Genomic DNA, 144,179 nt, shown 5'->3' on the forward strand with positions numbered 1-144,179 from the left:
GTTTTTGGTTCATCAACTCAAGGCTAATATTAGTAGTACTTCTCAAAATTAAGAAAAGCTACAACCATGCAAAAAGAAAATAGATGCGAGGAATTTATAGACACATCTGTCTTATAACTTTGCCCCAAAACTTACAATGCTAGTTCCTATAATCTTACAATTAGAAGCATAAATTAAGAAGGACACCGTCGGATATGGTGAGCTCAGTAATATGTTGAAAGTGTTCAGTGGTGTTGCAAAGATGGAAATTGAATGCCAAAAGACCAAAGCCAAAGGTCTAACTCCACACTAAGCACCTAAATACAAAAGATAAATAAATAAATAAATAAAAATAATGGGAAAACATTGAGAAAACAGAGAGAAAGATTATATATACTATTGGGAAAAAAAAGGAAAAGAAAAATAATAAAAGGACATACATTGATCTAAACAAAAAGAGTGAAAATCATTGAAATACCAAAAGGAAATATACAAGTACTAAATTGCTAGAAATGTCAAAGGAATTCAGCAACACCTGCTTCCCTGATTTTTTACTGATCAACTCCTTCATCCTCTCCACAGCATATATGGAGCAAGTCCATAGCTTAACTTCCTCCTCATTAGCCACAATCTATTTCATTATTAGCCACAATCAATTTGGCAAGCTTTGAACTGTATTTCAGCACGCCAAGTTGCTGAAGAACCGCTGGAACAATATAATCGACCATAATAGTAATGCATATCCATGGCCCTGGAATGCACCCCACAAATCTGTAGCAGATATTTGTTCTCTTTTGTACAAGAATATTTGGTGTCCTTTGCACACTAAGTGATCCTCGAAGCCTAGAATATTTAAAGGAAGTCAATATACAGAACTAGTTTCATTTACATATAGCCCATAGAAACTTTTTATTGCAGCCATCTAAATGTATTTTTCTATGTAACAACTTGGTACATGTGACATAAAACCTTAAAACAATGAGTTTTCAAACAAAACCTTACATGAATGCATTACAAAGCAAGTATTGTGTGCTAAGTGACAATAGATATATCTTTCTACCCTCATATAACCTTTTATAAAGGGGGTAACCCAATCAAGCCCAAGCATGTGAAATTTTAGACAACATTCCTATAGTATCAGACTTACAAACCTATATTAATCATAATGAGAAACAAGATCATATGCAATTGAATAAGAAATTAACTTATTTCTTATATAAAATAAATGTTGTTTACCTTAACTTTGTAGTCAGGATAGTCATTGAGAGCCTTAAGCAAGGATGGAGTGTTGACCTTAGCAATCCAACGAGCAGCAACAACTATCCCAGAATATGCATAAGCCAGAACCAAATTGCTTATCCCACCATCATGCAAAATAAAAGAGAGGAAAGGTACCACTACACCACTAGCTGCTGTTAGTGTATCTTTGATGCTATGGGTTCCACGAATCAATAAAAGGAAGTATTTTGAATCTTTATCAAAGGAAGCATTTTGAATCTTTATCACATATATTGTGAAAATAGGCTTCAAGAGCTGCAAGCATTATATTACTCAGTAACTGATATTAACCCACATCCAAATCTAGATCAGAAAGCCTGATTCAAGGGTAATTTAGGCATTCTGATTAAGAATGATTTGAAGCTATACATACCCCAGCTCTGGGCTTTTGAAGGAGCACATCTTCTTGAGAGTAGCCGGTGGATTCTAAAAACACCAGGAACGGCTTCTTTGAGAAAAGAATATACACTTGCAACTTGCAGATACAATGCCTTAAGAAATAATTCAATTCAGCAATTATTTCAGGCCTTTGAGCTCTATACTGTCGGTATCAACATATAAATTTGCAAGTTGCAAATTACCCTACAATGCACCAATTACATATCAAGGCCACCGATATAGCAATATTAGCTAAGAATTCACACAGAAAAAATAAAAAAGAAGTAAATTTGATTTTTCACGGAGGGATGCTTTTGCACGGAGGAAAGGAAAAAAAAGGTGGAGCAGGATCTTTAATGGGATTATTTGTGGGTTTTCTCAGGCAAGAAGAAAGAAAGGAAAGTAGAGGTGCAGGGACTCGGAATTATTGGCTTTGAGAATGAGAAAAGGAAAGTAAAGTAATTTTTTGTTTTTATTAGGGGCAAAATAGGAAGCAAGGGGTAGATAAAAAAAAAAAACTTGACAAAGAAGGGGTAAATATCATTAACCCTTTATTTTTGTGGGTATTGGGCTAAATTCCCCAAGATATAATTAGGGGAATTTGGCCTAATACCCTCATAGGGATGAGGTTAATGATTTTTGCCCCCTCACTTAATACCTTTTTTGTTCTACCCCTTCAATCTTTTATAATCCCAAAATACCCTTATGTTTTTTTTTTATATGTTTTTTTTCTTTCCTTTCTTCATCCGACTTTTCTCCTCCTTATAATCAATATCCAGACCATTAGGAGCCCTCTGTTTCCTTTCGCATCGGCCGGATTGTAAGCTTGGAGACTGTGCGTTTTGAAGGAGATGGTGAAGAGGTGACTCAGAGAGAATACTACAGGGTTTTAGAGAGCCCTAGGAGCAGAAGCAGAAGCAACAGGTAGGCAACAGCGAAGTAGGAAAGCATGAGGCTCATTCGATCAATCACTGGTAATCTTCTCCTCTCCATTTTCAAATTCTTAAGCTTTTCCCCAGACATTTTCTTACTCGTTTCAGTAATAATGAAATAGTTTTTTTTTTAAAATAAATAATATATTTTAGATTGTTATAATTCAGGGCAGCGTAATTCACTGCTGCGAGAGGTGGGACGGAGGAACTACGCAAGCAATGTCTCTGAGTATAACACTGTTATCGGTTCTCTCCCCGCGCAGAGAAGGTAGATTCTAATTTTGATTTTGTTTTTGTGGTTTTGGGAATTTTTTTTTTTTGGGAGAAATTGTGAAAGTTGTGTTCTTTTTTTTTTTTTTTTTTTTTTAATAACGGTGGTGGTAGGCATTTCTTGCTGAGAGATGTGTATGATGATATGATGCTGGATGGAGTACAGCCAACTAGGGATACATTCCATTCTGTCATCGTTGGAACCATGAATCCATGGGTTTGGTCCCTGATGTATGTATTTGTATATATATGCTTCTTCTTTTTCCATTTTTGTTTTTTTTCACATGGATATGCATTAATTCTTATCTGCTGGCTATTAGATTCTTTCAAGATTGGAAATTTTGTATAAAGTTACTTTGTGTTTTTTTTTTCTTTTTTTTTTCCCTAGCTATTACAATGTATTGCTTTGTGTTGCTTTGTGTTATAGGTTACTTTATACAACAGTTTAGTTTCTTGATGTAGTGCAGATGAACTCTGTCACTGTTGACTCGAGGCCAAAGTGCTTGGTTGGCATTATTTTTTATGGTTACCCTTCTTATTCTAGAATGTATGCAGAAGAAACAAGTTACTACTTTTTCTCTAGGTGATTGATGAAATAGATGGAGCTCTTGGTGATGGCAAAGGTGCTGTGGAGGTTATTCTAAAGATGGTAATTGTGTGTTTTATATTATTATTATTTTTTTGGGCCTTGTGTATTTTCCATTATTAAATGCTGCTTATTTATTAAATTTAATTGTCTGCACGCTTATTTGTGTTTTAATATAATTGTAGTTATAGTTATTTTATTACTATAATTGCTGTTGGTGATTAAATATAACTGCTTTCGTTGTTATCAGTTATCGTTGTCATGTATAATTCTTGTTTTCCTTAATGTTTAATGCAAACTGTCAGTTATTGCATTTACTTCATTATCAACATGAGAATCATAAGGGAAATTTACTGTTTAAACTCCATGGTTGCACATTCTATACGTTAACAGAAACCTCCATTTCTACCGAGGGTAATATATTCGGCTATGGTGGTTTTTATTTCCCAGTGCTCATTATATTTTTCACTTTTATTTTATGTTGTTCATATAGGTTTTTGCAGATAAGAAGTTTGATACAGGGAAGGAGAATTTTCCAAATGAAGAAAATCATGAAAGTACATAGAAAGTTTATCATTCATATGGAGTTTCCTTTTCATGATTCCCTGGAAAATGGTACTTAGAAAATTTATCATTCATATGGAGTTTCCTTTTCATGATTCTTTTCATGTAAACTAGCTAGTATTTTTTGCTTATTGACAACTACTTGCTTTCTGCAGGGTTCATATATTTGTTCAACCAACAGTTAATCGTGTTGTCAGCAGGTGATCCTTGACTACCATGGCTGATGTTTAATTGCTGTGACAATTTCAAGCCTTTCCATTTCTGATTTCATCTATTTTGTAGACATTTGTGATACTTTGTTGCTTTCATGATTTCTGAAATTTCCTTAGAATTTTTGATATGAAGTCAGTCAGTGAATGGAAATAGGATATTTAGATGGAAGACTTAATTATTTTGATTATCCAATTCAATCTTCGGGACAACATATCCACTTGCATACTTACTACTTACAAAATAGTTTGATAATGACTCGCTTTGTGATATTTTCCTTCCTTTGTTGATGTCTAGACCAATAATTCTACTCTTCACAGTTTGCATATAGCATTTATCGCATATGAGGACAGCTAAGGTCTTCAGTTCTCATTATATTTATTTAAAATTTTTTTGAGGGAATTCCTTATTTTATTAAGTCAGAGATGCTTTTTTGTCAAGTATTAAAAAAAGTTAGTCATTTTTTTAGGTTGAGATTTAAAACAAAATGCTTTAGTAATTTTCCTTAATTATTTACAATAATTATTTTCTTTGAAACTTGTATGCTAAATATTGTAACTAACGGTAGATATTTCGTTTGATTTCATCCAGGTATCAAATCTGTCTACGTTTTAGTGGAGGTGCCCCATATCCTTTTAATGCTGTTACTAAAGTTTGGCATTATACCAATTGTGGTGCCAGTTGGTGTTCGAGATTTTGACATTGATGGGGAACATTGGGTCAATTCGGGATTGATACCAACAGAGGCTTTTGTAGGAGCTGTAATATTCTCTAGGAGCTGTAATATTCTCTTGTTTTTATTCATAAAACACTTGTACAATTTCCTTTTGCTAATTCAGATTTTGTTTTTAGCTTTTGTACATGATTCTCGCGTCAATATGATGTGTAAGGATCCAATTTCATTATTAAATTCTCCATATTATTTGATATGTTGAAAAGCAATAAATAAGAAGGATGATAAATTAAATGGATGGTAATTGAGTTCTCAAATATTTGCTCTCTAGTTTCTGACCATTAGAACTTGTTTGAATGGTATGCATTCAATTGTAGTTAGTTTTAGATTATAAAATGTGATTCCCAGCTTGCAAGCTTCTTCCAATCACTTTTACATGAACGGCTCCATGGTAGTATGTCCAAATGAGACTTGTTAGGAGGGAATTAATTGTGCACTTGTGGAAACTATTTAAATACATGGATATGAAAGTGTAAAATAAATGTAACAGTTCTCAATTTCTCCTCTACCCTCATTTCTCATTGACTGTCTCGAATACAGGTGAAAATATTAAAACAATTTTTTTGACCATCTCTCATTTCTCATCTACCCTCATTAACTTCTATCCCTCTCTCTTACTCTCCCTGCTACCACATTAAATGAATACTGTGTCTTCCTCTCTCTTTCTCTTTTGTTTGTTATACCTTTCAGCCTTTCTTTGCATTGACGAACATTGCAGAAAATCTCAAAATCTCTTCAGTTCAGTTCACTCTCCCTGCATCATCTGAAAATCTTCATTGTGGAGCCCATACACTTCAAAAGGATGTAATTAAATTGTATGTTTCTGCAGATCGGAGTTAAAGATTACTTGGTATGTGGATATATATACATATATATACATAATTTGGCTTTATGCTACTTCTTTACATAATTATTTTTATCATTTATAATAATTTTTTTCCATCTTAATGTTTTGAAATCATGAACTCCCAATAGTAAACATAAATGGCTTAATAACTAAGCCAAAAAATAAATACAATATACTTCATATTAATTTTGTTAATTGATTTTATGAAAAAAAATTTCTAAAATATACTTTATGTCTAGCTGATAGATAAAGTCAAAATCAAATAATGACTTAGCCTTAGCACAATACTAGCAGTGAGGAAAAAGTATGAATTGGTACGAACAAAGGACATGTTTTAAACTATAAACAAAAAATTAAATATAATATTATAAAAATGAATAAAAAATGTTTTGTTTGAATTCACAAAAAGATGATATCGAGGTCAAATTTAGAGCAGTAGACCTTTCAATGGATCGATTTAATTAATAAATATATGTATATATATATATATTAGCCTAAGAATAAGAATTTAATTAGTCAATATTGTATTAAAAAAGTAACCTTTACATGGTGAGAAAGGGAAAATATTGACCAAATATGAAAACTCGTTTGTCTTCTCTATCCAGTAGCTAGTACTTTCTATCAGCTTTCACAGGGTGTGTTATAAATATAAATATGTGTACATATATATATACATTTTCCCCTTATATTGGATTCATTGTTTGTCACGTTTTGACATGATATATAAGTGCAAGTTCTATGTTGGTGCTATTTTATGTAAAACAATCCATAAATGGTTCGGAAATTTCCATTTGAAAATTACAACCTTTGTTTGTTACATACGGTCCATCAGTAATTAGGAAACACTTGCTTGTTGAAAAATTTAATGGCGATTCCATCGGAATAGTTAATTTTTCCATTTTCTAAAAGCAAACCGAGTGGACAATCGAATTTGTCCACTTCTCTAATGTTATTGTAAACGAATGACATGCTAAATGTAACTATATTTATGATGTTTAACAAAATAATCCACAGAACACCACATTGTCAACATTGCATACATTCAAGCTAACGTTATGTTATGATTTAGCACATGTGCCACAGATTTGACATCTTAATCTACTTGATCCACTATGTCTGTTAAGAGTAGCTATTCTACTACGTGTTAATATGCAACATTTAAACAGCATTTGTACTCATTTACATAAAATGCATTTGTATTTTATCTTTACTCATTTACTGAAAATGCATTTGTATTTGTATTTAAAATGCTATTCCACTAGGCGTTAATAACATAATTGTTTGGCTTATTTTCTGTACTCATTTACTGAAAATGTATTTGTATTTTTTCATTACTTTTGCTTCAGGATTATAGTTAAACCTTCCAGCAAAGATTCTACAATTGCAGAAGTAGATACTTAATATGTTTTGAATTGGTAAACTCTTTGTGCTCAATGTCACAAATTTCAGTTTTACTGTTCTACGATGGAACATGGAGTGTTTGTTCTGAAGGTACCTGGAGATACCAACGTCAAAGAATGAAGATTATACGTATCAAAAGGAATTGTACGTTGGCCAAACTTGAAGATGTCGTCTACAACGCTCTCAACTTAGATTCTACACAACATCAATTAATCTTCAAGTTCATATACCATGTGTGTTTGTCATGTGAGCCGTACGTTGTGGAAAATGATGAAAACCTACAAAGTTTTATAGAAGAGTATAGTTCACACAGACCTCAAGACAGATCTCCACTTATTGTTAATGTGTTATCCAAGGTCCCAAAGAGTATTAATACTGTTGGATGTGTTGTGAATAGGATACCTACAAGTTCAGGATTTACGACTACTGCCCCACTATCTGTAGTTCCCAAGACAACTACTTGTACCTCTGATGCCAACATGCAATCCCCAGCGACCGAACGTCATGTGCCGGAAACTCAACCTGGATTCTCTGAAAATCAAATTTGTGAAAACAATGTGCAATCTGTGGAACATGATCATGATAATGAGCGCTTCCACATTAATGATATGAATGAATATCGTGGACATGATTATGATCAAGATGAACAATTTGAGGTTGAGGTCAACACTGATCGTAGTGAAGATGGGTTACGAGAAATTTGTTGGACCCAACATTCGGGACTTTCAGCTGGTGATAGTCGACATGGTGAGTCTCCTTATGGTAGTAGTCCAATTGATAATGTGAATGATGATGTGCTTGCCTCTCCTTGTACCGAAAACCATTTGGACATTCGACAGGATTCTACCGCAACCATGGCTGAACTTAGGGTTAACCATCGCTTCTCATCCGTCAATGCCCATGAAATCATTCAAATCAACCAAATCTTTGCGAGTAAGAATGCACTACAGAAGAAGATTAGTCTTTATGCAGTACGGAAAAATTTTGAATTCAAGGTTAAGAAGTCAGATAGAGTCCGATATGAGGTTGTATGTGCAAACGACAATTGCATGTGGCGAATGCGTGCTACCAAACTACATGGTGATAATACAGAGGCCTTCATCATTAGGGCCTTCAAGGATGAGCATATTTGCTCTTTAAATATCATGAAAAGGGATCATCATCAAGCAACAAGTTCAGTTATCGGAGACATCATCCAGCCAATGTTTGATGGGATTTCAAACAATACAAACCTCGAGATATCGTGCATGACATTCGCTCTAATTACGGAGTAAACATAAGCTACAACAAAACATGGGCCGCTAAGGAAGTTGCACTATCAGGTTTGTGGGGCACACCAGAAGATTCATATGCAAAACTTCCTTTATGGAGTCACGTTTTGAAGAGAAAAAATCCGAGCACGTTTACTCGAATTGAAACTGATGATCAAAACAGATTTTTATATTTTTTCATGGCACTTGGAGCTAGCATTAGAGGGTTCCAGCATATGCGGAGAGTCGTAGCTGTCGATGGAACTACACTGAAGAATAAATATAGAGGTTTGTTATATATTGCATCATGTTTGGATGGGACACAATCAAATTTATCCACTTGCTTATGGAATAGGCCCTGGGGAGACGGATGCGGCTTACACGTGGTTTTTGGAGAGCTTTAAAGAAGTGTTTGGGGATGATCCAAATATAGCTTTTATATCGGATAGACACAAGAGCATTGCAAAAGCAATATGTACAGTTTTCCCTTATAATCAACATGGCCACTGCACATATCATCTTGGTACAAATTTACGTGCTAAGAAGTTTAAAGGTAATGTCAACGCGATTATATCAACTTTTAATGATGCAGCTAGAGCATATATTGTTGAGGATTTTGATAAGGCCATGCAGCTTTTAGAAGGGGTTAGTATTGAAGCTGTACAGTATCTTAAGGATGCAAGTCCTTCAAAATGGGCTAGATCACATTTTCCGGGCAATAGATACAATATAATGACAACTAACATTGCAGAGAGCATGAACTCTGTGCTTATTGATGATAGGGATAAACCTGTTTTGCCATTACTAGATCACATTCGTGATGTCTTGCAAAGGTGGTGGTATGAACATCGAACTAACGCAGCTGTAATGTAAACTCCTGCTACTATTTGGTTGGAAAAAATCATGCAGGAGCGCTCAAATAATGGCAGAGGCTTACGTGTTATGCCAATGAACTTACATGAGTTTCAAGTTGTTGGCCATGGCATGTTCGTTGGAGTTGTTAACTTAGAAAATAAGATGTGCTCATGCAAGAAATTTGACATTGAGGGATTTCCTTGTGTCCATGTAATTGCAGCATGTAAGCATCGACATATTTCTCCATATTTCCTTTGCTTGGCACATTACTCAGTTGACTCACTCCGTGATGCATATTCGGAACCATATATCCATTTGGAGATAAATGTCAGTGGCATGCTCCAGATGATGTCATAAACCTGGTTGTACTTCCACCTCAAATTGGCAAACAGTCAGGAAGACTGAGAAAGAAAAGGATTCAATCTCAAGGAGAGGAGCATCATCAATATAGATGCGAGAGGTGCAAACAGGTTGGTCACAGTAGCCGATCATGCTCCGCCGCCGTACCTCTTGATAGCATTACCAACCAACAGCACCACTGAAACGAAGGCCCATCAATCGCATGATGCTATATTCAGACAATGGGGCCATGTTATGCGGTATGCGTGTGTATGCAATGTAGTTAGGAATGCAATTAGTTGCTCAACTGCATAACATGTGTTTTGGCATAATAGACGTTGGCTTTATGTGTTCTTTTGTTGTCAAATTCATCTGTCGTACTGTTTTGATAACATATCATTCCGTGTTCAGTTTTTGGTTAAGTTGTTTGTATGTTTCTTACTATTGCATGGATGATATTACTGCCCAATGGTAATGACCAATGCATCATCGGTAATTGACATTTGTACACCATCGTAAAAGAATCACCACAACTCCATCTAGCAACTTCAATCACGTGTGTTCCAACCAATAACATGCTAAATGTAGCATTATTAATGATAAATTCTGACAAAGTAAGTGATCAAACGGCATTAAAAAATGACAACGTTCAATATGTTTTTGATTCAAAAATTACTGACAGTTTCGTCGGTAATTACCGAAACCCTAAGGCAATCACATTTTACCAATTTTTTGGGCCCCACAAGTCCCATAATGTGTGTTGAATGCAAAAACATGCAAAATATGGATTCTAAAATTATCCTAAGGAGAGAAAATCCAAAAATTGCTTAAAAAGTTCTCAAATTGGCCAAAAAAATATGATGACTGTATACTTTCGGTAATTCCCGAGGAAATCGTCGGTAACCAACACACACCCTCTGGAAAAATTTTCGACGGTTTCGTCGGTAATTACCAAAACCCCTATGGCAATAACATTTTACCAATTTTTTGGGCCCCACAAGTCCCATAATGTGTGTTGAATGCAAAAACATGCAAAATATGGATTCCAAAATTATCCTAAGTAGAGAAAATCCCAAAATTGCTTAAAAAGTTCTCAAATTGGCCAAAAAAATACGATGACTGTACACTTTCGGTAATTCCCAACGAAACCATCGGTAACCAACATTTACCCTCTGGAAAAATTACCGAAGGTTTCGTCGGTAATTACCGAAACCCTATGGCAATCACATTTTACCAATTTTTTGGGCCCCACAAGTCCTATAATGTGTATTGAATGCAAAAACATGCAAAATATGGATTCTAAAATTATCCTAAGTAGAGAAAATCCCAAAATTGCTTAAAAAGTTCTCAAATTGGCCAAAAAAATACAATGACTGTACACTTTCAGTAATTCCCGACGAAACTGTCTGTAACCAACATTTACCCTCTGGAAAAATTATCGACGGTTTCGTCGGGAATTACCAAAAGTGTACAGTCATCCTATTTTTTTTGGAAAATTTGAGAAATTTTTAAGCAATTTTGGGATTTTCTCTCCTTATGAAAATTTTAGAATCCATATTTTGCATGTTTTTGCATTCAACACACATTATGGGACTTGTGGGGCCCAAAAAATTGGTAAAATGTAATTGCTTTAGGGTTTCGGTAATTACCGACGAAACCTTCGGTAATTTTTCCAGAGGGTAAATGTTGGTTACCGACGGTTTCGTTGGGAAAAATGTACAGTCATCGTATTTTTTTTGGCCAATTTGAGAACTTTTTAAGCAATTTTGGGATTTCCACTCCTTAGGATAATTTTAGAATCCATATTTTGTATATTTTTGCATTCAAAACACATCATGGGACTTGTGGAGCCCAAAATATTGGTAAAATGTGATTGCCATAGGGTTTCGGTAATTACCGATGAAACCGTCGGTAATTTTTCCAGAGGGTATGTGTTGGTTACCGACGATTTAATCGGGAATTACCGAAAGTATACAGTCATCGTATTGTTTTGGCCAATTTGAGAACTTTTTAAGCAATTTTGGGATTTTCTCTCCTTAGGATAATTTTAGAATCCATATTTTGGATGTTTTTGCATTCAACACACATTATGGGACTTGTGGGGCCCAAAAAATTGTTAAAATGTGATTGCCATAGGGTTTCGATAATTACCGACGAAACCATCGGTAATTTTTCCAAAGGGGATGTGTTGGTTACCGACGATTTAATCGGGAATTACCGAAAGTATACAGTCATTGTATTTTTTTGGCCAATTTGAGAACTTTTAAAGCAATTTTGGGATTTTCTCTCCTTAGGATACTTTTAGAATCCATATTTTGCATGTTTTTGCATTCAACACACAATATGGGACTTGTGGGGCCCAAAAAATTGGTAAAATGTGATTGCCTTAGGGTTGCGGTAATTACCGACGAAACCTTCGATAATTTTTCCAGAGGGTAAATGTTGGTTACCTACAGTTTCTTGGGGAATTACCGAAAGTGTACAGTCATCGTATTGTTTTGGCCAATTTGAGAACTTTTTAAGCAATTTTGGGATTTTCTCTCCTTAGGATAATTTTAGAATCCATATTTTGGATGTTTTTGCATTCAACACACATTATGGTACTTGTGGGGCCCAAAAAATTGGTAAAATGTGATTGCCATAGGGTTTCGATAATTACCGACGAAACCATCGGTAATTTTTCCAGAGGGGATGTGTTGGTTACCGACGATTTAATTGGGAATTACCGAAAGTATACAGTCATTGTATTTTTTTGGCCAATTTGAGAACTTTTTAAGCAATTTTGGGATTTTCTCTCCTTAGGATAATTTTAGAATCCATATTTTGCATGTTTTTGCATTCAACACACAATATGGGACTTGTGGGGCCCAAAAAATTGGTAAAATGTAATCGCCTTAGGGTTGCGGTAATTACCGACGAAACCTTCGATAATTTTTCCAGAGGGTAAATGTTGGTTACCGACAGTTTCTTGGGGAATTACCGAAAGTGTACAGTCATCGTATTTTTTTGGCCAATTTGAGAACTTTTTAAGCAATTTTAGGATTTTCTCTCCTTAGGATAATTTTAGAATCCATATTTTGCATGTTTTTTCATTCAACACACATTATGTGACTTGTGGGGACCAAAACATTGGTAAAATGTGATTGCTATAGGGTTTCGGTAATTACCGACGAAACTATCGGTAATTTTCCAGAGGGTATGTGTTGGTTACCGACGATTTAATCGGGAATTACCGAAAGTGTACAGTCATCGTATTGTTTTGGCCAATTTGAGAACTTTTTAAGCAATTTTGGGATTTTCTCTCCTTAGGATAATTTTAGAATCCATATTTTGCATGTTTTTGCATTCAACACACATTATGGGATTTGTGGGGCCCAAAAAATTGGTAAAATGTGATTGCCTTAGGGTTTCGATAATTACCGACGAAACCTTCGGTAATTAAATATTTTTGCCAATTGGAGAACATTTTTGGAACATTTGGGGGCATTGATGAATGTATAATTTGCATGTTATTGCCGGAAACGCTCCATTAGTTGAGTATTTGGAGAAAAAAAAATGTTAATTCATATTACCAAAAGCGTTTCTGTAATTACCGATGGTGAATCAGGAATTATCCATGCACCATCGGTAATCATCTTTGCTTTAATTTTTATGACAACCAAGGAACTTCTTTTCTCTTTTTTTTTTTTTTCAACGGTTATCATTAGTAAAGATAGGTTCAGCATCTTAAGATAACATTAGTATCGAGTGTCATAACATTAAACATATGATCTACATTGAAAGTTTATTAAAGTACAAATCAACAGCATATTTTTTTCTAAAAAACATAATGTCTTGCGGACCAAATGAAGGATTGTCCTCACTACTCTTGTATTCAATAAATTTTAAAGCGTAGACGCCACAATCACCCCTGCAGAATAGCATTAATGATTAGCATTAATGAAAACCAACCACGTGTATTTTCACACGTAACCACAATAAAACAGCAGCAATAGAAGTTGTTTGAAATGACAACACATTCATACCCATTATCTTGGCAGGGTGCATCTTTGATCATGGTCATCGTGAATGGATCTAAAATGGGAGGCACATCTGGATTCTTCTCGTAATATCCCCCATCCCTCAATAGGTAAGGCAGCATATACGTAAGGCATTCCGCATTCTTCAACTCTTTATTCTGGACATATTTGTTTCCCATATTTGGATCGTATAAATCAATATGTCGGGCCTTCAAGTCCACACATGCTGCCAACCAATGCGCGCCTCCATTGTTGACAGGGATGTACACCTGCAAATTAGAACATAACCTCATTATCCACAAAATGGGAAACTTAGTGAGAATGTTTTTAAATATATGTAGGGACTTACATAATCACATATCCGCCACGACACGCTAGGTTTGGGTGACTTCCCACGCACATAGCTACAAAGGGTCGCATCACATGAATATGTGCTACAAGATGCCTTCCATATGGGATAACGCCCTTTGATGGATGACTGCCAAATAATGAAATATATACAATATAAAATATCATCAATATAACATTAAGCAACGCAGTAACATCCCATCATCTTACCCAAAATAACACGTCTAATGTGGCACAGGTGTTGGTGAACATCTTCTCATTATCAAACCGCCTTTTTCGTATGAAATACAAAATAGTGTCAATATGCTGCAAAACCACATTAAAGGAAATAAGTAACAAGTGCGAGGTTATAAATAAAACATCATTCCAAACGTAGGAACACAATGATTTTACATGAACATAAAGCATATAACTTACATCGGAATTCAACCATCCTTCAAAGGTAAGTAGCTCAGCAAAAAATTTCTTTCCCACTGTCATATAAGATGTACACATGGTTGCTTCCTTCGGTGCCACCCTATACCACTCATCGAACACCCTCTCCTTTGATGCATCAATATGTCGATTAAGATTAAATTTGACCTTCTTTTTGCATGGGTCGGTGTAAGGAGAGATGATGTGATGTGACTGTGGTAAACTCTACCGAATCGGCTTGTATCACCAACGTTATGCATTCGATCTTCCACCTCAATCTCAGCTGATTGGTCATGATGTGGACTGTCAGCTGAAGCACCGATATCCCACCCGAAATGCAAAGGCTGATATGGCACCAAAGCCCAGGAATCCTCCGCATAGGGTCCTCCAGGTACGATAGGCTCAAACGATGTAGTACAATCATCATCCTCCTTCCTACCATTGGAACCGTTTATGGGTGCATCAAATTCTTCGGCTTGCTCTCCAAAAGACGGTGCCATAAGGGATGATGGTCAAACCGAAGATGGCAGTGAATGGCTGTGCATATGATGCTCGGCCTACAAAACACAATGGTTATTTTGCAGTTCCCAAACTCTAACAACAAATAATTGCTGAATTACAATATATAATTTAATAATGCTGAAGCACTAAAGTAAAGTATACTAAGTTATCTAAATGATACCTGATGCTTTTGTTGGTCAATAACAGAACTAAGCATCTTCCTTAACACTGCCATCTCTTTATTTAATTCATCAAATTTTGCCTCTAAGCAAGCAAACTAATCAATATCAATATCCAAAACATAAGTCAACATATATTAGTACAACATATGAAATACAAATTTGCGTGCAAGTAACAATTGCATACCCTGAAATTAGCATCTGGAGGACCACTAGAATGCTCCTCAGCTTTGGACGCATCTTTAGCGCCAACTATTGGTGCTACAAGTGGAGGTGATGTGTAGCGAACTTCATGTATGTCAACTGCTATTGTTCGCCAATAATCCATAGTCTTCTCCTCATCGGTAGCATCTAACCTCCAGTGCACAACATACTACATGAAATGAAGAAAGGAAAAAAAAGTCAATTTGGAAATTGACTATGGTAATGTAACTTGAATGTAGTTATACCATGTAGTCTAAAAAAAATTTGCCTTACATTGCTATTTGAGGTGAACCAACTATGGACAGCAAAATGGTTCGGTTGCCTTGGAGTATGCCATCCAAGGATCCTCAGACAACGGGTTTCCAACCGGTCGGCAAATTGGTTACCAAAATCAGGGATTGCTTCAAACCCCCACAACTACAAAATATAAATTATAGGTTATTAAATATAATTTTTAAGTAAACACTACATGTATTAAATATATTACCATACCTTAAACACCAATGTAAAACCTTTTAGGTCATAATACTGTGATTTATTCTTTACTGCACGTCCTCGTCCTCTATGCTGGAATGCATTGTGGAATCAGTTGATCGTCTCCTTGTAGCTCAGAATGCCCCAAGGGTAGGCATTAAATACCTCGAGATCAGCAACCAAATCAATGAATTTTTTATTTATTTGAACCTTCGGATCCATTCCGAGCACACCATGAACTAAGAAATATAGTAATGCAATTCTTACAGCATCCCAATCATCCACAAAAAGTGTATCCTTGAATAGTTGTTCCAGTTCGGGCGGTTTCAAGTCAGTCCTGTCATCTAGCAACCTCGTGTGCAGCTTATTTCCTTTGGAAATTTGCATATCATACATCGAAGGGTACCACACTGCAGATCCATCGAAGTTAAACTCCAGTAATTCTGGATTGTTGGACACAACTTGTCTGCAAAGCAGGTGATGCACTACCTGACCAGAAAACCGGAGGTTCTTCATGTCAAGTAAGTGTCCAAAACATGTTTGTCTATACTTTTCCAGCTGCTCACTTGTGAGGACACTTGTAATTACTTTGTTCGCTTCTATTGGATTCCCGAATGAATGTGCCCTAACTTTAATTATATTGGCATCCTGCAATATCCGCTCCTTTGGAGCATTGATGGGCTGCAAAATGAATTACATAAATGGAACTGACATCAACGATTTAATCATACCCTATTTTTCCACCCTAACTTCATAATAATAATTTCCAACTAAATCTTAAGACACATGGGTTCACATTTTTGCACAAGTGGTAATTACCGATGTAACCATCGGTAATCAACCTACAATGAACTAAAAAAAAGCCCGATGGCCTATCAGCAATTACTGATGGCCATCAGGTGAAGTTTTTCTTGAGTTTTCACATTCATGAATAAATACTGACAGATGTCTTATCATTTACCGCACAAAACAACATAAATGAATATAAAACTTACCATATCAGATGGGGGAGAGGAAAGTGGAACGTGCCCTCGAAGTTTGGTGCTTTCCGTCTCAGCTTTGGATTTGTGCCTAGTAGTTCATCGACACTTAGAGTTGGGTGCTACTGTGCTACCACTGCGTCTCTTACTTTCCACCTTCTTAACTCCTTTCTTTGGTTGACGTCGCAAGTTCCTCTTTGGTGCCATTATAAAGTACAACCTACAAATGTACATTGACAACATTAATAAACTTTTATCTACCTTTAACAACATTGTCAAATATTTATACATACATATATAAATATTCGCAATCCTCAATTTCATACGCTCTCTTCCTAACGATATTGTGTATGCCATCTACAAAACATTTACTGAACATTTACTGTATAGCAGTGTGTTTACTTCTAAATCTTTCTATCTTCTTCTTCTTTAATTTTTTCTTTTTTCTTTTTTGGATATAAAATGTTTGCGTGTTTGCTTCTAGCTAACCATGTACCAAAAATTTTATGCACCGATCTTCTCTCTCTCTCTCTCTATATATATATATATATCTATACCTTTAGAACCGTACTAACTCTGGAATTCTCAACTTCAATTCTAATTAATCATAAAGTATTTTTCTCTTATCTCCATGTACTGATTTTTAATAATAAATTACCCTAGCAAAAAGGAAGAAGAAAAAACTTAAAAGAAAAAAGAAGGTCTGAAAAGCAACTAAGATTTCTAATGCAGCTATAGTCCAAAGTGGGGTTTTAATAAAGCAACCCACAATTGTGGCCAATTATGATGCTACATGCAGAAGCAGATAAAGTGAAATATTGAAATGACTGAAGAGGAAGTAGTCAATTCACCCAAAATAGAAAAATAAGAAAGTGAAGTATAGAGGTGGAAGACTAGATAGAAGCGACACAACAGACAGATTGTTATAAGCCAATCAAAAGCAGCCCTTAGACTGTATATATACATATCATATTCATGTTATATTTAATTATTTCTTACCATACAATATATGTCAAAAAAATGTGCACAGAAAGTTGCAGACTATAATCTGAACATATAGGTTAAGCTGGACTGCAACATGTCCACCACTTTTATATGAGTATGTCAACTAATGTAGCTACATCTCTTCCCCATACTGCTTGTGTTTAACCTGATTTGGTTATAAAAGCTCAGACCTACCGACACCTATATATGCTATACAAATCATTCACTTCATATTTATTTTATCTGTATACAAATCTAAAAATAAATATAATTAGTTTCCTAAGGGCCAAGTACATTTTTTAAAAAATTCTTCTTTTCAAACCACAAAAGCAGTTTTCTAGACAGAGTTTGAGTATCATGCACTAGTGAGACAACACCTTTAGCTTAACGATTTAAACTTTGATCAGGGTAAAAATCCTTATATCCCTAAGTTGTAACAAATACATATATGTACATATATTATATTTTTTTATTACAGACTAACATTATTACAAACTAACATTATTCTTCATCAAATTCATTGATTTCCCTGCCTTCATCCTTTATTATTTTCCATGCTCAGGGATGTCGATGGAACCAAAAAAAACTTTTTTTATAAACATTTTCAGAAAAATTTAAAAATATTAAAAACGACATGTCATCTGGGTGTCCTTCATCCCAGACGACATGTCGTTCAATCCATCTTCAACCCTTGTCCGGGTCGACCTGAACCCGCCTAAACTAGTCCCGATCCGATTATTAACCCGGTTATTTCTTCCACCTCCGGCCACCGTTCAAGGCCAAACCGGTCCCATTTTTTTCCTCTCTTCATTTCCTACTAATACCCAATATCAATCTATCCTAAAACCTAGGTTATAATCACTTCCATACGAAAACCTAAATCTTCAAAAATTCCACATTTTTAACCGATTCTAAACACTAAACACAAATCACAAGTTTCAATGTCTCATTGTACTAAATTTGTAAGTATTTAACGGTAAGGCAATAAATAAACACAAAAAATAAAAATAAAAATAAAAACGCACACTCCACGGCAAGGGAACAAATAAACACAAAAACAAATCCACACAAAAACAAACCCACACATGTCCCACGGCAACAAATAAACCAAAATATTCAACCAATTACCTCGGACAGTGCTGAGATGAGATGCACTTTTGTTCGGCTTTTCCACAGCAACTTTGGTTTTTTGTATTTGTGTGTATTCGTGTAAAGACAACTCTGTTTAGAAAAAGTTGATTTTTGTTTTGTTTAAAATATAATAGGATACATAAGTATTTTTTGTTTTGTTTGAAGGTTACAATAGATATTGAGGGGTAGAACAAAAAAGATATCAAGTGAGGGGGCAAAAATCATTAACCTCGTCCCTATGAGGGTATTGGGCCAAATTCCCCATATAATTATGCTAAAATATTTGGGTTTGCAGCGGTTGAAGCAAGGGTGCAACCCAGACCATTTGTGGTGAAGTTGGTGCTCTGAAATTGATGGGACCAAGCCATCAAAACTGGTAGGGTCTCAGCTACCTTGAAATTGATTGGTTTGTTTATCATGTCAGGATCTAAGTCACTCAAAGTGAATCTTAAATTGTAACAACTTGTGTGGATGTTTATTATACTTTTTTTTCTTATTTAAACAGAAGGTTTTTTTTTTTTTAATTAATGAGCTGTTATGTTATGACTTTTATTTATTTCCATTAGCTAGCAAACTTGTTTTTACTTTTTCCTTTTTTCCCAAATAAATATCCAATTTAAATATTGCATACTAAATTATGGACATACATAAACACGAATACATAGGCTTAAGTGCAATTTAGTATCTCGCAGATTTTAGTGTTTGCATACCTAATATCCTCAAAACAATATAACATATAAGTAAAGCAATTAAAAAGTAATCTAACAAGAGCGTATGTACATAGGAGTTGGAAACGAAAAAGAAAACCAACAACATCGAAAGCAAAGATAGTTCCATAGCCTATTAAGATCTTCAATTTCTTGGATAGCTCCTTTGCCTTCTCCTTTTGCATTGCATCTTAATCAACCATCGATGCTTCCTTACATTCACAATGTCACCAACAACTATTCCAACAACAAGCCCACTTATGTATCATATCAACACAAATTTCCACTCCAATTTGAATAGAGACTTGAATAATCATTTCTTTGCAAAAACTGAAGGTGGCAGTGACAGAGACTCTAAATCATCACATTTCTTAAACACGAGATCACCACACAGTTGAGGGTTTCCCTCAATTGAACTACTGTGAAGCGTATTGAGTTGGTTCCCTTGGAGTATAGGCCCTGTAAGCTTGCCACGAAATACATTGAAGCATTCAAGGAAACCAAGTTGCTTGAGTTGTTGACGTATCTACCCCAAGAGACTGTTTTGATAAAGGTCTAATGATTCAAGCACTGATAAATTCCCAAAAGATGATGGGATGAAGCCAGTGAACATATATTATTTGAAAGGTTTAACAAGTAAAGAACCTTTAAGTTCCCAAATTAATCAGAAATCTCTCCTCCAAATCAATTGCTTGACATATCAATAAAACGCAAAGTTATTTTGGATGGCTCCGTAGTGTCCCCACCCCTTTCGATGTTATTGTGATTGCATAATGATTTTCAATTTGGCACCAACTATTCTTAAAAGATAAAATTTCAACATCACACTCGAATTTGTCAAATGATTGGGGTCAATAGCCTTCATAGCATGCCAACAAAATATGTAATAATATGGCAACTCCCCTGTGAAATTAAACAAGTAGGAAATTTCCAGTGGAAATTGACCAAGAGAGGTTGAGATAAGTTAGCCGAAAAGTTTCCCTACTGCAATAGAAATTTTGAGAGTAATTGAAATCATATCAGCAAGGTTCAAGTTCTGAATATGAACAAGATTGGAAAGGGTGCTGTTCTGAATATTATTTTTAAAATATACCATTGAACTGGATAATCTATGTTTATGTTTTCTTGAAAAATTATTAAATAATTTCAAATAATAAAACAATGGTGCCAAGTTTGACTAGAAAGTATCCATGATAAGCTACAATATTCAACCAATGAGGAATCCTCATTTGTAGTATTTGCTTGTTTATATTTACTGGACCCTTAGATGAAGTTTTCCTACATATCTTTAGCAATGAGTGCCTGAGCTTCCATCCATGAGGAAGATTTAGGGAAAATAATTTGTCACAAGGGATTATCACAATAAAGCATGATATATTGTAAACATGAAATTTTTAATTATTACATGTTCTTCTCTGTTTCTGTGAAAGCATGAATTTATTATATCAGCGAGTATTTGAAATACTTGTTAATTAATGTTTATGTTTTATATTTTTCTTTTCTGCTTGAAAAATCAAGCATATAATTTATACAATGACAAAAGTAGAAAAGTTTTTCAAAATGATCCTCATTTTATAAAGAGTTTGAAAAGGTTTCCAGTTTAGTGTACTTAACTATCATTTGAAGCATAAGCCAATTCTGAATAACTTAAGTAAAACTTTTCAGAAAAAAAATGAAAACCAAAAACAGAAAACCGAAAACATAAACGTTATCAAATTAGTGGTTAATTATCATGGTTTTATCACTGTTTTCATTGGGTTTCAGGAATATTCTTGGTTCACTGTGGAAGCAATATCACGCTTCCAAACAAGAGCTTGTATTCTTGTTTATATGGTAAAAGCTGGAAACTCTGATGCAATTCTAAGGAACTGCAAGATCTCATCATTAAATCCTTTGCCAATCAATGAAGCACTTCTATTCTATCCTATCCAGAATGGAAGACCGAAACATGTTTGGACGGTGAAGTCTTTGGAGGTAAGTCTCTGTCAGTCTTTGTATCTATTTCTTTTTTAATTGTTTTTGTGTTTTGGGAAGAGATATTAAATTGGTTAAAGTCTCTTTGTTCTGGTATTATTTAGTAGTAACCGATGGTTTACTAGTAAGAATAAGTAGTAGCCTCCAGTGATGACTTGACTAGTACTGACTATTTGGAATGAGTTGAACTTAAAAATAAAAGTGTTCATTTCGTGAGAAATCATTCACTGGGCCAGGTTTACAAGTTCATATATGGATTCATAACAACACAATGCATGCTACGTATTAAGGACAAAAAAGTAAAAGAATAATAATAATAATAAAAATATAATTATAATAAAAAAAATAAATTAAAAAAAAAAAGGAAAACGAAAAAGAACAAGTCAGAGTAAAGTGGTTAGGAATAGCTGCATATTTCTGATTTAGCCTCAAACTCTCCATTTAGAAAAATTGAGTCACAAGATTAAAGTCTTAAACAGAAAAGAAAAAATATTTTCATAGAAGGTGTATATATGTTGATTATTCTTTTCTTCAACTTTTTCGTTTCATTTATGAGATCATCCATCTGCATATATTGATTATTACTTATATAATATAAGTAAAAACATCCAAGGTGGATGCAAATTATTCTTCTTATTTTGAAAATTGAAGAGTTGTTATATGTTATCTATTTCAACAGACTACTAGCTAGGCTTGAAAATTTGATTAAGAGCTAAGCTTGAAAGAATTTATCATAACCAAAATGGTAGGTTCTGGTAGTGCTTAAGAAACTAACAATTTCACGGCTAATTCACGGCTAATTCATGGCTAATTCATTTATGTGGTACTGATGTTGAGTAGACTGAATCATGGAAACTTAATCCACTTTTGGCATTTGCAGAGAAAAAGAAAATGGAAACTGTCTGGTTTATAAACTCCTACTAATATAAGATGTCCCCTTTGCACATTGCAAAGTGATCAAAGAACTAAGAGTGACAATCCTACGAAAATTCAGGTTCATTGGAAGAGATGCATGAAAACTTCTACAGGTCATTGCTCATTACGGTCTGTAAACTATAAACGTATATGTTAAGCAAATCTATGAATAAGAATTCCTTATTTGTAGAATTGAGCAGAATATTGTTTCTTATCATGGATGCCTTCTAATCAGTGTTCGTACATTATGCTTATTAAAAATAGAACATGATCGAATACAATATGCCCCTAGCCAATTGATCGACCTCTCTGTTTCTTGCCTCTTGTCAACTCTGTTTTCTTTAGAGAAGAAGTCTAGCTTAGATTCCATTGCATTGATATATTTCCCTTTATTTTTAGTAATTTTGTGGTTTTTATGCGAGTCCTACGAGAATTTTTTCAAAATATTGAAATAATAAAGTAAAGCAATGGTCAAATTCTACTAGGTTTAGTCAATTCCAAGCCGTTTTCATTTTTCACCTAGGAAAATTCACGGCTAGTACATGCAATTCAAAGAGGGTGAAGAAATCAAATTCCAAGCAGTAGGTAACATGATATTTAACATAGAAAAAATGAAGACAAGCATAGCAGCTCACTTATGTTTATGTACAACAGCAGAGATAGTTGAAATAAAAAAACTAGGAACCAAAAAAAAAAAAGGTCTAGACTAAGTTTACAACAACAGCAAATGTACATAGTGTTAGATTTTATGGATCTAAATATGCATAATAAATTCCATAAATCATAAATTACTAACCTCCAAACGCAGCCATTGATAAATTAGATCTTTAATCCTGCAAAATAGAAAACAATGTAAAGTAGTGCCTATGGACACACTACTCTCAAACCACTCTCAGATCTCTGAAAACCCTAATATCAAAATACCGTATGGCATATATTTGTTTGCTTGCCCTAGACCTTTAAATAGTCTCTGCAAGTCAGACTTATCCATTAATTTTGACACACATAAAATAATAATAATTTGATAATATAATTATACTAGGAAAAATATGGATAAGTCATTGGGTTTATAAAGAGAGTTGGTCCTCCAGTCCAATGGGCCAACTAGAGTCTTATAGAGAGTGTGTGACCAAGGGCCCTACTACAAAATAATAAAATAAGTCAGTCCCATTAATGGCATAAATAGGCCCTGTAAGTGAGTAATTAATTATGCCAAGTCCACAAATATTAATTTAATTCAACATTCTCCCACTTGGACTGCATAATCATCATCATATAAAATCCAAACTCACTTACTATAGAATCTCCCAAACCATAATGCCATTTCATCCAAATATATAGTATACCGATAGGGCACAACAATATACTAGACTAGGCAGTAGAGATTCTCTCAGTAAATCTCCCAAAACATGTTACCATTTCAACTGAGCACTTTGCATGCCATAAACTCAGTCTAGGTACTAGAGATTTACCTAACCATGTGCAATCCCCCAACACACAAAATCATTTCATTCAAGCATATTGCGTATCGACAGGATACAACAATATACCCAAACTAGGTAGTAGGGATTCACCATGGCACCTGTGGATCAACATACACATATACATAGACTAATAGTCTTAACAGGCCTGTAAATATAAGGAGCAATAATATGTGTAATAAATCATCTCATAAATAAATAATGATCCACATACATCAATGTATTAAAATATTCAAAGAAATAAATAATTCTCAACATGGATATTACTACAGAAAACATAACAACCTCCCACTGACCCACAGTAGTCTCAACTGCCTAACAATCCCATACGGGACACATGCTCCTCAAATATGCCTACCGGTAAAGCCTTGGTCAGTGGATCTGCCACCATGCTATAAGTCGGCGTGTGAACAACAGTAATGAGGCCCTCTTCAACTTTCTCCTTTGCCACAAAATATTTCACATCAATGTACTTCGCACCAGGAGTACCTTTTAAATTATTGGAGAAAGACACCGCTGCAGTATTATCACAATACATCATAATAGGCCTCTCAATGGAGTCAACCACTCCTAAATCACGGATAAAATTCCGTAGCCAAACTGCATGACGGGTAGCCTCATAACACGCCACATATTCTGCCTCCATAGTCGAGGATGCTGTCACTGACTGCTTGGCACTCCACCAAGACACAGCACCTCCTGCCATGATAAATATATAACCACTAGTAGATTTCTTATCATCCACACAACCCTTATAGTCTGCATCACTATAACCCACTACTTCAAGAGAGTTAATGCGACGATATGTCAACATATGATCTTTAGTACCTTGAAGATACCTAAAGACCTTCTTAACTGCTTGGTAATGAATAGGACCAGGATTGCTCATAAATCTACCAAGCACACCCACAGCAAAGGCTATATCAGGCCGTGTACATACTTGAGCATACATCAAACTACCTACTGCTGAAGAATAGCAAACATTCTTCATTGTCATCCTTTCTATATCATTCTTGGGACACTGATCTTTAGAAAACTTTTCACCTTTCGTAACCGGTACACTTCCAGGAGAACAATTATGCATATCAAATCTCTTAAGAATTCTATCAATATAAGCTCTCTGAGACAATTGCACTACATAATTAGTCCTATCTCGAACAATCTTGATGCCCAAAACAAAAGAAGCCTCACCAAGATCTTTCATATCAAAATGGTTGCACAACATCTACTTTGTCTCAGCTAATAGGTCAGTGTCATTAGTAGCCAAAAGTATGTCATCTACATACAACACTAAAAATATAAAACTGCTCCCATTGACCTTCATATATATGCATCTATCAACAACATTCTCCTTAAAGCCATTTTGGATGACAACCTCATCAAACTTAAGATACCATTGTCTTGAAGCTTGCTTAAGACCATAAATAGATTTCTTAAGCTTACAAACCAAATTACCATTCCCCGTTTGTTGGAAACCAACTGGTTGAACCATATATACATCCTCATATAAATCACCATTCAGAAAAGCAGTTCTGACATCCATCTGATGCAACTCCAGGTCATAATGCGCCACAATCGCCATAATGATTCTAAAAGAATCCTTTGTGGATACGGGAGAAAAAGTCTCTGTATAATCAATTCCTTCCTTCTGGCTAAACCCTTTAGCTACAAGTCTAGCCTTATACCTCTCCACTTGACCATTGGAGTCCTTTTTAGTCTTAAAGACCCATTTGCACCCAATAGGCTTGCTACCCTCTGGTAACTCAACCAAATCCCATACTCCATTTGACTCCATGGATTTCATTTCATCTTCCATTGCATCCAACCAAAAATTTGAATTTGAACTGCTTATGGCTTCCTCATAAGTGACTGGATCTGAATCATCACTTATGTCAAACTCATGCTCCTGCAAGTAAACCTCATAGTCACTAAGAATAGCTGATCTCCTAGTCCTTTGTGACCTCCTCAAAGGTACATCAGCATCTGCAATAGCTGGAATATCCTGCTCTTCAACAACAAGTTCATTCTGACCAACTACTGGTTCATCAACTACTGGATCAACAATATCTCTATCAGGAACAACTATACTGGGAATGAAAACACTTTCTTCTCTGAATTGAGGAGATTTCCTTGGACCATTACTATCACCAAACCCAAAATCATCTTCAAAATAAATGGCCCTGTCTGATTCCACAATCCTGGTGGTGTGAGAAGGACAAAAGAATTTTGAACCCCTAGATCCTATACAATAGCCAACAAAATATCCACTAATGGTTTTAGGATCCAACTTCTTAATTTTGGGGATTATAAATCCTTACTTCAGCTTTGCAACCCCATATTCGAAAATGATGCAAATTAGGTTTTCTTCCTGACCACAACTCAAAAGGTGTCTTAGGAACGGACTTACTTGGAACTTGATTCAAAATATAAGCCACCATCCTTAAAGCCTCTCCCCACAAATAATCTGGCAACCTAGAATTTGCCAACATAGACCGCACCATATCCAACAAAGTTCTATTCCTTCTCTCAGCTATGCCATTTTGTTGAGGTGTACCAGGCATCGTATATTGTGCATCTATGCCACACTCACGCAAATAAATAGCAAAAGGCCCTGGGTTCCTTCTAGTCTCATCATATCTACCATAAAACTTACCACCTCTATCAGACCTTACAGCTTTTATTTTCTTATTCTTTTGAAGCTCCATCTTTACCTTAAACTCTTTAAAGGCAACTAAAGAATCTGACTTCTCACGAATAAGCTCAACATGTCCATAACGAGAGTAATCGTCAATGAAGGTAATAAAATATCTATAACCACCCAAAGCAATTGGTGTAAAAGGTCCACATATGTCAGTGTGGATTAACTCCAAAACATCTCCACACCTAGCTAACTTATCCTTTCTTACCTTGGCAGTTAACTTCCCTTTCACACATTCAACACAAGTCAACAGATCAGAGAAATCAAGATTAGGAAGTATCCCATCCTTCACTAACCTTTCCATCCTGTGCCTAGAAATATGTCCCAAACGTTTATGCCATAACATTGAGGAATTATCATTAACTATTGGGCGTTTAGAAGCAACAATAGAATTAACAGAGAAATTGAGACCATTATTAAATAAATCAAGCTTATATAAATTGCCACATAAAGTTCCAAAACCAACAACTTTACCATCCTTAAATAATTCAACTTTGTTATTTCCAAACAAAAAACTATAACCTTGACTATCCAAAACAGAAATATATAATAAGTTTCTTCTTATTGAAGGTACATAAGAAACTTCTTGCAACTCCAAAACATATCCAGTGGCAAGCTTCAACTTGATTGTTCCCACAATGTCCACCTTCACTCTTGAGCTATCTCCCATATAAACATGCTGCTCAAGATTGGTTGGGCCCTTTCGGCGTATCATCCCTTTTCTTCTCTTGCTTTCCCTTTAAGGTCCAACAGTCTATCTTCTTGTGTCCAACTTTATTGCAGTATCCACACCTTCCATTGAAGTACTCTTTCCTTTCTCTAATTTGAAAACCACCATCCCTCGGCCCTTTAGGCTTCATACCAGAAAACTTCTTCCTATTGGGGTTAAAACCCTGCCCAGGCTTGAAAACTTGTCCTGGCTTGAATCCTTGTCCCTTCTTTTGGAAAAACTTCTTGTACTTATCTACCTGATGTGAAACCATAGCAACAGACCTAGACTTACTTAATTTAATATCATCCTCTTCCTTGACAAGGATAGTAGTCAATTCCTCCAAACTACAACCTTCTTTCTTAGTATTCAAACTCGACCTTATATTATCAAACTGTGATGGAAGACTCCTCATTATAGAATAGGTCAAGAACTCCTCTCCAATGTCCATCTTAAGATCCTTCAGCTTATTATAATAGGAAGAAAGTAGCATAATATGGTCCCTTACTCCTTTAATACCATCATACTTGGTATTGTTCAATAGGTCCAAATAATGATGCTTCTCATTCATATCAAACTTGATAAACTTCTTTCCTATCTCCTCAAGAAGTCCCTTTGCAGTATCCACTTTAGGAATACTAGCATATATGGCCTCATCCATGTAATTCTCCATCATCATCATACAACACTTATTAGAGTGTTTCCAATCCTCATAAAGTTTCTTAGCTGCTACAGTACTCTCATCAGTCGGAATCTCTGGTGGATCTATCTCCAAAGCCAAATCCAATTTCATGAAGGTCAAATTCATAACTAAGGTTTTCTTCCATTTCTGATAATTTGTCCCATCCAATTTCATCATGGCAGTCATAGGCATAAGATTTGGGGTGCTACTAGCTGTAAAAATAGTAAACAACAAGACATTCAAAAAATTTAAGAAAATTCAATTACTATTTTCCAGCCCCTCAACACAAAAACACAAACATAAATATCGCTTAGGGTCTTTGTAGCACTAAAGATACCCTTACGCGGGCCAAGGACAGTCAATCAAATAACCACAATCAAATGCATTGAACTGAATTACCGACAGGGCAACTCAGAACCTGCAATATAGGCATTTAATTAACTTCCACTGCCATTCCAGGCGTCATACAAAGCAACTAGAACTACCGACAGGGTAGCTTAATTACCCGTATAGACCCTGGTTAATAAGTGGGAGAAAAATAACATATTGGCAATTTCATGAAATAGGCAAATATAAAACATCCCATCCACTATGCCAATATACATTACATTGGTACACATAATGCAGATAAAATAAGTCTCACGACAGGTGAGTACCTAAAATCCCACACTACTATACCAACTAGGCACAAAGCCTCTTTGGGTAAGCTCACACAATCCAATTTTCCAATCACAAATATTTAATTTAATTTAATAAAATTGGAATGTGATAATTAAACAAATAAACAAACAATAAATAAATAAATTGAACAATTGAATCACTAAATTAATTAATAAATAAACAAAAATAAATCAATAAAAATAGAGTTTTTTTTTTTTTGGCCTGCTGACGTCAGCAAACGACGTGTCGTGCTGACGTCAGCAGATGACGTCAGCAACCACCCAAAACGACACGCCGTTTCTCTCTTCTTCTTCAGCCAACCGGGTCACGGGTGACCCGGTTCCAGTCCAAACGGGTCACGCGACCCGCTATTCTTACCCGGCCAAATCTCACCGTTCCGGCCACCGTTTCCGACGATTCCGGCGGTATTAGTTTCGTCTTCCCTTGGGCAACGTTTCCCACAAAAAAAATTGATTCAAAATCAACTCAAAATAAACATCCAAGCTAGTTTTATATTCGGCCAAAACACAAACAAAAAACCCATGGAAACACAAGAAATTCGAGCAAAGTTTAGGCAAAATTGGTGCTGTTTGTTTCGTGTATTCTTGAGAAACCTTTTCCCCAAATTAATTTGGTCCAAAACCCAGAAAATTAGCATGTGAAATTCATGGACGAAAATCCAGTTTTTTTTTTTTTTTTTTTTTTTTGGAACAAGCCCGATATTTACAAATAAATTTTTTTTTTTTTTTTAAGAACAAACAAAAACGACCATGAGTATATATATATCTACGTAAATAACATAATCTTGAATCTCAAAATTTACATATGTACACAATTCAAGAAAAGAAAAGAAAAGAAAAATTAATGTAAAGCAACGCATATATATATATCTAGAACACTGATAATAATGGCAAAAAATATTCACATGCTAACTGTAATAAACTACAAAGAAATTTACTATGCATATTAACCATGTGCTCTGATACCAATTGTTAGATTTTATGGATCTAAATATGCATAATAAATTCCATAAATCATAAATTACTAACCTCCAAACGCAGCCATTGATAAATTAGATCTTTAATCCTGCAAAATAGAAAACAATGTAAAGTAGTGCCTATGGACACACTACTCTCAAACCACTCTCAGATCTCTGAAAACCCTAATATCAAAATACCGTATGGCATATATTTGTTTGCTTGCCCTAGACCTTTAAATAGTCTCTGCAAGTCAGACTTATCCATTAATTTTGACACACATAAAATAATAATAATTTGATAATATAATTATACTAGGAAAAATATGGATAAGTCATTGGGTTTATAAAGAGAGTTGGTCCTCCAGTCCAATGGGCCAACTAGAGTCTTATAGAGAGTGTGTGACCAAGGGCTCTACTACAAAATAATAAAATAAGCCAGTCCCATTAATGGCATAAATAAGCCCTGTAAGTGAGTAATTGATTATGCCAAGTCCATAAATATTAATTTAATTCAACACATAGGAGTTTTGACCGAAAATAAATAACGTATGTACATAGGAGTTGAAAAAGATAAAGAAAACCAACACCATAAAATGCAGAGATAGTTCCATAGCCTTGGAAGCACTTCAATTTCTTTGATATCTCCTTCGCCTTCTCCTTTTGCATTGCATCTTAACCAACCATCCATGCCTCCTTATGATCACCATGTCGCCAAGAGCTACTCCAACAACCAGCCCACTCACGAATCCTATCAACACAAATTTCCAATCTAATTTGAACATAGACTCTAAATCATCATTTTTTTCAAAAGCTGAAGGAGGCAGTGACAAGGGCTCTAAATCACCACATTTCTTAAACAATATATCTCCACACAATCCTGGGTTTCCCTCAAATGAACTGCTCTCGAATGCACTGAATTGGTTCCCTTGAGGTATAGGCCCTGTAAGCTTGTTGTATGATACATTGAAGCTTGCAAGGAACATAAGTTGCTTTAACTGTTGAGGAATCTCTCCGGAAAGATTGTTTTGAGAAAGGTCCAATGATTCAAGTTCCGTTAAATTCCCCAACGACGATGGGATGCAACCAGTGAGCATGTTGTTTGAGAGATTTAAGGAGCGAAAGGACTTTAGATTCCCAAAAAGTGTAGAAATCTCTCCTTCAAATTTATTGCTTGACATATCAATAAAAGCAAAGATATCTTGGATGGCTCCATAGTATCTATTCACCCCTTTGGTTGTAATTGTGATTGTAAAACGAATTTTATCTTGGTACAGTGCAGTTTTCGGAACAGTAAAATTAAATATCACACCCAAATATGTAAAAGGATGGGGATCGATGGCCTTCATAGCATTCCAACTGGAAACGTAATGAGATGGCAACTCACCTGTGAAATTATTGAAAGAGATATCAAGCACTCTCAACTCAGGGAACCCGATATAACCTTTAGGTTTCTCAATTACACCGTAGAACCCGTTGTGTTGTAGTATGAGAAGCTTCAAGACTGGAAGGGACCCCAACCAAGATGGAAAAACGTCACTCAGCTGATTGTTGGAGACAACAATACCTTCAAGCATCTTACAGTTGGATAATGTTCTTGGCAGCTGCCCCTGCAGCTTATTATAACTAAGATAAATTATTCTCAAGTTACTTGCCTTGTTGTTGCATATTTTTGGAATGATGCCTTTAAAGAAGTTGTTTCTTAAATTTAGCACATACAAGGTACTGCTTAAGTTTCCCAAACACTCTGGAATATTCCCATCCAATGTGTTATTAGACAAATCAAGGTTGTAAGGAGAACTCAGATTGCAAAACATAATTGGAACTTCTCCACTAAGTAGGTTATTTGACACGTTATAGAACACAATGGATGGTGGAGGAATCGGTAGTGTTCCTTGCAACCTGTTAAATGAAACACCAAATGTAAGTAAGTTAACCCACGGAAGAGCTACAGGCAGAAAGCCTGTTAGCAAGTTGTCCTCAATGCTGAAGCTGACCAAAGTGTCTATGCTTGTCTTCCACATCCATTTAGGTATTTCACAGCAGATCTGGTTTTTAGCAAGTGACAACCGCTCCAGCTCGTTTTGATGCCTAATAAAATATGGGAATTCACTTAAGTTGCATGACTCGAGTGCTAAAAGCTTGAATTTTGAGCTCGTTACATTTTTGTTTCCTTTGCTAAAAAGTAGCGATAAATTATTTCTACCTAGATCGAGGTATGCAAGACTTTTCATTCTGAAAAACATGTCAAATTCCAAAGCGCCATTTAATTTGTTAGAATGGAGATAAAGAGTCTCAAGATTCATGAGGTTAGATAACGATTGTGGAACACGACCATGCAACTGGTTATCTGAAAAATCTAGGAGGTTTAAATTAGTAAGGTTAGATAATGATGGGATTGGACCAAATAGTGGGTTATAACGAAGAACTAATTTAGTGAGGCGGGTAAGATTTTGAAAAGAACGCGGAATGTGACCACTAAAACTGTTTTCTGAAAGGACTAGAAAAGTAAGTTGGGTAAGCTTGCCTAGTGAAGATGGAATAGGTCCTGAAAAATTGCAGTCCTGAAAATCTAATAGATCCAATGAGTCAAGCATTTTGATTGAAGAAGGTAAGCCACCAGAAAACCCACTTCCACCAAGTTTCAATTCTTTAAGAGGACTTTTATGGTGGAAGTCAGGAATATAGCCCTTGAGATTGCCATTGGAACTTACATCTAGAATTCTAAGGTTTGGCAATTGAAAAGCTCCAGAAGGAAATTCACCCTGCAACTCACAATCAGAAAGCATTATATATGTCAAAGAAGTAAAATTAGCAAGATAATCAGGTACCCTGGATGATAAATCTACTCCACTGAGATCAAGTACTTCTAAATTAGTTAGGTTTTGTAGTAAGCTACCTAAATTGGGACTTCTAAATTTTGAAATTATTGAGTGAACATTTTCATTGTGATTGAAAGACAAGTCAAGATGTGATAACTTATACAAGTGTGAAATTTCTAGAGGAATTTGACCCCAAAAAAAACAATGAGAGAGGTTGAGGTAAGTAAGGCCCAAAAGTTTACCAACAGCAACAGGAATTTCAGAGGAATTGAAATCATTATCAGCAAGGTTCAGGCTCTGAAGGTGAACAAGATTGAAAAGGGTGCTGTTAGAGTTGGTAGAGCCAAATAAACAGCTACTACTAAGATCGAGTCCAATCACATGACCAGTCTTGCCATCACATTGGACTCCATTCCATAAGCAGCAATTGCTTGAATTTACTCCATGAGATTTCCACTGCAGAACCTTAGGATCACACAGAGAAGCAGATTTGTGAATGGCAAAGCTATCCTTGAACTGCATCAAGGCAGAGCTTTCATCATCATGACAAGCTGGTTGTACAGAAGTAAAAGAGTTAGCAACTACAATCTCCAATACCATAAGTTTCAAAAATAGACACAAAAACAAAACTAGACACCACCCCATAATGCTTTGATTTTTTTCTGTCAAGTCTCTTTTTCTCTTAGATAAGCATGAAGGTTCAACTAAATAAAGCATTTCTTATATAGAAGAGCGTGGAAAAGATTCTTGTATATATAGTCAAAATTTACTTATTTTTTATATACGTCCATTGAGTCATATTATCTACAAAATAGTTGCTTGTTTGTGTCCTATACGTCCAGTAAGTCAACTAATCATGAAAGAGCTTGATGCTTTCGAAGTCGTCTCTGCAGGGCCTGACAATGCCAAGACTTAAGCCAATGTATTATCTCCAAGAAAGCTAAAACAAGAAATTAATAAATAGATGGCTCACCACAAACTCAATAATTCATTTCTCACATCTTGCTATGTTCAACATATGTGAGAGACTTATCTGCCAAAAATGCACTTTCAACGTCCAACCACACACGTTTTGGTCCCACATTTTTCTTATCACTTGACTTTCTTGAACTGTAAGTTGAAAAAACAAAAAAAGAGAAAACAAAAAATTTCAAACAACAAAAAAATATGCAACTTATCCAAAGAAAATATACAAGAGTCACAAGATTAAAGTCTCAAACAGAAAAGAAAAAATAATTTCATAGAAGAAATATATATGTTGAATATTCTTTTCTTCAATTTTTTCATTTCTTTTATGAGATCATCCATCTGTATGTATTGATTATTACTGTATATAATATAAGTAAAAATACCCAAGGTGAATGCAAATTATTCTTTTTATGTTGAAAATTGAAGAGTTATTATATATGATCTCTTACAACAGACTACTGGCTAGGCTTGAAAATTTGATTAAGAGCATAAGCTTGACAGAATTTATCAAAAACAAATATGGTACGTTCTTGTAGTGCTTAAGAAACTAACAATTCCACAGCCAATTCATTTACGTGGTACTGACTTTTAGTAGAATGAATCATGGAAACTTAATCCATTTTTGCCGTCTGCAGAGAAAAAAAAAATGGAAACTTTCTGGTTTATTCCTGCTAATATATGATGTTCCCTTTGCACATTGCAAAGTGATCAGAGAACTAATAATGACAATCCCATGAAAATTCAGGTTCATTGGAAGAGATGCATGAAAACTTCTACAGGTCAATGCTTATCAGTGTCTGTAAACTGTAAGCGTATATGTTCAGCAAATGTGAATTAGAATGCCTTATTTGTAGCATTAAGCATAATATCTTTTCCTATCATGGATGCCCTCTAATAGCGTCAGTACATTATGCTAATTAACATACAACATGATCAAATACATCATGCCGCTTGTCAATTAATCAACCTCTCTGTTCATTGCCTCTTGTCAACTCTGTTTTCTCTAGAGAAAGAAGTCTAGCTTGTTCCATTGCATTTATATATTTCCCTTCATTTTTGGTAACTTTGTGGTTTTATGCAAGTCCTATGAGAGTTTTTCTTCATCAAAGCAAATTCATGTTTGGTAACTTTATTTTCCATTTCATCTTCTCTTTTTTCTTTTTTTCTTTTTTTGTTTTTTGTTTTCAAAAGCTGCTATTTTTCTTTTCTCTTTTTTTTTTCTTTGTTTTCATTTTCATTTTCACTTTCATTTTTTTTTTTGTTTTCTTTTATAACTTTTAGTATATTATGAGTGGTGTAATATTTAAAATAATTAACCATAACAATAAAAAAATTAATTATTTTGAACATTGTAATTATTTTTCAAAATTAGGTAGATAATCATAAAATATAAATTTTTATACTTTTTATAATGTTATTATTTAAGAAATTATTTGAACAATAATGAAAATCAATTTTATTTTATCAAAATCAATTCGCTTGTTTAAGAATTTTTCCTCCTTTAGTAAAAGGATACATTTGCTCCTCTTCATTTGATAAAAGTCAGGATTTATGAATGACCGGTTCTGAAGTTTGACAAAAATAAGAACCTGGAAGAAAAAGGAAAAAAAAAAAAAGTATGTCGTTCAACTTCCAAATCTCTACAACCAAACTTGATAATGTTATAATAGGGACCAGCACTTTGATGAAACTCAAAATGTATTGATATCATAAATAACCTTTAGCATGTCAGAAGTCAAACGAACAATATGGTTCATGTGTCTCCAACGCAAGTATGCATGTTGGGAAAGTAGTATATGATCAAAAAATTATAGGTTGAAATTTTATAACTGGTTTTAGTTGAAAATCATCTTTTCCAATGGAGAACAAGTTAAAGAAATTGAGTTTTAGTGTGTAATTCTTATTTTTCTTATCTTATTGTTTTTTTTTTTTTTCTGTTTCTTGTTTAAACTGTCAATCTCTTATATATTTATGTTTTTATCAGATTTCTTAAGGGCCAAACGTCTAATGAATTATGAGGTTGCCATTCTTCTTGAGCATAGATGTGATCAACTCAAGCATATGTCTAATAAATCATTTCAACCCATATCTTGCAGCTTTGATTTTTCAAGATTTCTCATATTATTAAAATCTAATTTGTTGTTCAGATTGTTTTAAAAAGCGCAGCAATACATTAGACACTTCAGCCGCTTCAATAGTCGGGACGCTGTAAAGCAAGTTCAAGAGTGCCCTTCAATCTTACACAATGTTCTTATACCTTCATGGCAAATTTTCTATGCATTTTTCTTTCAACAATGTTACATGGTTCCAGCACTAATTTAAATACCTAGTACTGAATTTCAATGTGATTATGATGTCCTAGTAACTACTTCTTTGGAAACAAATGCCTTTGGATTATTGAAACTGAATTTTATTTATTTACTTAATTGTATGTCTTGTGTTCGTGATTTCTAGAGCTAGAACTCTGGTAGCAAAAAGTTGTTCAAATAAATTCTTTTATGTGTGTTTATGTGTTGCCTTTGTAGACTTGGAATATTATATGTACTTGCAAAAAATTTGTGCGATTAGATTTTTGTAACTTAACCAAATTACAGAGTCCTTAGTAGATACCAGTTGGCTGAATATAAAGTACATTTTCATCGGTCATCACCATGAAAATATAGAATTATAAGCTATGGTTTTTATTTTGAAACTATAAGCTTAATTAATACCATACATTTATCATACTTTATCAAACTTTATAGCTTGCCGTGCTTTGGAAATCTTTGCCCTGAAACTGTAGAGGAAGCTAATGCTGTTGTGCCTTCTCCAAAGGTAAACCAAATGCCTTGATGATTATTACAGAGCTTCTTATGCAGTCAAAATTTTATTCATTTATTGTATATACCAGTTATAGGATAAGAGAGAAGTATTATCAACAAAATAGTTGATTTTTGTATTATATATATATATATATATTTTTTTTCTCTGTTTTCCAAGATAGACTTTGAGTCAACTAATTATTAGAGATTTCAGCTTACAGACCGAGTCAAGTCGTCTCATGGAAGCTTGAAAATGCCAATACTTTAACCAATGTTTGATCTCCAAGAAAGCACCTTAATTTCTATGCGATCGACCTGACTTTTTCAAATTTCTTGAATTGTAAGTTGGAAAAAATCAAAGCAGGAAAAAAAAAAGTTTTAAACAACAAGGAAAATGTACAATGTAACCAAAGTCTCAAACAACAAAGGAAATATATACGTTGAATATTAATCTTTGAAAGGAAGGTGATTGTTATAGCCATGCACTTTACACAGGTAAATTAGTTGTAACACTTCTCTTTGCATGCATATCCTGTAATATAGTTGTAACCTTGCTTTTTCCATTCTTACTTGAATCACTACAGATATTGTTCCCATTACTCATGGAATTTTTGTGTGTTATACGCAAGTCCTACGAGAATTTTTCAAAATATTGAAAACATAAATCAAAGCTATAGTTTTATTCTCCCAGGTGTACTCAATTCTAATCCACTTTCATTTTCACCTCTGCAGATGCAGAGTTAGTACATGCAATTTGAAGATGGTGAAGAAACAAAATTCCAAGAGATAGATAACATAATATTTAAGATAGAAGAAAAGAAAACAAGCATAGCAGCCCACTTATATGTGCAACAACAGAGATGATTGAAAATGAATAGAAGTTAAAATAGAAAAGCTAGGCTAAGTCTACAACAACAGCATATATGTACACAGGAGTTAGAAAAAGAAAAACAAAACTTGCAACATGCATAGCAGAGATAGTTTCATAGCTTTGTAAGATCTTCAATTTCTTTGATATCTCTTCCACTTTCTCCTTTTGCATTGCATCTTAACCAACCATCCATGCCTCCTTATAATCACAACATCACCAAGAACTAGTCCAACAACCAGCCCACTTAAGTATCCTGCCAAAATAAATTTCCAGTCCAGTTTGAATATTGACTCTGCATCATCATTTTCTTCAAAAACTGGTGGTGGCAGTGTTGAGGACTCCAAATCACCACATTTTTTAAGCAATGGATCACCACACAATCCTGGATTTCCTTGAAATGAACTGCTCTCAAATGAATTAAATTGATTCCCTTAAGGTATAGGCCCTGTAAGATTGTTATGAGATACATTGAAGCTTGCAAGAAACCCAAGTTGCTTTAGTTGTTCAGGGATCTCTCCTGAGAGATTGTTTTGAGAAAGGTCCAACGATTCCAATGCTGTTAAATTCCCTAAAGACGATGGTATGCAACCAGTGAGCATGTTGTTTGAAAGGTTTAAAGAGTATAGGCCCTTTAGGTTCCCAAACAATTCAGAAATCTCTCCTTCAAATCTATTGCTCGACATATCAATAAAAGTAAACATATCTTGGATGGCTTCATAGTATCTCTTCACCCCTTTGGACGTTATTCTGATTGTATAGCGATTTTCAAATTGGAACCAATCAGTCTTTCTGGCACCAGAAAAGTTCAACATCACACTCAAATATGAAAAAGGAATGGGGTTGATAGCCTTCATAGCATTCCAACTCAAAATGTAATGAGATGGCAATTCACCTGTGAAATTATTGAAAGAGATATCAATCACTTGCAAATTTAGGAACTCTGAATGGTTTTTAGGTTTCCCAAGTAAACCATAAAAACCATTGTGATGCAGTATAAGAAGCTTCAAATTTGGTAGGGACCCCAACCAAGATGGGAAAACATCATTCAACTGATTGTTCGAGACAATTAAACCTTCAAGCATTTTACAGTTGGAAATTGATCGTGGCAGCTGACCCTGGAGCTTATTATGACTGAGCTCAATTATTCTCAAGTTACTTCTATTGTTACTACATAGTTCAGGAATGTTGCCGTGAAAGGAGTTGTTTTTTAAACTCAAAACATACAAAGTTCTGCTTAAGTTTCCCAAACACGTTGGAATCATCCCATCCAATATGTTATCAAACAAATGAAAGAAGTAAAGAGAACTCAGATTACAAAATGCATGCGAAATTTCTCCACTTAGCAAGTTATTTGAGACATTATAATTCACAATGGATAGTGGAGGAATTGGAAGAACTCCTTGCAACATGTTAAATGAAATACGAAATTGACGTAAGTGAATCCAGGGAAGATGGATAGGATGAAAGCCTTTTAAAAAGTTGTCAGCAATGCCAAAGCCAACCAAACTGTCTAGGCTTGTATTCCAAATCCATTTTGGTATTTCACCGATGATCTTGTTTTCAGAAAGTGACAACCACTTTAGTTCATTTTGATGCCTAATAAAATCTGGGACTTCAATTAAGTTACACGAATGCAATCCCAAATGCTTGAATTTTGAACTTGTCGAATTTTTGTTTCCTTTTTCAAAATGTAATGAAAAATTATTTGCATTTATTTCTAGGTATGCGAGACATTTCATGCTAAAAAACATGTCAAATTGTAATGTTCCACCCAAATTGTTACCATCTAGATAAAGACCCTCAAGATTCATGAGGTTAGATAATGATTGTGGAACTAGACCATGAAATTGGTTAGATGAAAGTGTGAGCAAATTTAGTTTTGTAAGGTTTCCCAGCCAAGCTGGGAGTGGACCGCTTATTTGATTAGAATAAATGTTCAATAAAGTGAGTTTGGTGAGATGTTGAAGAGAAGATGGAATGTGACCATTAAAGCTGTTCTCCCCAAAGTCTAAATAAGTAAGATTGAAAAGCCTGCCTAGTGAAGAAGGGATAGGCCTTGAAAAGTTGCAATCATGAATGGCGAATATATCCAATGAGTCAAGCATTTAGATTGAAGAAGGTACGCTTCCAGAAAAACCACTTCCACCAAGTCTCAATTCTCTAAGAGGACTTTTATTGTGGAATTTAGGAAAACAACCCTTGAGATTGCCATTGGCACCTACATCTAGAATTCTTAGATTTGGCAACTGAAAAATGGCTGCAGGAAATTCACCCTTCAGCCCATAATCATAAAGAATTATAGATGTGAAAGAAGTAAAATTTGCAAGAAAATCAGGTACCATGGATGATATCTCTACTTCACTGAGATCGAGTACTTCCAAGCTAGTCAAATTCTGTAGCAGGGTACTCATATTGGGACTTTGAAGTTTCAAAAGCTTCGTTCTGGCAATTTCATCATAGTTGAAAGACAGGTCAAGGTGTGATAGCTTAAACAGGTTTGAAATTTCTAAAGGAATTTGTCCCGAAAAAGCAGAGCCAGAAAGGTTGAGATAAGTGAGGCTCATAAGTTGACCAACAGAAACACGAATTTCAAAGTAATTGAAGTTATTACCAGCGAGGTTCAAGCTTTGAAGATGAACAAGATTGAAAAGGGTGCTATTGGAGTTTATAGAGCCAGATAAACAGCTACTACTAAGATCGAGTCCAATCACATGACCAGTCTTGCCATCACATTGGACTCCATCCCATGAGCAGCAATTGTTTGAATTTACTCCATGAGATTTCCATTGTAGAACCTTGGGATCACATAGAGAAGCAGATTTGTGAATGGCAAAGCTATCCTTGAACTGCATCAAGGCAAAGCTTTCATCCTCGTGACAAGCTGGTTGTACAGAAGTAAAAGAGTTAGCAACCATAATCTCCAATACCATAAGTTTCAAAAATACACACAAAAACAAAAATAGACACCACCCCATAATGCTTTGATTTTTTTCTGTCCACTTTCTCTTTCTCTTAGATAAGCATGGAGGCTCAAATGAATAAAGCACTTCTTATATAGAGGAGCATGGTATATATTGTCAAAAAATTTACTTAATCTTTTGTATACGCCCTTTAAGTCATATTATCTACAAAGTAGTTGCTTGTTTGTGTCCTATATGTCCTTTGAGTCAAATAATTATGTACGAGCTTATGCTTTTAGATTTAGTCAAGTCGTCTCTAGGAGGCTTGAAAATGCCAAGACTTAAGCCAATGTATTATCTCTAAGAAAGCAAAAACAAGCAATTAATAAATAGATGGGTCACCACAAACTCATTAATTCATTTCTCACATCTAGCTATGTTCAACATATATGACAGACTTATCTACCAAAAATGTACTTTCAACGTCCAACCACACATGTTTTGGTCCCACATTTTTCTTATCACTTGACTTTCTTGAATTTATTGAACTGTATGTTGAAAAAACAAAAAAAGACGAAACAAAAAATGTCAAACAACAAAGAAAATATGCAACCTATCCAAAGAAAATGTACAAGAGTCACAAGATCAAAGTCTCGAACAGAAAAGAAAAATATTTTCATAGAAGGTATATATATGTTGAATATTCTTTTCTTCAATTTTTTCATTTCTTTTATGAGACCATCCATCTGTTTATATTGACTATTACTGTATATAATATAAGTAAAACTATCCAAGGTGAATGCAAATTATTCTTTTTAGTTTGAAAATTGAAGAGTTATTTTATATGATCTCTTGCAAGAAACTACTAGCTAGGCTTGAAAATTTGATTAGGAGCATAATGTCACGTCCCGTCCAGAAGAGGTGAAAACCTTGAGGTTTGGCTGGAAGGTTCTACACTCTCCATGAAGATCCATGAGAAGCCCGGAATATTCTAAAGGATTTAAGAGAAACCTAGACTAATGTAGATGAGAATCTCTCTAGAATACTCCATGTAAATATCTTGTACATAACCCTAGAATAATCTAGAACCCTAACTAGATGGGTGACATGTGTACATATCTAGAACCTTGTATCTTTATGATACGTGCCAAGCCCTCTATATAAAGGGTTGGACTCTCATTTGTAAAATATCCAAGAATTCTAGCAATACAAGTATTCTCCACATTCTCTCAAACTCTCCTACTTCCTACTCTCTTACTTTTAGCTTCCGCATTTTGATAGCTTGTGAGCAAGGCTTACTTAGCAAGGGAGGTGCTAAGTGCTGCATGGGAGTGTTGGAAAAGTTAGGCCCGTGACAGTTGGTATCAGAGCCAATTGCTACTCAAGCATACTATTAGTGTAACGTGGAAGTAGGCAAGATGGCTAGCTCGGAGGTTACCATCAATGTGGAGGGAGCTACCGATGTGCGAGGTCGTGAAGAGAAACGCAACCCCAATGCGGGGAAGCAGAGGTATAAGTCCAAGTCCAAGGATGTGATGACTGGCGTAGAGTTACGCTTGGAGGAACATGCTGCTCAAGTACAGGAACGGTTTGAGGAGCTGGAGGGTCGCCTAGATGGGCTAGCATCGGAGGACATTGCCATCAATCAAGCCGTGAGAGGGTTACTCAATGGGCTGGATGATGCCTTAAGGAGGGAGCTCCGCTTGACACGTGACCAATGCATGGGGAAGGTAGCAGACCTTCATGCCATGGTGGAGAGAGAATTGGATGCTATCCGCACCCAAATGGAGGATATGCGGGGTGATTGGGCTCTTTGCAAGAGGGCGGTGGCGTCGGGGACAAAACACCATCCGCGAGGGGCCACGTATCGATGTGCCAAAGCCCAAGTCCTACTCCGGGACAAGGAATGCAAGGGAGCTCGAGAATTTCCTTTGGGGCTTGGAGCAATACTTTGAAGCAATGGGCATTGTGGACGACGCTTCAAAGATTAGGACTGCCACTCTTTACCTTAGCGACACGGCAATGCTATGGTGGAGAAGGAGGCATAGCGACATTGAACGAGGCACGTGCACTTTCCATACTTTTGATGACTTTAAAAAGGATCTCAAAAGGCAATTCTATCCGGAGAATGCCGAAGATGAAGCAAGGAGTCGCCTTCGACGACTCAAGCAAGTAGGCCATATCCGGGAATACATCAAGGAGTTTACCAACTTGCTGCTGGAGATCCCGGACTTATCAGACAAAGACTCCCTTTTCTACTTCATGGATGGTGTACAACCTTGGGCCAAGACGGAGTTGAAAAGGCGTGGAGTACAAGATTTAGCTAGTGCCATCGCACATGCAGAAAGCTTTATCGACTACACCATCCAAAGGGACTCCTCGAAGCCAATGGAGCAGAAGACCAACCATGGAAAAGGTGGGGGAGAATCAAGCAAGCCCAAAGAACACAAAAGAGAGGAAGGTGCACACAAACCTCAAAGCTCGAAATGGAAGCCACCTAGAGAAGGTAAGGATGTTTCCAAACCTAAAAACTCTTGTTTCTTATGTGATGGACCACATTGGGTTAGGGATTGTCCGAAAAGGAAGGCTTTGAATGCCATGACTACCTAATACAAGGAGAGACAAGAGGAAGAGGCCAACATGGGCTCCATACAATTGTTGAATGCCATCAAAGCCACTCCTAAGGACTCAAAGAAAGGTGGCCTAATGTTTGTAGAAGCAAAGATTAATGGAGTGCTCACCAAAGCATTGGTGGACACGGGGGCTACGCATAACTTCCTGTCGGTAGAAGAGGCCCGACGACTTGGTGTTAAGGCCTTGAAAGAGGGTGGATCAATTACGGCGATTAACTCGGCTGCAAAGCCCATCCATGGGGTTACTAGAGCTGTACAAGCCACCATTGGAGAATGGGTAGGCCAATTAAACTTATCGGTAGTTCCCATGGATGACTTCAAGGTCGTTCTAGGCATAGAGTTCCTAGACCAAGTGAAGGCCTTCCCCCTTCCATTTGCAAACTCTATGTGCATCATGGATGGAGAGATGACTTACATGGTGCCTACGGAAAGGGCTACCAAGATGGAGGCCAAAGCTTTGTCGGCCATGCAATTTAAGAAGGGCATTAAAAAGAAGGAGCAAAGCTATCTAGCTATTGTTCAAGAGCTTGATGGCCATGAGGATGTCCTAATACCTTCCAAAGTGCAAACGGTGCTACAAGAATTCAAGGACGTGATGCCCAAAGAACTGCCCAGGAAACTACCACCTAGGAGGGAGGTAGACCATAAGATCGAGTTGGAACCGGGGTCTAAGCCACCCGCCATGAGCCCCTATCGCATGGCACAGCCAGAATTGGAAGAGCTTAGGAGGCAACTTAAGGACCTTGTCGATGCGGGTTACATCAGACCTTCGAAAGCTCCATATGGTGCACCGGTGCTATTCCAAAAGAAGAAGGATGGGTCACTGCGGATGTGTATCGACTATCGAGCTTTGAACAAGATCACCATCAAGAACAAGTACCCCATCCCTCTTATTGCAGACCTCTTCGATCAACTTGGCAAGGTAAAGTACTTCACCAAACTTGACCTTCACTCCGGGTACTATCAAGTGCGCATAGCCAAAGGTGATGAGGCCAAGACCACATGCATCACAAGGTATGGTTCCTATGAATTTCTAGTGATGCCTTTTGGTTTGACAAATGCTCCTGCAACATTTTTCACCTTGATGAATAAGCTATTCCACCCATATCTTGATCGTTTTGTAGTAGTATATTTGGACGATATTGTCATATATAACAACACTATGGAAGAACACTTACAACACCTTAGACAAGTCTTCCAAGTGCTACGAGATAATGAGCTATATATCAAGCTGGAGAAGTGCTCCTTCGCACAAAAAGAAGTTATGTTCTTGGGGCACAAGATCAGGGATGGGAAACTTATGATGGATGAAGCAAAGGTGCAAGCTATACAGGAGTGGGAACCACCAACCAAGGTGCATGAATTAAGATCTTTCTTGGGCCTTGTCAACTACTACCGGCGGTTTATCAAGGGATACTCGGTGAAGGCTACCCCATTGACCAACATGTTGAAGAAAAACCAAGCTTGGGATTGGACGGAGAAGTGCCAGCAAGCCTTCGAAGACCTAAAGAAAGCAATCATGGAGGAACCGGTGTTGTGCCTGCCCTACCACTCTAGGCCATTCGAAGTGCATACGGATGCATCGGACTTTGCCATAGGTGGGTTGCTAATGCAAGATGGACATCCAATTGCTTTCGAAAGCAGAAAGCTCAATGACATGGAGCGGCGTTATACGGTGTAAGAAAAGGAGATGACGGCGGTCATCCATTGCCTGTGCACGTGGAGGCATTACCTTTTAGGGAGCTCCTTCACCATTATGACAGATAACATTGCCACCAGTTATTTCCAAACCCAAAAGAAACTCACCCCCAAGCAAGCTCGATGGCAAGACTTCTTGGCGGAGTTCCATTATAAGATGGAGTACAAGCCGGGAAAGGGGAATGTGGTGGCAGACGCACTTAGCAGGAAAGCCGAACTTGCATCCATAAGTCGGCCCGAGTGCACCTTGCTGGAACGCATCAAGGAAGGACTCCCACAAGACCCCATAGCCAAGAACATCATGGCCCTAGTCAACGAGGGGAAGACTAGGCGGTTCTGGGTAAAAGATGACTTGCTTTACACTACGGGGGACCGTATATATGTGCCCAAGAAGGAGAATCTAAGAAAGGAATTGATTAAGGAGTGCCATGACACCAAGTGGGCTGGCCACCCGGGCACTCGACGCACCCTAGCCCTAATAGGAGCCACATATTATTGGCCCCATATGAGGGACGATGTGGAAGTCTATGTGAGGACATGTCTTGTGTGCCAACAAGACAAAGTAGAGCAAAAGCAACAAGGAGGGTTGCTAGACCCGTTGCCCATTCCAAACGGACCTTGGGAGAGTGTTTCAATGGACTTCATCACTTGTTTACCTAAGTCGGAGGGCTATGGTAGCATTATCGTCGTAGTGGATCGGTTTAGCAAGTATGCTACCTTTATCCCCGCACCCACGGATTGCACGGCAAAGGAGATAGCCCGACTATTTCTAAGGCACGTGGTGAAGCTATGGGGAGTACCTAGCAATATAGTAAGTGATCGGGACCCTCGATTCACTGGAAGGTTTTGGACTGAGCTCTTCAAACTTCTTGATTCGGATTTAAACTTCTCCACTAGCTTCCACCCACAAAGTGAAGGGCAAACGGAGCGCATTAATGCCTTATTGGAGCTCTACTTGAGGCACTATGTGAGTGCCAACCAACGAGATTGGGCTAAGTTGCTGGATGTGGCCCAATTCTCCTACAACCTACAACGGAGTGAATCAACTAATAGGAGTCCATTCAAGATTGTGACGGGGAGACAACCGATGACTCCTAATGCCCTAGCCCTAAGCTATGAAGGCAAAAGCCCTGCTGCCTACAGGTTTGCCAAGTCCTGGAAGGAACAAGCCGATTTGGCTAGAGCATATTTGGACAAGGCATCTAAAAAGATGAAGAAGTGGGCAGATACCAAGAGAAGGCATGTAGCATTCGAAGAAGGAGAGTTGGTCATGGTGAAGCTACTGCCCCAAAAATTCAAGGCCCTACGGAAGGTACATAAGGGGTTGGTTCGACGCTATGAAGGACCATTTCCTATTGTGAGGAAGGTGGGTAAGGTTTCCTATCAACTACAACTTCCTCCTAAGTTGAAGATTCACCCTGTTTTCCATGTGAATGTCTTGAAGCCTTACCATCAAGACATGGAAGACCCTAGTCGGGGGAAATCAAAGAGGGCACCTACGGCGGTTGTTACTTCGTTTGATAAGGACGTAGAGGCTATACTTGCAGATCAGGTCATACGACGTAGAGGAGTGCCTAACTATACAGAGTATCTAGTGAAGTGAAAGAACCTACCGGATAGTGAGGCTAGTTGAGAACATGAAGACGCTTTATGGCAATTTAGAGACCACATTCGGAGGTTCAAGGAAGAAGATGCGACGATGGCGTCTCGAGATTAGGTGGGGGAGGGTGTCACGTCCCGTCCAGAAGAGGTGAAAACCTTGAGGTTTGGCTGGAAGGTTCTACACTCTCCATGAAGATCCATGAGAAGCCCGGAATATTCTAGAGGATTCAAGAGAAACCTAGACTAATGTAGATGAGAATCTCTCTAGAATACTCCATGTAAATATCTTGTACATAACCCTAGAATAATCTAGAACCCTAACTAGATGGGTGACATGTATACATATCTAGAACCTTGTATCTTTGTGATACGTGCCAAGCCCTCTATATAAAGGGTTGGACTCTCGTTTGTAAGATATCCAAGAATTCTAGCAATACAAGTATTCTCCACATTCTCTCAAACTCTCCTACTTCCTACTCTCTTACTCTTAGCTTCCGTATTTTGATAGCTTGTGAGCAAGGCTTACTTAGCAAGGGAGGTGCTAAGTGCCGTACAGGAGTGTTGCAAAAGTTAGGCCCATGACAATAAGCTTGATAGATTTTATCAAAAACATAAAACATGATCAAATACATTATGCCTCTTGTCAATTAAACAACCTCTATGTTCCTTGCCTCTTGTCCACTCTGTTTTCACTTTGATAATTTCACTTTATTTTTGGTAATTTTATGGGTTTTATGCAAGTCCTACCAGAATTGTTTTCAAAATACTAAAATAATAACTTAAAGCTATGGTTATATTCTACCAGGTTTAGTTAATTCCAAGCTGTTTTAATTTTCATGTGGGGAAATTCACAGCTAGTACATGCAATTCAAAGAAGGTGAAGAAATCACATTTCAAGCAGTAGAGAACATGATATTTAAGACAGAACAAAAGAAGACAAGCATAGCAGCTCACTTATATGCTTATTAACAATAGAAGAGATGGTTGAAAATAAAAGGCAGGAACCAAAAAAATAAAAAAATAAAAAATAAAAAATTTATAGACTATATTTACAACAACAGCAAATGTAAATAGGAGTTTTGAGCAAAAATAAATGTGTACAAAGGAGAGGAAAAAGATAAAGAAAACCAACAATGCAGAGATAGTTCTATAGCCTTGGAAGCACTTCAATTTCTTTGATATCTCCTTTGTCTTCTCCTTTGCCTTGCATCTTAACCAACCATCCATGCCTGCTTATGATCACACTGTCACCAAGAGCTACTCCAACAACTAGCCCACTCATGAATCCTATCAACACAAATTTCCAATCTAATTCGAATAAAGACTCTGAATCATTATTTTTTTCAAAAGCCAAAGAAGGCAGTGACAAGGCTTTAAATCACTACATTTCTTAAACACTGGATCTCCACACAATCCTGGGCTTCCCTCAAACGAACTGCTCTCAAATGCACTGAATTGGTTCCCTTAAGGTATAGGCCCTATAAGCTTGTTGTGTGATACATTAAAGAAATCCATGTTTGGCTGACCACCACGTTTCCCAAGGCACCTTAAATTAACCCTGGCCCATCACAATTATGCACGAAGTCTTGCACTATCTGACCCTAGGGGGTGGGTGGGGTCACGCTGGGACAAATTCTGATGGCACCTATTTTTCATCCATTTTATTTATTTATATTTTTTTTTTCAAAAATTGATTTTTATTATTATTATTATTATTAGTGTTATTTTTTTTTTGAGTGGTGAGACGAGCGTTGGATTTTGTTTTCCATTTCATCTTCTCTTTTTCCTTTTTTCCTTTTTTGTTTTCAAAAGCTGCTCTTTTTCTTTTCTTCTTTTTTTTCTTTGTTTTCATTTTCATTTTCACTTTCATTTTTTTTGTTTTCTTTTATAACTTTCAGTATATTATGAGTGATATAACATTTAAAATAATTAACCATAATAATAAAAAAAAAAATTAATTATTTAATTATTTTTAAAAATTAGGTAAATAATGATTAAATATCAATTTTGTACTTTTATTTAATGTAATTTGAAAATCAATTTTATTTTGTCAAAATTAATTCACTTGCTTAAGAATTGTTCCTCCTTTAGTAAAAGGATAGATTTGTTCCTCTTCATTTAATAAAAATCAGGATTCAGGAATGATCGGTTCTGAAGTTTGACAATAATAAAAACCTGGAAGAAAAAGAAAAAAAAAAATTGTATGTCATTCCACTCCCAAATCTCTACAACCAAAATTGACAACATTATAATAGGGACCAGCACTTTCATGAAACTCAAATTCGTGTAACAAAATGTATTGATTGATATCATAAATGAACCTTAGCATGTCAGAAGTCAGACGAACAATATGGTCCATTTGTCTCCCATGTAAATATGCATCTTGGGAGAGTATTATATGATCAATAAATTATAGGTTGAAATTTTATAACCGACTTTAGGTGAAAAGCATCTTTTTGAATGGTGAAACTTTATAAAGAAATTGAATTTTAGTGTGTAATTCTTATTATTATTATTATTATTATTTATCTTATTGTTTCCTTTATTTTCTATTTCTTGTTTAGACTGTCAATCTCTTATTTATTTATGTTTTTATCAAATATCTTAAGGGCCAAACGTCTAATTCATTGAAACAACGTCCTTGGTATGATTTTTAAAATGCATTGCAGGCTGCTTATATGAATTCTTCATATTTCATTTCAACCCATATCTTGCAGCTTTGATTTTTCAAGATTTCTCATATTATTAAAGTCTAATTTGTTGTTCAGATTGTTTAAAGAAGTGTTGCAATAGGTTAGACACTTCAGCCTATCAGGATGCTGTAAAGCAAGTTCAAGATTGTCCTTCAATCTTAACACAATGTTCTTTTATCTTCATGGTAAATTTTCTATGCATTTTTCTTTCAACAATGTTACCTGGTCCCAGCATTAGTTTAACTAACTGGTACTGAGTTTCAGTGTGATTATGATGTCCTAGTAACTACATCTTCTTCGGAAACAAACGCCTTTGGATTTTTGAAATCTGACATTTATCTATTTACTTAATTGTAGGTCTTGTATTTGTGATCTCTATAGCTAGAACTCTGGTAGGAAAAAGTTGTTCAAATGAGTTTTTTTATGTGTTTCCTTTGTAGACTTGGATTATATGTACTTGTAAAAAATTTGTGTGATTAGATTTTTGTAACCTAATTAAATTACAGAGTCCTTAATAGATACCAGTCGCTGAATATAAGGTACATTTTCATCAGTCATCACCGCTGAAATATGGAATTATAAGCTATGGTTTTTATATTGAAACTACAAGCTTATTTTATACCATATATTTATCAAACTTTATAGCTTGCTGTGCTTTGGAAATCGTTGCCTGAAACTGTAGAGGAAGCTAATGCTGTTGTGCCTTCTCTAAAGGTAAACCAAATGCCTTGATGATTATTACACAGCTTCTTATGCAGTCAAAAATTTATTTATTTATTGTATATACCAGATATAGGATAACAGAGAAATATTATCTACAAAATAGTTGATTTGTATTATATATATATATATATATATATTTTTTTTTCTCTGTTTTCCAAAATAGACTTTGAGTCAACTAATTATTAGAGATTTCAGCTTACAGACCGAGTCAAGTCGTCTCATGGAGGCTTGAAAATCCCAATACTTTAAGCAATGTATGATCTCCAAGAAAGCACCTTAATTTCTATGCAACGACCTGACTTTTTCAAATTTCTTGAATTGTAGGTTGGAAAAAATCAAAGCAGAAAAAAAAAGTTTTACGCAAAAAAGAAAATGTACAACGTAACCAAAGTCTTAAACAAAAAAGGAAATATATATGTTGAATATTGATCTTTGAAATGAAGGTGATTGCTATAGCCATGCACTTGTACACAAGTAAAATAGTTGTAACACTTCTTTTTGCATGCATATCTTGTAATATAGTTGTAACCTTGCTCTGAATTCATATCTTGGTTTTACTTAATGAAAGTTAAGGTTTTTCCAATCTTGCTTGAATCACTATAGATATTGTTCCCATTACTTATGGAATTTTTGTGTGTTATCCGCAAGTCCTATGAGAATTTTTCAAAATATTGAAAACATAAATAAAAGCTATAGTTTTATTCTCCCTGATTTACTCAATTCTAATCCATTTTCATTTTCTTTTCAGCAGATGCGTAGTTAGTACATGCAATTCCAAGATGGTGAAGAAACCAAATTCCAAGAGGTAGATAACATAATATTTAAGATAGAAGAAAAGAAAACAAGCATAGCAGCCCACTTATATATGTGCAACAACAGAGATAATTGAAAATGAAAAGAAGTTAAATAGAAAAGCTACACTAAGTTTACAACAACAGGATTATATGTACACAGGAGTTAGAAAAAAAAAAAAAAAAAACTAACAGCATGCATAGCAGAGATAGTTTCATAGCTTTGTAAGATCTTCAATTTTTTTGATATCCCCTTTTGCATTGCATCTTAACCAACCATCGATGCCTCCTTATGATCACACATCACCAAGAACTACTCGAACAACCAGCCCACTTCAGGATCCTGCCAACACAAATTTCCAGTCCAGTTTGAATAATGACTCTGCATCATCATTTTCTTCAAAAACTGGTGTGACGGTGTTGAGAACTGGAAATCAGAACATTTTTTAAGCAATGGATCACCACACAATCCTGGAATTCCCTGAAAGTAGCTACTCTCAAATGAATTAAATTGATTCCTCGATGTATAAGACCTCTAAGATTGTTATCAGATACATTGAAGCTTAACGTAAGCTATTTCAGTTGTTGAGGGATCTCTCCTGGGAGATTGTTTTGAGAAAGGTCCAATGGTTCCAGTGCTGTTAAATTCCCCTAAAGATGATGGTATACCACCAGTGATCATGTTGGTTGAAAGGTTTAAAGAGTATAGGCCCTTTAGGATCCCAAGCAGTTAATCAAATTGGGACTGATTAAGTTAGCCTTATCTTAAAAGAAAAGAGAATCTAACTTGTATTCATGATTGATGACTGAGATAATGGTCTGAGTTCCGAATCTTCCAACCCCTAATGATCACCACAAACTTAACAATCACTTCTTAAAAACCTTATATATATATATCCTAATTAAACTGTCGAAGACTGACCATGTTTTGGTATTCCATTTTAGAAAGCTCTTTAGCTTCTTACATAAAGCTTCTTTTATGGTCAAGTCACAGGCTATTAAAAGTTTTAATGGACATATAACTGCACTGGGACATTGCAGCCTCCAAAGATAACTCGACTAGCTAGAAATAATTTAACCATTTCTTAAAAGAAAAGAAAAGCATCCTACGCTGGAGAAAAACTTGTGCGCATCAATCGTACTGGGCCAGCAGCAATCTCTCCAACTATGTCATTTAAAATTGGCCAGCTCACTTAACTTGTCATTTAATTTTCTCTTAGACATTTTCTAATTCCCCTTTGATGTATAGACTTCTGTAATTAGCTAAAGCTTGAAGGGTAAACACCATGGGTTTTCGGGCAAGCTAAAGCTTGAAGCTTGAGGTTTGAATGTTATATATCCATTCGGTAGCTAAATACAGGTGTTAAATCTTGTTTGGCATAAATTCTATTTCTAATTCTCCATAAGCACGTTTTGAAGAAGTTATTTTTCAATTATATTGGTTAGAAGTATTTCTAAAAATCAGAAGCTCTTCAAAAACACTTCCTAAAAATTATTCAAACACTTTCACAAATAGTTTTTAAGCTTCAAAAACTATTTTTGGCTTATTAGAAGCTATGCGAAATAAGACCTTAAAAAACTATGGTTTATGGTCTTCAAAATTAAAAAATGAAAAATAAAATCTATATCTCCAGGGTTTATCTACAAATAAGGTAGTTATGGCTTCTCTTCATGATCATATATCCTTTACCATTGAGAAATTGGCATAAAGAGGGTTTCTCGGACAGTCCTTTTGCCTCCTTAAAAATCAATTTAAAGAAAAGGTGTCATCCTTTGATACGAATACAGTGGACCCCTATTTCACAGACTTTTAACTGGCAGAGCAAGTTTTTAATACATGACATTAAGTTAGTTAAAGTGGTACCTGCTGATCTAGTGCCACTTATATACAATGGCAATCCAGTAGTTAAAAACATTGTTTCAGATAACGGCTTGAGTTTCAAATCTCTCGGCCCCTAAAGATCACCGCAAACTCAATAATCACCACCTTAGATAGCTTATATATATATATATATATATTCTTATTAAACTAAGAAACACTTCCAACCATGTTTTCGTTTTCAAATTTAGATGGCTCTTTAATTTCTATGTGAATGGATAAAAACTTTGGTCCAGTAATGGCAACATCACTAATACTATCTGCAAAAGATGTCAGGGTCCGTCCAGAATTCCTCCCTCGAACCCTAGACAAGCCCTGATCTCAGGGAAATACCACCGAATCTTCCAACGGAAAATCCGGCAGCACCTCCCCTAATGGTAGGACTAACCAAAAATTACCTGCACTGAAAACACACTTCTATAAACATCCCCTTATTCCTCCCACAATACTACAAATTGATTCCACAATTTTCAGCACTTCAAAATATAATAGCAACTCAGTGCATAAAGAACAACTACACGCCCAGTACAGTATACAGAGCATTATACAGATACATGTGGAATTTATACAATGATAGATAAGAAGTAATACAGGATGGAGAGGAAAAAGGGAAGAAATACTTCTTGAACCTTCGGCAACGAACTGAGACGTTGGGCTCGCCCCGGACAATCAACGTCTCCAACCTGGAGCTAGGGGAACGGAATTTAAGAGTGTGAGATGCTAATCATCTCAGTGAGTGACCCTGACTACTGAACACCTTTAATATTTATAATATATCAAATAAAAGGGATTTAATTAATCGATACCGAACAATTAAATAAATAAATAAATAAACAATTGAAGTAATAATTTCTCTCAAAATTCTCACTATTCACTCCGTTGGAAATGTTCCCCTTTTAAAACATTTTCACAAAACCCGATATTCGTACTTCCCAAAAACCAAGGGACTAAATAATTTAAATAACAACAAATAAATAAATAAATACCCCAAATATAAATAAAGTGTAATAAATTATAATAAATAATTTTTGTACTCTTTGGGGTTTGAAATTTCTATCCGAAAAATTACACTTGACGCACCACACCATATACCAGTGATGCTCTCCGATACCCAGTGTCCCGAGCACCGACTGGCGGGGAGATTAAAGAGAGAAACTTGCAAACGGCACTTCGGCGTCCCGACAGTACCGCTGCTGAAACCGTCATCCCGGCCAAGGGAGGGGCGGTTGTGGCCAATAACAAACTTGCTTGCCCACGGTCCAATGGCAACCACGGGAGACATAATACTTGCGCGCTAAACCACGTGTACATACACCAGAACAACAATACTGTATGAGTGCATCTAAAATAATTATTAAACCAACCGTACCGTTTTCCAAAATTACCGTGGGAAATATATTAAATTTTCACACTTACCATCCCACATATTTTTATTTAACAAACCGGTACGAAAACATCGATAACAAATAAACCATAATTTTTCTCGTAATACGATGTTCAACAAATAAAATACCGTGGGCATAATTATAAGATTAAACCATCAATTTAAACAAATATTTTCATAAAATATTTAAACCAATTATGCCCAAAAAATAATACTTAAACCACGTACGATTATTACCGAAATATACTTTGCTCATGCACAATAAATAAATTAAACCACAATAAAATAATTCTCGGGAAATTCTTAGTAACCCAAAATTCCGTTTAGTGTCAATGGGTAAAAATATATATATAAAATAATATTTTTTCCCGACTATATTTAAATTCCACCACATGAGCATAATTTCATATACCAATTTAACAGCAATTAAATATAATTAATTATCCCAAAATATTTATTAAAGGTGGGTCACTCACCTAGAACACACAATTAAACCATGATCCACCATGGGATCAATTCCACGACTCACCGGTGCTCCTAGAACACAATTCACACACAGTCAAATAAATTAATATTTTATTCGGATAAATAATACCCGGTACCCGGGGGGTCAAACACAAACGTTATCCAAAATAGTCGAATAATATACCGAATCGAAGCTTGAGCGACGAGGATTACAAATCTGGTCTCCATCGACCCTAATTTCGCTGGAGGTGGCCGGAATTTGGCCGGAAAGCTTCGGCCGGATTTAAACTTGAGGGATCTCTCAAACGGTGGGGATTTTGGGCAATCTAACCCCGGAAATGGACTCAAAGGGGTCGAAAATGATGGAATAGAGGTATGGGTCGGGCTGGGTTGGTTGGAAACGGCGAGAATCGCCAGAAAAGCTTAACCGGCCGCCGCCGACTTCACCGGCCCGATCTGGTGCGTCCGGCGGCGACTGGCAGGGAGCTGGGCTTCATCGGTGGCCGGCACGTGTGGCCGTCCGGGGACTGAAATCTGGCCAAAAGGCCGGTCAAGGAGAGTGGGGGAGAGAGTCAAAGGAGAGAGAGAGAGAGAGAGAGAGTCCTTGCTATGTGTTTTATTTGTCTTTGTCGGGCTCGAGGAAGAAGAAGGGAAGAAAAGGAAAAGAAAAGAGAAGGTGTTTTCCCACGTGGGGAAAAGAAAAGAAAAGAAAAAGAAAAAGAAAGAAAATAAAATAAAATAAAATAAAAATAATTAAATAATATTAAGAATAATATTACTATTTAAAATAATAATAAAATAGTGTGATATTACACATGGTTGACATGTGGCTTCTCAACATGGTGACACATGGTCACCTTCATTAAGTCACACGTGGCACATCGTTACACGTTTAAAAAAATAATATTAAAATAATACAGTATTTAAAAAAAAACTCTATATGTCCATAACTTTCAAACCACATGTCCAAATCGGACGTGCCGCTAGTCTACGAACTCGTATCGACGAGCACTTCACAACCATGCATGAGTCAAAGCTCAAATTTACATGAATAAAAAGTCAACTCCGGCACCCCTTGGACAGTTTGGACCTCAACTTTTTTTGCTCATAACTTTCAAACCGTAGCTCCGTTTTCAACGTGCTACTAGTCTACGAACTCGTGCCAATGTGTACTTCGTAGTGGTACCTCAGTTAACCTAGAATTCCAACCGGGTCAAAAAGTCAACTTTTGACCCTTTCGGTCAACGGTCAACGGTCAACGGTCAATAGTCAACCTCGATCAACGTGCGAAAATTCCGACATGGTTCAGGACGGGGTGTTACAAAATACTTCACCCTCCAACCATGTTTTGGTCTTCCATTGTAGATGGCTCTTTAATTTCTATGTGAATAGAGAATAAGAAAAACCTTGGCCCAATATTGGCAACATCACTAAGACATCTGCCAAAGACTTCACCCTCCAACCATGATTTGGTTTGCATCTTAGATCGCTTACTAATTTCTATGTGAATGGAGAAAAGTTTGGGCCTAATATTGAGAGCGTCAATTGATGACAAAAAATGTAGACTTTACAAAATATTTATTGAATGTCTATTTATGAATAGTATATTGTACTATATCACCAACAGAATGATTGTATTTAAGTTTTTGCTATGTGAATTGTTGAACAATAAATTTAAAAAAGAAAAAAAAAGGGAATAGATAATCAGAGACATTTGTGGAAATCAGTTAATCCCAAATCAAAGTCTTTATCTATTTTCAAAATCAAAATTGATTTTCAAAAATAAATTAAATTTTAAAATTTAAAATTGAATTTCAGATACAAATTGAAATTAAAATTGTTTTATCTGGATTCCTCTCTTCTATAAATAGCTAGGGAATTAATAAGTTTAAAGAGGCCAGAAAAATAGTGAGAAAAGACTGAAAAAAAGAAAAAAAAAGAAAAAGAAAAAAGAGGAAAGTGCAGAAACTTATAAAAAAAATAAGAGAGAGAGAGAGAGAGAGACAGAGACAGAGAGGTTTTTAGATGGAAAAATATATATACATATAAGAAAAAAAGGTGATTATCTTCTTTCTTCTACATTTCTTTCTTTCTTTCTTTCTTTCTTTTTTTCCAAATTAACTCTTTAGATTTGTTTACTAATACTCCAGCTTAAATGAATTACTGTGGGTATTCCCAAAAGGTATCATGGATATTGATAAATAAATTTAATTTGCTAATTTCCAGTCTTAGGAATTACTGTAATTCCTAAACATGCATCATAAAGGCTGGTTTGGTAAATAAATAAAAATGCCAGCATTGAGGCCTTAGAAAATTACCATGCTATTCCTGACAGACATTATAGATGTTGGATACTGATAAAGAGATTACTATGGTACTAACAGATAAAGGGGTAAAAAAATAAATTACATATATAGTAGCTGAAAAGGATAAAAAAAAATACAATAAAAAAAAATTAAAAAAATAAAAAAAGGAAACAAACCGACAAGCATATATAAATAGTCCATTAGTCTTCCATCCTCAATTGCTTTCATATGACCCCCGCCTTCTCCTTTTACACAGCATCCTAACCAACCACCCATGCCTCCTTATGATCACAATGTCACCAAGGGCTACTCCAGCAACTAGCCCAATTATGAATCCTATCAGCACAACTTTCTAATCTAATTACAATAAGGACTCAGAATCATCATTTTCTTCATAAACTCAAGGTGGCACTGATTGGGCCTCTAAAGCACCACATTTCTTAAGCAACAGATCACCACACAATCCTGGATTTCCTTCAAACGAACTGCTCTCAAATGCATTAAATTGGTTCCCTTCAAATGAACCTTCTTTGAGGACACTATATCAAACATTTAGTGAGGACCACTTAATATCTAACAAATAAGCACATTTCCACCGCATAAAGTTTAGTAAAAAGAGAGCACAGAAATAAACTGCATCAAATCAACAAGATACAAAATATTACCAAACAGAGAAATGAACAAGAAGAAATCCCACCTTTATCTTCAATTCCACAGAGAAAATCAATAGAGAAGACAAAGCTTATGTGCTAAGTCAGGTCCAAGAAAATGACCAAGTTGCCTTCATCAAAGGAATATGAAGAGTGAACTAAAGATAAAAGGATTAATTAGTACTATCTCTTGTGACAAATTATATCCTCTAAAATTTCCTCATGGATGGAATTCAGGCTCTCAAGAATAAAAACATCTTTTAAGTAAAATATTAAGTAGAATATGTATAAAATAATATAAATGATAATTCGTCATTGATTGTATTAAGTAGAATTTTGTAGTCAAAGTTAGTACTACTCGTTTTAATTACTTAATAATTATGAAGAAAAGACAACCATGGACTATCAACTATCAAGTTCATTTGAATATACTTTTTTAAAATAATAATAACAAAAAACACGCATATAAAGATTACAAAATTAAGGTTAATGAGTCATCTAGCTAGCTAGCTAGGAATTAATTGGAGAGCAGCTAGAACAAAAAAGGGTGCTGCCTTTTTTCCACTTTTCAATTACTCATTTATTTTATTTACAGTTACTGATTATCTTTTCAACGCATTCACCATAAAATTCCCCTCTAATTCTTAGCAGTTAAAATCATGATATTTTATAATACATTGTCAATTCCATTACATTGGTAGTTGAAAAACAACAGATTATGCTTAAATCAGCAGCATATGTATACAATAGTTGAAAAAATGCAATATTTCTTCTAGTATAGTAAAAAAGCTTCTTGTATAGTAAAAAATGTATATATTTCTTGTATTCCGGAGATAGAATCAGAGAAACATATGATTATATACAGAATAGTATAGTGTTTGTGACATATATTTTTCGTTTTCCAAGTTACACTTTTTTCTTTTTCTTTTTGATAAATCTAACATACACTTTTAGTTGAACGAAATAATTATTAAATCAAGTCGTCTCTAGGAAAAAATGCCTACACTTGAACAAAAATATTATCTCCAAAAAACCGAACAACAAACAAGAACGAATTTGATAGGTCAATTTTTTCATTTGCTACGTTGAACATATGTGAGAGACTTATTTACCAAAGTTTAATTCACCATGCGACGTCACACATCATGGTTTCCCATTTTGGAAGCCTTTTGCACCTTTCTATGTGAAGGACCTAGGTTTCTCAAATTTCTTGAATTATATATTGGAAAAGCTAAAAAAAGACAAAAACAAAAACACAGATTTTCCAAAACCAAAAAAGGTTACAGTAGTCACAAAATAAAGTCTGAAATAACAGAGCAAACATCGTACTATCTTTTTCAACAATGTATATATGTTGAATAATCTTTTAAAGTTTTCTGTCAATTCACTGACATAATAATTTCATGATCTAAGAAATAGATAAGAACATGTAATACTTAAAATTCATGTGCACTATATATATATATATATACACACACATATAGAGTCCTTCTATGGTCAGGATCAACCTGACGAAAATGATGCGATCCAAAAATGTGAAAAAATGACCAGTTATTAGATTCCAACTTATCCAATGAACGACTCAGATATTTCTCTATCGCACGTGAGAATATTGCAACTTCAAAAAAATTTCCTTCAACCTTCCTGCTTCAAAATATCATTTTCTTTCCTGCTAGCACCATTGTTTCACACAGACTTTACCATTTTAAAATTACCAAATAAAATCCTCCATCTCTCACCATTTCAAAATTCTCAAATAAAATCCACAATTTCAGCTCTAGACATTTTTCTATTGCTTCCACCGCCCAGGCCTTCTCCTCGACAATCCAAAATCCATTTAGAGCTTGCGTTAAAGATTAGTATTTGTGAGTCATTGTTTTTTTTTTTTTTTTTTTAAACATGAACAAAAAACCAAAAAAAAAAAAAATGACATCGATGACCTGCAAAACGTCACCAGCTTAGGTACCAAACAAGTAGGCATTTTCCTCCAGATTAAAGGCTGCCCTTTGTTGGTGATCCAGAGTAGTCTTGATGTGGCCAAGAGCGAAGTCCTAGTGGTGACTATATTGCTACCCAAAGCAGAAAGGGCGCCTACGGCCTTGATAATTAAGACTCGTTTGGTTGGGTTCTTTTGAGTCTTGAGGCCCCGATCTTGATCAGATATGAGGTTGAGGAGTTTCTACTTGGAGAGTTTCAATTGAGCTATGAGGGATGAGCAGGCGAGCATAGAGGAGTTAGACTGGTGGGGTTTTAGAGAATAAGAATTGAAATGGTGGTGTTGTGGGTTAAATTGAATATTGGAAAGAAGGAGGTTTGAGGACGTAGAGTTTTGAAAATTTTCTTTTTTTATTTCCATTGTAATTTTTTTATATTTTTTCAAGTATCATTCAAAATAATAAATTCAAACTTAACAAAAAAAATTGAGGACTAATTGAAAATTACTAAATTGAAAATATAATAAAAAAAATATTGAGGGACCAAAACTAACGCTATTACATTCCAGTAGCGTTAGCATTGGTCCCTCAATTTTTAAATTTTTTTTTATTTTTCTTAATTCCTTTATATTTTTATAAATATCATTCAAAATAATAAAATTCAAACTTAACAAAAAAAATTGAAAATTAATTGAGAATTACAAAATTAAAAAGATAATTAAAAAAAAATGGAGGACCAAAGTCAATGCTATTACATCCCAGCAGTGATGGCTTTGGTCCCCCAATTTTTTATTATTTTCCTTTTTATTTTTATTTTTTTAATTTCTTTGTAATTTTTTTTATATGTTTGCAAATATCATTCAAAATAATAAAATTCAAACTTAACAAAAAAAATTAAAGACCAATTGAAAATTACAAAATTGAAAAGATAAATATATATATATATATATTGGGAGACCAAAGTCAATGCTATTACATCCCAGCAATGTTGCTTTTGATCCCACAATTTTTGAAAATTTTTATTATTTTCTTTTTTATTTTTTTTAATTCCTTGGTAATTTTTTAATATTTTTATAAGTATCATTCAAAATAATAAAATTCAAACTTAACAAAAAAATTGAGCACCAATTGAAAATACAAAATTGAAATAATAAAAAAATTTAAAAAAAAATTAGGGAACCAAAGTCAAGGCTTTTAGCCAATACTTTTACATCCTAAAAGCCTTGACTTTGGTCCCCTAATTTTTAAATTTTTTTTTATTATTTTTGTTTTTTAATTCCTTTATATTTTTGTAAGTATCATTCAAAATAATAAAATTCAAACTTAACAAAAAATTGAAAACCAATTTAAAATTATAAAATTGAAAAGATAATAAAAAAAAAAAAAATTGGAGGACCAAAGCCAATGCTATTACATCTCAGTAGTGATGGCTTTGGTCTCCCAATTTTTTTTTATTTTCATTTTTATTTTTATTTTTTTAATTCTTTTTTAATTTTTTTTTATATTTTTGTAAATATCATTTAAAATAATAAAATTCAAACTTATATTTATTTCAATTTTTTTTTATATTTATTTCAATTTTGTAATTTTCAATTGGTCTTTAAATTTTTTTGTAAAGTTTAAATTTTATTATTTTAAATGATACTTGCAAAAATATAAAAAAAAATTATAAAAGAATTAAAAAAAATAAAATAATAAAATAATAAAAAATATTTAAAAATTGGGAGACCAATTTATTTTTTATTATCTTTTCAATTTTGTAATTATCAATTGGTTCTCAATTTTTTTTGTTATGTCTAAATTTTGTTATTTTAAATAATACTTGCAAAATATAAAAAAATTACAAAGGCATTAAAAAAAAGAAAATAATAAAAAATTTAAAAAAATTAGGGGACCAAAGCCAATGCTGCTGGAATATAATAGCATTGGCTTTGGTCTCTTAATTTTTTTTTATTATCTTTTTAATTTTGTAATTATCAATTGATCCTCAATTTTTTTGCTAAGTTTGAATTTTATTATTTTGAGTGACACTTGTAAAAATATAAAAAATAACAAAGGAATTAAAAAAATATAATGAAAAATTTTTAAAAATTTGGAAACCAAAGCCAATACTTTTAATTTTTCCCCTAATATTTTTTTTTTGTTATCTTTTCAATTTTGTAATTTTCAATTGATCCTCAGTCTTTTTTGTAACGTTTGGATTTTATTATTTTAAATGATACTTGCAAAAATATAAAAAAAAATTACAATGCAATTAAGAAAAAGAAAATAATAAAAAATTTAAAAAATTGGGGGACCAAAGCCAACACTGCTGGGATGTAATAGCGTTGGCTTTGGTCCTCCTTTTTTTTAATTATCTTTTCAATTTTGTAATTATCAATTGGTCCTCAATTTTTTTGTTATGTTTGAATTTTATTATTTTGAGTTATTTGTTATGTTTGAATTTTATTATTTTGAATTATACTGGCAAAAATATAAAAAAATTGCCAAGGAATTAAAAAAAGAAAATAATACAAAATTTGAAAAAAAATCGGGGGACCAAAGCCAACGCTATGATGTAATAGCTTTGGCTTTGGTCTCCCAATTTTTTTTTTAATTATCTTTTCAATTTTATAATTTTGAATTGGTCGTCAATTTTTTTTTGTTAAATTTGAATTTTATTATTTTGAATGATACTTGCAAAAATATAAAAAAGTTACAAAGGAATTAAAAAAAAAAAATTTCCAGAACTCTACGTCCTCAAACCTCCTTCTTTCCAATATTCAATCCAACCCACAACACTACCATTTCAATTTTTTTTTTCTTAAACCCCACCATTCTAACTCCTCTATAATCGCCTACTCGTCTCTCACAGCTTAATCGAAACTTTCTAAGTAGGAACTCATCAACCTCATATTCAATCAAGATTGGGGCCTTAAGACTCAAAAGAATCCAGCCAAATGAGACTCGATTATCAAGGCCATAGACACCCTTTCTACTCTAGACAGCGATGTAGTCACCACCGGGATTTCGCTCTCAGCCACGTCGAGGCTACTCTGAACCACCGAGTAAGAGCAGTGTTTAATCTGAAGGAAAATGCCCACTTGTTTGGTACATAAGCCGGTGGCATTTTCTAGGTTATCGATGTCATTTTTTTTTCTTTTTTTGGTTTTTTGTTCACAGTTAAAAAAAAAAAAAAACCAAAGGCCCTAAAAAAAAAAAAAAAATTGCCAATGGCTCAAAAATACTAACCTTTAACCCAAGCTCTAAATGGATTTTGGATTGTCGAGGAGAAGACCTGGGCAGTGGAAGTAATAGAAGGATATCTGGGGTTGGAATGGTGGAGATAGTGTATTTTATTTGGGAATTTTGAAATGGTAAAGTTTGTGTGAAATAGTGGTGCAAGGGGGAAAAAAATAATATTTTGAAGCATGAAGGTTGAAGGAAATTTTTTTCAAGTTGCAATTTTCTCACGTGTGACAAGAAAGTATCTAAGCCGTTCATTGAATAAGTTAAAATCTAATGGCTGGTCATTTTTTTCACGTTTTTGGACCGCACCATTTTGATCAAGTCGGACCTGACCATAGAATCTCTCTCTCTCTCTCTCTCTCTCTCTCTATATATATATATATATACATTTATTTATTTATATGATGTGCTACAAAAGCTAAGAGAGACAATATATCAAACATCTACCATCTGCACGATTTCATCAAGGATCCATCAAACAAACACATAAAAGTTTACACCCCATATAGTTTAACAAATAGAGAACTCATAAAAAAGACTACAGCAAATCAATATGACATAAAGTATAGCAAAATGCTATTTATTATTATTACTGGGAAACATATAGACACAACAATTTAAATTGACTACTATTATTGATTCACATTTTCGCATTGGATTTTTAGTCTTTTTTTAAAAAAAATTGTTTTTGTTTTTTTTTTAATAAATTGGGGAGGGGTGATTTAATCACAATCCTTTGGAACAAATTATATCCTCTAAATGTTCTTCATGTATGAAAACACATATATATTTGTAAAAGGATATGCATTAAAATTTCTTGTAAGGATCATTACTCATCAAGCTCAGTGAACATATATAGTAGAGAATATTGTAACTTACCATGGATGTTTTATATTCAACAATATCAACGATTATTTTTTCAAGGCATTCACTTTAAAATTCCCGTGTTATTCTTAGTAGTTCAAATCATGATCTTTTATAATACATTGTCAATTCCATTGCATTGGTAGTTGAAAAAAATCATCCTATGCTTAAACAATAGCATATGACAAGACAAGTTCCTTATTTCATTACAGCTAAAGTTAGGCCTGAGGGCTATACAAACAATGCACAACTATGTTGCTGGGGGCATTTGGAATCCTGCCATCCCCATGAAAGAGAATTGGATGATTCTTACAAATTTGGGTTTGTAACTGGCTTTATGATTTAAGTAGTAGCTATATTTATATTTAGTACGTCTACCACGCCTATGTTTATGTCTCTATTTAGTTCCTGGTCGCAAGCTATAGAGCTGGTTATGCAAGTACTGCAAGAGCTTTTGGAAATATTCTGAAATAGTAAATTAAAGCTATAGCATTTCTTCTACCATGTTTATTCAAGTCGAAGATTACAAGCATAGAAAAGAAAGGCAAAAAAGAGAAGGAAAAAAAAAGACCAAGTTCGAAACTAAAGCATATGTACATATATAATAAACAAGAAAAAAGAAAACTATCAAGCATAGCAGAGAGAGTTCCACAACTTTCTATCTTCAATTTCTTCGATATGTCCTCCGCCATCTCCTTGTGCAATGCATCTTAACCAGCCATCCATGCCTCGTTATGATCACCATATCAACATTACACTCAAATCTGATGGCAATTCACCTGTGAAATTATTAAAAGAGATATCAATTACTTGCAACTTGGGGAACTCCAAGTAGTTTTGGGGTTGCCCAATCACACCGTAGAACCCATTATGCTGCAGTATGAGAATCTTCAACACCGGAAGAGATCCCAACCAAGATGGAAAAACATCCCTAAGTTGATTGTTCGAGACAACAATACCTTCAAGCATCATACAATTGGACAATGTTCGTGGTAGCTGCCCCTGCAACTTATTGTAACCGAGATCAATTATTCTCAAGTTGCTTGCACTGTTGCTGCATATTTTAGGAATGGTGCCCTGAAAGAAATTGTTTCTTAATCTCAACACATCCAAAGAATAGCTTAAGTTTCCAAAACATTTTGGAATTGTACCAGTCAAGGTGTTATCAGACATGTCAAAAAAGTATAGATAGCTTGGATTGCAGAACATAGGTGAGATTTCTCCACTTAGCATGTTATTTGATGCATTATAACTCAAGATGGATGGGGGAGGAATTGGTAGTACTCCTTGCAACATGTTAAATGAAACAATGTATACTTGCAAGTTAACCCAAGGAAGAATTGCAGGTTGAGAGCCTGTTAAGAAGTTGTTGGCAATGTTCAAGAGACGAAAAGTGTCTATACTTGTATTCCACATCCATTCAGGTATTTCACCCCTTATCTTGTTATTATGAAGTACCAACACCTCGAGTTCATTCTGATGCCTAAGAAAATTAGGGAATGTATTCAAGTTGCATGAACCCAATTCCAACCTCTTGAATTTTGAACTTGTTGCATTTTTGTTTCCCTTCATAATGAATACGGACAAACTATTTTCACCCAGGGTTAGATTCGTGAGAAATTTCATGCCAAAAAACATGTCAAATTTCAAAATGCCACTTAAATTGTTAGCACGTAGATAAAGAGTCTCAAGGTTGATGATGTCAGATAATGATTGTGGAACAAGACCATAGAATTGGTTATGTCCAAGTAGGAGTGTATTTAGTTTGGTGAGGTTTCCTAGCCAAGGTGGGATTGGACCAGTCATATGATTACTAAAGAGATATAATGAAGTCAGTTGGGTAAGATTTTGAAGAGAAGAGGGAATGCGACCAACAAAATTGTTATGCCCAAGGTGTATAGTGGTAAGTTGGGCAAGTTTTCCATCTTCACAAACCCTGAAAAATTGCAGCCATCAACATCTAATAGATCCAATGAATCAAGCATTTGGATTGAGGAAGGTAGGATTCCAGAAAATCCACTTTTACTAAGTATCAATTCTTTAAGAGGACTTTTATGTTTGAATTCAGGCAAATAACCCTTGAGATTCCTATTGGATCCTACATCAAGATATCTTAGATTTGGCAATTGAAAAGTGGTTGCAGGAAATTCTCCATGCAACCCGCAATTCAAAAGAAATAGTGATGTCAAAGAAGTGAAGTTTGAAAGGAAATTGGGTACTATGGATGAGATGTTTACATAACTGAGATCAAGAACTTCTAGACCTGTCAAATTTTGCAGTAGGCTACTCAAATTTGGATTTTTAAGTTCCAAAACCTTTTGCTCAACATTTTCATTGTAATTGAAAGACATGTCTAGTTGTGATAACTTAAACAAGTGTGAAATTTCTTTTGGAATTTGACCTCGAAAAGAAGACCTTGATAGGTTGAGATAAGTTAGGCCTGAAAGTTTCCCAATAGAAAAAGGAATTTCAGAGTAATTGAAATTATTACCAGCAAGGTTCAACCTTTGAAGATGAACAAGATTGAAAAGAGTGCTGTTGGAGTTGATAGAGCCAAATAAACAACCTCTACTAAGATCAAGGCCAATCACACGACCAGTTTCCTCATCACACTAGACTCCATCCCACGAGCAGCAATTGCTTGCATTTACTCCAAGAGATTTCCATTGCAAAACCTTGGGATCACAGAGAGAACCAGATTTGTTAATGAGGAAGCTTTCTTTGAACTCCAACAAGGAAGATCTTTCATTATCACGGCAAAATGACTGAACAAAAGTAATATTTTTTGGAACCACAATATGCAACACCAAAAGCTTTAAAAATACACAAAAAATTGGCACTAAACACAGTGACAACCCCATAACACTTTGATTTTTCCCCCCTTTCTCTTAGAAAAGCTTGGAGGTTCTAATAAGAGAGCATCTTATATAGAGGCATGGAGAAGCTTCTTGCATAGTCAAAAAGTTATTTATTTCCTGTAGACCGAAATAGACTGGTAGGTGGATTTTATAACTACAAAATATTAAGTTGAGTTTCATGTATTTCCGTTGAGTATGGGGAGCATGTTTGTAAATAAGAAAGTTTTCTTATGCAGATTTGTTAATGAGAAATTTGCTGGGAAGTTCTACCAATTAAAGTGCTTATTTTGCAGCCAACATTTTATTTATTTCTTCTAGACCAAAATAGACAGATAGAGACATTTTACAACTACAAAATATAAAAGTTCAGTGTCTGTGCCGTATAGTTATTTATTTTTTTTAAGATGCACTTTGATTCCAAGTAATAGCTCGCTAGTTACAGATTAAGTCAACTCATCTGAAAATGCCAAGTTCATAAACCAATGAAAGATTTCCAAGAAAGGAAAAACAAACAATCAAGAAATAGATCGGTCATCCCAAACACTAAATAATTCATTTCTTACATCATGCTATGTTCAATATATGTGGGAGAGACTTATCTACCAAAGAGTGCTTTAACTTATGTTGAATACCACCGATCCCAAAAGCTCAAGCTAATGAAAGATGGATTTTCATTTGATTTATATTTTTTTTCTAACACTCCCCCTTTCAGTTGATTTATATTTCTCTTAATATTCCTCTTTAAATGTAGACCCGCTTAAATTATTTATTTATTTTGGGTGGAGTTTTTGAACCGATAAAAGATAGACTTTCATTTAATTTTATATTTCTCTCTAGCATCTTCCAACCATGCACATTTGGTCTCCTATTTTCGATTGTCTTTTGCACATTTCTATGTGGATCGCTCGACTTTCTCGAATTTCTGTAATTGTATGTTGAAAAAATAGAAAAGATAAAAATAAAAACAAAAATTTTCAGACACCAAGGAAAATATACAAAAGTCACGGATTATTGCAAAAATTGTATGTTGATAAAATTGAAAAATAACTCAAATATTATTATTCATGATAACTGTCTTGTTACATTTACCAGGGACACCTATCTATAGGCCACATAAAAGCATAAAAAGAAATAAATAAAAAAAATAAAAAAGGAAAACATCTTCCAATTTCCTAATCTAATTAGACTAGCCCCTAATAAATTAAAATAAATGAGATTAAAAATTATATTTTTTTATTTCCTAATTAAAGCTAATTCAAATGTACATCTAACGAATAGTATTTTACTATAAGGATATACATCAAATCAAATATATCATATTTTTCTACTACATTAGCCAGGCTAGGAAATGCCACGATTTTAACCAATCCAAGAAAGCAAATATATATATATATATAAATCAAATATATCATATTTTTCTACTACATCAGCGAGGCTAGAAAATGCCAAGATTTCAACCAATCTAAGAAAGAAAATATATATAGTCCGTCTATAGTGTAAAAGTCTGCATGTTTTTATCATGTGCACCATAATATTGACGACGGTTTTTGAAAAAATCATTATCAATACTATTACACATAAATAAATATTGATGATAATTTTTTCAAAAATCATCATTTTTGAAATGTTTCGTACCATAAAATAGTGTAGAAGTCCACATCGTAGAACTCCATTATATATATATATATATATATGCCTGATTTCTTTTACAATGTTGGATATATATATTTATACATATATATATATATTGTTTTTCTTTCAATCAGTTGCTATGATGAATAATATGAGAGACTTATTTACCAAAGTTCACTTCATGGTCCAACCAGACACGTCATGTTTTTCCATCTGCAACTTTCTATGTGAAAGATCCTACTTTACCAAATTCATTGAATATTATGCCGGAAAAACAAAAAAAATAAAATTTTCAAACATGAAAATGAATATACAATATTATATGCCAGATTTCTTTTGCAATGTTGAATATATATGTATATATAGTTTTTTTGAATTAGTTGCTATGTTGAATAATGTGAGAGACTTATTTACCAAAGTGTTGAAGTGTGGCAATTTTGCCACTTGATGGTGCATGTCACCGGCTAGCATGCACACCTTGGTATCAAATCATTTCCTTTTATGAGTTTATATTTTTTTTTGTATGTTTTAATTTATGCAAGGTATATTTTGATAATGTTTTGTGCCTAAGTTATGTATGCAAAAGTATAGGCAAAATTATGCACAAAAGAGTAGGAATGTAATGCTTGAAATGCCTATGGTGCTGGATTCATAATTTCCAGCAACATAGTTCTACTATTTATCTTATATCTCAGGTTGCAAATGGCGTTTTGGGCTGAAATTTTGAGGGATGTCTACAGACATATATAGAAGACTATGGTTCAAATTTCAGGTCCAAATGACATGGGAAAGTCCATTTTCTATTCCAAACAGATTGCTGTATCTGATGGGCCCAGTATGCAGAGTATGGGCCAGTTTTGGAGCTGTTTGGCCCATGATCCGGTTCCAGAACTTTCCTAGATCTTGGAACAATATTTATTTATGACCAAGGATGCTTCAAACCAAGTTTCATAGGCAGATACAAAGGGAAACTAAGTAGGTGAAGCTAGTTTGGTTGTTTACCCAAACTAGTTAAACAATAGGAACTTAGTTCAAACCATGTGCCACTTTTTACTATATTTGGAATAGACATGTTGCAGCTGTTTTTGACCTCTTTTGTGTATGAAAAGTTAGGTGTTGACCATTTTACTTTTTAAATTTCAAATACTTTACTCATTTTGTAAGCTCACATGCTTGGCATGTGTGAACTAGTTGTAATTTCAAGCTTATATTGCAAAATGAATGAAATGGCTATAGATCGAAGCCTCATTTTTCAAAAGCCAACGTGGTCCCCTTCTTCTTATCTCTTCTTCAACATCTTAGAACACTCTAGGAACCCTAAAAACCAGAAAACACCATAACCAAAACCTAAAAACACAACTCACACACAACCATTTCCAAGAGCATCACCAAAAGCTTGCTTGTTGCTAACACTTCAAGCTAGCTTGCTCTTGGTCATAACCTTCTCACCCCAACACAAAGTTCACTTCATGATCCAACCTGACACGTCATGGTTTCCCATCTGCAACTTTCTACGTGAAAGACCTGATTTTACCAAATCTATTGAATTATATTGGAAAAACAAAAAACGAAAATTTTCAAACATGAAAAAGAATATAAAACATTCATAGATTAAAGTCTCAAACAAAAAAAAGAAAATATCTTGATATCTTTTTAGTAAGGTATATATGTTGCATAGTTTTTTGAAAGATAGGTAATTGCAACCCAGTAGAAACAGAGGTAAACTGGTTTAATTAAAATTTTTTATCATTTGCTAATATAAGAAATTCATGATCTAAGAAACAGAAAAGAACGCGTAATTATAAAATTCATGTGTATTACGTACATACATATAAATGATGTTGTGCAAAACCCAAGTGAGACAATACATCAAACCTTTGTCATGTCGTGTGCACAATTTCGTCAAGGATCCAACAAACAAACATATAAAAGTTTACACCACACATAGTATAATGAACAAAGAACTCAGGAAATAAATTGTAGGACACACACATCCATGGGACAATTTAATTGATTACTATTATCAGTTCACTTTTTTCGATTATATTTATAGTTTTAAGGAGTAAAAAAACAAAAAAAAAAAAAAAACAAAAAAAAATTGAAACCAATTGATAAATAGCCACATCAATAGTGGATTTTACTGATGATGATTACCAATGGCAATAACTAGCAAAACTCTAAAAGACTTAGCAAACTACCAGCAACAAATCACAGTAACTATAGAAAGATATTACCACAAAGAATCATTTTAATAGCTATGAAAGAAAAGACAACCATGGCTATCAAGTTCAATAGAATAGTTTTAAGAAATTAAATAGCAATATAAAAAAAAAAAAAAGGAGAAGAAGAAAAAAGAAACAAAAAAAAAAAAAAAAGGTTTATGAGTCAACTAGCTAGCTAACACTATGAATTAATTGGAAAGCATCTAATGAACAAAACAGGGGTAACTTTTTCCACTTTTGCGTTACTTATTTATATTATCACATTATTGTTTTCATAAACTTAAATGCTTTTTCTTTTTCTTTTTCCTTTTATTTATTTTTTTTTTTTAGTAATATCAACATAGTTCAAATGTCTCCCCATGTATATATGAATCTTGGGAAAGTATTGTATGATTGAAAAATTATAGCATGTGATTTTTATAACTGGTTTTAGTTGAAAAGCATATTTTTGAACGGTGAACAAGTAAAACAACCTGAATTATTGTATATTTCTTACTTTTATCTTCTTCTTCTTCTTTTTTTCTTCTTCTTCTTCCTTTCTTTTTCTTATTTTTTTTTTCTTTTTCTGTTTGTTTTGTTTTGACCGTCAATCCCTCATCTGCTTATGTTTTTATCAGAATTCTTAAAGACCAAATGTCTAACAAATTGTGAGGTGCAATTGTTTTTTAGCATAGATGTGATCAACTCAAGCATATGTCGGATGGTCATTGAAGCAACTACCTCAATATGATATTTTAAAAAAAAAAAAACTACATTAGAGGATGCTTTTTAATGAATTCTTCATATTTCACTTCAATCCATATCTTGCAGCTTTAATTTTTCAAGATTTCTCTTATTAATTATTAGATTATAATTTTCTTGTTCGCAGTGTTTGATCAGAAAGCACAGTAATAAGTTAAACAATCCAGCCGCTTTACTAATCAGGATGCTGTAAGCTAGTTCGTGAGTATATCCTTCATTCTCAACAGTCAACACAATGTTCTTCTTTCGACAATGTTGCATAGTTCCAGGACTAGTTTAGCAACCTGTTCCTCAGTTTCAATGTGATTATGATGTCCTAGTAAGTAGTAACTGCATCTTCTTTGGAAAAGATTATGGTGCATGTAGCCAAAAATTTACTTATTTTTTGTATACGTCCTTTGAGTCATATTATCTATAGTTGCTTGTTTGTGTCCTATAGGTCCTTGGAGTCAACTAATGATAAAAGAGCTTGATGCTTTCAGATTTAGTCAAGTCGTCTCTGGGAGGCTTGAAAATGCCAGGACTTAAGCCAATGTATTATCTCCAAGAAAGCAAAAACAAGCAATTAAGAAATAGATGAGTCACCACAAAATAATTCATTTCTTACATCTAGCAAAAACGCACTGTCAACGTCCAACCACACACGTTTTGGTCCCACATTTTTCTTATCACTTGACTTCCTTGAATATATTGATTCACAAAACAAAAAAAGTCAATTTCGGGGCCTATTCCATATTCACTAGGCAAACTTACACAACTCACTTTCCTATACCTTGGACAGAACAACTTTTCAGGACTATTCCATCTTCACTAGGCAAGCTTACCCAACTTACTTTTCCAAATTTTTCAGAGAACAGCTTTAGCAGTCATATTCCGTGCTCTTTTCAAAATCTTACCCGCCTCATGGCATTAGTTCTTTGTTATAACCAAATACGTGGTCCAATCCCATCATTATCTAACCTTAATAATTTAAACTTCCTAGATTTTTTATATAACCAGTTGCATGGTCTTGCTTCTCAATCATTATCTAACCTCATGAATCTTGAGACTCTTTATCTATATCCTAACAAATTAAATGGCACTTTGAAATTTGACATGTTTTTCAGCATGAAAAGTCTTGCATACCTAGATCTTTGTGAAAATACTTTGTCGCTAATTTTAGCAAAGGAAATAAAAATGTAACAAGTTCAAAATTCAAGCATTTAGGATTCAAGTCATGCAACTTAAGTGAATTCCCATATTTTATTAGGCATCAAAATGAGTTGGAGCGGTTGTCACTTGTTGAAAACCAGATCTGCTGTGAAATACCTAAATGGATGTGGTACAAGCATAGACACTTTGGTCAGCTTCAACATTGCAACCGTGAAAATCTAATAGATCCAATGAGTCAAGCATTTGGATTGAAGAAGTTAAGTTTCCAGAGTCAGGAATATATATAACACGTGAGATTGCCATTGGAACTTACATATAGAATTCTAAGGTTTGGCAATTGAAAAACTCCTGTAGGAAATTCACCCTGCAACTCACAATCATAAAGCATTATAGATGTCAAAGAAGTAAAATTAGCAAGAAAATCAGGTACCCTAGATGATAAATCTACTTCACTGAGATCAAGTACTTCTAAATTAGATAGATTTTGTACTAAGCAACCTAAATTGGGACTTTTAAGTTTCGAAAAGATTGAGTCAACATTTTCATTGTAATAGAAAGACAAGTCAAGATGTGAGAACTTATACAAGTGTGAAATTTCTAGAGGAATTTGACCCCCAAAAAAAAAAAGAATGAGATAGGTTGAGATAAGTAAGGCCCAAAAGTTTGCCAATAGCAACAGGAATTTCAGAGGAACTGAAATCATTATCAGCAAGGTTTAGGCTCTGAAGGTGAGCAAGATTGAAAAGGGTCCTGCTGGAGTTGATAGAGCCAAATAAAAAACAACTACTAACATCAAGACCAATCAAATTACCAGTCTCCCCATCACACTGGACGCCATCCCATAAGCAGCAAATACGAAAGCTTCTTTTATGGTCAAGTCATAGGCTATTAAAAGTATTAATGGACATATAACTGCACTGGGACATTGCAGCCTCCAAAGATGACTCGACTAGCTAGAAATAATTTAGCCATTTCTTAAAAGAAAAGAAAAGAAAAGCATCCTACGGTGGTGAAAAATTTGTATGCGTCAATGGTACTGGAGCAGCGGGTACCTCTCCTACTACCTCATTTGAAATTGGCCAGCTCACTTATCTTGTCATTTAATTTTATCTTGGACATTTTTAATAATAAAGTTCAAGTTTGGTAAAAGCCAAAAACATGAAAGATTGAATTGCTAATTAATAGAAAAAGAACTAGTAAAAATTGAAATGGGCAAAGAGGGAATAAATATATAATTGAGCCAATAAAAGATTGTCCCCATTAATTTTCTATTCCAAATCTTTTCCTTTGACATCCAATCGAATCATGGATAACAAAATCAAAATCTAAAAAAATATATACGACATTGAAGTTCGTCGATTAACCTCATTCTTAAATAAAGATTAAATCAAAACAAAATACTAAGGCTTGATTTTACTCTTTCTATAATCAGATCAAAGTGGGTCCCACTTAAAAGAAATGCACAGTAAAATTATGCTTGCATTCGGATGAGATATAGGCAAATAAATCAATTTTTTTTATTAAGAATCTGTTTAACAAAGCTGCTTAAAAGTTCTATATGATGGTTAAAATTTTTTTTAATCAAAAAATATAGATGTTTGGGAATAGTCAACAAATATTTGTTAACCAAAAAAAAAAAATAAAATTGTTTTAGGAAAATTAAATGTTGAATTTTTTATTAAATTTTTTTTTTAATTTATATTGGAAATCCAATAAACATTTAATACAGTTTTTTTCTTTATAATCGAATACTCATTAACTTTTTAAGAAAATTTTTTAAAAATATATATATTATGCAAAACTCAACAACAAAAACTCTAGCTCTATCAAATAGACACTAGAATAAATGGATTTTAATTTTAATTAAAAAATAAAAGATAAATGCCTAATTGGTTTATTGGACTTTCAATTAAAGTGGATTTTAAATGGGCCAACAATCAAGATATACGGTTATCTATAGGTTAAAAGCCCAACAAAAAAGGGTTTTGACTTTAACTCAATTGTATGGACCAGCAGATTTTAAAGGACCTGAAAACAAATTGTCTACTACAAACCAAAAAACCCTACCAAAGACAAATCTCATGGACCTAAAATCCATTTATTTTAGTTTTACATTAAAGGTCTAGGCCTATTTTAAGTTCAAGACCCTGTGATTTTTAAAATCCAAATTAATTTATAGTCTAGACAATTATTAGGGCTATCGATTCAAAAAAATAATCTAATTAAATTAGTTTATTGGATTATTAACTAAATTAAAATTGGGTTTCAAAATTGTTTAATTAAATTAAATTGTCTGATAAATTAAATGGACGTTTTAATATAAAATTTATTGATTTTCAACCTATCAAATCAAATGTCAAATCAGAATATCCAATTGATTTTAAAGGATTATTAATTTCCAAATATTTCAATAGCTTAATAAAATTACAAGGATCACTAAATTTAATAACAATCCAAAGAGGGCTTTTAAATTAATAGTCATATCTAATAAATAACTATTGAAACTTTTACCTAACAATTGCTTTCAAGTATCAAACTATAAATTTATTAACTGACATGTAACTCAATCAAATTAAGAGTTGCTAAGTAATATGTTCAGCAAACCAAGATGTTTTGAGTATCTCTACAAAGTCAAGAGTAGACAGATAAATATTAAAAGATGTTTGCATATGAAGGATACTTTGAAGGGTGTCAACCTAATTGGATGTCTTTTTATTCTCGTGATGCATAAGTCTTTTAGTTTAAATGTAATAAAATTATTTCTTTAAATTTTCTAAATCAAATAACCTAGGCAAATATATTTGGGTTATAAGAAAATCTAAAGTCACCAAAAATATTTTCAATGAACTATAGTCGACTTGATTCCATAAAGGATACTTAGGCAACCTAATCCAACGCTAGGTATAGTTCAAATTTCAAATAAATCATCCAATTTCAAATTTTCATATTTTCAAATTAAACCCACATTTTCCAAATAAACAACAAAATCTTTTTTAGAACTACAAGTGGCTTGATCCATTTAAAAAAGGTATATAGACAGCTCGATAATTCTAACTGAGTGTAATTGGAAAATTATTTTTAAAACCATTTTTAATATATAATTGGAACCAAAGGGTATTCTAAATATTATAATTAAGGGTTATACAGCTTTTAATGAGTAAAACTATAATTTAATAAACTCTTAGGTCTTTAAATAGGGTATAGATGAAATATTAATATGTGAATGTTAAATTTTTCATAGTTATGAATAACCCAAAACTTTGAGAAAGGTAAAGTTTCCTCAAAATTCTTTAATTTCTTCTTCTTCTTTTTTATTTTTTATTTTTATTTTTTGAAGAAATATAATGAACATAGTGGGATGTCTCTTGATCCAAAACTGATCAAACCTAAACATGAAGGTTAATAATACCAATAATCATCGTCATGTACGTGGGCCCTAGGAGCAAAGTAAATTTTAGAAGGACGCCCTCTAATTTTTACTTTTTGAATATATATGCCTATATTTTTTGGAAATTACTTACCACTTTAGGCCATATCAATTAGAGGGAAAACTACTCTAATTAGGGTTTAATATATATATATATATATATTTTTTAGTTCATCTTTCTAAAAGATAACAAATCCAGAAAAAAAAATAATTATAAAAATACTTGTTGTCAGGATTTCCAACTGATTTGCCAAACACAAACATCTTTGATTCTCTTAAAACGAAAAAAAAAAAAAAATGAAGAATGTTAAAGAAGAGGAAGAAGATGCTTCGGTGCTCAAACCTGGTGACGGTTTGTAAATTTGCTTTTCCTCCTTATTCTCATCTCCAATTCTATGTTTTTCTTTTATGAGTTCAATATCCGTGTATATATATATATATATATATTAATAAAATATTAATATGTCATATTTTAATTTATAATTATGTATAATGTGAGGGTAAATTATTCATTATATCTTGCAAAATCGAAGTGGGTCCTCTGCTTTTGATTTTAATAATTTTTGTCGATATTTTATTAAACAAAAAAAAAAAAAAGTTGGATTTAAAGCATTGGATTTTGATAGTCTCTGTGTTAACTTGTAATGACTATGAATTATAATCTTCAAATTGGGATTTGAAGAATGAAAATGACATTCACAAACAATTTCAAACCATTAAATTATTCTCTTCGCAATATAATGAGTGTGTAAAACGCATACATCTCTGTTTATTAGATTCTATTATTTATTTATTTATTTAATTTTCTAAATAATTAATCTTTTTTCCACCTATAACAGACGGTAAAATTTGGCTTTAGATTGTTCTTAAAACTAAACTGGTATCAAAACATTTTATTAAATTGGTTTCTTAATCCTGTGAGCATCAAGCACAGAAGGGACTAAGAGATAGCATTCTTTTATATTTTTTTATTTTTTTTTTGTTTTTTTGAGTTTGCAAAAAACTCTGATGAATAAAAGTATGACATAACTTGAGAGTCTCGTTACACCAAATGTGATTATTTATAAACATGATTTGATTAGAATTTTTGTTTCATGTGCCTCAGACTTGGTGTATTTCTTTTGAAGTATGTATTTGGTTGGAAAGTTTTTCCATGTTAGAAAGAAACAATTTTTGTTGAAACTATTTGTTTAGATTCACTTGCTTAAGAGTTGTTCCTTCTTTCAGTCAGATTTGTTCCTTTTTGTCATATAATAAAAAATCAGGATTCAGGAATGACAGCTTCTGAATTTCGACAATGAGAAGAACTTGGAAATAGTAATAAGAAAAAGAAATTGTAAATTTTTTAACTTTTTTTAACTTCCTAACCTGAACAACCTTACTTGATAATTTTTCTTATAAGGACTAGCACTTTCATGAAAACTCGAATTCATCTAGCAAAATGAATGGACATGTTAAATACACCTTAGCATGTCAGAATCAGATGACAATAGAAACAGTTCATGTCTCTTCCATGTAAATATGCATCCTCAGAAAGTATTATATGATCGAAAAATGATAATTAATTTGTAATTTTGATAACTAGTTTTAGTCGAGAAGCATCTTGTATATTTCCCATCTTCTAGAATTGATATAAGCATAATTGATTGGTCAACAAAAGGAAAAATATGACTTAAACCAAAAGAAATATGTTTTTGGTTTCATTTTTCTGTTTTTTGTTTTGGCTGTCAACCTCACATTGATTGATGTTTTTCTATCAGATTTTTCAAAGGCCAAATGTCCAATGAATTGTGAGGTTTCCATTCTTCTTGTGCATAGATGCGACCAACTCAAGCATATGTCTGATGATTCTTTGAAACAACTTCCACAGTAAGGTTTTTAACTTGTCTATGTTCACCTCATGATGAACTGTGGAATGAGTTCATTACAGGCTGCTTGATTTCTACATATTTCTTTTTTATATCTATCTATCAGATTTTTAGTTATCTCGTCTCAGACTCTTATATTATAGAATCTGATTTCGTGTTCAGAGTGTTTGAGAAAGTGCTGCAATATGTTAAACGTTTCAGCCACTTCACTAATCAGGATGCTGTAAAGCAAGTTAGAGAGTATCCTTCTTTCTTAATAATTTTTCTTTCACACAGTGTTGACATAGTTCCGGGACTAGCTTCCTACCTGGTCCTGAGTTGCAATTTGATCATGCTGTTAGTATGCAAATGCCTTTGGTTTGGTAAAGCTGTCATTTGTTTAGTTACTAATTGTGCATAGCTTGTGGTTGTGGTCTCTGTAGCTAGAAATCTGGTTTGTGATTTTATATCAAATGCTTGACAATTGAGAGAACCTTTCTTAAAGAGAAATCACATAGGATGAGTGGCAAAATTTGTTCAAATAAATTCTTTTATATGTGGTTTTGTTCCTTTCTTTTGTAGACTTGGATTACATATACTTGCAAAAAAGTTGTGTAATTAGCTTTTGTTACTTAACCATATTGCAGAGTCCTTAGTAGATACCATTTAGCATAATATGAGGTACCTTTTCTCATCACTGAAATATGGAATTATAAGATATGTTTTTTGTGTTGAAATAATAATAAGCTTAACTATTACCCTATTTTTATTATACTTTACAGCTAGCTGTGCTTGGAAATCTTTGCCCTGAAACTGTAGAGGAAGCTAATGCTCTTGTGCCTTCTCTAAAGGTAAATCAAATGCCTTGTGATTATGGCTCTTCTTTTGGTACCTTTCGTCTTCATGAACAAAAACTTAGGTTATATATATATATAGATATATATATATATATATATATATACATATATATAAACCAATTTGGATTTCCTAAATTTGCAGACGAAAGGACGAAGCCATGACGATGAAGCAATAGAGAAATTGTTGAATGACCTACTAATGGTAAAGAAATTTGAGTGAGTTTCTCAGAGTTTTCTTTTACTTCAAAATGAATAAAACATATCTAGTTGTGGCAGACTATATATCTTTTGCCTTACTCCATTGCCAATAAGATGTTAATGTTGAACACAGAGTACTTCAGCTGGTTGTTGTACCCAAATTTCAACTTTATCCTTATTTCCTTTGTACTTTTTACCGTGAAGTTCATATTTCCTTAAGCAAATAGCATTACCATTTGAGATCAAATTATGTCAAATTAATAAATAGAAAAGGGCAATATTAGTTCACTTTTTTTTTTTTTTTTTAAGGGATTTAACAGAATCCAAATTTGACAAAAATCGGAAATTTCAAGAGCTCATATGAAAATGTTTTTTGCTGTAACATACTCATAGCCCACAAAACATGGGCCTGGTGATATGGGCCCTAGGCCTTTCTTTTTGACAGGCCCAAACAATGAAATTACCGTTGGACTACAATGGCTAAGATATAAGGAAAATTTGGCCCAATATCCTTGTTTTAAAGGCTTTAATGAAAGGGTTTTTTCGAAAAATAGCCACCTTACAACTCCATTTCAGAAAAATAGCAAAAATTTTTTTTTTTTTAAATAGCCATTTTGGGACAAAAATACCCTTGATAAAATTAAAAATTACGCAAAAGGTTTTTTTTTTACCCTTTCCTTCTTCCTCTACACGGCCGTTCGTGAGGTTTCTCTAAGGTCAGTCTTTGCATCTCATCTCCTCTCACTCTCATTTTTTTGTGTTTTCTCATATCTCAAATTAAACTCAGATAAAAATTTTATCTTTTTTCTTATTAGATGAAAGTAAAGAAATATGTGTTTTTTTTGTTTTTTCTCTTTCTCTTTTTTCTTTTATTTTTTATTAATTTAGGATTTTTTAAGCTTTTTATTTAATATGGGTATGCAAGAAATTAATTTATGAGCTGTTATGTCAGGACCCGTCCAGAATTCCTCCTCTGGAACCCTAGATAAGCCCTGATCCCAGGGAAACCCTACCGGACCCTCCAATGGAAAATCCGACAGAGCGTCCCCTAAGGGATTTACTTACCACAAACTACCTGCACTGAAAACACACTTCTAAAATTCATCCCCTTATTCCTCCCACAAACTGCAAATTGTTCCACAAATTTCAGCACTTCTCAAAAGCAACAACAGTCCAGTGCATAAATAAAAACAGAAGTATCCCAATAGTATACAGAGCTTTAAGAAGTGCTAAACAACAGAAATACAACAAGGCTGAAAAGAAATAATACACTGAAATGAAAGAGTACAAAGATACTTCTCGAAACACAACAGTAGCGGAAAACTTGGTTCACTCCGGAAGAACGTCTACCCCCACTTGCACCTAAGGGAACGGAATTTAAGAGTGTGAGATGCTAATCATCTCCGTGAGTAACCCGAACTACTGAACACCTTTTAATAATAAAATAATAATAACAATTTAGGAGTGGAACAAATACCAACAATTAATAAATAAATAATAATAACTGTTGGAAAATAATAATTTCCCTCAAAACTCTCACCAATCGCTCCGTTTGAAATGTTCCCTTTTTAAAACCTTTTCGCAAAACCCAATGTACATACCTCCCAAAAACCAAGGGATTAAACCATTTGATACACAATAAATAAATGAAAACATACCCCAAATATATAAGAAAAATATAATAAATTATAGTAAATAATTTTGAACACCTTTGGGGTTTAAACCATTATTTGCAATTTACACCGACAATTACACCTGACGCACCACACCATATACCGGTGATGCCCTCCGATACCCAGCGTCCCGAGCACCGACTGGCGAGGGGTTAAAGAGAGAAACCTACAGTGGTCACTTCGGCGTCCCGACAGTACCGACTGCTAAAAAAACCATCAACCCGGCCAAGGAGGGGGGCGGCTGTGGCCAATAACAACTTGCCTGCCCACGGTCCAATGGCAACTCACGGGTGAAGTAAAAACCATACGCTAAACCAGATAATAACCGCGCACTACCACGTGTCCATACACCATACACCAGAACACCAATACTGTATGAGTGCGTCTAAAAATAAACAATAATAACCAACCGTACCATTTTTCCAAAAACCACCGTGGGAAGTATACCATATTTTCACAAAACACCATCCCACATATTTTTATTTAAACAACCCGGTACAAAACAACGATAATCAACAAACCACAATTTTCCTCGAAATACGAGATGCAACCATAAAAATACCGCGGGCATAATTTATAAAATTTAACCAAATATTTTCATAAAATATTTAACCCAATTATGCCCGAGAAATCACATTTGAAACCACGTAAAATTAATACCGAAACATACCTTGCTCATGCATAACAAATAAATTAAATTAAACCGCATTAAAACCATAATTAAACCACACCACATGAGCATAATTTAAATACTAAATTAAATACCAATTAAATTTAATTAATTGCCCAAAATAATTTTTGAAGGTGGGTCACTCACCTGGAGCACGCAAATCAACTAAGATCCTCCTCGGGATCAACTCCACTACTCGCGCATGCACCGAATCGAAGTTCGCGTGATGAGGATCACGGATTCGGTCTTACTTTCCGGTGATCGGACCCGACGGGGTCGGAATCTCGCCGGAAAGCTTTTCGAGTTTCAGCTCCGCAATTCTCCCAAAGCGTCGCGAATTGGTGGAAACGGAAGCCGGATTCGAATTCAGGAGGTCAAACACTGCGGACTGGAGCTGGCCGAAAAACTGGATTTTCCGGCGAGCCGCCGCGGTTATCGGCAACCGTCGCCGGCGGCGGCGCGTGCGGTGGCCGTTGGTCGTGAAATTTGGAGGTTTTGCCAGAAATGAGGAGGGCAACCTGGCTGGCCGGCGCGTGCACAGTATCTCGGCCGGAAAGTTTGAAAAATTCCGGTGGCCGGCGGTCTCTCTCTCTCTCTCTTTCTCTCTCTTCTCTCTCTTTCTCTCTCTTCCCCGAGAGTTTTAAACAATAAAAACCCCTGTGTGACACTGTTCATGCCACGTGGACCAATCAAAAGTTGACACGTGGCATTTTGCTGTTCACCGACCCAAAAACATTAAAATAATACGGTATCCGGTAAACTTCAAACGTCCGTAACTTTTTAACCTGATGTCCGTTTTGAGCGTGCCGCTAGTCTGTGAACTCATATCGACGAGCACTTCACAACCATGCATGAGTCAAAGCTCAATTCCCCATAAACAAAATGTCAACTCCGGCACCCCTGGATAGTTTGGACTGCAACTTGTTTCGTCCATAACTTTCAAACCGTAGCTCCGTTTTCGACGTGCTACCAGTCTACGAACTCGGGGCATCGTGCACTTCGCCACAGTACCCTGGTCAACTTGAAATTCCCACCGAGTCAAAAAGTCAACTTTTGACCCCTTGGTCAACGGTCAACGGTCAACCTTGGTCAACGTGCACAGATTCCGGTGCGATTTGGGACGGGGTGTTACATGTTATATGTGATTTTAAAGATACTTAGGTGGCATATGGTTTGAAAATGGGAGAAATTTTGTGTAAAACTGAAAAATTACGAAAAATAGTAAAAACGGAGGAAATTTGGCGAAAAAGATGAACTTCCGCAAATTTCCTCCAGTTTATCAGTTTTCGCAAAATTTTCACCAATTTTCCGCCAATTTTCCTCCTGTAGGAAAAAGCTATATTTGGCCGAAAAAAAAAAAAAAACAGAATCAACTTTTTTAATACAGTTAATATGTTTGTTTAGTATTATTCAAAATTTTATATATTTGTTGATTTAGTTTAACGTTATTGATTTAATTTTGTAGTAAAATGGAAGATGATGACATTGTAATTGCGGTTTTATACAATGGAACATTGGTACAAAATGATGGTGGTAATTGGGAATATCGAAATGGTAAAAATATAATGGTTTCCGTCGGCAAGAGATGCACAAAATCAGAGTTAGAGGATAAGATTTTCAATTCTATTGAGATAGATCAGATAGATCGAAATGAATATTTGCTAAAGCTAAAATGGATATATGGACGATGTGCAGAAAAGTTGGATCCTACAGAAATACGATGTGATAGGGATGTGAAATGCTTTTTTCAAGAAGTGAGGAATGGAGGGATGCCAATGATGCGGCTTCCATTGTATGTTGAGGTAATTTCGAAAGTTGAACATGTATGTAGAAATGTTCATCAAACAGCATTTACTTCGAATAGTGGGAGTAATCTTCATTATTTTTCTTGTCCTCCAATTGGCATTTGTCTACCACAAGCTTCCGGTACTGAACCTATTCAGGCTACATCTCAAGAAATTATGGTTCAAGAAACTCAATTTAGAGATCAAGTTGATGTTTGTGGGGCCTGGACATCATTTAACATCCACGAAGGAGTTAATGTTAGAGGTGACTATGCTGAACGGTTTCGTAACGATGAGGAGCATGAGCAGTTGCATCATATTGATCATGATGAGAATTACAATGCAGTAGGGGATGATGTTGATCATAATGATGTAGATTTTGATCATGAGTTGCCAGACAATGATAATGATATGCATCCTGAAATGAACAATGAAGGAGTTGATGATGTTAGGGTTCATCGTGCTACAAGTGACCATATATCATCGAGCAATAGAAGTGGTTCTATGGCCATATTTTCGTCAAAGTTCACTGGCTGTGAGAGCATAGTAGTTGGACAATTATTTCGCAACAAACGTGACCTACAGAATAAACTGAGTATCTATTGCATGAGAGAAAATAAGGAGTTCAAGGTGACACGGTCAACTACACAACAGTACGAGGTTGTATGCTTGGAAAATACTTGTAAATGGCGACTACGTGCAACCACATTTAAAAATGGAGAAATATTTGTTGTGAGAATTTTTTATATTGTATATAGTTGCTCGTTAGATATCGTGCATCGAGAACATAAGCAGGCCAGTAGCCGGGTTATCGGGTAATGTATCAAATCTAAATATGAAAGTATTGCACGTGTTTACAAACCCAAAGAAATTCAACATGATTTTTTGCAGAAATATGGGATGAATATAAGCTACAACAAGGCATAGAGAGGTAAAGAGTATGCACTTAACAGTGTTAGGGGATCTCCAGAGGAGAATTTTGCTAAGTTACCTGCCTACTATTATGAGTTAGTGTCGAAGAACCCTGGGACTGTTACACGTATCAAAACAGACGATAATAACAATTTTGTATATTTCTTTATGGCGATTGGAGCAAGCATTAGGGGATTTAAATCCCACATAAGACCCGTGTTGCCTGTTGTTGCAATTACATTGAAAAGGAAATACAAAGGGTACATGTATATTGCATCGGGCATGGATGGTAATAAGCAAATATATCCTTTGGCTTTCGGCATTGAAGATGGAGAGAACGAGCAAGCATATACATGGTTTTTCCAAAACCTCAAGGATGCCATTGGAGATTTTTCGGATTTGGTGTTTGTGAGTGATAGACACCCCGCTATTGAAAGGGCATTACGCAAAGTTTTTCCCAATGTATACCATGCGTTGTGCACGTACCATATAAGCAGAAATATTAAAGCAAATGGACATGCAAAAGATGAATCAATAATACAATGTTTCATGCTCGCAGTTAGTGCATATTTGGTTGAAGATTTTGAGTTTTATATGGGGCAAATTGAGGCAAAAAACAGTAGGGCTGCCCTGTACATTCGATCATATGACCCTACAAGGTAGGCACGTTCTCTATGACCATGTAGAAGGTACACTATCATGACCACCAATATTGCAGAAATCTTGAATGGCATTTTGCTAGATGCTAAAGAGATGCCAATAGTAGCATTAATAGAGCATATACGGGATTTGCTGCAAAGGTGGTTTTATGAGCGATGTACTGCAGGTGCAAAATTGACAAAGCCTGTGACTGACCATATGGAAGAGCAACTCAAACTACGAAATTTGGAGTCCATCGGACTACGTGTGAAAGCCATTAATATGCATGAATTTCTTGTGGAAGGTGGGAGTTTGAGGGGTACAGTTAATCTCCAATAAAAAACATGCTCATGCAAAGTCTTCGATCTTGATCAATATCCTTGTGATCATTGTATTGCCGCTTGCAGAGACCGAAAAATTGCTCTTTATGGCATGTGTTCTCATTACTACACCACGGATGCATATTGTGCAGTTTATGCTGAGTCCATTTATCCTTTGTTAAATGAAAAACAGTGGCATGTCCCGGATGACGTGGCAAGTCGCATTGTTCTTCCACCAAGATGGATACGTAGGCGAGCCGGTAGACCAAGGATGCAATGCATACCATCTAAAGGTGAAGATGTTATTGGACGTAGATGTAGCCGATGCGGTGATGTTGGACATTATAGGCAGAGATGTACGAATCCATTGTCTTATGCTTCGAATTAGAAAATTTTAATTTAGTGTTATGGTTTAATATGTTTTGATAATTATTTCATATATTGGATATAATATTTTCTACTCCACGGTGGAAGATTTATTAGCAATCTTTTTCTTTTTTTTTGAATTTAATCCCAAATGAAAAGAGGCTTTCTGGAATTGATTTTCAATATTTAGTTTACATATCATTTTATGAAATGTCCAAATGATTTTGAAAAGAAAAACAAACATATATCATTTTTTTTCTTTTATTTAAAATGGTTATTGATTTTAAATGTCACTACATTTTTTATTAATTCCATCTTCATCTTCTATAATATTTGTCTCCACTCCCAATTTTTTTTACCCTACTATTAACTTATATAATCTATTAGAAAATGATTTTCCAAGTGGAGGAAATTAGTTTCTAATAGGAGTAAAAATTATTCAACGATTTCCGCTTGGAGCAAATTTTTTCCAACAGGAGGAAAACTATTTCCGCTTGGAGGAAAAATTTTCCACCTAGCGGAAATTTATCCAGAGGCTTCAATTTATCTTCATATGGGATTTCTGACTTGAGGAAAGCATAACAAAATTCTAATAAATAAACATGGCACATTTCCTATAAGGTCAATTACTTATCCTTACATTAATACCACATTTTTATCTTTGTTAAATGAACATTATAAGCCACCATTATATTTACAATTAAAAGTCAAATATAATAAATAGTATGCATCTATAAACATGACAAAAGGAAAGAAAAATGCATCACCACTCAGCTCATATGCTTAGTTCTTTATTGTAAGCCTCATATGCATACTTCTTCCTAAAGAACTCCATGTCATCTTATGTGAATGTCACTAGTAATCTAGCATGTAAAAATTCGATGGTCTTGAGTGTAAACATGCCACAGTCACCATTACAAAAAAAAAAACAATTATTATAACATTTATTAGTATTATTAGAACCATATTCAATAGTTAATATTTATTCAACAAACATGTACGTACTAAGGGGTTTTACCAGTTACTTTGCTGAGGGGTATTTTGTGCCAATTCACATGTAAACTCATCAACGAAGTCTACAAGATCCAGCCGCTGCTCATAAAAGGATTCAAACCAGCGCATAATGGGATGCAGTCGTTGGAGGTTGGGATGGAGTCGATGGTTCAACATGAACATGAGCAGCAACTCCTGCAGTCGATGATGAAGGCTGGTTTGTCGGCTTATGTCCCATTCGCCGCCTCCCTCCTTTTCCCATAATTTCCACAGATGCCTCTTTCCGTTTCTTACTTTTTCCACTTATTGTAAGTGGAAGACCTTCATCTTTTTCATCATGACTTGCCTGTGGTGGCTTGTCTCGAACAGCAGGTGCAACATTGTATGGAGTACTGTCATGACGTACATCCCATGCCAAGTTGCCGATATATGCATGCTCAAATTCAGTCACATTCATTAAGCCATGAACGGGATACTACAAAAGACAAAAGGGATTATCATCAAGTGATTAGTAAGTAATACTAATATTCGTACAAATACTGCAAAAGTGTATAAATAATATTACTATGTTGGAATGTATATTTATATATATATATATATATTTGTACATATAAGTGGAAGAACTCATATACTTACATCACGATGATCGAAGAGTTCAGTGGCCTTCTCAAGTCTTGGCACTTGTGAAATATGCCAATTAAGAATTCGAAGGAATGCCATGTCCGGCAACTTCTTTCCGAATGCTTGACCCAATGAAGGAATTGTCTCAAAACCCCAAATCTGTCAAACAATTAATTAATAATGAATAAGTAAAGAAATACACACCATAAATACAAGTGTAACAAACTTTAAATAATAGTGTAACAAACTTACTATGAAAGCCAAAGGAAACCCACAAAGACTATAACTCTTTGACTTGTTTAAAGCCATGGACTCTCTATGCTCAAAAGCACTCTACAAAGATCTAATGGTGGTAGTATATGATAAAGTACCCCATGGATAGTTATTGAAGTACTCTAAATCGTCCACCATCTCCAAGTGATTATGAGGTGCGGTGTCCATGCTTTCTTTGCCTAGAAGAACCGTCTCTAGGAAATATAATAAAGCCAACTTCAATCTATCATCATCGGCTTCATCATTGTCTTGACACTGTGCAGTCATGAAAGCTTCGGTTATCTCATAGTTAATGACCTTTCGCTTTCCGCCAAAATACGTGTCACTAATACGAGTAGAGTTGTTAACTCGCCTATTGGGTTCGTAACCAAACCGTAGACCTGTAATTATGGTGAAGTCTCTCTGTGTAAATCTAGCACTATGCCCTCCAAAATTGAATACCATAGAATCCTTGTTGTCGCAAACACACTGCCTATATAGCATGCTATTGACAATGTGGCCACTAAATTGTATCTCGTTGGCCTTCAAAAAGTGGCCAAAACAGCTATCCTCAAACTTCTTTATTTGGACTAGAGTCAGCTTGAACTTAATATCCGACACGGCTTTGCAGAAGTTCGATCTACAATTAACCTTTGCCCTCGATATCTCCGAGTCCCAAAACCTTCGTTGGTAATCTGAATCCATTTATCTGCAAATCAAATACAACAAAGCATAACAAATGGAGGAAAAGTTTTTTCCAACACGAGGAAAGCCTGGAGGACAATTTTTCCACCTGGAGGAATAAATTTTCCACCTGGAGGAAAAGATTTTCCGCCTGGAGGAAAAATTTTCCTCCTGGAGGAAAAAGTTTCCTCCAGGAGGAAAATGTTTTCCGCCTGGAGTAAAAAAATTTCCTCCTGGAGGAAAAAGTTGCCTCCAGGAGGAAAAAAAGAGGAAATATTTTCCTCCGGGTGGAAAATTTTCCAGAACCTAAATAACATACACCTAACGGGATTTGTGCAACAATATAGTGAAAATGGCTAAAGAATCTTTTCAAACCAGTGCATAATACATTATACATTAGTAGTGTACATTATACATTGCTTCCTAAGGATAACCTATAGATATATTATGGTTTCACATTCAAACCTCCCATTAAATTCAAACAAAAACACAACTTCACAATAGTTTTAATTTCACATTCTAACCATGCAACACAAACATTTCTGTCACACCAAATAAAACAATATTATAAGCATAGCGCATAATGACAAAGGTTCAAAAGTGAGCAATTTATAAAGAGATGACTTATCATCTCTAAAATAATCCATCATGGAAATTATCAACAATTGTAAAACTCATTCAATACAGCACAACTAAAGGTTTTCAGATAAGTTCGTTACATTAAAGCGAAATTAGTTTGCAAAATATTTTCTATGTTGTACAGAGAATCAACTTACATTAATGGGGGATAAACCACCACCAATGCTTCTCTATCTATTTATATATATCTCTCTCTCTCTTTCTCTATCTCTGTGAGTGTATGTGTAATTTTATCAGCTTGCACTTGTAACTCTACGATCGCAAATTTTATGCTTCAATTTTCTGGTCAGTCCATCACTTGCTCCTCCAATGCTGAAAGAAATAGAAAATCAATATTAGTAACCATGCAGCAATCAAACTAAGCATATTATATGTGTAAGATGTGCATATGAAAGGGCACAGAATACTGCTTACCTAGCTAATGATAAGATGGAGCCTGGAGGTTCAAATAGATAAATGTCTCCTTGTATATTCTTTCTTTGATTTCTATTCAAATGAACAAGAGCATATGAGAAATTTGGAAATTTTCCACCGACAGAAAAAAACTACAAGAACTACTAACAACTAAATAACTACAAAAATATACAAAATCATTGCATAAAATTTCCAGATTTCCTGACTTTTTATATATTTCAAAGGGCAATATAAAAGGTTTTATTTTGTTTCTTGGATCAAGAAGTAGGAATACTGAAGTAGGAATATTAAACCATAACACCAATCCCCATTGCCATTTCTCTCTATTTCTTTTTTATGCAGCCATAATAACAGTCACTCACTAGCATAACATAAAACAAATTATTTGCAATATTTTAATTTTGCTGTTTTGGACCTGACAATATGTCCCCTTGTTATATTTATAGAAATAAATTAAGGATTTCAAGCTAACCATCATCATCCCCAATAACATGAATAGAATAAAGGTGAATTATTTACAAATGACATTTGCACGGTGGAATTCCATATTAGTAAGAAAACTATTATGACAACAATAATCTGAGAAATTGGAAGCTTAGGATGCCTAACATTTTTTAGGAAATGAGGATTACCATTTGCACCACAAACTTGAAAAAATAAAGAAAAAAAAAAACGTTTATGCTTGTGTCTTAAAGACATTTTCAAAACAGGTAGGAAGGATATTAGAATATAACTAAATCCTTAGCCCCATTTTTTAGTTCTATTTTATACGTGATAAGTAGTTATTTATTTGGAGGGCTGCAGTATATTCTACAGCAAATTTCGAACGACTCCAGGAAGGGGCATTTTTACCATCAATGTCAAGCGGGGTAGATCCATAATCAAAATACCACTGAAAGCCTACTTTGCTAAAGAAATATTTCTATTATTACTCTTAGAGAATCAAACCAGTGATGAATTATTCGACGACAACATTTAGAAGGTGTTTATAACTTTTAACATTAATTGGAAAACATTTATCTCTGTCCAGCGTGGAGGAAGGTAGAGGTAAGCTTATCTATAGGTATTGTACTTTTTATTGTTAGAAAATGTTATTAGGTTGTATTACATCATGTTACGACCTTATGTTCTTTGCCCAAACGATTTTATTTTCCATTTCAATTTCATAGTATTGTATGAAAGAAGAAGAAGAAGAAGAAAAAAAAAAAAAAAGGGAAAATTTTTGGAACGCCATATCGAACATTGGCAGAAAGATTAGCCTACCCTTCTCAAGTTGTGAATCTTGATAACTCTATATTTACAAAGATTATATATCCATTAAAAAATAATTTAGAACTCTTACATAATGCATTAAAAATTCACTGTTACAATTTAACAAGGTTCAAAAAAGATGCACCCCAAACTTAGGCAGCAGATCAAGACATGTCCACTTCAAGAGATCACGCAGATGTATATTATATATGAAATTATATGCTAGAGATAAAAGTAAGATATAACAAGCAACAAAATTATAGCAGAAGGCATGGATGATACAAAAACTAAATATATCATGCTTTCTAGAATAATAATTTTCTTTGTAAATGCTACTAGTAAAACTAATTGATCAGAAAAGAAGAATTATCCATGCATACCATGCAATACACATAATACCAGATGAGATGCACTGACAATGAAACTAACAGCATTATAGACAGTCATAATAAAATTGGCAAAGCAGTAACAACATTCAAAGATAAAAGCATCGGTATATTAGCAAGCAAAAACTACCAGAAATAATTGCATAGAATAAAATTTAAACACAAGGAAAAGATCAGGTATATAATATTAACAAGTAAAATACTTACAGAAATATCAATGACAATGCAGAAGCATATTCAAATCTACACCAGGGTGGAGAACTAACCAGTAAAAAAATGGTAATTTTCAAATAAAAACAAAAGGAAAACTCTGTAAACTTATCTATCTAGTTCCCTATCGCAAGTAAATGACCAATAGCTTATCCAAGATACACTCTGTAGACTGCTCCCCATCCATGGGTTATATGAATCTTCTAAACAATTCACTTTACTAGACTTCTATTCATCACTCATCACTACCAAATACTCCAAACCTTGATACCGACTGATAAGTGGGCATTGAAAAGAATCTGAAAATAGCCTTAAACATACTACGTCAAACTATAGACATAAGTTAAGCCATTGAGAATTGTAGGGGTCCATAAATGAATCTTTGAAACATTAGAAGCAACGGCAATCAAAAAACAAAGTTCACAAGCTACAAATAATCACATACATCTCTGCTGACAATCTATAGCTCAATTCTTCAAAACATTTTAATCAAATCACCATGAGAAGCAAAAGGCAAACCATTTCTATTTTAAAACTATAAAAAAGTTCTTCATCTAAGTCTGCAGACATAACAAATCTTGGAATTGTGACTATGAACCCTGCTAATTATTTAGTATTGGTAAAGTTTCCATAAAAACCCATACAAAATTCCAACAATCTGTCCAATGAAATGGAGGTTAACTGTACAATAAACGTGTTTTAACAGCTGTACAAGCCTTAAAGAATCTAAATTTAAAAATAACTAAGGATAATTCATATTACTTAAAATATTTAAGAAGCAACTAAATTACAAGGGCACAGGGAGATGTGGTGAAGAATAGAGCATTAGTGTTCTTGTGAGAGTGATAGAAGCTAGCAAAGGCAGAGAGAAAAAGAAAGAGAGAGAGACAATATGTAGAAGAAAATCGGCTTCATGTGGTCCCTACATTCCCCAATCTGATTTTCAGTCCATATTTTTAGTCAAAAAAAAGTTCTTGAAACTCTTACCTCTTTTAGCTATTCCTTCAGCGATTCCATCACTTTCTTCTTTCACAATTCCTTCACTTTCTTCTTCGGCAAACTAACTGATGAAAATGTGGACCTTCTATAGAAGTTTGCAAACTAATTTTGATTTTCTAGAAACTTGTCTCTCTGCTCAAAGACGAAAATCAAACAACATCGCATGGGCATGGGGAGGGAGAACATTTTTCCAAAAACTGGTTCTTCTATGACACCGGCGAATGGGAGGACAATTTTGCTTGAAGTGAAAATGGCACTGGTGTGTTTCTAAAGGGAAAGGGAAAGCTTAGCTTTGTTTTTATGCCCTAGCTCTATTTTGAAAGGAAAAGGGAATGGAGGAAAAAAAAAAAAAACCAAAAACAACAAATTAAAAGAAAGTTGCATTTCGGTAGAGAAAATAGACCCTAAAAAAAAAAAGTACAAAGGGTATTTTGGTCCTGATGTACTAAAAGGTGGCTATTTTTTTTTTTTTAAAAAAATTTTACTATTTTTCTAAAATGGAGTTGTACGGTGGCTATTTTTCGAAAAAACCCTTAATGAAAACTACCCACCCATTTCCAACCTTTTTTGTTTTACCCTTTTATTTTCAAATATCCCCACATTACCCTTTGCAAATGTGAAAAGGAAGAATGAAGATGTAAGGTCACGCCATTTTCCCCTTATCAGAGCACGAAGAAGAAGAGGAAGAGAAAGTGAGAGAGAATGGTGATGCGTTTTGGGACAATCGGAGTTCTTCAGGAGGAGGAGCGAGTAGAGGAAGCATCCAAGGCTCGGCAATAAGCTCTGCCATGCCCTTCTCGGTCTTAACCTCAGAGTCGACGAGCAGGTCTACAACAAACTCCTCCTTCCTCTTCTTCTTTTGCTTCTTCTTCTTCTCACCACTCTTCCCATTCCTCTGCTTCTCACTGACGATGATCATTCAGCCCCATTAAATCTTCTTTTACTTTTTGTTCCATTCAGTTTTTTGGGTTTTCTCTTATTTTTGTTTTTATTAGCTGTTCTGGAAATTTTGTTGATTATTACAATTGAAAATATTAAGTTAATGGATATTATACATGGGATATAGTAATTATTAATTACTAAACTTGTTTTTAGAATGCTATTATTTTTGGGTTTTATTATTTGGGGCCAAAATCATATGCATTTTAACTGTTTGTTGATATGTTTAATTGGGTTGCGTGTGTGGTAGAAATTATATAATGTTTTGCTCATACAAATGAAGAGAAAATTTTAGTAGTGAAGCTATTCCATAACCTGTTCTATTAAAGTCTTGGATGTGTCTATATGCTTAGATCTTCCTAAGATCTTATTATTGGCTATTTCCTATACGTCAATTACGAATTTCAATCTTCAGTTTCTCTAATCTAAGAAAATTTTATCATATATAAATACATGATATGTTGATATACTTTTAATTGGTATTTTAGGAAGATGGATCTGTTATATGTATATTTTCTCTTTCTGGAAGTAATGCCCAAGATGGACATTTAGCTGCTAGTCGTAATGGTGTAAAGCGCCTAAGAACTATAAGTTCTCATCTGTTTCTCTTTAATGTGGTAATATTTTTCTTGAGAAAGTTCTTATTCTCTTTGGTTTCTTGGATTGGTTTAAATATTCTTCTATTTGCAATTTTCAATATTTTGGTTGCTACTTTTTTGAATTTAGATATTAGTAGATTGATGCATTATGGATTTTCTTGTCACATACACCTAGCAAAATCAAAGAGGGAATTGATATGAAAGATTCTCACATCCCTGAAATTTGAAATCCAATAATCTGATAAAATTTAAGTGTAATATTTTTGTAACAAAATGTTTAAATTTTTTATGTTATCAAGCATTAACTCAACATGGTTGTTTTTTCAGAGTCCATAGATTTTGTTTGATAGTATGCCTATTTTTCTAAAGCTTTAATACATGTTTTGTTTCCCTGTCTAGCTACTTTATCCTTCTGTTACTAGCCATCTGTAAAGGAATTTTTCTGCAATACCTACTAGTATAAAAAGGTCACGTTTGTTCTTTTCAGGTCAAACAACCAAATATTTTATCATTCCTTTATAGTGTGGAGACTAAAACTTTTCGTGGTAATACGACAAAGGTTGCTATCTATATTGTCATGGAGCCTGTTGTTCCACTATTAGAAAAGATCAAGGAACTAAATTTGGAAGGTACATAAAGGTATAAACAATTTGGTCTTCCTGGTTGATATTGGTTGTTTGTTTGGATTAATCTGATTGCATGATACACGTAATTCTTCTTGTGCTAAAAAATGTTTAAGGTACTTGCATTAATGGTGATAGCATATGAAGAATCTTGGAGAATTTAAAACTACTCTTTGACTTTTTCTTTTGAAAATGGGAAATCTAAATCAATATTAGCCACCTGTTTAGTAGGTTATTGGAAACTCTTCCTGGCCAACTTGGTTTCTTTGATTCATTTAGAGAATATGTTCTATCAGTGTGATGTTAACTTTTGTTTTAGTGCTTCTCTTTATTTAAAAATTGAAATTTCCATCTAAATGTAAACAGTAACACGTAATATCTTTTGGTTTCTTTGTATGATTGTGCATACCTAGGATGTGTGCCAATCCTGTTTATCACCGTCTTGAACAATTTTGTAATGATCCTATTCAGAATGTTTTCAGTGGTTTGGCTAGGAATATAGATTGAAGAAAATGGAGAGGAGAGTGAAGAAAATGAAAAGATTTGTCGCTGCTACAACACAACTATTACAAGAGCAAGAAGTGCTGATGAAGCTTGAGCAAACTTTGAGGAGAATGCAAGTCAATGCTCAGTTAGATCGTGTGAACTTGCTTGAGTTCCAGCAGATGGTGATGTGCCAACATCAAGAAATGAGAAATTTAAAAGATTTGTGTCCATGGAATAGAACTTTCATGCGGATAAGTTATGTTGCACCTTTTAAAGGATGCATGGTGGGTGGAATTGATTCTTCCGTTGAAGAGATATGCAAGCCAACCATTGGTGGTTCAATGCAGTTGAGAAATGTTTGTATTGAATTGGTTGTGAGTCAAGTCTTCCACAAGGCTATTTATTGTTCACAAAAGAGAATTAAAGCCATAAATTTCCACTTCATTCCTTGAAAGCTGTTTTGAGCATCTAGTTTGACATTTTTTTTTTCTTTTTTTCAAAGGCAAAACTTCCAATGGTATTGAGTTTGAAAAATTTTTTTATTTGCTGATATGGTGGATGAATTCAGGTCCAATAGCCCTTTTCTTATGAAGCATATACTTTGTCATGTACTATGCAATTATTTTGACTACGGATGGTGAAAACATTTTATAAAAAAATGAATACGGATGGTGCATCGTTAATTACCGATGCCAACAGTTTCATCGGTAATTACCGAAGATCCTTTGGTGATTATAGTTGACAAATTTTTTGACTTCCACAAGTCTCCTAATGTGTTATTCGTGCAACAGCATGCAAAATATATGTTTATCAATGATCTTAAAAAGCAAAATCCCCATAAAGTTTGGAAAAAATTCTAAAAATGCCAAAAAAAATTGATTACCGTAGGACCTTCTGTAATTACCAATGAAACCATCGGTAATCAAATTGCCCTTACTGGAAAAATTACCGAAGATTTCATCGGTAATTATAGTTGACAAATTTTTTGACTCCCACAAGTCCCTTAATATGTGTTTTGTGCAACAACATGCAAAATATATATTCATCAATGATCCTAAACAGTAAAATCCCCATAAAGTTCAAAAAAAGTTCTAAAATTGCCAAGAAAATTTGATTACTGTAGGGCTTTCGGTAATTACCGATAAAACCATCGATAGTCAAATTGCCCTTGCTGTAAAAATTACAGAAGGTTTCATCGGTAATTACTGAAAGTCCTTCGGTACTTATAGTTGACAAATTTTTTGACTCCCACAAGTTCCCTAATGTGTGCTTCGTGCAACAACATGCAAAATATACATTCATCAGAGATCTTAAACAGCAAAATCCCCATAAAGTTTGGAAAAAGTTCTAAAATTACCAAAAAAATTTGATTACCGTCAGGTCTTCGGTAATTACCGATGAAACCTTCGGTAAGAAACCATCGGTAATCAAATTGTCCTTGCTGGAAAAATTACTGAAGGTTTCATCTATAATTACCGAAGGCCCGATGGTAATTAAATTTTTTTTGGCAATTTTAAAACTTTTTCCTAACTTTATGGGGATTTTGCTGTTTAGGATCATTGATGAATGTATATTTTGCATGTTGCATGAAACACATTATCATTCTTATGTACCTTCATTCTTATAATGAAACAAAATTCTTATAATGAAAAATTTGTTTAGGATCAAAAATTTGTCAACTGTATGTACCTTCATTCTTATAATGAAACAAAATTCTATTTAGCATGTTCTTGGTGTAAATACACATTATCAGAGGTTGTATTGAATTGTGGTGAGTTCAATTGAAAAAATTGACAACTGACAATTACCGTTGATCCATCGGTAAATTTTCCATCAAGTAGTAAAAGAATTAATTGGATTACCGAGTTTTTTCATCAGTAATACCGATTGCCCGTCGGTAATGAAGTTAATTTGTCATTTTTTCACTCCTTCCAATGCTTTTTTTTTTTACTTTGTTATTTGAATTAATGTATATTAATCCAATCCACGTACAAAAATAATTAATTTCGTTGCTACTACATGTAATTCTGTATAATATCAAATGTTTAATGAATCTAAAACCTATAAATAGACACCTGCTGAAGATGTTTTAAAAGTTTCAGCAACTCTATTTTGTCATCTTTAAAGGGCAAACAATGAAATATAATCTAGAGGTTCCATGTACATATAGAGTTGTTAAACATAAATTAAAAATAACATAAAAAGCTATGACACCTGCTGTGACGTTACAAAGCCACTAATATTTTACAGCGAATAGAAAAATACAAGTGACAGATATCTCAAAATAGGTAATAGCAACATATCAAATGTTCAATTTTTAAAACAATAAGTTTTTGGTTCATCAACTCAAGGCTAATATTAGGAGTACTTCTCAAAATTAAGAAAAGCTACAACCATGCAAAAAGAAAATAGATGCGAGGAATTTATAGACACATCTGTCAAATGACTTTGCCCCAAAACTTACTATGCTAGTTCCTATAATCTTATAGTTAGAAGCATAAATTAAGAAGGACACCGTCAGATATGGTGAGCTCAGTAATATGTTGAAAGTGTTCGGTGGTGTTGCAAAGATGGAAATTGAATGCCAAAAGACCAAAGCCAAAGGTCTAACTCCACACTAAGCACCTAAATACAAAAGATAAATAAATAAATAAATAAAAATAATGGGAAAACACTGAGAAAACAGAGAGAAAGATTATATATACTATTGGGAAAAAAAAAGGAAAAGAAAAATAATAAAAGGACATACATTGATCTAAACAAAAAGAGTGAAAATCATTGAAATACCAAAAGGAAATATACAAGTACTAAATTGCTAGAAATGTCAAAGGAATTCAGCAACACCTGCTTCCCTGATTTTTTACTGATCAAATCCTTCATCCTCTCCACAGCATATATGGAGCAAGTCCATAGCTTAACTTCCTCCTCATTAGCCACAATCTATTTCATTATTAGCCACAATCAATTTGGCAAGCTTTGAACTGTATTTCAGCACGCCAAGTTGCTGAAGAACTGCTGAACAATATAATCGACCATAATAGTAATGCATATCCATGGCCTTGGAATGCACCCCACAAATCTGTAGAAGATATTTGTTCTCTTTTGTACAAGAATATTTGGTGTCCTTTGCACACTAAGTGATCCTCGAAGCCTAGAATATTTAAAGGAAGTCAATATACAGAACTAGTTTCATTTACATATAGCCCATAGAAACTTTTTATGCAGCCATCTAAATGTATTTTTCTATGTAACAACTTGGTACATATGACATAAAACCTTAAAACAATGAGTTTTCAAACAAAACCTTACATGAATGCATTACAAAGCAAGTATTGTGTGCTAAGTAACAATAGATATATCTTTCTACACTCATGTAACCTTTTATAAAGGGGGTAACCCAATCAAGCCTAAGCATGTGAAATTTCAGACAGCATTCCTATAGTATCAGACTTACAAACTATATTAATCATAATGAGAAACAAGATCATATGCAATTGAATAAGAAATTAACTTATTTCTTATATAAAATAAATGTTGTTTACCTTAACTTTGTAGTCAGGATAGTCATTGAGAGCCTTAAGCAAGGATGGAGTGTTGACCTTAGCAATCCAACGAGCAGCAACAACTATCCCAGAATATGCATAAGCCAGAACCAAATTGCTTATCCCACCATCATGCAAAATAAAAGAGAAGAAAGGTACCACTACACCACTAGCTGCTGTTAGTGTATCTTTGATGCTATGGGTTCCACGAATCAATAAAAGGAAGTATTTTGAATCTTTATCCAAGGAAGCGTTTTGAATCTTTATCACATATAATTGTGAAAATAGGCTTCAAGAGCTGCAAGCATTATATTACTCAGTAACTGATATTAACCCACATCCAAATCTAGATCAGAAAGCCTGATTCAAGGGTAATTTAGGCATTCTGATTAAGAATAATTTGAAGCTATACATACCCCAGCTTTGGGCTTTTGAAGGAGCACATCTTCTTGAGAGTAGCCAATGGATTCTAAAAACACCACGAATGGCTTCTTTGAGAAAAGAATATACACTTGCAACTTGCAGATACAATGCCTTAAGAAATAATTCAATTCAGCAATTATTTCAGGCCTTTGAGCTCTATACTGTCGGTATCAACATATAAATTTGCAAGTTGCAAATCACCCTACAATGCACCAATTACATATCAAGGCCACCGATATAGCAATATTAGCTAAGAATTCACACAGAAAAAATCAAAAAGAAGTAAATTTGATTTTTCACGAAGGGATGCTTTTGCACGGAGGAAAGGAAAAATGAGGTGGAGCAGGATTTTTAATGGGATTATTTGTGGGTTTTCTCAGGCAAGAAGAAAGAAAGGAAAGCAGAGGTGCAGGGACTCGGAATTATTGGCTTTGAGAATGAGAAAAGGAAAGTAAAGTAATTTTTTGTTTTTATTAGGGGCAAAATAGGAAGCAAGGGGTAGATAAAAAAAAAAAACTTGACAAAGAAGGGGTAAATATCATTAACCCTTTATTTTTATGGGTATTGGGCTAAATTCCCCAAGATATAATTAGGGGAATTTGGCCTAATACCCTCATAGGGATGAGGTTAATGATTTTTGCCCCCTCACTTGATACCTTTTTTGTTCTACCCCTTCAATCTTTTATAATCCCAAAATACCCTTATGTTTTTTTTTTATATGTTTTTTTTCTTTCCTTTCTTCATCCGACTTTTCTCCTCCTTATAATCAATATCCAGACCATTAGGAGCCCTCTGTTTCCTTTCGCATCGGCCGGATTGTAAGCTTGGAGACTGTGCGTTTTGAAGGAGATGGTGAAGAGGCGACTCAGAGAGAATACTACAGGGTTTTAGAGAGCCCTAGGAGCAGAAGCAGAAGCAACAGGTAGGTAACAGCGAAGTAGGAAAGCATGAGGCTCATTCGATCAATCACTGGTAATCTTCTCCTCTCCATTTTCAAATTCTTAAGATTTTCCCCAGACATTTTTTTACTCGTTTCGCTAATAATGAAATAGTTTTTTTTTTTAAATAAATAATATATTTTAGATTGTTATAATTCAGGGCAGCATAATTCACTGCTGCAAGAGGTGGGACGGAGGAACTACGCAAGCAATGTCTCTGAGTATAGCATTGTTATCGGTTCTCTCACCGCGCAGAAAAGGTAGATTCTAATTTTGATTTTGTTTTTGTGGTTTTGGGAATTTTTTTTTTTTTGGGAGAAATTGTGAAAGTTGTGTTCTTTTTTTTTTTTTTTTTTTTAATAACGGTGGTGGTAGGCATTTCTTGCTGAGAGATGTGTATGATGATATGATGCTGGATGGAGTACAGCCAACTAAGGATACATTCCATTCTGTCATCTTTGGAACCATGAAAAGCTCTTGCTTGCAGGACGCTTTCTACTTTTCTGACCAAATGAAATCCATGGGTTTGGTCCCTGATGTATGTATTTGTATATATATGCTTCTTCTTTTTTTTCCATTTTTGTTTTTTTTTCACATGGATATGCATTAATTCTTATCTGCTGGCTATTAGATTCTTTCAAGATTGGAAATTTTGTATAAAGTTACTTTGTGTTTTTTTTTTTCCCCTAGCTATTACAATGTATTGCTTTGTGTTGCTTTGTGTTATAGGTTACTTTATACAACAGTTTAGTTTCTTGATGTAGTGCAGATGAACTCTGTCACTGTTGACTCGAGGCCAAAGTGCTTGTTTGGCATTATTTTTTATGGTTACCCTTCTTATTCTAGAATGTATGCAGAAGAAACAAGTTACTACTTTTTCTCTAGGTGATTGATGAAATAGATGGAGCTCTTGGTGATGGCAAAGGTGCTGTGGAGGTTATTCTAAAGATGGTAATTGTGTGTTTTATATTATTATTATTTTTTTGGGTCTTGTGTATTTTCCATTATTAAATGCTGCTTATTTATTAAATTTAATTGTCTGCACACTTATTTGTGTTTTAATATAATTGTAGTTATAGTTATTTTATTACTATAATTGCTGTTGGTGATTAAATATAACTGCTTTCGTTGTTATCAGTTATCGTTGTCATGTATAATTCTTGTTTTGCTTAATGTTTAATGCAAACTGTCAGTTATTGCATTTACTTCATTATCAACATGAGAATCATAAGGGAAATTTACTGTTTAAACTCCATGGTTGCACATTCTATACGTTAATAGAAACCTCCATTTCTACCGAGGGTAATATATTCAGCTATGGTGGTTTTTATTTCCCAGTGCTCATTATATTTTTCACTTTTATTTTATGTTGTTCATATAGGTTTCTGCAGATAAGAAGTCTGATACAGGGAAGGAGAATTTTCCAAATGAAGAAAATCATGAAAGTACATAGAAAGTTTATCATTCATATGGAGTTTCCTTTTCACGATTCCCTGGAAAATGGTACTTAGAAAGTTTATCATTCATATGGAGTTTCCTTTTCATGATTCCTTTCATGTAAAGTAGATAGTATATTTTGCTTATTGACAACTACTTGCTTTCTGCAGGGTTCATATATTTGTTCAACCAACAGTTAATCGTGTTGTCAGCAGGTGATCCTTGACTACCATGGCTGATGTTTAATTGCTGTGACAATTTCAAGCCTTTCCATTTCTGATTTCATCTATTTTATAGACATTTGTGATACTTTGTTGCTTTCATGATTTCTGAAATTTCCTTAGAATTTCTGATATGAAGTCAGTGAATGGAAATAGGATATTTAGATGGAAGACTTAATTATTTTGATTATCCAATTCAATCTTCGGGACAACATATCCACTTGCATACTTACTACTTACAAGACAGTTTGATAATGACTCGCTTTGTGATATTTTTCTTCCTTTGTTGATGTCTAGACCAATAATTCTACTCTTCATAGTTTGCATATAGCATTTATCGCATATGAGGACAGCTAAGGTCTTCAGTTCTCATTATATTTATTTAAAATTTTTTTGAGAGAATTCCTTATTTTATTAAGTCAGAGATGCTTTTTTGTCAAGTATTAAAAAAAGTTAGTCATTTTTTTAGGTTGAGATTTAAAACAAAATGCTTAAGTAATTTTCCTTAATTATTTACAATAATTATTTTCTTTGAAACTTGTATGCTAAATATATAACTAACTGTAGATATTTCGTTTGATTTCATCCAGGTATCAAATATGTCTCCGTTTTAGTGGAGGTGCCCCATATGCTTTTAATGCTATCACTAAAGTTTGGCATTATACCAATTGTGGTGCCAGTTGGTGTTCGAGATTTTGACATTGATGGGGAACATTGGGTCAATTCGGGATTGATACCAATAGAGGCTTTTGTAGGAGCTGTAATATTCTCTTGTTTTCTCCATATTATTTGATATGTGGAAAAGCAATAAATAAGAAGGATGATAATTTAAATGGATGGTAATTGAGTTCTTAAATATTGGCTCTCTAGTTTCTGACTATTAGAACTTGTTTGAATGGTATGCATTCAAATGTAGTTAGTTTTAGATTATAAAATGTGATTCCCAGCTTGCAAGCTTCTTCCAATCACTTTTACATGAACGGCTCCATGGTAGTATGTCCAAATGAGACTTGTTAGGAGGGAATTAATTGTGCACTTGTGGAAACTATTTAAATACATGGATATGAAAGTGTAAAATAAATGTAACAGTTCTCAATTTCTCCTCTACCCTCATTTCTCATTGACTGTCTCGAATACAGGTGAAAATATTAAAACAATTTTTTTGACCATCTCTCATTTCTCATCTACCCTCATTAACTTCTATCCCTCTCTCTTACTCTCCCTGCTACCACATTAAATGAATACTGTGTCTTCCTCTCTCTTTCTCTTTTGTTGGTTATACCTTTCAGCCTTTCTTTGCATTGACGAACATTGCAGAAAATCCCAAAATCTCTTCAGTTCAGTTCACTCTCCCTGCATCATCTGAAAATCTTCATTGTGGAGCCCATACACTTCAAAAGGATGTAATTAAATTGTATGTTTCTGCAGATCGGAGTTAAAGATTACCTGGTATGTGGATATATATACATATATATATACATAATTTGGCTTTATGCTACTTCTTTACATAATTGTTTTTATCATTTATAATAATTTTTTTCCATCTTAATGTTTTGAAATCATGAACTCCCAATAGTAAACATAAATGGCTTAATAACTAAGCCAAAAAATAAATACAATATACTTCATATTAATTTTGTTAATTGATTTTACGAAAAAAAGTTCCTAAAATATACTTTATGTATAGCTGATAGATGAAGTCAAAATCAAATAATGACTTAGCCTTAGCACAATACTAGCAGTGAGGAAAAAGTATGAATTGGTACGAACAAAGGACATGTTATAAACTATAAACAAAAAATTGAATATAATATTATAAAAATGAATCAAAAATGTTTTGTTTGAATTCACAAAAAGATGATATCGAGGTCAAATTTAGAGCATTAGACCTTTCAATGGATCGATTTAATTAATAAATATATATATATATATATTAGCCTAAGAATAAGAATTTAATTAGTCAATATTGTATTAAAAAAGTAACCTTTACATGGTGAGAAAGGGAAAACATTGACCAAATATGAAAACTCGTTTGTCTTCTCTATCCAGTAGCTAGTACCTTCTATCAGCTTTCACAAGGTGTGTTATAAATATAAATATGTGTACATATATGTATACATTTTTCCCTTATATTGGATTCATTGTTTGTCACGTTTTGACATGATATATAAGTGCAAGTTCTATGTTGGTGCTATTTTATGTAAAACAATCCATAAATGGTTCGGAAATTTCCATTTGAAAATTACAACCTTTGTTTGTTACATACGGTCCATCAGTAATTAGGAAACACTTGCTTGTTGAAAAATTGAATGGCGGTTCCATCGGAATAGTTAATATTTCCATTTTCTAAAAGCAAACCGAGTGGACAATCGAATTTGTCCACTTCTCTAATGTTATTGTAAACGAATGACATGCTAAATGTAACTATATTTATGATGTTTAACAAAATAATCCACAGAACACCACATTGTCAACATTTCATACATTCAAGCTAACGTTATGTTATGATTTAGCACATGTGCCACAGATTTGACATCTTAATCTACTTGATCCACTATGTCTGTCAAGAGTAGCTATTCTACTACGTGTTAATATGCAACATTTAAACAGCATTTGTACTCATTTACATAAAATGCATTTGTATTTTATCTTTACTCATTTACTGAAAATGCATTTGTATTTGTATTTAAAATGCTATTCCACTAGGCGTTAATAACATAATTGTTTGGCTTATTTTCTGTACTCATTTACTGAAAATGTATTTGTATTTTTTCATTACTTTTGCTTCAAGATTATAGTTAAACCTTCCAGCATAGATTCTATGATTGCAGAAGTAGATACTTAGTATATTTTGAATTGGTAAACTTTTTGTGCTCAATGTCACAAATTTCAGTTTTACTGTTCTCGATGGAACATGGAGTGTTTGTTCTGAAGGTACCTGGAGATACCAACGTCAAAGAATGAAGATTATACATATCAAAAGGAATTGTACGTTGGCCAAACTTGAAGATGTCGTCTACAACGCTCTCAACTTAGATTCTACACAACATCAATTAATCTTCAAGTTCATATACCATGTGTGTTTGTCATGTGAGCCGTACATTGTGGAAAATGATGAAGACCTACAAAGTTTTATAGAAGAGTATAGTTCACACAGACCTCAAGACAGATCTCCACTTATTGTTGATGTGTTATCCAAGGTTCTAAAGAGTATTAATACTGCTGGATGTGTTGTGAATAGGATACCCACAAGTTCAGGATTTACGACTACTGCCCCACTATCTGCAGTTCCCGAGACAACTACTTGTACATTTGATGCCAACATGCAGTCCCAAGCGACCGAACTTCATGTGCCGGAAACTCAACCTGGATTCTCTAAAAATCAAATTTGTGAAAACAATGTGCAATCTGTGGAACATGATCATGATAATGAGCGCTTCGACATTAATGATATGAATGAATATCGTGGACATGATTATGATCAAGATGAACAATTTGAGGTTGAGGTCAACACTGATCGTAGTCAAGATGGGTTACGAGACATTTGTTGGACCCAACATTCGGGACTTTCAGCTGGTGATAATCGACATGGTGAGTCTCCTTATGGTAGTAGTCCAATTGATAATGTGAATGATGATGTGCTTGCCTCTCCTTGTATCGAAAACCATTTGGACATTCGACAGGATTCTACCGCAACCATGGCTAAACTTAGGGTTAACGATCGCTTCTCATCCGTCAATGCCCATGAAATCATTCAAATCAACCAAATCTTTGCAAGTAAGAATGCACTACAGAAGAAGATTAGTCTTTATGCAGTAAGGAGAAATTTTGAATTCAAGGTTAAGAAGTCAGATAGAGTCCGATATGAGGTTGTATGTGCAAACGACAATTGCATGTGGCGAATGCGTGCTACCAAACTACATGGTGATAATACAGAGGCCTTCATGATTAGGGCCTTTAAGGATGAGCATATTTGCTCTTTAAATATCATGAAAAGGGATCATCATCAAGCAACAAGTTCAGTTATCAGAGACATCATCCAGCCAATGTTTGATGGGATTTGAAGCAATACAAACCTCGAGATATCGTGCATGACATTCGCTCTAATTACGGAGTAAACATAAGCTACAACAAAACATGGGCCGCTAAGGAAGTTGCACTATCAGGTTTATGGGGCACACCAGAAGATTCATATGCAAAACTTCCTTTATGGAGTCACATTTTGAAGAGTAAAAATCTGAGCACATTTACTCGAATTGAAACTGATGATCAAAACAGATTTTTATATTTTTTCATGGCACTTGGAGCTAGCATTAGAGGGTTCCAGCATATGCGGAGAGTCGTAGCTGTCGATGGAACTACACTGAAGAATAAATATAGAGGTTTGTTATATATTGCATCATGTTTGGATGGGAACAATCAAATTTATCCACTTGCTTATGGAATAGGCCCTGGGGAGACGGATGCAGCTTACACGTGGTTTTTGGAGAGCTTTAAAGAAGTGTTTGGGGATGATCCAAATATAGCTTTTATATCGGATAGACACAAGAGCATTGCAAAAGCAATATGTACAGTTTTCCCTAATAATCACCATGGCCACTGCACATATCATCTTGGTACAAATTTACGTGCTAAGAAGTTTAAAGGTAATGTCAACGCGATTATATCAACTTTTAATGATGCAGCTAGAGCATATATTGTTGAGGATTTTGATAAGGCCATGCAGCTTTTAGAAGGGGTTAGTATTGAAGCTGTACAGTATCTCAAGGATGCAAGTCCTTCAAAATGGGCTAGATCACATTTTCCAGGCAATAGATACAACATAATGACAACTAACATTGCAGAGAGCATGAACTCTGTGCTTATTGATGCTAGGGATAAACCTGTTTTGCCATTACTAGATCACATTCGTGATGTCTTACAAAGGTGGTGGTATGAACATCGAACTAACACAGCTGCAATGCAAACTCCTGCTACTAATTGGTTGGAAAAAATCATGCAGGAGCGCTCAAATAATGGCAGAGGTTTACGTGTTATGCCAATGAACTTATATGAGTTTCAAGTTGTTGGCCATGGCATGTTCGTTGGAGTTGTTAACTTAGAAAATAAGATGTGCTCATGCAAGAAATTTGACATTGAGGGATTTCCTTGTGTCCATGTAATTGCAGCATGTAAGCATCGACATATTTCTCCATATTTCCTTTGCTTGGCACATTACTCAGTTGACTCACTCCGTGATGCATATTCGAAAACCATATATCCACTTGGAGATAAATGTCAGTGGCATGCTCCAGATGATGTCATAAACCAGGTTGTACTTCCACCTCAAATTGGCAAACAGTCAGGAAGACCGAGAAAGAAGAGGATTCAATCTCAAGGAGAGGAGCGTCATCAATATAGATGCGGGAGGTGCAAACAGGTTGGTCACAGCAGCCGATCATGCTCCGCCGCAGTACCTCTTGATAGCACTACCAACCAACAGCACTACTGAAACGAAGGCCCATCAATCGCATGATGCTATATTCAGACAAGGGGGCCATGTTATGCGGTATGCGTGTGTATGCAATGTAGTTAGGAATGCAATTAGTTGCTCAACTGTGTAACATGTGTTTTGGCATAATAGACGTTGGCTTTATGTGTTCTTTTATTGTCAAATTCATCTGTCGTATTGTTTTGATAGCATATCATTCCGTGTTCAGTTTTTGGTTCAGTTGTTTGTATGTTTCTTACTATTGCATGGATGATATTACTGCCCAATGGTAATGACCAATGCATCATCGGTAATTGACATTTGTACACCGTCGTAAAAGAATCACCACAACTCCATCCAGCAACTTCAATCACGTGTGTTCCAACCAATAACATGCTAAATGTAGCATTATTAATGATAAATTCTGACAAAGTAAGTGATCAAACGACATTAAAAAATGACAACGTTCAATATGGTTTTTATTAAACAATTACCGACGGTTTCGTCGGTAATTACCGAAACCCTAAGGCAATCACATTTTACCAATTTTTTGGGCCCCACAAGTCCCATAATGTGTGTTGAATGCAAAAACATGCAAAATATGGATTCTAAAATTATCCGAAGGAGAGAAAATCCCAAAATTGCTTAAAAAGTTCTCAAATTGGCCAAAAAAATATGATGACTGTATACTTTAATTTCCGAGGAAACCGTCGGTAACCAACACACACCCTCTGGAGAAATTACCGACGGTTTCATCGGTAATTACCAAAACCCCTATGGCAATCACATTTTACCAATTTTTTGGGCCCCACAAGTCCCATAATGTGTGTTGAATGCAAAAACATGCAAAATATGGATTCCAAAATTATCCTAAGGAAAGAAAATCCCAAAATTGCTTAAAAAGTTCTCAAATTGGCCAAAAAAATACGATGACTGTACCCTTTCGGTAGTTCCGGACGAAACCGTCGGTAACCAACATTTACCCTCTGGAAAAATTACCGAAGGTTTCGTCGGTAATTACCGAAACCCTATGGCAATCACATTTTACCAATTTTTTGGGCCCCACAAGTCCCATAATGTGTGTTGAATGCAAAAATATGCAAAATATGGATTCTAAAATTATCCGAAGGAGAGAAAATCCCAAAATTGCTTAAAAAGTTCTCAAATTGGCCAAAAAAATACGATGACTGTATACTTTCCGTAATTCCCGAGAAACCATCGGTAACCAACATTTACCCTCTTGAAAGATTACCGATGGTTTTGTCGGTAATTACCAAAACCCCTATGGCATTCACATTTTACCAATTTTTTGGGCCCCACAAGTCCCATAATGTGTGTTGAATGCAAAAACATGCAAAATATGGATTCTTAAATTATCATAAGGAGAGAAAATCCCAAAATTGCATAAAAATTTCTTAAATTGGCCAAAAAAATACAATGACTGTACACTTTCAGTAATTCCCGACGAAATTGTCTGTAACCAACATTTACCCTCTGGAAAAATTATCGACGGTTTCGTCGAGAATTACCAAAAGTGTACAGTCCTCCTATTTGTTTTTGGAAAATTTGAGAAATTTTTAAGCAATTTTGGGATTTTCTCTCCTTATGAAAATTTTAGAATCCATATTTTGCATGTTTTTGCATTCAACACACATTATGGGACTTGTCGGGCCCAAAAAATTGGTAAAATGTAATTGCCTTAGGGTTTCGGTAATTACCGACGAAACCTTTGGTAATTTTTCCAGAGGGTAAATGTTGGTTACCGACGGTTTCGTCGGGAAAAGTGTACAGTCATCGTATTTTTTTTGGCCAATTTGAGAACTTTTTAACCAATTTTAGGATTTTCTCTCCTTAGGATAATTTTAGAATCCATATTTTGTATATTTTTGCATTCAACACACATCATGGGACTTGTGGGGCCCAAAAAATTGGTAAAATGTGATTGCCATAGGGTTTCGGTAATTACAGACGAAACTGTCGGTAATTTTTCCAGAGGGTATGTGTTGGTTACCGACAATTTAATCGGGAATTACCGAAAGTATACAGTCATTGTATTTTTTTGGCCAATTTGAGAACTTTTTAAGCAATTTTGGGATTTTCTCTCCTTAGGATAATTTTAGAATCCATATTTTGCATGTTTTTGCATTCAACACACATTATGGGACTTGTGGGACCCAAAAAATTGGTAAAATGTGATTGCCATAGGGTTTCGGTAATTACCGACGAAACCATCGGTAATTTTTTCAGAGAGGATGTGTTGGTTACCGACTATTTAATCGGGAATTACCGAAAGTATACAGTCATTGTATTTTTTTGGCCAATTTGAGAACTTTTTAAGCAATTTTGGGATTTTCTCTCCTTAGGATAATTTTAGAATCCATATTTTGCATGTTTTTGCATTCAACACACAATATGGGACTTGTGGGGCCCAAAAAATTGGTAAAATGTGATTGCCTTAGGGTTGCTGTAATTACCGATGAAACCTTCGGTAATTTTTCCAGAGGGTAAATGTTGGTTACCGATGGTTTCTTCGGGAATTACCGAAAGTGTACAGTCATCGTATTTTTTTGGCCAATTTGAGAACTTTTTAAGCAATTTTGGGATTTTCTCTCCTTAGGATAATTTTAGAATCCATATTTTGCATGTTTTTGCATTCAACACACATTATGGGACTTGTGGGGACCAAAAAATTGGTAAAATGTGATTGCCATAGGGTTTCGGTAATTACCGACGAAACTGTCGGTAATTTTCCAGAGGGTATGTGTTGGTTACCGACGATTTAATCGGGATTACCGAAAGTATACAGTCATCGTATTTTTTTGGCCAATTTGAGAACTTTTTAAGCAATTTTGGGATTTTCTCTCCTTAGGATAATTTTAGAATCCATATTTTGCATGTTTTTGCATTCAACACACATTCCGGGATTTGTGGGGCCCATAAAATTGGTAAAATGTGATTGCCTTAGGGTTTCGATAATTACCGATGAAACCTTCGGTAATTAAATATTTTTGCCAATTGGAGAACATTTTCGGAACATTTGGGGGCATTGATGAATGTATAATTAGCATGTTATTGCTGGAAACACTCCATTAGTTGAGTATTTGGAGAAAAAAAAAATGTTAATTCATATTACCAAAAGCGTTTCTGTAATTACCGATGGTGAATCAGGAATTATCGATGCACCATCGGTAATCATCTTTGCTTTAATTTTTATGACAACCAAGGGTCTTCTTTTCTCTTTTTTTTTTTTTTTCAACGGTTATCATTAGTAAAGATAGGTTCAGCATACTAAGATAACATTAGTATCGAGTGTCATAACATTAAACATACGATCTACATTGAAAGTTTATTAAAGTACAAATCAACAGCATATTTTTTTCTAAAAAACATAATGTCTTGCAGACCAAATGAAGGATTGTCCTCACTACTCTTGTATTCAATAAATTTTAAAGCGTAGATGCCACAATCACCCCTGCAGAATAGCATTAATGATTAGCATTAATGAAAACCAACCACGTGTATTTTCACAGGTAACCACAATAAAACAGCAGCAATAGAAGTTGTTTGAAATGACAACACATTCATACCCATTATCTTGGCCGGATGAATCTTTGATCATGGTCATCGTGAATGGATCTAAAGTGGGAGGCACATCTAGATTCTTCTCGTAATATCCCCCATCCCTCAATAGGTAAGGCAGCATATACGTAAGGCATTCCGCATTCTTCAACTCTTTATTTTGGACATATTTGTTTCCCATATTTGGATCGTATAAATCAATATGTCGGGCCTTCAAGTCCACACATGCTGCCAACCAATGCACGCCTCCATTATTGACAGGGATGTACACCTGCAAATTAGAACATAACCTCATTATCCACAAAATGGGAAACTTAGTGAGAATTTTTTTAAATATATGTAGGGACTTACATAATCACATATCCGCCACAACACGCTAGGTTTGGGTGACTTCCCATGCACATAGCAACAAAGGGTCGCATCACATGAATATGTGCTACGAGATGCCCTCCATATGGGATAACACCCTTTGATGGATGACTGCCAAATAATGAAATATATACAATATAAAATATCATCAATATAACATTAAGCAACGCAGTAACATCCCATCATCTTACCCAAAATAACACGTCTAATGTGGCACAGGTGTTGGTGAACATCTTCTCATTATCAAACCGCCTTTTTCGTATGAAATACAAAATAGTGTCAATATGCTGCAAAACCACATTAAAGGAAATAAGTAACAAGTGCGAGGTGATAAATAAAACATCATTCCAAACGTAGGAACACAATGATTTTACATGAACATAAAGCATATAACTTACATCGGAATTCAACCATCCTTCAGAGGTAAGTAGCTCAGCAAAAAATTTCTTTCCCACCATCATATAAGATGTACACACGGTTGCTTCCTTCGGTGCCACCCTATACCACTCATCGAACGCCCTCTCCTTTGATGCATCAATATGTCGAATAAGATTAAATTTGACCTTCTTTTTACACCAGTCGGTGTAAGGAGAGATGACATGATGTGACTGGTGGTAAACTCTACCGAATCGGCTTGTATCACCAACGTTATGCGTTCAATCTTCCACCTCAATCTCAGCTGATTGGTTATGATGTGGACTGTCAACTGAAGCACCAATATCCCACCCGAAATGCAAAGGCCGATATGGTACCAAAGCCCAGGAATCCTCCACATAGGGTCCTCCAGGTACGATAGGCTCAAACGGTGTAGTACAATCATCATCCTCCTTCCTACCATTGGAACCGTCTATGGGTGCATCAAATTCTTCAGTTTGCTTTCCAAAAGACGGTGCCACAGGGGATGATGGTCTAACCGAAGATGGCAGTGAATGGCTGTGCATATGATGCTCGGCCTGCAAAACACAATGGTTATTTTGCAATTCCCAAACTCTAACAACAAATAATTGCTGAATTACAATATATAATTTAATAATGCTGAAGCACTAAAGTAAAGTATACTAAATTGTCTAAATGATACCTGATGCTTTTGTTGGTTAATAACAGAACTAAGCATCTTCCTTAACACTGCCATCTCTTTATTTAATTCATCAAATTTTGCCTCTAAGCAAGCAAACTAATCAATATCAATATCCAAAACATAAGTCAACATATATTAGTACAACATATGAAATACAAATTTGCGTGCAAGTAACAATTGCATACCCTAAAATTAGCATCTGGAAGGCCACTAGAATGCTCCTCAGCTTTGGACGCATCTTTAGTGCCAACTATTGGTGCTACAAATGGAGGTGATGTGTAGCGAACTTCATGTATGTCAACTGCTATTGTTCGCCAGTAATCCATAGTCTTCCCCTTATCGGTAGCATCTAACCTCCAGTGCACAACATACTACATGAAATGAAGAAAGGAAAAAAAAGTCAATTTGGAAATTGACTATGGTAATGTAACTTGAATGTAGTCGTACCATGTAGTCTAAAAAAAATTTGCCTTACATTGCTATTTGAGGTGAACCAATTATGGACAGCAAAATGGTTTGGTTGCCTTGGAGTATGCCATCCAAGGATCCTCGGACAATGGGTTTCCAACCGGTCAGCAAATTGGTTACCAAAATCAGGGATTGCTTCAAACCCCCACAACTACAAAATATAAATTATAGGTTATTAAATATAATTTTTAAGTAAATGCTACATGTATTAAATATATTACCGTACCTTAAACACCAATGGAAAACCTTTTAGGTCATAATACTGTGATTTATTCTTTACTGCACGTCCTCATTCTCTATGCTGGAATGCATTATGGAATCAGTTGATCGTCTCCTTGTAGCTCAGAATGCCCCAAGGGTAGGCATTAAATACCTCGAGATCAGCAACCAAATCAATGAATTTTTTATTTATTTGAACCTTCGGATCCATTCCGAGCACACCATGAACTAAGAAATATAGTAACGCAATTCTTACAGCATCCCAATCATCCACAAAAAGTGTATCCTTGAATAGTTGTTCCAGTTTGGGCGGTTTCAAGTCAGTCCTGTCATCTAGCAAACTCGTGTGCAGCTTATTTCCTTTGGAAATTTGCATATCATACATCGAAGGGTACCACACTGCAGATCCATCGAAGTTAAACTCCAGTACTTCTGAATTGTTGGACACAACTTGTCTGCAAAGCAAGTGATGCACTACCTAACCAGAGAACCGGAGGTTCTTTATGTCAAGTAAGTGTCCAAAATATGTTTGCTATACTTTTCCAGCTGCTCACTTGTGAAGACACTTGTAATTACTTTGTTCGCTTCTATTGGATTCCCGAATGAATGTGCCCTAACTTTAATTATATTGGCATCCTGCAAGATCCGCTCCTTTGGAGCATCGATGGGCTGCAAAATGAATTACATAAATGGAACTGACATCAACGATTTAATCATACCCTATTTTTCCACCCTAACTTGATAATAATAATTTCCAACTAAATCTTAAGACATATGGGTTCACATTTTTGCACAAGTGGTAATTACCGATGTAACCATCAGTAATCAACCTACAATGAACTAAAAAAAAGCCCGATGGCCTATCAGCAATTACTGATGGCCATCAGGTGAAGTTTTTCTTGAGTTTTCACATTCATGAATAAATACTGACAGATGTCTTATCATTTACCGCACAAAACAACATAAATGAATATAAAACTTACCATATCAGATGAGGGAGAGGAAAGTGGAACGTGCCCTCGAAGTTTGGTGCTTTCCGTCTCAGCTTTGGATTTCTGCCTAGTAGTTTGTCGACGCTTAGAGTTGGGTGCTGCTGTGCTACCACCGCGTCTCTTACTTTCCACCTTCTTAACTCCCTTCTTCGGTTGACGTCGCAAGTTCCTCTTTGGTGCCATTATAAAGTACAACCTACAAATGTACATTGACAACATTAATAAACTTTTATCTACCTTTAACAACATTGTCAAATATTTATACATACATATATAAATATCCGCAATCCTCAATTTCATACGCTCTCTTCCTAAGGATATTGTGTATGCCATCTACAAAACATTTACTAAACATTTACTGTATAGCAGTGTGTTTACTTCTAAATCTTTCTATCTTCTTCTTCTTTAATTTTTTATTTTTTCTTTTCTGGGGATAAAGTGTTTGCGTGTTTGCTTCTAGCTAACCATGTACCTAAAATTTTATGCACCGATCTTCTCTCTCTCTCTATATATATATATATATCTATACCGTTAGAACGTACTAACTCTGGAATTCTCAACTTCAATTCTAATTAATCATAAAGTATTTTTCTCTTATCTCCATGTACGGATTTTTAATAATAAATTACCCTAGCAAAAAGGAAGAAGAAAAAACTTAAAAGAAAAAAGAAGGTCTGAAAAGCAACTAAGATTTCTAATGCAGCTATAGCCTAAAGTGGGGTTTTAATAGAGCAACCCACAATTGTGGCCAATTATGATGCTACATGCAGAAGCAGATAAAGTGAAATATTGAAATGACTGGAGAGGAAGTAGTCAATTCACCCAAAATAGAAAAATAAGAAAGTGAAGTATAGAGGTGGAAGACTAGATAGAAGCGACGCAATAGACAGATTGTTATAAGCCAATCAAAAGCAGCCCTTAGACTGTATATATACATATCATATTCATGTTATATTTAATTATTTCTTACCATACAATATATGTCTAAAAAATGTGCACAGAAAGTTGCAGACTATAATCTGAACATATAGGTTAAGCTGGACTGCAACATGTCCACCACTTTTATATGAGTATGTCAACTAATGTAGCTACATCTCTTCCCCATACTGCTTGTGTTTAACCTGATTTGGTTATAAAAGCTCAGACCTACCGACACCTATGCTATACAAATCATTCACTTCATATTTATTTTATCTGTATACAAATCCAAAAAGAAATATAATTAGTTTCCTAAGGGTCAAGTACATTTTTTAAAAAATTCTTCTTTTCAACCCACAGAAGCAGTTTTCTAGACAGAGTTTGAGTATAATGCACTAGTGAGACAACACCTTTAGCTTAACGATTTAAACTTCGATCAGGGTAAAAATCCTTATATCCCTAAGTTGTAACAAATACATATATATACATATATTATGTTTTTTTATTACAAACTAACATTATTACAAACTAACATTAGTCTTCATCAAATTCATTGATTTCCCTGCCTTCATCCTTTATTTATTTTCCATGCTCAGGGATGTCGATGGAACCAAAAAAAAAAAAAATTTTACAAACATTTTCAGAAAAATTTAAAAATATTAAAAACGACGTGTCATCTGGGTGTCGTTCATCCTAGACGACATGTCGTTCAATCCATCTTCAACCCTTGTCCGGGTCGAGCCGAACCCGCCTAAACCAGTCTCGATCTGATTATTAACCCGGTTATTTCTTCCACCTCCGGCCACCATTCAAGGCCAAACCGGTCCCATTTTTTTCCTCTCTTCATTTCCTACTAATACCCAATATCAATCTATCCTAAAACCTAGGTTATAATCACTTCCATACAAAAACCTAAATCTTCAAAAATTCCACATTTTTAACCGATTCTAAACACTAAACACAAATCACAAGTTTCAATGTCTCATTGTACTAAATTTGTAAGTATTTAACGGTAAGGCAATAAATAAACACAAAAAATAAAAATAAAAATAAAAACGTACACTCCACAGCAAGGCAACAAATAAACACAAAAACAAATCCACACAAAAACAAACCCACATCTGTCCCACGGCAACAAATAAACAAAAATATTCAACCAATTACCTCGGACAGTGCTGAGATGAGATACACTTTTGTTCGGCTTTTCCACGGCAACTTTGGTTTTTTGTATTTGTGTGTATTCGTGTAAAGACAACTCTGTTTAGAAAAAGTTGATTTTTGTTTTGTTTAAAATATAATAGGATATGTAAGTAATTTTTTTTTGTTTGAAGGTTACAATAGATATTGAGGGGTAGAACAAAAAAGATATCAAGTGAGGGGGCAAAACTCATTAACCTCGTCCCTATGAGGGTATTAGGCCAAATTCCCCATATAATTATGCTAAAATATTTGGGTTTGCAGCGGTTGAAGCAAGGGTGCAACCCAGACCATTTGTGGTGAAGTTGGTGCTCTGAAATTGATGGGACTAAGCCATCAAAACTGGTAGGGTCTCGGCTACCTTGAAATTGATTGGTTTGTTTATCATGTTAGGATCTAAGTCACTCAAAATGAATCTTAAATTGTAACAACTTGTGTGGATGTTTATTATACTTTTTTTTTCTTATTTAAACAGAAGGTTTTTTTTTTTTTAATTAATGAGCTGTTATGTTATGACTTTTATTTATTTCCATTAGCTAGCAAACTTGTTTTTACTTTTTCCTTTTTTCCCAAATAAATATCCAATTTAAATATTGCATACTAAATTATGGACATACATAAACACGAATACATAGGCTTAAGTGCAATTTAGTATCTCGCAGATTTTAGTGTTTGCATACCTAATATCCTCAAAACATATATAACATATAAGTAAAGCAATTAAAAAGTAACCTAACAAGAGCGTATGTACATAGGAGTTGGAAACGAAAAAGAAAACCAACAACATCGAAAGCAAACATAGTTCCATAGCCTGTTAAGATCTTCAATTTCTTGGATAGCTCCTTTGCCTTCTCCTTTTGCATTGCATCTTAATCAACCATCGATGCTTCCTTACATTCACAATGTCACCAACAACTATTCCAACAACAAGCCCACTTATGTATCATATCAACACAAATTTCCACTCCAATTTGAATAGAGACTTGAATAATCATTTCTTTCCAAAAACTAAAGGTGGCAGTGACAGAGACTCTAAATCATCACATTTCTTAAACACGAGATCACCACACAGTTGAGGGTTTCCCTCAATTGAACTACTGTGAAGCGTATTAAGTTGGTTCCCTTGGAGTATAGGCCCTGTAAGCTTGCCACGAGATACATTGAAGCATTCAAGGAAACCAAGTTGCTTGAGTTGTTGACGTATCTACCCCAAGAGACTGTTTTGATAAAGGTCTAATGATTCAAGCACTAATAAATTCCCAAAAGATGATGGGATGAAGCCAGTGAACATATATTATTTGAAAGGTTTAACAAGTAAAGAGCCTTTAAGTTCCCAAACTAATCGGAAATCTCTCCTCCAAATCAATTGCTTGACATATCAATAAAACGCAAAGTTATTTTGGATGGCTCCATAGTGTCCCCACCCCTTTCGATGTTATTGTGATTGCATAACGATTTTCAATTTGGCATCAACTATTCTTAAAAGATAAAATTTCAACATCACACTCGAATTTGTCAAATGATTGGGGTCGATAGCCTTCATAGCATGCCAACAAAATATGTAATAATATGGCAACTCCCCTGTGAAATTAAACAAGTAGGAAATTTCCAGTGGAAATTGACCAAGAGAGGTTGAGATAAGTTAGCCGAAAAGTTTCCCTGCTGCAATAGAAATTTTGAGAGTAATTGAAATCATATCAGCAAGGTTCAAGTTCTGAATATGAACAAGATTGAAAAGGGTGCTGTTCTGAATATTATTTTTAAAATATACCATTGAACTGGATAATCTATGTTTATGTTTTCTTGAAAAATTATTAAATAATTTCAAATAATAAAACAATGGTGCCAAGTTTGACTAGAAAGTATCCATGATAAGCTACAATATTCAACCAATGAGGAATCCTCATTTGTAGTATTTGCTTGTATCTATTTACTGGACCCTTAGATGAAGTTTTCATACATATCTTTAGCAATGAGTGCCTGAGCTTCCATCCATGAGGAAGATTTAGGGAAAATAATTTGTCACAAGGGATTATCACAATAAAGCATGATATATTGTAAACATGAAATTTTTAATTATTACATGTTCTTCTCTGTTTTTGTGAAAGCATGAATTTATTATATCAGCGAGTATTTGAAATACTTGTCAATTAATGTTTATGTTTTATATTTTTCTTTTCTGCTTGAAAAATCAAGCATATAATTTATACAATGACAAAAGTAGAAAAGTTTTTCAAAATGATCCTCATTTTATAAAGAGTTTGAAAAGGTTTCCACTTTAGTGTACTTAACTATCATTTGACGCATAAGCCAATTCTGAATAACTTAAGTAAAACTTTTCAGAAAAAAAATGAAAACCAAAAATAGAAAACCGAAAACATAAACGTTATCAAATTAGTGGTTAATTATCATGGTTTTATCACTGTTTTCATTGGGTTTCAGGAATATTCTTGGTTCACTGTGGAAGCAATATCACGCTTCCAAACAAGAGCTTGTATTCTTGTTTATATGGTAAAAGCTGGAAACTCTGATGCAATTCTAAGGAACTGCAAGATCTCATCATTAAATCCTTTGCCAATCAATGAAGCACTTCTATTCTATCCTATCCAGAATGGAAGACCGAAACATGTTTGGACGATGAAGTCTTTGGAGGTAAGTCTCTGTCAGTCTTTGTATCTATTTCTTTTTTAATTGTTTTTGTGTTTTGGGAAGAGATATTAAATTGGTTAAAGTCTCTATGTTCTGGTATTATTAAGTAGTAACCGATGGTTTACTAGTAAGAATAAGTAGTAACCTCCAGTGATGACTTGACTAGTACTGACTATTTGGAATGAGTTGAACTTAAAAATAAAAGTGTTCATTTCGTGAGAAATCATTTACTGGGCCAGGTTTACAAGTTCATATATGGATTCGTAACAACACAATGCATGCTACGTATTAAGGACAAAAAAGTAAAAGAATAATGATAATAACAAAAATATAATTATTAAAAAAAAAAAAAAAAAGAGGAAAACGAAAAAGAACAAGTCTAAGTGGTTAGGAACAGCTGCATATTTCTGATTTAGCCTCAAACTCTCCATTTAGAAAAATTGAGTCACAAGAATAAGTCTTAAACAGAAATGAAAAAATATGTTGATTATTCTTTTCTTCAATTTTTTCGTTTCATTTATGAGATCATCCGTCTGCATATATTGATTATTACTTGTATAATATAAGTAAAAACATCCAAGGTGGATGTAAATTATTCTTTCTATTTTGAAAATTGAAGAGTTGTTATATGTTATCTCTTTCAACAGACTACTAGCTAGGCTTGAAAATTTGATTAAGAGCTAAGGTTGAAAGAATTTATCATAACCAAAATGGTAGGTTCTGGTAGTGCTTAAGAAACTAACAATTTCACGGCTAATTCACGGCTAATTCATTTATGTGGTACTGATGTTGAGTAGACTGAATCATGGAAACTTAATCCACTTTTGGCATCTGCAGAGAAAAAGAAAATGGAAACTGTCTGGTTTATAAACTCCTACTAATATAAGATGTCCCCTTTGCACATTGCAAAGTGATCAAAGAACTAAGAGTGACAATCCTACGAAAATTCAGGTTCATTGGAAGAGATGCATGAAAACTTCTACAGGTCATTGCTCATTACGGTCTGTAAACTATAAACGTATATGTTAAGCAAATCTATGAATAAGAATTCCTTATTTGTAGAATTGAGCAGAATATTGTTTCTTATCATGGATGCCTTCTAATCAGTGTTCGTACATTATGCTTATTAAAAATAGAACATGATCGAATACAATATGCCCCTGGTCAATTGATCGACCTCTCTTTTTCTTGCCTCTTGTCAACTCTGTTTTCTTTAGAGAAGAAGTCTAGCTTAGATTCCATTGCATTGATATATTTCCCTTTATTTTTGGTAATTTTGTGGTTTTCATGCGAGTCCTACGAGAATTTTTTCAAAATATTGAAATAATAAAGTAAAGCAATGGTTAAATTCTACCAGGTTTAGTCAATTCCAAGCCGTTTTCATTTTTCACCTAGGGAAATTCACGGCTAGTACATGCAATTCAAAGAGGGTGAAGACAAATTCCAAGCAGTAGGTAACATGATATTTAAGATAGAAAAAAAGAAGACAAGCATAGCAGCTCACTTATGTTTATGTACAACAGCAGAGATAGTTGAAATAAAAAAACCAACACCATAAAAAAAAAGGTCTAGACTAAGTTTACAACAACAGCAAATTTCTTTGATATCTCCTTCGCCTTCTCCTTTTGCATTGCATCTTAACCAACCATCCATGCCTCCTTATGATCACCATGTCGCCAAGAGCTACTCCAACAACCAGCCCACTCACGAATCCTACCAACACAAATTTCCAATCTAATTTGAACATAGACTCTAAATCATCATTTTCTTCAAAAGCTGAAGGAGGCAGTGACGAGGGCTCTAAATCACCACATTTCTTAAACAATAGATCTCCACACAATCCTGGGTTTCCCTCAAATGAACTGCTCTCGAATGCACTGAATTGGTTCCCTTGAGGTATAGGCCCTGTAAGCTTGTTGTATGATACATTGAAGCTTGCAAGGAACATAAGTTGCTTTAACTGTTGAGGAATCTCTCCGGAAAGATTGTTTTGAGAAAGGTCCAATGATTCAAGTTCCGTTAAATTCCCCAACGACGATGGGATGCAACCAGTGAGCATGTTGTTTGAGAGATTTAAGGAGCGAAGGGACTTTAGATTCCCAAAAAGTGTAGAAATCTCTCCTTCAAATTTATTGCTTGACATATCAATAAAAGCAAAGATATCTTGGATGGCTTCATAGAAGAAATATATATGTTGAATATTCTTTTCTTCAATTTTTTCATTTCTTTTATGAGATCATCCATCTGTATGTATTGATTATTACTGTATATAATATAAGTAAAAATATCCAAGGTGAATGCAAATTATTCTTTTTATTTTGAAAATTGAAGAGTTATTATATATGATCTCTTACAACAGACTACTAGCTAGGCTTGAAAATTTGATTAAGAGCATAAGCTTGACAGAATTTATCAAAAACAAATATGGTACGTTCTTGTAGTGGTTAAGAAACTAACGATTCCACAGCCAATTCATTTACGTGGTACTGACTTTTAGTAGAATGAATCATGGAAACTTAATCCATTTTTGGCGTCTGCAGAGAAAAAAAAAAATGGAAACTTTCTGGTTTATTCCTGCTAATATATGATGTTCCCTTTGCACATTGCAAAGTGATCAGAGAACTAATAATGACAATCCCATGAAAATTCAGGTTCATTGGAAGAGATGCATGAAAACTTCTACAGGTCAATGCTTATCAGTGTCTGTAAACTGTAAGCGTATATGTTCAGCAAATGTGAATTAGAATTCCTTATTTGTAGCATTAAGCATAATATTTTTTCCTATCATGGATGCCCTCTAATCAGCGTCAGTACATTATGCTAATTAACATACAACATGATCAAATACGTCATGCCGCTTGTCAATTAATCAACCTCTCTGTTCATTGCCTCTTGTCAACTCTGTTTTCTCTAGAGAAAGAAGTCTAGCTTGTTCCATTGCATTTATATATTTCCCTTCATTTTTGGTAACTTTGTGGGTTTTATGCAAGTCCTATGAGAGTTTTTCTTCATCAAAGCAAATTCATTTTTGGTAACTTTATTTTCCATTTCATCTTCTCTTTTTTCTTTTTTCTTTTTTTGTTTTTTGTTTTCAAAAGCTGCTCTTTTTCTTTTCTCTTTTTTTTTTTTCTTTGTTTTCATTGTCATTTTCACTTTCATTTTTTTTTTTTTTTTGGTTTTCTTTTATAACTTTTAGTATATTATGAGTGGTGTAATATTTAAAATAATTAACCATAATGATAAAAAAATTAATTATTTTGAACATTGTAATTATTTTTAAAAATTAGGTAAATAATCATAAAATATAAATTTTTATACTTTTTATAATGTTATTATTTAAGAAATTATTTGAACAATAATGAAAATCAATTTATTTTATCAAAATCAATTCACTTGTTTAAGAATTTTTCCTCCTTTAGTAAAAGGATACATTTGCTCCTCTTCATTTGATAAAAGTCAGGATTTAGGAATGACCGGTTCTGAAGTTTGACAAAAATAAGAACCTGGAAGAAAAAGGAAAAAAAAAAAAAAAAAAGTATGTCGTTCAACTTCCAAATCTCTACAACCAAACTTGATAATGTTATAATAGGGACCAGCACTTTGATGAAACTCAAAATGTATTGATATCATAAATAACCTTTAGCATGTCAGAAGTCAAACGAACAATATGGTTCATGTGTCTCCAACGCAAGTATGCATGTTGGGAAAGTAGTATATGATCAAAAAATTATAGGTTGAAATTTTGTAACTGGTTTTAGTTGAAAAGCATCTTTTCCAATGGAGAACAAGTTAAAGAAATTGAGTTTTAGTGTGTAATTCTTATTTTTCTTATCTTATTGTTTCTTTTTTTTTTTTTTTTCTGTTTCTTGTTTAGACTGTCAATCTCTTATATATTTATGTTTTTATCAGATTTCTTAAGGGCCAAACGTCTAATGAATTATGAGGTTTCCATTCTTCTTGAGCATAGATGTGATCAACTCAAGCATATGTCTGATAAATCATTGAAGCAACGTTTGGTATGATTTTTAAAACTGCATTGCAGGCTGCTTTATACGAATTCTTCATATTTCATTTCAACCCATATCTTGCAGCTTTGATTTTTCAAGATTTCTCATATTATTAAAATCTAACTTGTTGTTCAGATTGTTTTAAAAAGCGCAGCAATACGTTAGAAACTTCAGCCGCTTCAATAATCGGGACGCTGTAAAGCAAGTTCAAGAGTGTCCTTCAATCTTACACAATGTTCTTATACCTTCATGGTAAATTTTCTATGCATTTTTCTTTCAACAATGTTACATGGTTCCAGCACTAGTTTAACTACCTGGTACTGAATTTCAATGTGATTATGATGTCCTAGTAACTGCTTCTTTGGAAACAAACGCCTTTGGATTATTGAAACTGACTTTTATTTATTTACTTAATTGTATGTCTTGTGTTCGTGATTTCTAGAGCTAGAACTCTGGTAGCAAAAAGTTGTTCAAATAAATTCTTTTATGTGTGTTTATGTGTTGCCTTTGTAGACTTGGAATATTATATGTACTTGCAAAAAATTTGTGCGATTAGATTTTTGTAACTTAACCAAATTACAGAGTCTAGATACCAGTTGGCTGAATATAAAGTACATTTTCATCAGTCATCACCACTGAAATATGGAACTATAAGCTATGGTTTTTATATTGAAACTACAAGCTTAATTAATACCATATATTTATCAAACTTTATAGCTTGCTGTGCTTTGGAAATCTTTGCCCTGAAACTGTAGAGGAAGCTAATGCTGTTGTGCCTTCTCTAAAGGTAAACAAATGCCTTGATGATTATTACACAGCTTCTTTTGCAGTCAAAAATTTATTTATTTATTGTATATACCAGATATAGGATAACAGAGAAATATTATCTTCAAAATAGTTGATTTTTGTATTATATGTATATGTATTTTTTTCTCTGTTTTCCAAGATACACTTTAAGTCAAATAATTATTAGAGATTTCAGCTTACAGACCAAGTCAAGTCGTCTCATGGAGGCTCGAAAATGCCAACACTTCAACCAATGTATGATCTCCAAGAAAGAAAAACCAAACAATCAAGAAACAGATCGATCAGTGCAACGAACTCTTAATAATTCATTTCTTATATTAAGCTATTTCCAACACATGTGGGAGAGATTTGTCTACCAAAAATGTAGTAATTAAACATCCAAACCACACACGTTTTGGTCCTCCATTTTGGATAGTCACTTGCACCTTAATTTCTATGCGATCGACCTGACTTTTTCAAATTTCTTGAATTGTAAGTTGGAAAAAATCAAAGCAGAAACAAAAACTGTAAAACAACAAAGAAAATGTACAGCGTAACCAAAGTCTCAAATAAAAAAGGAAATATATATGTTGAATATTAATCTTTGAAAGGAAGGTGATTGCTATAGCCATGCAGTTGTACACAAGTAAATTAGTTATAACACTTCTCTTTGCATGCACATCCTGTAATATAGTTGTAACCTTGCTCTGTATTCATATCTTGGTTTTACTTAAAGAAACTTAAGGTTTTTCCAATCTTGCTTGAATCACTTTAGATATTTTTTCCATTACTATGGAATTTTTGAGTGTTATACGCAAGTCCTATGAGAATTTTTCAAAATATTGAAAAAATAAAATCAAAGCTATAGTTTTAATCTCCCTGGTGTACTCAATTCTAATCCATTTTCATTTTCACCTCAGTAGATGCATAGTTAGTACATGCAATTCCAAGATGGTGAAGAAACAAAATTCCAAGAGGTAGATAACATAATATTTAAGATAGAGGAAAAGAAAACAAGCATAGCAGCCCACTTCTATATGTGCAACAACAGAGATAATAGAAAATAAAAGGAAGTTAAAATAGAAAAGCAAGACTAAGTTTACAACAACAGCATATATGTACACAGGAGTTAGAAAAAGAAAAACAAAACTAACAACATAAAATAGAAAAGCAAGACTAAGTTTACAACAACAGCATATATGTACACAGGAGTTAGAAAAAGAAAAACAAAACTAACAACATGCATAGCAGAGATAGTACCATAGCTTTGTAAGATCTTCAATTTATTTGATATCTCCTCCACCTTGCTCCTTTGCATTGCATCTTAACCAACCATCGACGCCTCCTTATGATCACAGCGTCACCAAGAGCCACTCCAACAACCAGCCCACTTAAGTATCTTGTCAACACAAATTTCCAGTCCAGTTCGAATAATGACTCTGCATCATCATTTTCTTCAAAAACTGATGGTGGCAGTGTTGAGGACTCCAAATCACCACATTTTTTAAATAATGGATCACCACACAATCCTGCATTTCCCTAAAACGAACTGCTCTCAAATGAATTAAATTGATCCCCTTGAGGTATAGGACCTGTAAGATTGTTATGATATATATTGAAGCTTTCGAGAAACCAAAGTTGCTTTAGTTGTTGAGGGATCTCTCCTGAGAGATTGTTTTGAGAAAGGTCCAATGATTCCAGTGCTGTTAAATTCCCTAAAGACGATGGTATGCAACCAGTGAGCATGTTGTTTGAAAGGTTTAAAAATTATAGGCCCTTTAGGTTCCCAAACAGTTCAGAAATCTCTCCTTCAAATCTATTGCTTGACATATCAATAAAAGTAAAGATATCTTGGATGGCTCCATAGTATCTCTTCACCCCTTTGATTGTTATTCTGATTGTATAGCAATTTTCAACATGCAACCAATCAGTCTTCGTAGCACCAGAAAAGTTCAACATCACACTCAAATATGAAGAAGGAATGGGGTTGATAGCCTTCATAGCATTCCAACTCAAAATGTAATGTGATGGCAACTCACCTGTGAAACTATTGAAAGAGATATCAATCACTTGCAACTTTAGGAACTCCCAATGGTTTTTAGGTTTCTCAAATAAACCATAAAAACCATTGTGATGCAGTATGAGAAGCTTCAAATTTGGTAGGGATCCCAACCAAGATGGGAAAACATCATTCAGTTGATTGTTCGAGACAACTAAACCTTCAAGCATCTTACAGCTGCAGATTGATCTTGGCAGCTGCCCCTGGAACTAATTATAACTGTGATAAATTATTCTCAAGTTACTTGCATTGTTGCTGCATAGTTCAGGAATGTTGCCATGAAAGGAGTTGTTTTTTAAATTCAACACATACAAAGTTCTGCTTAAGTTTCCCAAACATGGTGGAATCATCCCGTCCAATATGTTATCAACAAATCAAGTAAGTAAAGAGATCTTAGATTACAAAATGTATGTGAAATTTAGCCACTTAGTAAGTTATTTGAGACGTTACGACTCATGATGGATGGTGGAGGAATTGGTAGTACTCCATGCAACATGTTAGATGAAATACGAAATGTACGTAAATGAATCTAGGGAAGAACTATAGGATGAAAGCCTTTTAGGAAGTTGTCGGCAATGCCAAAGCCAACCAAAGTGTCTAGGCTTCTTTTTTGGTCAAGTCATAGGCTATTAAAAGTCTTAATGGACATATAACTGCTCTAGGACATTGCAGCCTCCAAAGATGACTCAACTAGCTAGAAATAATTTAGCCATTTCTTAAAAGAAGAAGAAAAAAATAATAATAATAAAATAAAAAATAAAAAGAGCATCCTACGTTGGAGAAAAACTTGTATGCATCAATGGTACTGGGCCAGCAGCAATCTCTCCAAGTACGTCATTTAAAATTGGCCAGCACACTAAACTTCCATTTTTACATGGCTCTTTAATTTCCACGTGAATGGAGGAAAACTTTGGCCAAATTCCAACCATGATTTGGTCTTCCACTTTACATGGCTTCTTAATTTCTATGTGAATGGAGAAAAACTTTGGCAACATCACTAAGACAATCTGCCAAAGACTTCACCCTCCAACCATGTTTTGGTCTTCCATTTTAGATGGCTCTTTAATTTCTATGTGAATGGAGAAAAACTTTGGCCCAATACTGGCAACATCACTAAGACTATCTGCCAAAGACATCACCCTCCAACCATGTTTTGGTTTCCATCTTAGATCGCTTATTAATTTCTATGCGAATGGAGAAAAACTTGGGCCTAATATTGACAGCATGACGATAAAATACGTAGACTCTACGAAATATTTATCGAATGTCTATTTATGAATAGTATATTGTATTATATCACCAATAGAATGATAGTATTTAAGTTTTTCCTACGTGAATTGTTGAACAATCAATTTAAAAAAAAAAAAAATGGGAATAGATAATGAGAGAAATTTGTGGAAATCAATTAATCTCAAATCAAAGTCTTTAACTATTTTTAAAATCAGAAAATCAAAATAGATTTTCAAAATAAAATAAAATTTTAAAGTTTAAAATTGAATTTCAAATACAAATCAAATTGAAATTCAAGTTCGTTTTATCTGGGTTCCTCTCTTCTATAGATAGCTAGGGAAATAATAAGTTTAAAGAGGTTGGAAATATATGAGAAAAGAGTGGGAAAAAAATACCAAAAAAAAAAAGAGAGAAAAGTGCAGAAATTTTGAAAAGAGATGGAGAGAGGGGTGGGGGGGAGGGGGGGAGAGAGAGAGAGAGAGAGAGAGAGAGAGTTTTTAGAAGGAAAAATATTTTTTTTTTTTTTAAAAAAGTGATTATCTTCCTTCTTCTACTTTTGTTTTTCTTTTTTCTTTTTTTTTCCTAAATTAACTCATAAGATTTGCTTACTAAATATTCTAGCTTAAATGAATTACTGGGTATTTCCAAAAAGTATCATGGATATTGATAAATAAATTTAATTTGTCAGTTTCCAGTCTTAGAGAATTACTGTGGATTTCTAACGTACATCATAAAAGCTGGTCAGGTAAATAAAAATGCCAGTATCGAGGCCTTAGAAAATTACTGCATATTCCTCACAGACATTATGGATATTGGGTACTGATAAAAATATTATTGTGGTACTAATAAAAAAAGGGATGAAAAAATAAATTACCTTGAATAATATCCTGTAAATTTGATAAAAAGCAGACAAAAATATTGAAAATAGGTATTTTTCCTCTAGCCCAAAAATCATCAAATATGGATAAAATCTCCAAAATATGTTTTATCCAAAATTAAAATTACGATGACAAATATGTTTACTGCCTTTCCTTTTTAAACAAGGAAGTGAAAAGCTATTACCAAAAAAATATCTTTTCATCTTTGATTTAATTTATTCCTGATTTCCTCAAAATCCAGTTACAAAAGGGACTAAAAAAAAAATTGAGTGAAAAAAAAAAAAAGGGAATGAAAGAAAAATGATTAATGGCAGAAAACAAAAGTGGAAAAGCCAAAAAATAAATTAAAAAAGCAGAAGCGAAAATAGCCAAAGGAAAAGAAAAAGATAGTACAAGGCAAGGAGACCCACGTTTTTAATAATAAAGTTCAAGTTTGATAAAAGCCAAACTCATGGAAAATTGAATTGCTATCTAATAGCAAAAGAACTGGTAAAAATTGAAATCAGCAAAGAGGGAAAAAATATATATATAATTGAGCCAATAAAAGATGGTTCCAATTAATTTGCTTTGCAATTCCGCCATTAGTGCAATTTTTTCTGTTCCAAATCTTTTTCCTTTGACATCCAATCGAATAAAGGATAATAAAATCAAAATCTAAGAAAATATCTAAGGCATCGAAGTTTGTAGATTACCCTTATCCAAATGATTTCTTCTTAAAAAAAAGATTGAATCAAAACAAAATCTTATGGCTTGATTTTACTCATTCTATAATTGGATCACACTGGGTCCCATTTAAAATAAATGCGCAGTCAAATTATGTTTGGAGAGTTATAGCCAAATAAATTATTTTTTTTTATTAAGAGTCTTTTTGGTAGAATTTCTTCTTTTTTTTTTTTTTCCCCCTAAAGTCTCCATTTATTAATCAAAATCTTATTTCTTAAAAAAAAAAAAAAGATATTTGATATTTACTAACAAAGAATAAGTTTTTTTTTATTATTTTTAAAAAATCTAAATTTTGAACTTTTATAAAAAAAAATTTATTCAATAAATATTTAATGTATTGTTTTATTACAATCAAATATTTTTTTTATTTTTAATAAAAAATGTATTTTAAAAAGATATATTATATAAAGCAATGCTATAGGTGTGAAGTCCCACATCGGTTGGAAAGGAAAACGAAGCATGCCTTATAAGGTGATGCGGATAGCTTTCCCGTACGATGCGTTTTGACAAAACCTTGAGGGCTGGGTTGTAAGAGGATTCCCCGGGCCCAAAGAGGACAATATCAGACACGGATGGTTTGGGATGTCACAGATGGTATCAAAGCCGGACCCGGATCGATGTGCCAATTAGGATGCTGGGCCCCAAGGGGGGAGGATTGTGAAGTCCCACATCGGTTGGAAAATGAAACGAAGCACGCCTTATAAGGTGGTGTGGATACCTTTTCCGTACGACGCATTTTGACAAAACCTTGAGGGCTGGATTGTAGGAAGATATTTTCCGTACGACGCATTTTGACAAAACCTTGAGGGCTGGATTGTAGGTAGATTCCGGGGCTCAAAGAGGACAATATCAGACGCGGGTGGTCTGAGCTGTCACAATAGATACCAAATTTTTTATTAAAATTTTGATAATCAATTACGTGACAGTTTTTTAATAGTGCTAAATTGATATTGTCTTATACACATGGGTAGATAAACCATTTAAAAATTATCAAATTATGGATACTAAAATTTTGATAAAAAAATTTGATCATTCTAGATTTATTCTATTATATAAAACTTTCCAAATACAAAAAGGCAACCAGCATACTTAGAATGAATGGATTTTAATTTTAATTTACAAAAAACAAAAAATAAATGCCTAATCGGCTTCTTAGACTTTGAATTAAAATGGATTTTATGTAACACCCCGTCCCAGATCGCACCGGAATCGGTGCACGTTGACCGAGGTTGACCGTTGACCGAGCGGGTCAAAAATTGACTTTTTGCTCCAGTTGGAATTTCCAGTTGACCAGGATACCGTGGCGAAGTGCATGATGCCCCGAGTTCGTAGACTAGTAGCACGTCGAAAACGGAGCTACGGTTTGAAAGTTATGGGCAAAACAAGTTGAAGTGCAAACTGTCCAAGGGGTGCCGAAGTTAACTTTTTATTTATAGGGAAATAAGCTTTGACTCATGCATGGTTGTGAAGTGCTCGTCGATACGAGTTCACAGACTAGCTACACGCTTAAAACGGACATCCGATTAAAAAGTTATGGACGTTTGAAGTTTGCTGGATACCGTAATTTTTTAATGTTTTTGAGTCGATGAACAGTGAAATGCCACATGTCAGCTTCTGATTGGTCCACATGGCATGAACAGGGTCACACAGTGTCTTTTATTTGATAAAAATCTCGGGGAAGAGAGAGAAAGAGAGGGAGGAGAGAGAAAGAGAAAGAGAGAGTCCGACCGGCCACCGGAGATTTTCAAATTTTTCGGCCGATCTACTGTACACGCACCGGCCAGCAAGGTTCCCCTCCCCATTTCCGGCAAAACCTCAAAGTTTCACGGCGATCGGCCGCCGGACGCGCCCGGATCGGACGTTCGAAGATCGGCGGCGACTTTTTCCCTCCACCGCCGGCCATCGCCGATTGGCCCATTTCCGGCCATTTTCCGGCCACACACGCCAGCTAGCCAGTACCACCTCCTCAATTCCGGCCGACCCACCAAGTTTCAGGGCCACCGGACCACCGACGCGCCGGGATCGGAGCGTTTTCCGGCGAGGGGCCGGAAATCTTCAAACCGTGATTTCTCCGCCGTCCGGCCTCCGTTTGCCTCACCGTCGGTCCCATTGGATTGCTCTCCCCACGATCTACAAATCTGCAAAAAATCACAGCCAACGGCCACCGCACGCGCCGCCGCCGGCTCCAGTTTTCCGGTCGGCTCTAGTCCACTGTGTTCGACCTCCTGAACCTGAATCCGGCATCCGTTTACGCCAATTCGCGACGGTTTGGGAGAATTGCGGAGCCGAAACCCGAAAGGCTTTCCGGCGAGATTCCGACCCCGTCGGGTCCGATCACCGAAAAGTAAGACCGAATCAGTGATCCTCATCACTCGAGCTTCGATTCGGTATATAATTCGTAACTTTTAGATTTCGTTTGGTGTTCGCTTCCTGGGTACCCATTTGGGAATTACTCGAATAAAATATTAATATTTTTTGTTGGTGCACTGTGGTTGTTTAGGTGCGCGTACGAGTGGCGGAGTTGATCCCGAGGAGCATCTTAGTTGATTTACGCGCTCAAGGTGAGTGACCCACCTTCAAAAATTATTTTGGGCAATTAATTATGTTTAATTGGTATTTAAATTGGTATTTAAATTATGCTCATGTGGTGTGATTTAATTATGGTTTTATTGTGGTTTAATTTATTATGCATGAGCAAAGTGTATTTCAGTAGTATTTGTACGTGGTTTTCAGTATTAATTTTTGGGGCATAATTGGGTTAAATATTTTACGAAAATATTTGTTTAAATTTTATACATTATGCCCGCGGTATTTTTATGGTTGCATCTCGTATTTCGAGAAAATTGTGGTTTGTTGTTATCAATAGTTCGTATCGATGTGTTAAATAAAAATATGTGGGATGGTAAGTGTGAAAATTTAATGTATTTCCTACGGTAATTTTGGAAAACGGTACGGTTGGTTAATAATGTTTATTTTTAGACGCACTCATACAGTATTGGTGTTCTGGTGTATGGACACGTGGTAGCGCGCAGGTATTATGTGGTTTCGAACGCGGTTATTGTAACATCCCACATCGGTTGGAGAGGGGCACGAAGCAGTCTTTATAAGGCTGTGGATACCTCTCCCTTCAGGACGCGTTTTGACAAAACCTTGAGGCCAGGGGGGAGAGAGGGTGTGAACCCTGGGCCAAAGAGGACAATATCCTGATGCGGGTGGTCTGGGCTGTTACAGTGGTATCAGAGCCAGTACCCGGATCGGTGTGCCAGCGAGGACGCTGGGCCCCAAGGGGGGAGGATTGTAACATCCCACATCGGTTGGAGAGGGGCACGAAGCAGTCTTTATAAGGCTGTGGATACCTCTCCCTTCAGGACGCGTTTTGACAAAACCTTGAGGCCAGGGGGGAGAGAGGGTGTGAACCCTGGGCCAAAGAGGACAATATCCTGATGCGGGTGGTCTGGGCTGTTACAGTTATTATTTCTCCCGTTGTTGCCATTGGACCGTGGGCAGGCAAGTTTGTTATTGCGCACAGCTGCCCCCCTCCTTGGCCGGGAGATGGTTTTAGCAGCGGTACTGTCGGGATGCCGAAGTGCCGTTTGCAAGTTTCTCTCTTTAACCCCCCCCCCCCTCCGCCAGTCGGTGCTCGGGACGCTGGGTATCGGAGGGCATCACCGGTATATGGTGTGGTGCGTCAGGTGTAAATTGCAAATAATGTTTTAAACCCCAAAGGTGTTCAAAATTATTTACTATAATTTATTATATTTTAATTATATATTGGGGTATGTATTTATTTATTTATTGTTTATCAAATGGTTTAATCCCTTGGTTTTCGGGAAGTACGTACATCGGGTTTTGTGAAAAGGTTTTAAAAAGGGAACATTTCAAACGGAGCGATTGGTGAGAGTTTTGAGGGAAATTATTATTTCCAACAGTTATTGTTATTTATTTATTTATTGTTGGTATTTATTAAATTCCCTTAATTGTTATTATTATTATTTTATTATCATTAAAAGTGTTTAGTAGTTAGGGTCACTCATTGAGATGATTAGCATCTCACGTTTTTAAGTTCCGTTCCCTTAGGTGCAAGTGGTGGTAGACGTTCTTTCGGAGCGAACCAAGTTTTCCGCTGCTATTGTGTTTCGAGAAGTACTTCTGTACTTTTTTATTTCAGTGTATTATTTATTTCATCCTTGTTGTATTTCTATTGTTTAGTACTTTTTAAAGCCCTGTATACTATTGGGATACTTATGTTTTATTTATGCACTGGGTTGCCGCTGTTTTCTTTTGAAGTGCTGAAATTTGTGGAACCGATTTGTAGTTTGCGGGAGGAATAAGTGGATGAGTATAGAAGTGTGTTTTTAGTGCAGGTAATTTATGGTAAGTCCATTCCTTAGGGGAGGCTCTGCCGGATTTTCCGTTGGAGGGTCCGGTAGGGTTTCCCTGGGATCAGGGCTTGTCTAGGGTTCCCGGGAGGAATTATGGACGGGTCTTGACATTTTAAATGGGCCAATAATCAAGATATATAGTGTAGATTGGTTAAAAGCCCAACCAAAAAGGTTTTTGACTTTTGAGTTAGGAGAATTTGGTCATTTGCCTCCGTAGGTAAGGCCTTCACGAAATATGCCCCTTTCTTTCCCATATTTTTTGTTTTACCCTCTCATTTTTTAATATTTCTAAAACACCCTTATGTTAAAACCCAGCTTTTCTTTTAATATTTCACCACATCTCTGCAATTTTCTTTCCTCTGTCAAAACCCAGCTTTTTTTTTTCTTTTTTTTTTTCTTCCTTTCTTTCATCTTTTGCTCACTTCCTTTTATTTTTTATTTTTTTCCTTTTTTTCCACCACCTCTCTGCAATTTTTTGTGCCCTGTCAAAACCAAGCTTTTTTTTTTCCTTCCTTTCTTTCGTCTTTTGCTCACTTCCTTTTATTTTTTATTTTTTTCCTGTCTTTTCCACACCTCTCTGCAATTTTTTGTCCCCTGTCAAAACTTGACTTTTTTTTTTTTCTTCCTTTCTTTCGTCTTTTGCTCACTTCCTTTTCTTTTTTATTTCTTTTTACTTTCTTTTCCACCACCTCTTGGCAAACTTTTTTCCCCTGTCAAAACCCAATTTTTTTTTCCTTCCTTTCTTTTGTCTTTTCCTCTCTTCCTTTTTATGTTTTATTTTAATTTTTTTCCCCTTTCTGTTTCGAGCCAGCCATTAATCAAAAGATGGAAGGTCTTATTTGTATGCAGAAAGCTACAAAGGCAGTGCTAATACGGGAAAAACTCAATCAGCAAGTTATAAATTTGGAATGCAAAGGAAGGACAAGAAAGAGTTACAGTATGATTTGAAAGACCTACAGATATTGAAAAGTTCAACTTTTTTTTTTTTGGGGGTAATATTTCAATTTCTTATTTGTTTAGGTTGGATAAGACTATGTGGAAATGAAATATTAGTTTGTAATTTGCTCATTTTAATGCAAAAAGAGCAATTTCTTGTTAGTTTAGTTGGATAAGATTGTGTGGAAGTGAAATATTAGTTTGGAATTTGCTCTTTTTGCAAAAGATGAAGATAATTTAGTCAAGCTCAAGCTATTTTGTGGTGCCATAAAGGAGGTAGGAAGTAGCAAGTGTTTTAAGATGGTTTAATTATGAGAAAACAAGAAAAATGAAAGGCAATGTTTGAATTGGAAGGTACTTAATGAGTGCCATTAAAATTTTCCCCCTCCTTAGTATGATTTCAGGTTAAGGTGAAGAGAAAGGGAGATGATACCAAATATGTTGCCAAGGTATATCTCTATCATAATTATTTGTGTTATCTCAATATGTTCTTGCTACCCCGCATAGGTCTGAGATGGCTTCCTTTATCTTCTTGAAGTAGTTGAACTACCAAAAATTATGTTCTTTGATGTATACTCTTTAGCATTTGAGCACTCAGAGTCACAAACCATATGTGGGACAAGTGTAACAAGAATGAGCGTCGTGAGATGTGAATGAAACTGTTGACAGGCATTAATGGGATAGTTGGACTTTTTTTTTTTGGGTTAAGTGGGATAGTTGGAGTTATTTCATAGTATTAGCAGGTTGTAGATATTGGGAAATGAAAAACAAGGGCTTGATGTTATGGCCTCTTTGAATTTCAATTTGCATTTCACATTTCCAAAACAATTTATGAGATTCTTATTATGATATCAGTCTTTAAATTTTGGTGAGATTTTCTGAGGTGGTTTCTTTAAATTGGTACCTTACTTCTTTCCTTTAAACATTAATAAAGTCTTGAAACTTATACTCCTTTCAGTGATTGAATTGCATATAACAGTCCAGTCTACCCACATGCGATATTGTCCGTTTTGAACTTAGCCCTCACGGTTTTGTCAAAACGCGTTACAAGGGAAAGTTATCCATATCCTCTTTTAAGGCATGCTTCATTTCCCTTTCCAACCGATGTGGGATCTCACATTGCAGGTTTTAACCAGAGACGTTGATTGTGATATAGCTTTGCTATCAGTAGAAAGCAAGGAATTTTGGAAAGAAGCTGAACCTCTCTATTTAGGACATTTGCCACGTCTTCAGGTTTAAATTGCTATCTTTCTTTGGTGGAATCTGTCGTTTGTTCTATGCAATGTGTATGGATTTTGTCCTTTCGCATTATCCCTTTCATCTCTGTGCAGAAGCTCAAATCTGTTATATAAGGAACTAACAAATCATCATAGATGATCTTTTTTATGCCTTGGTTGAATTGTTGTAGCTGGTTGACTAATAACAAAGATAAATTGCCAAAGGCATAAAAAGCTATAGGTGATTTAGTATCCTTAACTTCTGGATCATGATGTCATTTCTTGATTCATATCTGATTTCAAATCTATTAATATTTGTATATGACTAACGTAATGTCATCATATCGAATTGAATTCCTCCATATTTGATAAAAAGCAAACAAAAATATTGAAAATAGGTCTTTTTCCTCCAGCCCAAAAATCATCAAATATGGATAAAATCTCCAAAATATGTTTTATCCAAAATTAAAATTACGATGACAAATATGTTTACTGCCTTTCCTTTTTAAACAAGGAATTGAAAAGCTATTACCAAAAAAACATCTTTTCATCTTTGATTTAATTTATTCCTGATTTCCTCAAAATCCGGTTACAAAAGAGATTAAAAAATAAAAAGAGTGAAAAAAAAAAGGGAATGAAAGAAAAATGATTTATGGCAGAAAACAAAATTGGAAAACCCAAAAAAATAAATTAAAAAAGCAGAAACGTAAATAGCCAAAGGAAAAGAAAAAGATAGTACAAGGCAAGGAGACCCACGCTTTTAATAATAAAGTTCAAGTTTGATAAAAGCCAAACTCATGGAAAGTTGAATTGCTATCTAATAGCAAAAGAAGTGGTAAATCTTGAAATCAGCAAAGAGGAAAAAAAAAACCATAAATATTTGAGCCCGTAAAAGATGGTTCCAATTAATTTGCTTTGCATTTCCCATTAGTGCAATTTTTCTATTCCAAATCTTTTTCCTTTGACATCCAATCAAAAAAGGATAATAAAATCAAAATCTAAGAAAATATCTAAGGCGTGGAAGTTTGTAGATTACCGTTATCCAAATGATTTCTTCTTAAAAAAAAAGATTAAATTAAAACAAAATATTATGGCTTGATTTTACTCTTTCTATAATTGGATCACACTGGGTCCCATTTAAAACAAATGCGTTATAGGCAAATAAATTTTTTTTTTATTAAGAGTCTTTTTGGTAGAATTTCTTTTTTTTTTTTTTCTAAAAGCTCCATTTATTAATCAAAATCTTATTTGTAAAAGAAAAAACGAAAATATTTGACAAAAGTTAACAAATATTTACTAACAAAGAACAAGTTTTTTAAAATTATTTTAGAAAAATTTAAATTTTGAACTTTTCTAAAAAAATTTTTTAGTTCAATAAATATTTAATGCATTGTTTTATTTACAATCAAATATTTTTTTTTATTTTTTAATAAAAAGTTTATTTTAAAAAGATGTATTATATAGAGTAATGCTACAGGAGCTAAATTTTTTTATTAAAATTTTGATAACCAATTACGTGGTATTTTTTAATGATGTTAAATTGATATTCTCTTATACATATGCATAGATAAATTATTTAAAAGTTATCAAATTATAAATACTAAAATTTTGATAAAAAAATTTAATCAAGATAGGCAAATACTTAGAATGAATGGATTTTAATTTTAATTTTAATTTAGAAAAAACAAAAAATAAATGCCTAATCGGCTTCTCGGACTTTGAATTAAAATGGATTTTAAATGGGCCAATAATCAAGATATATGGTGTACATTAGTTAAAAGCTCAACCAAAAAGTGTCAGGACCAGTCCAAAATTCCTCATGGGAATCCTTGGATAGTTTTGACCTCAACTTGTTTTGCTCATAACTTTCAATCTGTAGCTCCGTTTTTTACGTGCTACTAGTCTATGAACTCGTGACGATGTGTAATTTTTAACGGTACCTCGGTCAATGTGAAATTCCATCAAGAGCAAAAAGTCAACATTTGATCCCTTCTCGGTCAACGACAGTCAAACCCTGTCAATCTTGGTCAAATTTGAGAAATTTTCTATGTATTTCAGAACGGGGTATTACAAAAAGACTTTTAACTTTTAAGTTAACTCAATTGTATGGACCCCGGATTTTAATAAAACAACTGTAAGTTAAATTGTCTACTACAAACCAAGGAACCTACCAAAGACAAATCAAATGAGTTTCAAATTAAGGGTACATAATTTTTATTATCTAGACCTATTTAAGTTTAAAGCCTAGTGATTGTTAAAATGCAAATTAATTTATAGCCTAAACAATTAGTCGTTAGGGTTATCAATTCAAAACAAATAATCCAATTAAATTAGTTTATTGGATCACAAATAAAGATTCAATAAATATGGATTATTAACTGAATTAAAATTGGATTTTAAAATTGTTTAAATAAATTAAACTGTCTAACAAATTAAATAGACATTTTAATTTAAAATTTATTGGTTTTTAACGTATCAAAATAAAAGGTTGCCAATTAAATCAAATGTCAAATAAAAATATCCAATTAATTTTAAAAAATATCAATTGTCAAATATTTTAATAGTACAATAAAATTAAAAGGATTATTAAATTTAAATAACAATGTAAAAAAGGGCTTTTAAATTAATAGTCGTATCAAATAAATGACTACTAAAAATCCTACCTAAATAAAAGGATAATTGCTTTCAAATATCAAACTATAAATTTATTACCTGAAATATAACTCAACCAAATTAAGAGTTGTTAAATAATAAGATCAATAAACTAAAATTGTTTGACTATTTTTACAAAGTCAAGAGTGGCCAAACAAGTACTGAAAGAAGATGTTTGCATGTGATTATGATTTATGACGGGTGTCAACCTAATTTAGATGTCTTTTTATTCTCATGATGCATAAGTCTTTTAGTTTAAAATTTAATAAAATTATTTTTTCAAATTTTCCAAATCAAATAACCTAAGCATATATATTTGGACTATAAGATTAATCAAATTCCAAAATTCTATGAAGTCACCAAAATTCTTTTCAATAAACTACAGTCGATTGGATTCCATAAAGGATACGTAGGCAAACTAGTCCAATGCTAGGCGTAATTCAAATTTCAAATAAATCATCCACTTTTCAAATTTTCAAGTTTTCAAATTAAACCCAGATTTGCCAAATAAGCAACAAAATCTTTTTTAGAACTACAAATGGCTTGTTCCCTTTAAAAATGGTATGTAGCAACTTAGCAATTCTTACCGAATGTAGCTGCAAAATTATTTTCCAAACCATTTTATCCTAAGACATAGTTGGAATCAAAGAATATTCCCTTATATCAAATGATTATAATTAAGGTTTATACAATCTTGAATGAGTCAAACCATGATTTAGTTAACCTTTTTGCCTTTAATAGGATATAGGTGAAACATTGATTTGTGAATGTTAAATTTTTCATAATCATGAATAACTAAAAACTTTGAGAAAGCTAAAGTTTTCTCAAAATTTTTTAATTTCTTTTTCTTTTTTAAAAAATTGCTTTGAATAAATATAATGAACATAGAGGGATGTTTCTTAATTCAAACCTGATCAAACTTAAAAATGAAGGTTAACACCAGTGTTAATAATCATTGTCATCTAAAGCCCCATTTGGAAGTGTTAAAGTTGAGAAGGAAACTAATTTTCAAGATTTAGTTTTCTGAAAATTAGTTTCCAAAAAAATTATTTTTCTCTTATTATGTTTTATGAATAATAGGAAAGTTTGGATTTATTAGTAATTAAATTTAATATTCTATAAAAAATTAAGTACGAGAATTTATTTTTAAAAAATTTCAAAATTATTTTCTTTAAAATGCTTAAAATGATATCTTCATAAGTGGGAACAACTTTTCTCTATATTTTCTTATATTGATAGGAATCTAATTATCTGAATTCACACTTTTTTATTTTATAATAAATATCAAAATAAAACAAAATTATTTTTTCTAAAAAAAAAAAAAAGATTCACATTAATTTTACTGTTAACACAGGCAAATCATAATGGTCTCTAGGGGCAAAGTAAATATTAAAAGGACGCCCTTAAATTTGTACTTTTTGTACATATATGCCTATATTTTTATGGAAATTACTTACCACTTTAAGCCATACTAATAAAAGGGAAAACTACTCTGATTAGGGTTTATATATTGTAATATTTTTTGTTTATCTTTTTAAAAGATAACACATCAAGAAAAAAAAATTAATAATAATAATAATAAAAGTACTTGTTATAAGGATTTCCAGCTGATCTGCCCAACACAAACATCTTTGATTCTCCCCCAAAAAAAAAAAAAAATGAATGTTAAAGAAGAGGAAGAAGACGCTTCAGTGCTCAAACTTGGCGACGGTTTGTAAATTTGCTTTTCCTCCTTATTCGCTTCTCCAATTCTATATTTTTCTTTTATGAGTTCAATATCAGTGTGTATATGTAAATTAATTATTAATATGTCATATTTTAATTTATAATTATGTATAATGTGAGGGTATATGATTCTTTATATCTTGCAAAAGCGAAGTGGGTCCTCCGCTTTTGATTTTTTTTATTCTTTGTTGATATTTTTATCAAACATAAAAAAGGTTGGATTTATATTTCCGATCATGAAAAAGCCGGATTTAAAGCATTGGATTTTGATAGTCTCTTTGTTAACTTGTAATGACTGAATTATAATATTCAAATTGGGATTTTGAAGAATGAAAATGACATTCGCAAACAACTTCCAACCATTAAATTATTCTCTTTGCAATATAATGAGTGTGTAAAAGGCATACATCTCTCTTTATTAGATTCTATTATTTATTTACTTAATTTTCTAAATAATTAATCTTTTTCCCCATATAACCGACAGTAAAATTTGGCTTTAGGTTGTTCTTAAAACTAAACCGGTAACAAAACATTTTCTTCCAAATAATCTTTGATATATTCTAGCCTACCCTCAACATTGGTTTCTTAATCTTGTGAGCATCAAGGACAGAAGGGACTACGAGAAAGCAATTTCCCTTTTTTTTTTTTTTTTTTGGGGAGTTTGCAAAAAACTATGATGAATAAAAGTATGACATAACTTAAGAGTCTCGTTACAGTAAATGTGATTATTTATGAACATGATTTGATTAGAATTTTTGTTTCATGTGCAGCAAACTTGATGTATTTATTTTGAAGTATGTATTTGGTTGGAAAATTTTGGTATGTTAGAAAGAAACAATTTTTGTTGAAACTATTTGTTTAGATTCACTTGCTTAAGAATTGTTCCTTCTTTTAGTCAGATTTGTTCCTTTCTCTCATATAGTAAAAAATCAGGATTCTGGAATTACTGGTTCTGAAGTTTGACAATGAGAAAAACTTGGGAAAAATAACAAGAAAAAAAAAATTGTGAATTTTTTAACTTCCTAACCTTTACAATCTTACTTGATAATATTCTTATAAGGAATAGCACTTTAATGAAAACTCGAATTCATCTCGCAAAATGAATGGACATGTTAAATAAATCTTAGCATGTCAGAATCAGATGACAATAGAAACAGTTCATGTCTCTTCCATGTAAATATGCATCCTCATAAAGCAATATAAGATCAAAAAATGATAATTAATTTGTAATTTCATAACTAGTTTTAGTCGAAAAGCATCTTGTATATCTTCCATCTATAAGCACAATTGATTGGTGAACAAAAGGAATAATATTACTTAAACCAAAAGAAATGTGGTTTTGGTTTCCTTTTTCTGTTTTTGGTTTTTGCTGTCAACCTCACGTTGATTGATGTTATTTTATCAGAATTTTTATAGGCCAAATGTCTAATGAATTGTGAGGTTTCCATTCTTCTTGAGCATAGATGCGATCAACTCAAGCATTTGTCTGATGACTCATTGAAACAACTTCCACAGTAAGGTTTTTAAACTTGTCTATATTCACCTCATCATGAACTGTGGAATGAGTCTGCATATTTCATTTTTTATATCTATCTTTCAGATTTTCAGTTATCTCATCTCAGATTCTCATATTTTAGAATCTGATTTCCTGTTCAGAGTGTTTAAGAAAGCGCTGCAATACGTTAAACGTTTCAGCCGCTTCACTAATCAGGATGCTGTAAAGCAAGTTAGAGAGTATCCTTCATTCTTAATACAATGTTCTTATAGCTTTATTTTAAATTTTCTGCAAATTTTTCTTTCATAAAATGTTGGCATAGTTCCGGGACTAGCTTCCTACCTGGTCCTGAGTTTCAATTTGATTATGCTGTTAGCATACAATTGCCTTTGGTTTGGTTAAGCTGTCATTTATTTAGTCACTAATTGTGTATAGCTTGTGGTTGTGGTCTCTATAGCAAGAACTCTGGTTTGTGGTTTTGTATCAAATGCTTGACAATTAAGAGAACCTTTCTTAAAGAGAAATCACATAGGATGAGTAGCAAAAGTTGTTCAAATAAATTCTTTTTTTTTTTTTTTTTTTTTTTTTTGGTCCTTCTTTTGTAGACTTGGGTTATATACACTTGCAAAAAAGTTGTGTAATCAGCTTTTTATTACTTAACCATATGGCAGAGTCCTTAGTAGATACCAATTGGCTGAATATGAGGTACTTTTTCTCATCACTGAAATATGGAATTATAAGATATCTTTTTTATATTGAAATGATAATAAGCTTAACTAGTACCCAATATTTATCATACTTTACAGCTTGCTGTGCTTGGAAATCTTTGCCCGGAAACTGTAGAGGAAGCTAATGCCGTTGTGCCTTCTCTAAAGGTAAATCAAGTGCCTTATGATTATGAATCTTCTTTTGGTGCCTTTGGTCTTCATGAACAAAAACTTAAGTTGAAAATCTTATCTACCTACTCCATACTGTTTCATATATATATATACATATATAAACCAATTTGGATTTCTTAAATTTGCAGACGAAAGGAAGAAGCCACGACGACGAAGCAATAGAGAAATTGTTGAATGACCTACTAATGGTAAAGAAATTTGAGTGAGTTTCTCAGAGTTTTCTTTTACTTCAAGATGAATAAAACATATCTGGTTGTGGTAGACTCTATATCTTTTGCCTCAATCCTTTGCCAACAAGATACTAACGTTGAACACAAAGTACTTCAGCTGGTTGTTGTACCCAAATTTCAACTTTATCCTTATTTCCTTTTTAACATGAAGTTCATATTTCCTTAAGCAAATAGCATTACCCTTTGAGATCAAATTATGTCAAATTAACAAATTGTATAATGAATAAATAGAAAAGGGCAATATTAGTTCACTTTTTTTTCTTTTTTCTTTTTTTTTTTTAAGAGATTAAACGGAATCCAATTTGACAAAAATGGGAAATTTCAAGAGCTCATATGAAAATGAAAGTGTAATATACTCATACCCACAAAACATGGGCCTCGCGATATGGGCTCTAGGCCTTTCATTTTGACGGGCCCAAACAATGAAATTACCATTTTTGGCCCAGATGTAATTATCCTCAAATATTTGGGTTTGTAGCACTTGAAGCAAGGGTGCAACCCAAACCATTTGTGGTGAAGTTGGTGCTCTGAAATTGATGGGACTGACCCATCAAAACTGGTAGGCTCCTGGCTACCTTGAAATTGGTTGGTTTGTTTATTATGTCAGGGTCTAAGTCACTCAAAATGAATCTTAAATTGCAACAACTCATGTGGATGTTTATTATACTTTTCATACCTATTTAAACAGAAGTTTTTTTTTTTTAAATAATTAATGAGCAGTTATGTTATTTGCTTTTATTTATTTCTAATATACTCAAACATATAAAATAGATGAGTAAAGCAATTAAAAAGTAACCTAACAATAGCATATGTACATAGGAGTTGAAAAAGAAAAAGAAAACTAACAACATCGAAAGCAAAGATAGTTCCATTGCCTTTTAAGATCTTCAATTTCTTGGATAGCCCCTTTGCCTTCTCCTTTTGCATTGCATCTTAATCAACCATCCATGCTTCCTCACAATCACAATGTCATCAGGAACTACTCCAACAACAAGCCCATTTATGTATCCTATCAACACAATTTTCCACTCCAATTTGAATAAAGACTCTGAATCATTATTTTCTACCAAGATTGAATGTGACTGTGACACAAACTCTAAATCATTACATTTCTTAAACAACAGATCACCACACAATTGGGGGTTTCTCTCAAATGAACTACTCTCAAAACATGTTAAATCGGTTCCCTTGGCGTATAAGCCCTATAAGCTTGTGACGATATACATTGAAGCATTCAAGGACCACAAGTTGCTTTAGTTGTTGAGGGATCTACCCCAAAAGATTGTTTTGAGAACGTCTAATGATTCAAGCACTAATGGATTCCCAAAAGATGATGGGATGAAGCCAGTGAGCATATTGTTTGAAAGCTTTAACAAAATAGAGAACCTTTAAGTTCTCAAATTGATCAGAAATCTCTCCTTCAAGTCAATTGCTTGACATATCAATAAAACGCAAAGTTATTTTGGATGGCTCCATAGTGTCTCTACCGCTTTAGATGTTATTGTGATTGCATAACGATTTTCAATTTGGTATCAACTATTCCTTAAAAGACTAAATTTCAACATCACACTCAAATATGTAAAATGATTGGGGTCAATAGCCTTCATAACATACTATCACAAAATGTAATGAAATGGCAACTCACTTGTGAAATTAAACAAGTATGAAATTTCCAGCGGAATTTGACCCCAAGACACAGAATAAGAAAGGTTGAGATAAGTTAGGCCGAAAAGTTTCCCAATTGCAACAGGAATTTAAGAGATTGAAAAGGGTGCTATTAGAGTTGATAGAACCAAATAAACAACTACTACTAAGATCAAGACCTATAACATTACTAGTCTCCTCATCATACTAGACTCCATCCCAAGAGCAGAAATTGTTTGCATGTTAGAGTAATGACACTTTTGTTGCTGTCATTAGTTTCTTTTTGATATTTAGTTGCTTTATATTCAGCTTTTTGCTACAAACACTGTTGTATTAGATAGCCAAAGCATGGCTTGACTTTTGACAGTATGATTACTACAGTGTTAGGTGAAAATTAGGTGGATTACTAGGGTAAGTTTGTGTTTATATGTTTTCTATCCATGAATGAATGCAAAGCAGTTTTCACACTAGATTAAGCTACATTTTTCCTCTTTTCATTTTCTCTGTTTTTTTTTTGTTTTAAATCCTACAAAATGGTATCAGAGCATCCTTGATCTTAGAGGGGCTGGGAATGAAATAGCAACAAAAATACAGAACCTTCTTTTTACCTTTTCTTCCTTTTTAAATGGCTTCAACTCATTTTTCTACTCTATCACCTCCTATATTTTCTGGGAAAAATTATGTCATGTGGTCTATAAAGATGGAGGCTTAGCTTTAAGCTTTTGACCTATGGAAAATTGTGGAAACTAATAGAGATCCGTCTCCTTTAAAAGCAAATCCTACTGTTGCACAAATAAAGCAATATCCTGAGGAAGCTACTAAAAAGTTAAAGGCTTTATCTGCTTTACATGCTGGTGTTTCAGATGTGATGTTCATCAAAATTATGGCTTGCACTACAGCTAAAAAGGTTTGGGACAAGTTGAAAGAAGAGTTCTAAGGAAGTAAAAGAACAAGACAGATGTAGATATTGAATTTAAGAAAAGAGTTTAAGACTTTAAGAATGGAGGTTTGAGTTAGCGAAAGACCTCATAGACAGACTCATGGAGGTAGTAAACCAGATTAAAATTCTTGGAGAGGAGCTAAGTAATAGAAGAGTGGTAGAGAAAGTGTTGATTAGCTTGTTAGAGAAGTTTAAAGCAAAGATCTCATCCTTGGAGGAGTTAAAATACCTGAATTAGATTTCTTTGTCAGAGCTTGTTAATGATTTACAAGCAACTAAACAAAGAAGATCTATAAGACAAGAACAGACCTTAAAAAGTGTTTTCCTAGAATTTCAAAAGGGCAAAGCTACAGCAAACAATGACAAAATGAAGCAGCAAGGTGGAGGAAGTAATAACAAAGAAAGACATGGTGCTAGTACAAACAAAGATGATGAAAGAAAGAGGTTTGTAAAGTGTTCTCATTGCAAAAAGGACAACCATTCTGAGAAATATTGTTGGTTTAGGCCTAATGTTCAACGTAAAGCTTGCAAACAACTTGGACATATTGAAAAAGTTTGCAAAAACAAAGGAGGACTAGTACAACAAGCACCCCAGGTACAGGTTGCTGATAAAGCATAGCAAAATGAGGAAAGGTTATTTGTTGCCATATGTTATGCAAAAAACTACAGCAAAGAATCTTGGTTGGTGGATAATGGCTACAATCAACATATGACTCATAATGCTGATCTCTTCAAGAGCTTGGATAGAAGCTTTATTTCCAAAGTTTAAATAGGAAATGGAGCTTTTATTCAAGTTCAAAGCGAAGGAGATGTAACTGTGGAAATTTCAATAAGTATTAAACTCATTTCAAATGCACTATATGCACCTGAAATTAATCAAAGCTTGTTGAGCATGGAACAAATGCTTAAAAATAGATATTCTTTGAATTTTCAAGATAAGTCTTGCACAATATATAATCAACATGGAAGTGAAATTCTAAATGTTGGAATAAAAGATAAAAGCTTTGTAGTAGAGTGGAATAAGAAAGGAAACAATGTTTTTTTATGCCAAATCTAGTAACGAATCTAAGTTGTGGCATAAAAGGCTTGGTCATTTTCATTATGACTCTTTAAATCTAATGCATGGAAAAAAAATTGGTAGAGAATATACCTGTTGTTAGCAAAAATCAGGAAATGTGTGAATTTTGTCAGCTCAGTAAACAACAAAAGTTGCCATTTCCTTCAAAAAGTACTTGGAGAGCTTCTAAAAAGCTTCAATTGATTCATAGTGATGTCTATGAACCTATGAATGAGAATTCTATCAATGATAGCAGATATCTTCTCACTTTCATATACGATTTTTCTAGAATGTGCTGGGTGTACTCTCTGAAACAAAAATATGAAGTTGTTGAGATATTCACTAGCTTTAAAGCTATGGTTGAAAATCAAACAAAGCGTAGCATCAAGGTGATAAGATTTGATAATGAGAATGAATATACAATTCAAAAGTTTGAGCTGCAATGCAAAGAAGATGAAATTCAACATTAGCTGACTTCTCCCCATACCCCTCAGCAAAATGGGGTTAGTGAGAGGAAGAACATGACTATTATGGAGATGTATAAGTGTTTGTTA

At 34.1% G+C, this 144,179-nt stretch overlaps 6 protein-coding genes and 1 long non-coding RNA gene across 10 annotated transcripts; 3 read left to right on the plus strand and 4 right to left on the minus strand.

Annotated features, from left to right (window-relative positions):
* Positions 1 to 30,287: 30,287 nt before the first annotated feature.
* LOC107405934 (receptor-like protein 7) lies at positions 30,288 to 33,080 on the minus strand. Its single transcript, XM_016013026.4, has one exon. The coding sequence runs from the start codon at positions 33,078 to 33,080 to the stop codon at positions 30,288 to 30,290; it is 2,793 nt and encodes a 930-aa protein (XP_015868512.3).
* Positions 33,081 to 39,226: 6,146 nt separating this feature from the next.
* On the minus strand, positions 39,227 to 40,051 carry LOC125422710 (receptor-like protein 7). Its single transcript, XM_060815066.1, has one exon. It carries the CDS (start codon positions 40,049 to 40,051, stop codon positions 39,227 to 39,229), a length of 825 nt encoding a protein of 274 aa, XP_060671049.1.
* A 23,558-nt stretch (positions 40,052 to 63,609) lies between these two features.
* Positions 63,610 to 65,222, minus strand: LOC132800786 (receptor-like protein 7). The gene is made up of 2 exons (XM_060815067.1): positions 64,807 to 65,222; positions 63,610 to 64,684 (listed from the first exon to the last, which is right to left on the minus strand). The coding sequence occupies exons 1-2, from the start codon at positions 65,220 to 65,222 to the stop codon at positions 63,610 to 63,612; spliced, it is 1,491 nt and encodes a 496-aa protein (XP_060671050.1).
* A 9,888-nt stretch (positions 65,223 to 75,110) lies between these two features.
* On the plus strand, positions 75,111 to 77,100 carry LOC107419740 (DNA-directed RNA polymerase II subunit 4-like). Its single transcript, XM_060815068.1, has 4 exons — positions 75,111 to 75,255; positions 76,664 to 76,772; positions 76,934 to 77,046; positions 77,090 to 77,100. Exons 1-4 carry the CDS (start codon positions 75,201 to 75,203, stop codon positions 77,098 to 77,100), a joined length of 288 nt encoding a protein of 95 aa, XP_060671051.1. The 5' UTR covers positions 75,111 to 75,200.
* A 28-nt stretch (positions 77,101 to 77,128) lies between these two features.
* Positions 77,129 to 77,995, plus strand: LOC125421349 (uncharacterized). Its single transcript, XR_009635860.1, has 3 exons — positions 77,129 to 77,431; positions 77,533 to 77,601; positions 77,750 to 77,995. It is a non-coding gene; the product is annotated as an uncharacterized LOC125421349 (long non-coding RNA).
* Positions 77,996 to 118,344: 40,349 nt separating this feature from the next.
* LOC125422696 (putative receptor like protein 25) lies at positions 118,345 to 118,908 on the minus strand. The gene has a single exon (XM_048474800.2). The coding sequence runs from the start codon at positions 118,906 to 118,908 to the stop codon at positions 118,345 to 118,347; it is 564 nt and encodes a 187-aa protein (XP_048330757.2).
* Positions 118,909 to 137,154: 18,246 nt separating this feature from the next.
* Positions 137,155 to 140,155, plus strand: LOC107419738 (DNA-directed RNA polymerase II subunit 4). 4 transcript variants are annotated; one of them, XR_009635750.1, is made up of 6 exons: positions 137,155 to 137,345; positions 138,766 to 138,874; positions 138,961 to 139,094; positions 139,527 to 139,560; positions 139,662 to 139,730; positions 139,883 to 140,155. XR_009635750.1 is itself a non-coding variant. In XM_048473029.2 (6 exons), exons 2-6 carry the CDS (start codon positions 138,789 to 138,791, stop codon positions 140,148 to 140,150), a joined length of 408 nt encoding a protein of 135 aa, XP_048328986.2. In that variant the 5' UTR covers positions 137,157 to 137,345; positions 138,766 to 138,788; the 3' UTR covers positions 140,151 to 140,155. The 4 variants fall into 4 exon arrangements, 2 of the variants coding, with proteins under 2 accessions (XP_048328986.2, XP_060670638.1); XR_009635749.1 differs by having other exon boundaries at positions 137,157 to 137,345; positions 138,766 to 138,879; positions 139,017 to 139,094; XM_048473029.2 differs by having other exon boundaries at positions 137,157 to 137,345; positions 139,017 to 139,094; positions 139,662 to 139,719; positions 139,999 to 140,155.
* The last annotated feature ends 4,024 nt before the right edge of the window (positions 140,156 to 144,179 follow it).

Source organism: Ziziphus jujuba, chromosome 2 (genome assembly GCF_031755915.1).
Source record: "Ziziphus jujuba cultivar Dongzao chromosome 2, ASM3175591v1".
Lineage (NCBI taxonomy): Eukaryota > Viridiplantae > Streptophyta > Magnoliopsida > Rosales > Rhamnaceae > Ziziphus > Ziziphus jujuba.

Coding starts and splice junctions, on each gene's coding strand:
- LOC107405934 (XM_016013026.4), bottom strand. CDS start 33,080: ATGGTATTGGAGATTGTAGTTGCTAACTCTTTTACTTCTGTACAACCA.
- LOC125422710 (XM_060815066.1), bottom strand. CDS start 40,051: ATGGTATTGGAGATTATGGTTGCTAACTCTTTTACTTCTGTACAACCA.
- LOC125422696 (XM_048474800.2), bottom strand. CDS start 118,908: ATGTCAAGCAATAAATTTGAAGGAGAGATTTCTACACTTTTTGGGAAT.
- LOC132800786 (XM_060815067.1), bottom strand. CDS start 65,222: ATGTCTTTCAATTACAATGAAAATGTTGAGCAAAAGGTTTTGGAACTT. Junction 64,685..64,806: donor GATGGCTGCAATTTTTCAGG/GTTTGTGAAGAT, acceptor ATATCTCTTTAG/TAATCATATGACTGGTCCAA.
- LOC107419740 (XM_060815068.1), top strand. CDS start 75,201: ATGAAGAATGTTAAAGAAGAGGAAGAAGATGCTTCGGTGCTCAAACCT. Junction 75,256..76,663: donor GGTGCTCAAACCTGGTGACG/GTTTGTAAATTT, acceptor TTTTTCTATCAG/ATTTTTCAAAGGCCAAATGT. Junction 76,773..76,933: donor TCTTTGAAACAACTTCCACA/GTAAGGTTTTTA, acceptor TTTCGTGTTCAG/AGTGTTTGAGAAAGTGCTGC.
- LOC107419738 (XM_048473029.2), top strand. CDS start 138,789: ATGAATTGTGAGGTTTCCATTCTTCTTGAGCATAGATGCGATCAACTC. Junction 138,875..139,016: donor TCATTGAAACAACTTCCACA/GTAAGGTTTTTA, acceptor TTTCCTGTTCAG/AGTGTTTAAGAAAGCGCTGC. Junction 139,095..139,526: donor GCTGTAAAGCAAGTTAGAGA/GTATCCTTCATT, acceptor ACCATATGGCAG/AGTCCTTAGTAGATACCAAT.